Source organism: Paramisgurnus dabryanus, chromosome 8 (assembly GCF_030506205.2).
Source record: "Paramisgurnus dabryanus chromosome 8, PD_genome_1.1, whole genome shotgun sequence".
Classification (NCBI taxonomy): domain Eukaryota; kingdom Metazoa; phylum Chordata; class Actinopteri; order Cypriniformes; family Cobitidae; genus Paramisgurnus; species Paramisgurnus dabryanus.
Window position 1 is genome coordinate 21,763,640 of NC_133344.1, and position 105,003 is coordinate 21,868,642.

At 38.3% G+C, this 105,003-nt stretch overlaps 4 protein-coding genes and 1 long non-coding RNA gene across 11 annotated transcripts in view; 3 read left to right on the plus strand and 2 right to left on the minus strand.

Moving 5' to 3' along the window:
• Positions 1-6,722: 6,722 nt before the first annotated feature.
• On the plus strand, positions 6,723-7,444 carry LOC135770987 (uncharacterized). The gene is made up of 2 exons (XR_010542821.2): positions 6,723-6,877; positions 7,061-7,444. It is a non-coding gene; the product is annotated as an uncharacterized lncRNA (long non-coding RNA).
• A 5,375-nt stretch (positions 7,445-12,819) lies between these two features.
• Positions 12,820-41,628, plus strand: ssh2a (slingshot protein phosphatase 2a). Of its 2 annotated transcripts, XM_065280983.2 has the most exons (15): positions 12,820-12,989; positions 16,487-16,530; positions 32,053-32,162; positions 32,650-32,714; positions 32,807-32,928; positions 33,011-33,076; positions 33,169-33,234; positions 33,352-33,546; positions 36,106-36,199; positions 36,453-36,581; positions 37,387-37,433; positions 37,535-37,681; positions 37,826-38,026; positions 38,434-39,262; positions 39,912-41,628. In XM_065280983.2, the coding sequence occupies exons 1-15, from the start codon at positions 12,927-12,929 to the stop codon at positions 41,193-41,195; spliced, it is 3,462 nt and encodes a 1,153-aa protein (XP_065137055.1). In that variant the 5' UTR covers positions 12,820-12,926; the 3' UTR covers positions 41,196-41,628. The 2 variants fall into 2 exon arrangements, with proteins under 2 accessions (XP_065137055.1, XP_065137054.1); XM_065280982.2 differs by lacking the exons at positions 12,820-12,989; positions 16,487-16,530 and adding an exon at positions 25,939-26,483.
• Positions 41,629-44,153: 2,525 nt separating this feature from the next.
• ankrd13b (ankyrin repeat domain 13B) lies at positions 44,154-70,454 on the minus strand. 5 transcript variants are annotated; one of them, XM_065280985.1, is made up of 15 exons: positions 70,032-70,452; positions 55,546-55,681; positions 55,347-55,471; positions 54,885-54,930; positions 54,615-54,758; positions 54,039-54,270; positions 53,750-53,816; positions 50,632-50,713; positions 50,128-50,192; positions 49,904-50,040; positions 49,653-49,810; positions 49,339-49,509; positions 48,901-49,064; positions 46,341-46,417; positions 44,154-45,756 (listed from the first exon to the last, which is right to left on the minus strand). In XM_065280985.1, exons 1-15 carry the CDS (start codon positions 70,137-70,139, stop codon positions 45,561-45,563), a joined length of 1,908 nt encoding a protein of 635 aa, XP_065137057.1. In that variant the 5' UTR covers positions 70,140-70,452; the 3' UTR covers positions 44,154-45,560. The 5 variants fall into 5 exon arrangements, with proteins under 5 accessions (XP_065137057.1, XP_065137056.1, XP_065137058.1 ...); XM_065280984.1 differs by having other exon boundaries at positions 49,315-49,509; XM_065280986.1 differs by lacking the exon at positions 70,032-70,452 and adding an exon at positions 68,058-68,584 and having other exon boundaries at positions 49,315-49,509.
• Positions 70,455-71,918: 1,464 nt separating this feature from the next.
• git1 (G protein-coupled receptor kinase interacting ArfGAP 1) lies at positions 71,919-93,933 on the plus strand. 2 transcript variants are annotated; one of them, XM_065280989.1, is made up of 21 exons: positions 71,919-72,339; positions 76,723-76,856; positions 76,936-77,048; positions 77,864-77,969; positions 78,313-78,399; positions 78,659-78,789; positions 78,955-79,049; positions 79,155-79,197; positions 79,612-79,638; positions 80,276-80,324; positions 82,125-82,197; positions 82,795-82,892; positions 84,292-84,403; positions 85,877-86,004; positions 87,019-87,171; positions 87,469-87,762; positions 88,871-88,948; positions 89,051-89,130; positions 90,878-91,042; positions 91,273-91,336; positions 91,419-93,933. In XM_065280989.1, exons 1-21 carry the CDS (start codon positions 72,288-72,290, stop codon positions 91,632-91,634), a joined length of 2,298 nt encoding a protein of 765 aa, XP_065137061.1. In that variant the 5' UTR covers positions 71,919-72,287; the 3' UTR covers positions 91,635-93,933. The 2 variants fall into 2 exon arrangements, with proteins under 2 accessions (XP_065137061.1, XP_065137062.1); XM_065280990.1 differs by lacking the exon at positions 79,612-79,638.
• A 2,788-nt stretch (positions 93,934-96,721) lies between these two features.
• pitpnaa (phosphatidylinositol transfer protein, alpha a) overlaps positions 96,722-105,003 on the minus strand; it is a 9,007-nt gene continuing 725 nt past the window's right edge. Inside the window, exons 2-12 of the mRNA XM_065280995.2 lie at positions 104,355-104,385; positions 102,647-102,792; positions 102,384-102,475; positions 100,222-100,229; positions 100,031-100,105; positions 99,763-99,846; positions 99,573-99,650; positions 99,375-99,485; positions 99,100-99,222; positions 97,952-98,017; positions 96,722-97,764 (exon numbers count right to left, since the gene is read on the minus strand). Of these exons, the coding sequence (XP_065137067.1) occupies positions 97,970-98,017; positions 99,100-99,222; positions 99,375-99,485; positions 99,573-99,650; positions 99,763-99,846; positions 100,031-100,105; positions 100,222-100,229; positions 102,384-102,475; positions 102,647-102,792; positions 104,355-104,385 (796 nt within the window). The 3' untranslated portion in view covers positions 96,722-97,764; positions 97,952-97,969. The remainder of the gene's footprint in view (positions 97,765-97,951; positions 98,018-99,099; positions 99,223-99,374; positions 99,486-99,572; positions 99,651-99,762; positions 99,847-100,030; positions 100,106-100,221; positions 100,230-102,383; positions 102,476-102,646; positions 102,793-104,354; positions 104,386-105,003) is intronic.

The following is a 105,003-nucleotide window of genomic DNA, read 5'->3' on the forward strand; positions in this document are numbered from 1 at the left end:
AAAATTATTTTGAATTATATAGCTAAACGACAATTATGACATTGCATAAATCTAAATAACCTTAAAAAATTATTTGATTAAATTTGATCTCTGTTTGTCCTCTAAGGTAATTTGTGCTTTTTCATGTTATCCCATCCTTAAAAATCTCATTTGTTCAACATTTCCCCCTAAAGGACTGTTATCAGGACAAAGATAAAGGTCTTATTTACAGATGTGAGAACTACACACACTGATGCTCTCTAGAGGATCACATAAAATCTCCTTACTGTATTAACATGTGCTGTCAATGTTCATTCTTATTATTCCCTAAAGAGACTAGTAAACTACAAGAAAAAAATTAGCATGAGACTTCACTTTTGGCCATCAGGATTTGATTAGTTTGTAAAAAAATACATATCAAAATGAAGCCAGATGGTAGAAGCTGAGAGAGCTTTTGAATCATTTATGATGAAAAAGGAAAACGATTTCAAAGGTGGAGAAAGTTAGTAAAGTTATTAAAAGATTACAAAACAAACAATCGCAGTTATTTTGAACATGCACCAATGAAATATGCACTGTAAAACCTGAAACTACCTTAAAAATAGTACATAAATTATTTTGCATACACTCAATAAATGCTGGGTTTTATTAACTTAGACAGGAGGAGAAACCCAACCTGTTGTGTTGTAATTTATATGCAGTTTGGGTCAAATACAAAAAATGTTTGGGTTAGGGGAGACCGGGGGCGAAAGTTTATATACAGTAATATAAGGCTTCCCCCAAAAGTAAATTACATGGAGTCAAGAAACATTTCAACATTAAGGGGTGGTTTTCCCGGACAGGGTTTAAATTAATCCAGGACTAGCCCTTATTTTATTTTAGGACATTTAAGTAGTTTTTATTAACAAACCATACAAAAAACAAAACTGATATACACTCACCTAAAGGATTAATAGGAACACCATACTAATACTGTGTTTGACCCCCTTTCCATTTCAGAACTGTCTTAATTCTACACGGCATTGATTCAACAAGGTGCTGAAAGCATTCTTTAGAAATGTTGGCCCATATTGATAGGAAAGCATCTTGCAGTTCATGGAAATTTGTGGGATGCACATCCAGGGCCTGAAGCTCCCATTCCACCACATCCCAAAGATGCTCTATTGGGTTGAGATCTGGTGACTGTGGGGGCCATTTTAGTACAGTGAACTCATTGTCATGTTCAAGAAACCAATTTGATATGATTCAAGCTTTGTGACATGAAGCATTATCCTGCTAGAAGTAGCCATCAGAGGATGGTGGTCATAAAGGGATGGACATGGTCAGAAACAATGCTCAGGTAGGCTGTGGCATTTAAACAATGCCCAATTGGCACTTAGGGCCTAAAGTGTGCCAAGAAAACATCATCAGACCAGAACATTTTTCCGGTCTTCAATTGTCCAATTTTGATGAGCTTTTGCAAATTGTAGCCTCTTTTTCCTATTTTTAGTGGAGATGAGTGGTACCCGGTGGGTCTTCTGCTTTTGTAGTCCATCCGTCTCAAGGTTGTGCGTGTTGTGGCTTCACAAATGCTTTGCTGCATACCTCGGTTGTAACGAGTGGTTATTTCAGTCAAAGTTGCTCTTCTATCAGCTTGAATCAGTCTGCCCATTCTCCTCTGACCTCAAGCATCAACAAGGCATTTTCACCCACAGGACTGCCGCATGCTGGATGTTTTTTCCTTTTCACACCATTCTTTGTAAACCCTAGAAATGGCTGTGTGTGCAAATCCCAGTAACTGAGTAAAATTGTGAAATACTCAGACCGGCCCGTCTGGCACCAAAAACCATGCCACGCTCAAAATTGCTTAAATCACCTTTCTTTCCCATTCTGACATTCAGTTTGGATTTCAGGAGATTGTCTTGACCAGGACCACACCCCTTATTGCATTAAAGCAACTGCCATGTGATTTGTTGATTAGATAATTGCATTAATGAGAAATTGAACAGGCGTTCCTAATAATCCTTTAGGTGAGTGTATTAGGACATTTAAGTAGTTTTTACTAACAAACCATTCAAAAAACAATACAGGTGTTTATCTTGAGACACAACAAGGACACTGATATATGTTAAGATGTGTCAGTACAAGATGCATTTTCATCTGGGATTAGGATAAACTCTGTCCAGAAAAGTGAGACAAAAGTACAGAATGTCATATTTTATCTTTCAAAACATTTGTATAATCAATACTTTTTAGTCAGGATGAATGGTTGTTGTTCTTTGTTGTTAAACCATGTAAGTGTTGAAAAATAATTAAATGTTAATAAAATGTAACAATTCTTTACTTTTGCCTCATATTCATCTTACAAATGTTTTGTCTCCACTGCGAATTTTGTCGTTACTGTCCTGTTAACTATGCCAGGCACTGTATTTTTATGCTGAAAGGATCTCTTCTTTTGCGAGCATGATTAAATAATGATGGATTAACTGCAATGATAACATTTGATCATATTGGGTAAGATGAACTCACTTTTCACCAAGAGTCCCACGTCTCTTATATTCTGGTGCGTGCAAACAGAGCCACGTGATGTTGAGTCTCTGTCATCAGGGACTAATCTATATATTGTACGTGAACCCCGGGCCTCAGAATCTAGAGACTGTTCAAACACTCAAACTGAACTCAGATACACACGGTGTTGAGTTACAGCGTTCACACAATGTGAACCACAATGCAAGGTCTCTGAATGTTACACTGATTGAGTTGTACAGCCTGACCAAAAGCCTGTTTGGACACAACCCATATTTGAATACTTCTATAGAGAATGAAAAAAAAAATGCTTTCTGTTTTTCATTCTTGCAATTTCCTATAAGTCCCTGCTCCTGTGGGGATGGGAACCTCCTGTCTGTTTTATCAGATTGAAGGATCTATATTAAACACACTGTCACATCTCCTTGTCTCTCTGTGCACCAATCACACCATCTCTCTTTATCTGCCCGTCTGTTCTCTCTCATTTACTCGGCTCCTCTTTTCTTTATTTTACTGTTTTTTCTGTCACTTTCACACTGATATTAGCTTTGAATATTACAACCGCTGTCCATGTAACATATTTTATTAGCAACCAATGGTTTAAATGAACCTAGAAAATGTTAATTCAAACTCAACATTCGGGTTTATTCTTGAGCTGGGCATAGATCAATCTAGATTAATCTCATACAAAATAAAAGTAATTTTTTGCATAACATATGGGTTTGTGCTGTGTGTAATTATTATGTATATAAAAATACAAACACATTCATGAATGTATTTAAGAAACATTTACGTGTGTATATATATATATATATTTATATTTATATTTATATTTATATTTTTATATACTCTAAATTATATATAAATAAAAAACAATATTTAAATAAAACATTTCTTAAATGTAAATATATGTATGTGTGTGTGTGTGTGTTTAAATATACATAATATTTACACACATCACAAACTCATATATTATGCAAAAAAATACTTTTATTTTGTATGAGATTAATCTAGATTAATCTATGCCCAGCCCTAGTTTATTCATATTTTACCCAACCGTGCAATGATGATATAGGCATATTTATTTTGTATATGCATATTTAAACAGTGGTTCTCAGCTGCTGGCTTACAAGTTGTGCTCAAGAAGACAAAACTTTTTTGTTTACTAGAAATTCAGTGAAGCGCCCGTGCAAACACCCACCTTGGAAATGAGGAATGACAGCACACAAGTGTTAGATCAAAAGGAGCTTAAGGAACTCATTTTAAGTTGCATTCAAAACAAGCAGAATTCTCATATGTGATTAGAGTTTCAGTGACCCTTACCATAGTTGGCAGAATATGAAAGCTGAAGGTGCGTTGGATTATATAACTCAGAAAAGGTGCAGGCAGTTATAGCGTGTGTTTAAGAGGCAATAAAGGTGTGATGACTAAACAACAAATTAGGTGTATAGAGCAAAATGAGAAACAGAATATCCAAACATACATAATCAGATCTAAGCTGGTTCCTGTACTTAATTAATTGGTCCCTAGCTGTCAAAAAGTCCACCTTAAGAGTTCATATTATTACCTCAAAGGTATACCCATCTGTACCTAGATGGTACATCGTAAGACCTTTTTAAAGATTACTGCCTCGGTGACAGCTTTTTTCTGACAGTGCAAATGCGTTTCTAGCACAGGTCATTAGGTTCAAGCCCCAGGTAAAACACATACTGATAATGGTGTGCATTGCTGTAATTCACTTTGAATAAAAGCATCTGCCAAATGCATGAATGTAAAAAAAGTTATGTAATTGATGTGGTTGTAACTAATTACTGTGTGTTGTCTGACTAAGCATTTGCACGATGTCTTATGACTGTGCAAACAGTTTATTTGCTCAGTTCGTATGCTTCACCAACTATTTCTTATAGCTCTTTATTCTGGCATTTCTCTCCTTCTCCCTGTTCTCCTGTCTGTCACCCTTTCTTTGCCCTGCCACTTTCTGATCTGGGCGATATGTTGCCTTGCGAAGACAGGAAATGAAACCTTTCTTTCCTCCCCAGTTCCAGGCGCTTTATCAAATGCAACTGGGTTTCTTCATCGCAGCCTACTGCCTAATGAACTCATTTTGTGCACATTGAATGCTTCCTTATCTCAACAAACACACACACAGTCCCTTCCATCTCCTTTTCCCATCCATTCTCAATACCCTGTTAGTATAATTGTTTTGTTTTCCCAAGGTTCAGAACTTACACTGACTATAACTTTAACCCATCTTATCTACATACGGATGTGTAGGTATACTGACCAACACAGCAGATAGTGGCATTCATTACTGGCTAGTTTAACAGTATATATCTTATCAAACATGTTGTGTTGTGTTCCTGGGAGCATAAATTGTGCATAAATTAATGAGATTTGTTATTTCACATGAAGGCCAGAGTGTTTCACAACTGTTGCACTATCATCATCTGGGAAGTGACGCCATCTGGTGGGGAAAAAATTCAGTATAATCAAACCTTTATTAAGTATCTGCACTCTACACATTCTTCTGTACACATTTAGCTCTTTACTCCTTTAGTATGACAACATTTATCTCATTTGCATCCCTCACTGTCACATTTAATTTAAGCAGTAAATAGGTGTGACCGCTCTATAATATTGTCTATAGCTTACAGTGTTGCCTGTGTGAATCCGTCAATCCATTTTTTGTGCATATCTGAGCATCCAGTTAGAGTATGAAGATGGAATCCAGGCAGATTGGTAAAAATTACTTTGCCCTCTATATATCCCCTGAATAAAGATGCAACCTACTGTGTAGTAATATAATTAAATAATTTATATATTGCACATATATCGTTCCCTGTGCAAAATAGAGGTGGAATAAAATAACAAAATAATGTCTATTTAATATATTTGAACCCTAAAATGATGGGTCCTCCTGTGGAAGCCTCTTGCTGAGTTTCTGCAAGCTATCAGTCAATCAAATTCACAAGCACACATGCGCACTGTAGTGCCATCTATCGGTGCCGTCTTTGAGTTTCTAATGATTTTTTATTTAACAGCAGTCATGGTAAGGGAGTTTACTTTGTAGGATTTGCTGAATAATTAAACCAAATTATAAACAGGGGTTTTCCATACACGTAAGCTGTTTTCTGGTGACCATCATTATATAAAAATAAGCTTAACAAATACGTTTAAATATGGAAAAACTTGCAAATATGGTTATTTTTATACTTTGGTTGGATTTTTCTCTCATGTCAAAAAGTATGAATCGTGTTTAACCTGTGTGCGGCTCTGCGCAGACCATTGCGTTTATGACATCACAATGCTGCGAGAGCGATTTAAAAGCCATTTGCTATCAACTTAGTCTCGCGGAACTGTGATGTCATACGCATAGCTGCATGAAGTCGAACACCTGAATAAAAATGTGGAATAACGAATTGATTACAATTTAAGGTAAAAGTATATTTTTGGAGAAATGGTTAGATTACGGTTTAATCTACATGAGGGATTTACTTTGATCAATCGTTAAAAATATACTCATATAATTCCTTTTTGTCCCAGTTTAATTTTCCTAAAATGTAAAGAATTTTCTGCAGTGATCAAAGCCATTCCTTCTGGGCTTATTAAGCAGCTATATGACTTATTATAGGCTTGATAATAACGATTGTAATTTCCTTATAAATGGTAAAAATATATATTTTATAAAAAATGCACTAGTAAAATGTAGACAAGTTTTTCCTGAAAGAAAGAGCGTTATTCCAAGAGGAAAATTTTAATGGAATTTCATCCTAAGGGATGTTAATTGAAGTAATGCATTGTTGCTGCCCTATAAATTTTGTATTTCAAATAAAGTAAGAGAAATCTGAATATAATACACAAAATATATCCAACTAATATATTGCTTGATGGACTTTGGAAAAGATTGCTCTTTTTGTAATAGTAGGGAGGAGTCTTTGTCATTTTTTTTTCAACGTACAGGCATTTTGGATGTTTTTTCTGTCTGTTTCAAGTAAAATTAGTTCAGTCAAAACATTAAATGTGAAATAAATTATTTTTTATTTTGAGTATGATGATAAAAATATTTACAAATGTCTTCATCTTGTATATAATTTTTTTTCATAAATGTAGATTGACAAAATAACCTCCTTTACAAATTACTCTTTTAATGAAGTCTCTATGTACATCTATTGTAAAATACTGAGTCTGTATTTGGCGTCTTGTGCTTTTTTTCAGTTTTTTTTTTTTTTGTGGAGATTCTGGTGCCTGTTTTCCTGTTCTCTAAAAACGCCTATTTTCACTGTCATGTGACGACCGAGTGCTTGTTTTCCCGACGTTTCGAAGTGTCCATTACGCGGAATTCCCTACGAGATCATGGAACTGTTCGCAAGTGTCATTGGGCAACAACAAATAGGTAAAAAGTGGTTTGTTGACGATATGGTTCTTAAGTCAAAAACATTTGAACACTAGAGAAGACTAGTCTTGCCACTCGTGTCTCGCTCCACCTCTGTTTTTCACTTACTGATATATTCCTTCTAACTTTCAGTTAACGTTTCTGCTTTGCATAAAGGTATTAAACGTCAAAATGCCTTCACAGGTCTTACGGTTGGAGTGAGTTTGTTGATCATCGTTGTGATTGTCGTGCTCGCAGCTGTTGTTTACACACCACCGGGCGCTACAGCACGATGCCTGAGGAGAAACAGGAGTGAAGAACACCTCTCCTTAACTGACAACAGAATATCATGACTTTGTAAAGTTTTGTATTCTAAAAAAACTTTGTTTTGACACCTGAAAGAGCATCTCATCGGATACATTAAAGGAATTATATGAACAGTATCCGCTTATTACGTTACACGACTTATCGCTGTAAATAAATCGCACGAAATATTGATTTAATACATTAATGGGGATTACAGACCTCGAATGATCACGACTGACCAATCAGAAACAAGTTTTTTAAAGAGCCATGTAACTGGTGCTTATTTCCTAAACCTTTCATTTTCAATAGAATTAGTTTGCTTATTAAACTAAAATAACCTACGTGTGTCTCTAACGTTATATGGAAAATGGATGAAAAGCAACTTGTTTTACCTTATACCAATGAATGTAAAGCTGCAATGTTGGTAGAACAGGACTGTGCTTCAGGCTTGCTCATTTTGTCCGGGTGGGTCTCAACCTTTTTGATTAAAACCATATACAAAGAAGCTTTTGTGCAAAGTAATGTTGTTACCATACCATACATTTGGATATAAAACTTAATAACAGCGCACCAATTACATCTTTTTGATGAATTTAAAAAGTAATTCCAATTAATAACCACTAGATGGACCATTGCTCTGTAGAAAAGCATAGGCTATACTAATAAAATAGAGCATGAATTCCATTTTTATTATTTATTTTTTATATTATTCATTGATTTTAAGATCTATAGTTATTTATTACACTATATAAAATAGTATAATCAAGTATTTTTAATCAGTTCATTGCTATGACAAGATTTCTGGTCTCAAATGCGATTATGTAGGATTTAACCGTAGGAGATACATCTGTTGTCACAAAAATAACACTAGTCTAAAAGGAGAAAGCCTTAGAAATAAAGGTAGCTCAATTTGACCAGAATTGGGTCAGTAATAAAGGAAAATAAGTCCTAAGTGTTAGTTGGACTACAGTTTCCAAGATGAGGCTTCAGGTCCATATTGCATCAAAATAATTCATTCTGTGCAATTCTTTCTGCAAAATGTGATAAAGTGATAAGGATGGTGCCACACCAGTCTTTATAAAGTAATCTTTTTTTTCCATACCAACAACATAACTTTTTCATAAAATGAAAAAAACTGATCAAATTGGGAAAATATCACGTGCCATTCCTTGAAAAGTTAGGCAATGACACACAAGTCACCAAATGTAACTGCATGATGTGTAGGTCTGGCCAAGACAAATGTACCCTGCAGTAAAAGACCAATGACATCATTTTAGTCTCAAAGTGAGTTTTGTCAAGAAGTTACAAGTCATCATGATCATTAGACACCCCCATCCCTTAGGCAAATATCTACTCCCTTGTGTATAGATAGGTCTAAATATAAATCTTTATTTTAAAATATCTTGAAAAGCTTGACAAACCAGCCCCTTTATCACCTGTTTTCTAATTCATCTAATCAAAATATGTAAGAATGAACACATTTTATCTCGGAGGTCAATAATTTCCAAAAATTGCAGAACAGTGTAATAAGAGAGGTGCTGACAGTTGTTCCATTAATTATATATAATGTCCACCCATCTAAATTGATCTGAGAAGTGTTCAACTCTGTTGCAATCATTAATTTGAATTTCAGTTTTTTTCTTGAATGTATTTTACTTGTCTTGAAGGAGTCTTTTTTAAATCCATCACCACCCCAGACCTTTCAATGTCACTGAGTTGAGTCCCTTCTGAGCTAAATTTGAATTAAAAGCCACAGTTACTTGTAGTTCTGTTGTCTGTTTTAAACCCTGATAGCCTCTCAATCTAATCTAATCCACACACGGTTATATGGTCACTGACAGATGCAGGCAGTGTCAAGATTATCACTCAAGTCTATGGTAAAGCAGCATCATTTGACCCTATAAGCAGAAAATAGTCTGATACAATGACTCACCATTTCCATGTGTGTGCAATTGTTTGTCTTAAATTGTTTATCTACCATCTGATAATCTATTTTCTATAGTTTGGTGTCCGGTGAGTCTAAAAGAAAACAGATTTCAAGTAGAGAGAAAATATGGAGAATTTAAAAGATATGCAATAGTGTGTTAAATATTCATAATCAATAAGGCTTTCGACCACTGCAAGTAATAAGGTTGAAAGATGAATCCATCAGTCACTGTCACGAAGCACTGAAAATCAATGAGCTTTGCATTTTCTGTATGATTGCTTCTCTCTGGCAGACATCACTGAATCTGCATTAATTGTATGCTGTGGTCTTTTCCCACAAGCTCTCTTTAACACCAGCATACTGATGTTACATCTACTGGGAGCAGAGGTGTAAAAAGTACTCAAAAATTTTACTCAAGTGAAAGTACAAGTACTGAGTGTAAATTTTACTCAATTAAAAGTAAAAGTATCTGGCCAGAATTATACTTGAGTAAAAGTAAAAAGTACCACATTAAAATTGTACTTGAGTATTAAAAAAGTAAAAGTAACCGGAAGAAGGAAAAAGAGAGATTCATGTTTAAGCTTTCTCTAAAAACATGAAGTGAATGAACCACATACAAGGTTTTATCCTTTACAACTGTTTGTATTTAATTGTATTTCATTATCAAACTATAAAACTACATAATTTCCAACATGATCTCACAAAGTTCAGTGGTATAGTCACATAATTTTTTGCTCATTTATCTGTCTCATTGTCACGGATCACCGCATTTTTCCGTGTTTGTACCACGGACTTTCTTTTCCGTGTCAGTTTCACGTATTGATTACTCAATTGTTTTTCCTATTTTTAAACCATTTTCACGTGGGTTTGGGGTTAGATTTGGGCTTTGGGTTAGGATGTCACTTCAACTATTGGTTAATACTATTTTTTCCATACTTTTAAACAATTGTCGCCTGACGTTAGTGTTAGGAGTTGGGTTTGGATGTCATTTTATGTTACAGAAAGTCGTTCTAACCCCAAACCCACGGGAAAATGGTAAGAAAACAGGAAAAACAATTGAGTAACAAATACGTGAAACTGACATGGAAAAGAAAGTCTTTGGTACAGACACAGAAAAATGCGGAGATTCGTGACAATGAATTTTAGTATGCAACATGCTACTCAAAATTGTAAAACCTCGAACTTAACTTAAATTTCAAGCTCTATCCAGCCTCTCACAGGAAGCCGATGCAGGATAAGGTGTATTAGACCTTGTTCACACTGTAAGTCCAAATCCGATTTTGGTGCATATCCCATAGGAATCCAATCACATTTAGAACGGTGAATGGCTAAAAACCACGTGAAATCTGTTTTTCTAATCCGTTTCAGGCTACATCCAGAGGTGGTTTGAAATCCATTTCAGTCTTACCGTCCTGATCGCATTTGTGTAGCTTTTCGGTTACGTCATGCTGTCACGTCACATAAAACACATCAGACGTCGAGGCAGATTGTCATGCCAGCGCGACGTCATTGCCATAGAAACAGTGCAGATAATCCGGAAAACGGCTACAGGACGCACAGATCGGATCTGAACAGTTGTGAAACACAATGTGGACAGTGAGTCTGTCAAATTAGATATGCACCAAAATTTGGACTGACAGTGTGAACAAGGTATAAGTCTTGATAGAGAGGCTGCAAACAGCAGGAAACGTGTCAAACTTCATGTGTTGTCGGTTTCAAAGAAGCAAAAAATCTTCATCATTAGATGAACTGTTGGCCAATTCCTTAGTGTGGTCCAAAGGCTCCAGAATAAATAATATTTCAATTAAACTGACCATCAGCGCAATTCAATTGGTTTGACAGAGCAAGCAAAAATAGATAAGTTTAAGATAAGTTTTAGATAAGATAAGAAAAAATAAGTACTTTTTGACTGTAAATAAAATTGTAAGGAGTAAAAAGTACTTTTTTTCTTTAAAAAATGTAATTAAGTAAAAGTAAAAGTACTGATTTTGAATTGTACTCAAGTAAAGTAAAAATCCCCAAAATTAATACTTAAGTACAGTAATCAAGTAAAATTACTCAAGTACTTTACACCTCTGACTGGGAGTTAAAAAAGGGTGGGGTACTGACATGACTTTAATTACTATTTGTTGATTATTTTCTACACCCCAAGGTGATAATATTCCTGTAGAGCAGAGAAAATTAATGTGTATTGATTTGCATTTTTCTAGGTGGGATAAATAAAGCATTAGATAAAACTATCTGCATTCTGTTTGCACACCCCTTTGTATAGGCAATTGTATGACACATAGGTGAAAGGGCTATTACACATATCTGTTGAATCCTCTGCCTCTTTCAACTATAGGGTTCCCAAAATGCCATCATTTTCAGTACGTTGTTTAGAAGTCCCCGGGTTTTACCTATTTTATGTTTAACTGCTTACTTGCTACATATATAGCAGAAAAGAAAATTATAATGAAGCATGGATGTTGACAACACTCTCTGAGTATCAACTACAATAATCTACCTAAAGTAAATTACACTTCAGATTGTTCAAACCAATTAACTTCATCATGTCCTTCGGCGACATGTGTATAAACTTAATTAGGCAAAGTCATTGGTTTTATCTCTATGACGTTTTATTTGTCAGGCTTTATCCTCAGGCCCAAACCTCAGAAGACCTGTGTAAGGTTGAATGCATATAAACAGCCTTTTTATCAAGCAACGCAAACGTTTGATCATTTTCCAGTGTTGTTGTTGTCAGGCATCTTAAACTGGCTGTTGTTGAGACTGCGGGGAACAGGTTCCCTTTCTTAATGAGGAGGGAATAGAAACATGACCTAAAAGCATCAGTCATTGTGGGTGTGGATTGTTTACTGTCTCCTTGAACACAGCTCCCTCAATGATGAGGTAATCATGACTCGCCTAAAATTTAGAAAAGTTTACATTAGAGCTGTATTCGAAAGGGATGCCATATCATTATAAATGTATTGTGCTTATTGGAATAGCTGACAAATAAAGTGGACCACCACTAATTTACAACAAGATTCTATTTAAAATATATAAAAATACACTCATACATATACACAAAAATATGATAAATAATTCATGGCAAAAGGCTCATGACTAGTTGAGATTTTAAATAATAGTTGGAATGACTTATAAAGTCAATTTGACTAAAAACATGGCAACAATTTTTATGGGTAGACCTACTTGTGAGACAAAAGCATATGGTATTATAATATATGCTATAATAATAAATTTTATAAGCTGGATAGGCTACCTCATGAAAGAGAGTAGCCTATCGGTGTATGCAAAACTCTATTTACTATTAAGCTAATTTTTTAAAGTTCACTTAGTAATTTGTACAGTACAAATATTTAATTTAGCCTAATATTTCTTGAGGTTCGAAAAACACATCTAAAAATTGTATGATTTAAAAAAAACGTCATTACTCGATATTGTATAAAAACTTTAACACCCGGATCATCCTGAGCTTTCATATGTAAAACATCTGTCCTTATCAGAGTCATCCTTATAAGCCTTTTGTAAGAAACATTTCGCACGTGCTTTCAGTTATCAATAAAATGTGCAGTTATGACGAAATAGACACCATCACAATGCGTCATTTAAAAGAAATCTCAAAGAGACACCTCAATCACCTAACTTGCGAGGAATGATGCCTCACCCCTGTTACTGTTCGTGGTTTGACAGCTGGAACTCATCGCGCATGCGCAGAGCAACCGCGAGAAGTGTGTGCGCCCTCAAAGACGAAGCACATCTTCCTCTGACCCACCACACAGAATTATGTGAGTTTAGCTGCTGTCGTCTCTTACATCTTTTGTTTCTGGACCTTTAATGGCGCTGGTCACCGTGCAACGGTCGCCAACCCCTAGTACAACTTCCAGCCCGTGTGTGTCGGTGAGTTCCCCTATTATTTTACACGTTTGTTTGTAGTTATCAAATGATTGGATGCATTTCCGAGCAGTAGCAGCAACTCGGGTGTTCACTCGTTGTGCGCATGCGCATGCGATACGGCTGCCCTTATCAACGATACACATGCATGATATATCAGCCCGTTACACTTCAAAAAAATTAAATGCCTAAAAGTTTATGCTTGATATTTGTAACTTAAGTTTTATATTCACCACTAAACCGTAAGTCTGTAAAACGTTGCTTAGAATAAAAATAATTTTAGCAGAGATACAATATTGCTAGTTGCTAGCTGCTAATCTTCATTACATGTGCAGTGTAGTGCTCTGTAATTCTGCAATGAAGACAATGATTATAAAGAACACGATTGTATTCAAGTTAATATCAAGTTAATATTTTAATAAAGACCTGTTTAAGAAGTGTTACATTATCATCTACATCAGTGGCGTTGGTTGTAACTAGAATATATATTTTCTTTTCATCAAATATGTGGATGGTTTGTGCTGTTTGTATTCATTTGTTCAACAGTATCAAAGTTTGGGTCACACCACTTCCTAATTTCTCAGAGATGTCTCTTTTTTTAATCAATATTAATATTTTACTGGGTATGTATCACTATTTGGGTCTCTGCACAAACGAACTGTCATGTCCTTTGCATTTGTCTGAAATTGACTAAAATACTAGATTACAACTTTAGCCAGTTTATTTATAAAGCACAATTTATACCAGTACATGTTGATGACAGGGAAGGGAGCAATTCATCAGCGGGCTGGGGGGATAAAAACTTTAAAGGTTAGGTCTAGGGCTGCAAGACAATTAATCGCAACTAATCGTTTGCAGAATAAAAGTATTTGTTTATATCATAATTGTGTGTATGTACTGTGTGTGTGTGTGTGTGTGTGTGTATAATAATTATGTATATATAAATACACACAGATGCAAGTATATATTTAAGAAATATTTACATTTATTTTTTTTATATTTATATATATAATTTATATTATATAATTATAAATAGATTTTTCTTAAAATTATACATGCATGTGTGTGTATTTATATATACATAATTATTATTAACAGTACACACACACATATGTAAACAAAAACTTTTATTCTGCCAACAATTAGTTGCAATTAATCATTATGCAGCCCTAGTTAGGTCTTTAAAGCTACTCTCTTCATTGTCATTTCATATAGGGGCTTGTTGTCAGTGAACACAATCAAATTTCTAATATTTCAGCTCTGTTTCTGTTCAGTTAGGATCAAAACTCAAATATTGGTTATTGTGTTCTTCTTTGCATATAAATCAAAATGTGGTGTATTTATAATTCACATTACACAATATAAACAGCCTTTCAACTAACATGTGCAACAGTATGTATGTCTCATGATCTTACAATTGATCTTTTATGTTAAGCAAGTGCATTTTGGAAATTAAACCGCCTGTAAATGTAGGTCATCAGGTTAAGCTATATATAAACGTTTACATGCCGTGGGATTAGGCATGGGCCAGTATAAGATTTGGCTATGCTAACCATAAGCCAAAATCCCATGGTTTAACAGTATTGCAACTGCCCACTGCAACACTAAAATTTGTTATTTTCAAATGTCTGCATATTCAGCTTTTCAACCGTTTAAAGCCTTAAATATTATATTTTTTATATGTGTGTAAACATCAAATCAATTACATGACTTGATTTAATTAATTTTGTGTAAACGCACCTCACTTTGTAACTGTACCACAGAAAACTTTAGTGGTTTTACCTTGAAACCGTTAAACGGCTCATACTTAGGTGGGATGATAGTGTTGTCAGTTGATTGTCAAACCTCATGATAAATTGAATCAATTGTTTTAATACTTGCCTTATTACACTGAAATCCATGTAAAAGGTTGAAAAACATCACAAAACATGCACACTGCGTGAGAAGCTAAGCATACTTTTACTAGCATAAGCCCCGAAATTGAGTTTTCTACACCTTAGTTAATTCACCTCAAGCTATAGACAGATCTTGCCTCCTTATGTTAACTCACTAGACCTTGTAAATAGTGCACCCAAATGACCAATTTTTTAATCTGTTTATTAGAGTCAGTGAAATGGGCTTTTTCCCCCTATTACAAGCCGTTCATCATGTGCCACATTAAGGACCATGTGAGTCATCTTGTGAGATGTCTCAAGGTTTTTCTGAGAATGTCCTCAGTGAACTTTTCCCAAAAGGCCTTGGGCACGTCACTGGTGCACTGCCTGCACCAGTGATGTGCCGAAAGCTAGCATTTTTGTTTAACAAATGAGACAGTTTCTCAAATATATTTAAGCAAATTGTCAGGTGCTATGTTGTAATTTATGCGCACACATTCTTAAAGGAATATTACATTTTCTTAAAAGAAAAATCTAGATAATTTACTCACCACCATGTCATCCAAAATGTTGATGTCATACAACAACCGGAGTATTTTTGCTGAGAATTTTGACTGACTGCTTAGCAGGGCTCAATTATAAGCCTGTCTGATTGTCCAGATCCCATGTGAGAAAGTTTTAAGCCAGTTCTCTAAACTGTCACATAGCTTATGGGGTAATGGTGTGTTGTCACCTAATCGTTGTTTACTTTATTGATCATAAAGGCTACTTTTGTTCAAGTCAAACCTGGTCTTGTTTCTTGTATGTATTGGGCAGCATTATAGCGTCTGGTTTTCTGTGATGTACAACCACGCAGCAGACTTTGTAAGAATTAATATTTGTTTCATTCTAATTAAATACAGTGCTAAATTTTAATTTTTTTTGTGAAAATACAGATGAGAGAATCTGAACTTCTGGCCAGATCAACCTCTGACCAGCAGAAGAAATATTTATTGTGCAACTACCAATGAACTAAACAAACCCCGGGCCTTTGTGTCAGAGGAAGCACACACCTCATTGTAAACTGTTGTTGTATGTGTTTCTCCGAAAATAAGTTAGAAAGTTCACTTTCACGTCATAACAATCAGAGCAGACATTGAAAGACGGCTGTATGGGCTGCCTGCAGTACTTTGAAGTTAAGCAGGCTTGACACACCATTAGTAAACAGACTAAAGATCCTCTTCTAATGGGAATGCAGATAGAAGGCGTTTTGATTAAATATCCCAGTCTATTTCATTGATTAATGATAAGTATTAGGTGTTCTGCCTCATCCTTATGGTGGCCCTGGCTTATATGTCATTTTTTTGCAGTTAGATTAATCTGTGTTTAAATTGTAACTTAATGTGTATAGTTGAAGGGTCATAGCAACAAAATAAACAGTGCTTGGTGTTTTATAGTTTACTTATTGGCCCCCTGAAAAGGGGCTCACCAAATGGGAGCCCAACCCTATCCCTGATGTTGTTTGAATATAGGACATTTCCCATTAATTGGGGTGGATTTTATACTAACTACTAGACCACCATATATCAGTTTGAATAAATATTCTGTTAAATGCATTTCAATGACCACTTTATATCTCTCTTTCTGCAGGAGGAGGGCAGTGCTGAAGATGATCGGCGTTCTCAGACCAGAAGGTTCGTCCGCATGTTTGATGTGTTTTTCATCTTCATCCATTAGCAAGTTAAAATAAATATTTGTGTGATCTGTCTATGATGTTGCCGATCACTGTGAGGCCTTTGTTGGTTTTGAGGAAAACATTTGTGTTTGTATAAGATCTTAGGTGAAATTTAGTATCTCAACCACCAGAGGGAGTATTGAGATCAGCACATGACAGAGGATCTGAACTTTAGGTTTTGATGTTTCACTAAACGTGTTTCATGCCCAGACTGCATTGTTTGACGTGTTTGTTTAGTAACGAAATCCAACAAATGCAGAGCAGAATTTTAGAGGATGTCAACAAAAAAATAAACCAGAAAATATTTAGTTTTATATTAGTATGGCATTATCATCAATATAGATTAAATCACTTATTTATGTTGTATTAAATAATTCCATGACTACCTTGTGTTCGTGACCATGCAAATTAGTATGAGGTATAATTTGGCTATTACAATATTTACATGACTATCTGTTTGTTAAATCTGATACAGGAGAGATATGTGTATCAATGTACGCATGTAGCGACATCAGGCTTGTTTGTTTTGGTTTTGTTTTGGAATGAGTGATTCGTTTCCATCACGTACACACTTTGTCTATAGTCTGTGCTGCAAATATTCAAAGAATTGAAACTCCCGACGTTCACAAAGTATTAAACGTCCAACGGCCTTTGCATTTGTTAAGCAAATTTGTGGCTTAATAGGTTATATTTTTAGTGACTACTACGTTTCTAATACTAGGGTTGTGCAGATAGACGATACTATTGTCTATGGGCAATACTGGCGTCTATAGACGATAGTCAGACTTGGCCGATAGCGGGCCTTCATGATGATAGTTGGCATGTTTGCCCATTATAGTTTTAAATTATTATTTTTATTATTAGCATCATAGTTTCACATTAACATTCGCATTGCGTGCTTTTTCTTGCATGAGAGGGTTTGTGGGCTCCACTTTGAGCGTGAGCGTCTTGGATTTTGCTTGGACCTCAACGTGCGCGGCATGGACTCCTTCTCGCACCTAAACTTGTAATGTGCATGACTCAGACTCTTCTTCACACCTAATACTCGTGGCTCTGTCATTTCCTTGCACGAGAGGTTGTTGTTAGGCGCGCAGGGGTTTAAAACCAGTGAGTTGTTCCCGCTTCCTGCCACGCAAGAAGTGACGCGTTTGGATTAATGGCATCAGTTTTAAAAAGGTTGCCCTCGTGACAGTGTTATTAGCTTCTTTTTTGTCCACCAATCAAGTGGTTTGTTCTTTAATGAGTAGAAAATGAACAAATAAGAAATGGGTAAACTATTGCCCCCCCCCGATACTATCGTGTTTCGGCAATCTCACAGGCTGACGAAATTGCACAACACTATCTAATACTGTTCATGTTTGGCACATCATACTATAGATTTTCCAATACAAACTGCAGAAAATGTGAATAACATCTGTGCTCACCCCTAAAACATTTATCGCCCCCCAAAAAACTGTTGATTTAATTCCCTCAAAGAATACCACATGGCTTTGATTCAGAATTGGAGAATTAAAACAGTCATATGAAGTTGTGCAGCACATGGTTGACAGTGTTTGGATTTCACTTCCAGGATCTGGAAAGAGTTCAGACTCTAATTTTCAATCATAAGAATCTTGGCTGGGTAACTGATCAGTATTTAAGATTAGTTACGCAACGCAGTTTATCTTCCCACCTCCATCTCGAAGGGTCGTGCATGACGTCATGCTTTTGTTTTTGCAGTATCCAAGACAAAAAGTAAAATCCTCAGGTCACGGTAACAAGACATGGCAGAAGTTGGCGCTCCGAATGCTGCGCCACACATGGCCTCAATTACAGGGCACGTTAGGTAATCCTATGGCGAACCTCTCCTGTCACTGAGTACTTTGTGTGTGTTTTTATTTGACGTCCCATAAGCACCCCCAATTCAACAACCTGACCCTGGATTACATAACACTCATCTTAAATTAAATGTGTATCTAGCTGTGCACGATCACAGGGTGTGGTAACTTCACAGTAACACATCTTGCTTGCTGCTTAATACAGTACATAGTGATGTCATTCCCCTCAGCAAGAGTTTTGTCTAACTTGTAGATTTATCTCTGTTATGGGCAGCCCTTTTAAGATTAGATGCAGTTTATGCAGAACGTGGGATGTATTTTAAAAGCATTCCCAAATTCAGACTGCAAGAAGCATGATTGTAAGACCCAGTGTGGTTTTTCAAAAAATTGCAATAAATCAGATCCAGTTTCACCTCACAGACTGAAGTTACGAAAAACCTGCAAATGCTCAAGAATCTGTCTGTCAGAGGGCTGTGAACTAGCACTACCATCATCATCATTGTTGCGTTTATTGGGTTTTTATAGGACTATTAAGCCCTAGCAGGCCTGCAGTGCATTTGTTGTGTTTTTTATGAGACTGTTCAGTCTTAGCTTGCATGCAATGCATTTGCTTTATGCACTGGCTTTATTCCAACAGCTCTAATTAGTCTGGAACTGGAGATGAGGACGGTTAAGAGAGCGAGCAGGAAATACAAGCATGAAAAATCTAAAATGAAAAAATCGATCTATTATATGCAATTATAATGTCCTGTGCTGGCATATAATGTAAAGTGTGGCTGAGCAGGTTCATCTGGAGTTTGTACAGAGATATTGGCCTATTTATGTATTGTGTGTGCGTGTGAATGTGGATTAGGTTGGCCGATGGATTCTCCCAGGGCTGGGCGAATCCAGAAAGTATACTGTATCACACATGCGTTTCTCTAATGTAGTTTATAGCATTGAGAGTTGCTGCATCCGTCCCTCATTGCACCAATTGTAGCTGTCAGATATTAGTCTTAGTAATATTAAACTTGTTAATGTTGATTTTAGATTTTTTGAAGAAGAGTTGAGGTGGTAGGATGTATTTTTTGCTTAATAGCTGAATTGTATTTGCAGTGTGATTAAAAATAAACATCAAACAGAAAACTGTCCTTATTGTACAGTAGACTCTCAAAACAAAAGGTACAAAAGCTGTCACTGGGATAGTACTCAAAAAGTTTCAAAAAGTGCACATTTGTTCATAAAGAGTGCATATTAATACCTCGGAGGTAAATATTGTTACTAGGGCTGTCAAAAGATTAATCACGATTAATACACACACACATGTAAATGTTTCATATATCATGCATATGTAATTTTATATATACAAAATAATTACACACAGTACAAAATAATTACACACAGTGCACACACATATATTATGCAAAAACAAACTTTTTATTTTGTATGTGATTAATCAAGATGAATCTTTTGACAGCCTTAATTGTTACCTAAAAGGTACAAATATGAATCTAAATGGTACAAATTAGGACCTTTTTTAAAGGGGTACTGTCCCCCCCTTTGTACCTTATTTTTTGACAGTTTACTTTTAAAGACTGGTGCTTAGACAGCTTACTTTATAAAATTTTTATTTCAAAATGTTGTGATTTTAGTTAATTAAAAGGCTATTTTTTCTTCTATTTTATCATTGGGGATTTCTTAAAATTTTTAATGAAGTTTAAGGTAAAAAAACGTAAGTCTCGTAATATGAGCAAAGTGTAAAAATCTTTTCTGATCTTATTCTCATGAACCCAATCTTGTGTCTCATTTCATCATGCAGGGTGTGTTGTCACACCCCTAGAAAATTCTTGTTTTTTGTCATGAAAGATAAAAGGTCTTTAAAAACACATGGATGCATTCACACAAAATTGGACATCATTGTCGTGTTATAGGTCTTATATTTCACTCATAATGGTTTTAAAAATCTTAGACTTTGTGAAACCTGCAGAAACCCTGTTTTTAAGTCAACTATTCACAAGCCAAAACTTTAAAAAGAGAATTGAACTAACTTGCAAATCAAGTTGTTTCAACTTCATGCTGCATTTTTTTTAACCGTGTGCTATGTGTTCCTATTGCTCAATAGGTAAAGCATTGTCTTGGGTCATGAATTCAATCCCCAGGGAACATGCATAACTAAAAATTGCTTGAATGCACTCTAAGTCCCTTTGGACAACAGCCAAATGTAAATGTATTCTTAACCAATGCAGACATGATGGTTTCTGAGGACATTTTTGTTGGCCATACACGTTATGTCCAACAAGTTATTTTCACAGATTAATACAAATTTTATGAATTTACTGCATTTACTAGAAATATAAAAAGCTATAGTTTTACTTCAAAATTCATAAAAGTTGTGTCCATCTGTGTTGGACAAAACGTACAAGTATTATTTGTTAAACGCAAAGCTTATTTTTTTGCGATAATCCAAAATTCTAGGAAAAGTATAGGAAAAATGAATGGGCTTTTTTGTGAGGAGACCAGTATCCCACTCTATTCGTATTTTGAGGTTTTTATTTACATAAGAATAAGTTACATAAGAATGCTGTTTAGCTATCATACCAAACATTTAAATCATATTTAATCTTAAATAAGTAATTTGAAAAGTTTGTAATCAAATGACAAACTTTCAAGTGTGAGGTATAAAGCCGCTCTATGCATTTTCGGCGTTTTTGTCAAACAGCGACCCCTAGAGTCGCTGGAGAATACTTGCAACTGTCGTAATTTCCCACTCTAGTACTCCGAAGATAATGACCAGGTAATGTTTCACAATTTCATACAAATATTAGGCTACTGCATAGTCTACTAAACTACAGATGTTGGTAATAGGATAATAAGAAGTTTATTCCGAGTGTAGAGTGCATAAAATAATAAAGTACCGCTCTAGGCTTATTTATGTCCTGATAATTATGTTGTTTTTTTTCTAATTATGAGATATTGACAACTGTTGTCATGATAATCGCATGACATACTACAAGCAAGCGCAACAACATACAACATAGACCGCTAACAAGTTTAAAGATTTACTTACTAGTCCATCAACAAGATCGCCAGATCAGCATCCCATCCAGTGCTGTCTTTTAGCTCACGCCAACAAGTAAAAACCTGACCGAGTGGGACTCTTGTCCGGTTCCTAACGCGGTCAGATTCTCTTTTCCTTTTCCTACTCTCTTCCGAACGCGCTTTCTTAACTTTTAAATCGTTTAGCCTCACTTCTCAAATTCGCGCGTGCAGTTGTTGTTATAGGCTTGATCGACTTCCTGCAGCGCTGCAAGAACCGACAGCCGGATGACGTCAAAGTGCCGTCTCGGATCATTCTCGCGGTACTTTGACGTCATCCGGCGGTCGGTTCTTGCAGCGCCACACGAAGTCGAACAAGCCTAACGTGTGTGACGTCGTTGCCGTAAAGCAAGTCGTGATTCTCGCGAGATTTGTCAGGGGTGGTTCTCTCAAGCTTGCATTGCTGGTTTTGGTAGCGGCGTCCTCCCCGAGCTTCAACAGGAGGATGATTCGCCCACCATGACTTTGTTTACCACCGAAATAACTTTGAAGCTGTTATATTAAGGTAAAATAACTGCATAGTGTGTCTTTAATTCATTGAATGACTTTCAGGCATTACTGTATGGTTATGTAATAGAGAAAACATTTTAGGGTTGAATTTACAACAAAAATAAATTGGTCATAGTGCATGTCCCGATCAAATACTGAATTTCCCATGTGGTTGAATAACTTTAATGATGTAGTAAAGAATTTCTATCAGACACATTCCCAGCTCTTAGTACAGGAAACACTTGGCCTTTCAGAAGAGTGCAGTCATGAAATGGGGGGTAATCAAGGGAGCATCCATAAAGCACCAGTGACCTTTTCCAGAACGTTGCACGCAAGACGGCAGCCATTGCACAACAAGGACTATCGTTTTGTAAACATGACATGACAACAGCAACAGCTCAGATTACCAGCCAAGTCAAAAGATCTTAACGTGGACATCTTGGATAGGCTGTAAACACAAAGTTACTTACACAACCTTGTCTGTGCTAACTGACTTCCAAGTGTTTATTGATAAGCCCTGAGATGGTTTGCAATGTCTGCAGAATGCATGTGATATACTGAAACATAAATCTTCATATTGTGATGCAATTGGTTTGAAGTAAAAAGAAGTGAGGACCAACATCAAGCACCCACGTGTGAAGCAGATCTGTATTTAAAGGTCTGCATTAAAACAAAAAATCACTAGAATTTTTACACACAGCTCACTTTGTCTATGTAAGAAACAAGCAGTCTAAATAAGTTTATATGAACCCATTACCCAGTAGCTCAATGTTGACCATCTGCTGTCTCACATACTGTAGTAGAGTTGCAGTTGTTAACCACACTGACTGATGCAAATCCAAAACCTCGTCGTCATGTCTCATCACTTTACTGTGGCATCATATGCAGATGTTAACTTTCTCTGCAAAGTAATAGGGCAATGTTTTGCTAAAGTTAAAAAGGCTTAAGGGGATAATCTGCAATGCAATGTTTTGTTTACATAAAATACATAGTTCACTCAAAAAAGATAATTGTCATATTTACTTACTTTCAAGTTGTTCCAAACAAACAAGTTGTTTTATCTATAAAGCACTGAAAGAGATATAGGACAGCTTTAGTCACCGTTTTATATTTTTACTAAAGAAAAACATTTTAAGGTTAGAACAATGTGAAACAATAAAATGTATGTTTAAAAACCTTAAAATACGGCTGGTAAACAAGAACAGTGCTTCAGTGGAATCCAGTTGTACTTGTTACCGGTCCGGACAAAAACAGAAGGGTGTTACCGCAGAGCGGCGGTGGATTCCCTCTGTCCTGTCGCTCACAGGTGCGGCTGCTAAAAACTTTTCAGTTGGTCGTTGTAACTGTTGCCAGTGTACGAGAATAAATACAATTAAAGTATTTTCATCAAAAATGTTACATTCATGTTGTGTAAATACTCTTCAAAGTTGGCAGCATTATGATATAGCTTATATCAGGTCTGAGTTAGGTAATGATATTTCATGAGATATGTTGTTGTGCCAAATACATGGATGTGCAGGAATATATATTTTCCTTTTAGGAAAGGAAAGACTTGTTTATAATTTTTTTGAAATGCCATTATGATCTATTTTAAGGTTGTCCTTACTAACAGTAAATATTGGTTGTGAGCCAAGTCATACACTTCCGACTTCGATTTGCAAAAGAATGATGGCTACGTTTGGATGAATATGTTTGACGAAGAGTGATCTACATAACTGAAAATGTCGTCCATGTTTCCTTTTTTCTATATTTGTTATTTCAGTATTAAACCCATTTATGTATACTATATTATGAGTGACCATGACAACTGATGCTTTAAAGACTTGCTATTTAATCAACTTTTCAACTTTGTGTTACAACAAAGGCATTGTTTTGTTTTGTGTACTTCTAGAGACTAAAAGAGAGAGATATTTGTAACCGTGTAAACCCATTTAGTCAGTATCACTTTTCTTTGAAAAGTCTGTCACTCAGGCCTCAATTGACCAAGGCCTTTGATAACATTTCTTACTAGGGTTTTAAAAGAACATAAAACCATAAAACACATCTGGGATTGCTCCCATTAAGGGGACCTAAACATTTACGGAAAGCATTCTGTGTGAACAAATGGCAGAAACAATGCTGTAAGGGATTGTGCCGTAGTGAGGATGCACATGTCGTCGCAACAATAAGTAATCGTTCAGCTCTTTGACACAGGGGAAATTAAATTATGATTAACGAGGAGTGATTTAACTCAAACTGCATCAAAAGTCGTTGTTTATTTACTTCCATCATTGCTGGTCTTCTCAAATTATACACAACAAGTTGCTGTTTCTTCTTCGTTTGTGGGTTAACTTGCTAAGCTTCTTCTTCTTTGACGTTCGCACTGCTACTGTGGTTGCACGCGTGGTTACTGCCTCCCAGCGGCCTGCGCGTGTGTTTGCACGTCGACGCGAATGACGACGCAAAAGTATAAATGAAAACCGACGCGGATCCTACGCCGTCGCGGCTACGCTGTAGGACCTACGCAAAACTACAACGAGCCCTTAAAGCTTGACGGAAGGCTTGTCTGAAGCGTGGCCAACAGCCAATCACAGTGGCCGCAACACAAGCTCCTGTCTTACATAAAAGTATACATGGCTGGATCTGCCTAGGTTATTTGCATAAGGCGATATGATTGGCTGATGCACGCATTGCTGCTTGAAAAGTTAAAATGTTCAATTTCTGCCGCAAGCAACGGCACTGACGCGGCACCGACGGATCCACAATTCAGTTCGGCATTAAAAGTGAATGGGAAGCGTTAACGAGTACACCCCATGTGAATGCACCGTAAGGGGGCACAGTGTGGACAGCTCACAGAAATTTGTGCATAAACAGACATTAAAAGAAATTTTATAAAGCGTTCAGTCTTTTCCATGGCATTCCCACTTACATTTCTAACAATCTGAGTCCCCCTGCATTCATGTGAAAACCACCAAAATAAATGTTTTGGCTAACTTTTATGTTATGGACCCCGCAAGCACGCTCAGATGCTGATGACGTCTGCGACTGCGCTCAGCTGTTGCATTTTGCACCACCTTCCTTATGAATAAACTAACATGTACACGATCAAAACCCTATAAAATCTGCAAAAAACTCGAAAAAGTGACAAGCTTGCACAGAACTGATATTATTGTGCATATTAAACTGATAAAAAATACAAGTAAGAGATTAATGGACGTTTCTTTGATTTGGAGGTTGCATGCAAAATCCATTTGGCTAAAAAAAACTGGGCACATGCCCCCTTAGCTTAAATAGGCATGACGCCTCTGGTCACATGTCTTTACAGGACCTTTATTGCATGTGTGTGAATTCATTGGCACTGTAAATTAACCAAAATCAAGCTATCCGAACAAATTCCAGACACACTTTAGTAAGAAATTCAATTTTGCTTAAGGAAAACAAAGCTGTTGTTTTTTTTTTTACCACAGAAATGTGTTTTGTGATGTTTTCATCGCAATTCTCATTACTGTATTGCAAAACATTTTATTCTCATTACATTTTAAAATATACATTTTTGAATTGCACTACTCTTATACTTAGTATTTGTACGCCTCTTCTTTATGCTGATAAAAAATCTAGTATTTTATCATTCATTTATTTCTTTTGATATTAAGTTTAAGTGTGTTATGAGATTGACAACACCAGCACCTTGTCAGTGGTTTAAACTCGTCTTGCTAAATTTATATTTTCCCTTAGTTTCTAAGTTTCTTTTTAAAAAACATCAGCTATACATAGATCGTCTAGACTGGCTTTGAAAAACAACAGTCTGTTCTGAAAGATGCACTAAACTGCACTTCAGAGTATCACAGATCTGAGACCGTGTTCCGCGCGGCGCTATGATATTTCACAAGTAGTTGCGCTGTCGTTGCGCTGGTGTCTGAACGTGCCGTACGTCTTTACATCCCTGCATTGAGCCTTTCCTAAAGCACATGTCAGCGGCTCCTCCTCTCTGTTCAAGCAGTGTTGCACCGCACTTCACTCATCATGTAAAGTACGAATGCGCGAGCTTGAGAAAGGTCACCGGTCAAGCCTCAAGCAAGTTTACAAGTAAATGTACATTTTAACGCGTTTTATTTTGGTTGTGTGTGTTTTTACTGACCGTTAGCGTATTTGATAAAGACGGTCACTTTTTATTACGATTTCCTTTTTATGTTATCTCTGACGTATATTAGCGTAAGTATTACGCTATTTCAGGGCCACGTTGGTGTCGTTAAAGCCGCAGTGTATACATTTTGGACCGTTTTAGACACATTTCTCCGTCAGAACTTGAGTTTGTTCGCATCACCACCGTTCGTTCGTTGTTTTTGGGGAAAAGGAAACAGAATGGACGTAAAGGAGTGAGGATAGTTGAGGATATACGGCAGTGACCGGTTCTCTCATCGTCCGTCATGACCCTGGACAGTGTGGCGGTAACGGAGAACTCTGACCGGGGATTCTGCTCCTGCTGCGGGGCAAAAATCATGCCGTACTTCTCCGACAACGCCGTCGCTTCTCAAAACCAGATCAACCAGCTGTAAGTGATTATGGTGTTGAATAATAAAAGCATTTATGAGAAGCTTTAACGCTGTTTACTTTTAGTAGTTCGACTTTTTCATCAACACTGACGCTTTAATCGTAAGTTATGAAACTGTATTACTAAACCGTATCGGTACACTGTGAAACTCTCTTTATCAGAAGTGGATATTTCTTAAGCCTTCATGACGTCTAACACTATTGTGAAAGATGACAGGAGATGTGATTCACTAACCTGTTCACGATTTTAACTGATGAGTCGGACAATAACCTTAGTCCAGCTTTTTAACATAACCATATAAAGTCATGTAAATACTAAAAAATGGGTTTGTATACGCAAGCCTTTTTTAAATGACTCTATGTGATGATATGTACGTTGTTTTGTTTGGGTAAACGATTTATAGTTTAGCTGAAAGTTGACAATGCTCTTACAGTGAAATTATACATTGGCTGTCAAGACCAAAAAAGTAAAAAAAACACAGTATGACTTTTATATACATTACCTACTACTGTCTCTCCATATGAAAGCCATATTTTACTGAAATATTTCCTGTAACTTTCTAACATCAAATTGTCATTTTAGTGTTGATATTAAATTCCTAAGGTTTGCCACTGTATGCTGTATCTCAAAGTTAATTGAATTGAAACCATCATGATCCAACGCACAACTCTCATGTGTAAACTTTTGTATTTGATTTGAATGAGATTTTCACTTGTGTTTGTTTGTGGTTGTGCTTTTTTGCTGTGTTTCAGCCACAGTTTTGCATGTCTGAAAGACCCCAGCGAACAGCGTGTACCAAACACATCCCAGCACAGTGTAAAATCCTTCAAGTTAGGCTTAAATTACATTCGATTGCTTTGATTCAGTGTACAAAATGGTGGTGTACACCTGTATTTAGTCTAAGCTGAACTTAAGTCTAAGTTCACCAGATGTTAATCAGTACTGTTATGGCATCATTCACTTACCTCCACATGTATTTATATATACGGTTAGAATTTAATCACGAAAGACTTGATCACCAGGGTGGATTTCTCTTACGGTCACACCTGCAACAGCAAATATGAGTTTGATTTCCAGTCAGGAACTAGGTTTGTTTTGGTTTGTCTCATTTGACAAACACCTGACGGGAAATCCCATGCCGATATCTCGCAATGTATAAAACTCCATTATTCGGTGTATACCACCAAACCGAGTGACTAAGAAAAGGTCTGTGTTTGTCAGCAAGCTGTAATGATTAACTTGGGAAATTGCAGGTGTGGGCAACCAGAGAGAAGTAGTGTGTTGAAACTTGCAGTGTGAACTCTAGTACCTGTCTTTGTTTAAAACGCCTAAGTACATGTTTTGGCTAACTGATTTGAGGTGAAGTAAAATATGCACGACTTTATAGGTGTAAGCGTTTCTGGAAGTGTTATGCAGTTGGCACTTCTGTGAAATTATGACACGTAATTTCTTTAGGAAATCACTTCCTGAAAGCAGAACTGTAAAGTGTTGAAACCTCGAAACACAGCTGAGAAGTGCTCAGGGTTCAGATGTTGCAATATTTTTAAGCAATAAAGGCACATTGCGTGGGAATTATTTGATATATTAGACAACTTGCTTTAACATGTATTTAAAACGAGCTACTGTAAATTTACTGTAGATTTTCTACTGTAAATTTCCAATCGAATATCCATTAATACTAAATAAGATACTTTTTTGCTTATATAAAATTTCATTTGTCCTCCTAAACTAAACAAACATCATTTCTGAAGACGAGAAAGGAGAAAAAAATAATTTTTTTAAATTTTAGTTTTAAATGTTAAAGAACAACGTCAAAGTAAGCATGTCGCTTAATATATAAACATGTTAATATTTAAGCATGACCCTGATGGAATCATTCACAGATGTTTTTTTTTTCTCAAACAAAATCCCGCCTTTCTCATTCAGTATAGTTGGCATGACTTTAATTGGTCACCTGTGTGGACCAATCAAACGCAAGACTCTGTGAACCAAAATAGTGTCTCATTTAATTTTAAAAACTAGCCTTGTGGTGTCAAAATTGTACTTTTATCCCGTTTGCACTCCAAATTTACCTCTCATTTTGTCTACATATGCCTACGTGTCTCTTCATGAGAGCCAAGGGGCCTAATTTGTATCTCAGAAGGTGACAGAATGCCATCTCTCACTCACTCTCTCTGAATATCAGGCCTGAACTCGTACGACCTTCAGCCTTGGCCTATATTTATCCCTTTCCTAGTGAGAAACTGACTAATATGGCCAGGGACACGTGTGGGTCAGGCAATATTCGGCTTGTTGCGTGGCTCTCAAAGGTGCCTTACATAGTGATGATTGTGTCTGTGGCCTAACAAGTAATGTCCAGTGCTGTATGCCAAAAGAAGACCAATCCAATTTTCTCTCTCTCTCTCTCTCATCTGTCTGACGCATCAGGATCTTTATTTATTGTGATAGTGTGTGGCAGTATGAATGTGCCCGCCTTTACATATCTGCCACTGTAAAATGCCAGTGGGTGTAAATTGCGTCGCATGGCTCCTTGCACACGAACACAGCGCTGCTTGTGCTGCAACCAGCCCGTCTCGGCCTCCGGGTCATATTCATGCCACATAATTGAAATGGTGTCTGCACCCACGGTGCAAAATCTTTCAGCGTTTAGCAGGCTGCATTTCGTATTAATTGCAGTCTTTGGTATTTGCATTGTTGCCGTGAAATACTTTGGTCAAGTTGACATGATGTAAAATGTAACCTGGAATTAGTTATCCCTTCAGCGCACCTCTTGAATTTATTTTCCACCAAATATAAATTCTGTTATCTTGCAACTCATTGTAATCGAGTAATTTGTGTGCTTTGTTCTCCTTTTGCACAGAATTCGCCCAGCTGTTGTGTTTGGTAACATGAGCTGATATACAGTAGCTTCCAACACTGTAAAAGTCCATCAGCGATCTGCATTCGCTCGCACAGCCGTTTATTTTTAGGAGTGTAAAATTAGTCGCAACCCTGCATCAACCTGCAGCTCGTATCCTCTTATGTGCTGATAAGTGAGAGGTTTGTGAAGTGCTGAGTGTAGGCAAAGTTTGCGAGGTTAGAAGAGAATTTAAGAGAAAAAGTAAGAGTTGTTCTTCTTTTTCTTATCCTGTTTGCATAAAACATTTCTTAGAAAAAGTAAGAGATGTTCTCCTTTTCTAACCCTGTTCGCATAAAACTTTTTGTATATGCAAAAAGCACTCCCTATAACAGCTATCATGCATATTAGGGCTGAGAGAGAGAGAGAGAGAGGGAGAGAGGAAACAGCTGGGTCAGGGGGTGAGTGGGAGATGGGAAATGAGATCAGTCGAGCTTAATGTTTTTGTTTTCTTTTTCTTTCTTCCTCTGTGTTTCTTGCGTTCCTCCATATTCCATAATCCTTCCTTTCCTGAAGCCCAAAGAGCAGAGGTGGATGAACAGCTCACGTTTCCGTAGAATTACCCACATTCCTCAATAGCAGTAACAACGAGAATGACTTCGATTCATGTGCGGAAAGTCCTAAATCTGTGCCATGTAATACAGCAACTAACGTTTTAGATCAGGAAAAATTCCATAATCCTTCCTTTCCCGAAGCCCAGATAGCATAGGTGAATAAGGTGCTTGCGTTTCCGTAGAATTGCCCACGCTCCTCAAAAGCAGCAACAACAGGAGTGATTTTTGGATTTATGTGCGGAAAGTCCTAAATCTGTGCCATGTAATACACCAACTAGCAGTTTAGATCAGGAAAAACTGCATATTCCATATGCCTTCCTTTCCTAAAGGCCAGATAGCATAGGTGAATAAGGTGCTTGCGTTTCCATAGAAGTACCCACGCTCCTCAAAAGCAGTAACAACGAGAGTGATTTTTGGATTCATGTACAGAAAGTCAGAAATCTTTGCCACGTAATACAGCAACTAGCGGTTTAGATCAGGAAAAATTCCATAAACCTTCCTTTCCTGAAGCTCACAGAGCAGAGGTGGATAAATAGCTCACGTTTCCGTAGAATTACCCACGCTCCTCAAAAGCAGTAACAACGAGAGTGATTTTTGGATTCATGTACAGAAAGTCAGAAATCTTTGCCACGTAATACAGCAACTAGCGGTTTAGATCAGGAAAAATTCCATAAACCTTCCTTTCCTGAAGCTCACAGAGCAGAGGTGGATAAATAGCTCACGTTTCCGTAGAATTACCCACGCTCCTCAAAAGCAGTAACAACGAGAGTGATTTTTGGATTCATGTGTGGAAAGTCCGAAATCTGTGCAACTTAATACAGCAACTAGCGGTTTAGATCAGGAAAAACTCCATAATCCTTCCTTTCCCGAAGCCCAGATAGCATAAGTGAATGAAGCGCTTGCATTTCTGTAGAATTACCCACGCTCCTCAAAAGCAGTAACAACGAGAGTGATTTTTGGATTAATTTGCGGAAAGTGCGAAATCTGTGCCACGTAATACAGCAACTAGCAGTTTAGATCTGGAAAAACTTTGCAGTCCATAATCCTTACTTTCCCGAAGCCCAGATAGCATATGTGAATGAAGCGCTTGTGTTTCCGTAGAATTACCCACGCTCCTCAAAAGAAGTAACAACGAAAGTGATTTTTGGATTCATGTGCAGAAAGTCAGAAATCTGTGCCATTTGCGTTCCTCCATATTCCATAATCCTTCCTTTCCTGAAGCCCAAAGAGCAGAGGTGGATGAATAGCTCACGTTTCCATAGAATTACCCACGCTCCTTAAAAGTAGTAACGACGAGAGTGATTTTTGGATTCATGTGCGGAAAGTCCAAAATCTGTGACGCGTAATACAGAAACTAGCGGTTTAGTTCAGGATAAATTCCATAATCCTTCCTTTCCCGAAGCCCATATAGCATAAGTGAATGAAGCACTTGCGTTTCCGTAGAAATACCCACGCTCCTCAAAAGCAGTAACAACGAGAGTGATTTTTGGCTTCATGTACGGAAAGTCAGAAATCTGTGCCACGTAATACAGCAACTAGCGGTTTAGATCCGGAAAAACTCCATAATCCTTCCTTTCCCGAAGCCCAGATAGCATAGGTGAATGAAGCGCTTGCATTTCCGTAGAATTACCCACGCTCCTCAAAAGCTGGATTCATGTGTGGAAAGTCTGAAATCTGTGCCACGTAATACAGCAACTAGCGGTTTAGATCAGACAAACTCTACATTCCTGAAGGTGTTGAGCTGATGGTAGTGCATTGAAATGACAGCTGCTACAGGTCACGAGTTTCCAAGCGTTCTTTATCAGAGCGTCCGTGGCCTCTGTCCGGCAGGGCTTAATAACAGCATCTCTCCATGGTGATTTTTCCAAACAGTCCTGCTTGAACACACATGCGGACCTTGTCTGAGAGCACCTTTTTGTCGTCATAGTGCAAGAAGAATGGTCTTTACCAGCATGTAAACGCAAATAATGCAAATTGAGCTGCATTTGAAACGGTTAGATTTGTACGTAATATCTATTCTTAGGTTTTGTGAACTCTAGTAAAGGGTTAGGCCACATGTTTTCATTTTGGTATGCATGATATGTGGGTTAACAGTCTCCCTCTCTATTGTTTTCCTCAGTATCAGCGAGAACTTCCTAACAGTCAAAGGCGCCGCCCTCTTTCTCCCGCATGGAAATGGCTCCTCTCCTTCAGTACCCCGCATCACACAGCGGCGTAACAAACACACAGGTACAAAACACATGCACTAGATGTGGATCTTTATGCACACTGTATTCTCCAGCTAAGAAAGTTCACAAAGCAAACGATCGGTGCCATGTGGCAATGCAGAAGGCTGTTATTGAGCTAAAGGACATTTATTATGTTAATGAAGGCTGTATATGCAGAAAACAGCATTGATTTGGTTATGAGGTCCATCTTACCCATTACCATCGGGTATGCAAAAATGACAGAATAAAGGTAGCATTATTTGTTTAGCATTACCCTAATGTAGTGAAATTATTACATTAGGTTTGCCTCAAGTTAACAATCACAACAATGCCTGTTTTTAGCTCTGGTTTAATATTTCTGTTCATGATTTACAAACCCTAAGCTAATCAAACACAGACCAGACAAGGAAAGCATTCTGTTTTTGAGGAAGTGAAACTGACTCTATCACAGGTGTTGTATTCAAATGTCACACACCGAAGGTTTATGGTTGCTCATGGTTCCTCTTTAGGTGACCTTCAGCAGCATTTGCAGACCATGTTCACTCTGCTACGCCCTGAGGACACCATCCGACTGGTAACTACCATCATCCGGACCATACCGATCTAACCACAGTTGGCCGATGAAAGCACAAAGATTTAGAAATGTTTTTGTCTGTCGTTTCACAGGCTGTCCGTTTGGAGAGCGCTTACCACCAGCGTACACGTTACATGGTGATCGTCTCCACCAATGGCAGACAGGACACAGAAGAGAATGTTGTGCTGGGAATGGACTTCAGCAATTCAGACCGGTCAGTATTGGAAGAAACATTTTTTGGTTGATAGATCAAGCTTTAAGGTGGTGCTCATAATGTGATGATGTGTTTCCTGTAGCACTTGCACTATTGGGCTGGTCTTACCCTTATGGAGCGATACGCTTATACACTTGGATGGAGATGGGTGAGGCATGATATATACACACACACAAACCAGTTCCTTATTTTGAAAGTTATTGCAGTGTGCTAAAGATTATGATTTGTTTTTCACAACAGGGGCTTCAGTGTGTCTACTGTTAACAGAGTTCATGTCTTCAAACCAGTCTCTGTGCAGGCCATGTGGTAAGTGTCTATAAAGACGGCTTCCTGCTACCATTATAGGCCTTATGTAGTCTATTGTAGAGGTTTGTGGCTTTCAGTCCATGCACATATTTAATTTTGTCTCTCGGATACTCACAGGTCAGCCTTGCAGTCCTTGCATAAGGTTTGCGAAGTGGCCCGATGTCATAACTACTACCCGGGCAGTCTTTTCCTGACATGGGTCAGTTACTATCAGAGCCACGTGACCTCCGACCAGCACTTTATTAACGAGTGGAATGCCATGCAAGATGTACAGTCCTACCGCGCAGACTCGCCCGTGCTCTTCACCGACCTGTGAGTAATGCGTACTCGAGTGTAGTTCTCACTTCTTTCTTTTGTATCAGTATTGTGGTGTACTATATGTGCATCTGCCAAATGCATAAATGTACATGGGTCAATAATATCTGTATGGGTGATTCTCACGAAATCCAGATTTAGAAGGTGTCCAGCATCAGAATTTTTAAAAAGCCCTTGAAGCTAATTTGTTTTTTTTGCACATATAAGATTAAGGTCTGGACTTACTATAACCATTATTTTTAGAGGATTTAAAAATATTTCCCATAGAATTATTTACTTTTTTTAGATTATCATTATAAAAAATTATCATTACCGTAACATATTACATTAAATGTATGCATTTACAAACTCATGTTTCAGTAATGAGAACTTAAAAGTTGTTCAGGTACCATGACAAACAAAATTTCAACTTTTATCTGGAGAGGAAAAAATAAGAACTGCTTACCTGGTAGCCATCTTGAGTGTCACACTCAATTAGGTCCCTTCAACATTTTTTTTTTTTAAATGTTAATTCCTTAAGGGCTTAAACAATGATTGAAAATTGTTGCGTAGGATGAGAAAATTGGTCTTGGGCACATTTATATTCCTTATTATTGTCTCTTCATTGACCAATGATCACCAAATACCACATGTTTCTTTACTGTTAATGTTTATTGTATAACATGCACTGAAGCTTTTAATTTTTTAGATTTTTTCATTATAAATATTTACATATCAAAGATCCCAAATCCAGTCATGGACACGTTGCGGTAATGAAAATTTCCCCCTTAAATGTAGAAAAAACAACAAAATTGGTTTGTATGATGTCATTTGAAATCATGTGCAAAATAGTACATGAAGAGATGTTTGTAACTGTATGCTTCTTATTTTGATACTCTTACTTTGCATTTACTTTTTAACTTTTTTTTTCATGACACCTCAAAAGTCTAATTTCATGAGAATCACCCGTATGAATCACATGTATTGTTATGGTGGTCATCATGTGTGCTGTGCATTGCATTTGAAAAGGCAAAACATATAAACAAACACATCTAATCTGTATGATGCAAGCTCAGAGTTTAGTTCTAGTATAGGTCTGTGGAAAGATGGGCGTGTTATTACCAAATCAACAAGACGGATGCCACTAACTCCTTGAAATTTTCTTGGAAGACACAGCACCATCCGAACACTGTGTATCTACGACGCGGCCTGGGCAGTAGTTTTATGTGTTGGGGGATTTCCCTTTGCATATGTTTTTGTCTTTAACAGACATGGCCACGGCTGGTTGCTATATATAGCTCTACGTGAGATGGATTGATTTACAGTCGGAAAAATAGACAGATAGGTGGCCCATAGACGGATAGGAGTGGTAGATGGATGGAGACAGGTGGCCTGAAAAAGCTGGTTTAAGAAGGCTGCTTGTTGCAGATGGTGGACAGAGTAACCCTTGGTAATGAGGTTATGTCATTGAAATACATAGAAATCCTTAAGGGTTGAAAGGTCTTTAGTTAAGGTCTGTTTACATGGGTGAAATGAAGATTATTGGCAGCTTCTGCTAGTAACCAGTTAACCAAATTCAGACGCAAAGGTGTAGATCATATAAAAATGACAAATTGGTTATTTATTTTTATATTCCCAACCTTCAATTAAAACAAGTCTATATTAACAATTTTTTAACATCTTTAGAGGTCATTATGTATTTTTGTGTAAAGAACAGACTGAGCATTTGTCAACAGACTTGTTAAATTGTTTAGTCAGCCCAGGCCGAGGCCGTTCAAGGCCCTTTTTTCTTTTGAAAGGTCAATCAAGCCGGTATATGCAAACACGCTTGGCCATACCACATATTGAAATGCGAAACAATCAGAAGGATGGTTTACCCCTCTGACTGTTGAACACATCACCCTCTTGTACACAATCAGCAGCTGATGGTGTTGACCTACATTAAGCTGTGTTATTAAGGTTACTGGTAGTGATTAAGAGCGTAGTGTGTTCCCTTGGGGTCCAATCAGAGCTTGTGTTGCTATCAGCGAAGAGACACTTGTCCCAAGGTGAACCCAACTAAAGAGGCCCAGAGATGACGCATATTTACCTTTCATATACAAGCACGCTATGGCTTTGCTGGGATTGGAAGTCTTTGTATGTCTGTCTGGATTTGTTTGAGTAGAAATTCACCAAACCCAAAGGACACAGACATACAAAGAATTATGTAACGGGAGGCCACACCTTTCACTGAGATCAACTATTTTTACATTTATGCATTTGCTGGACTCCTTTGTCCAGAGTGACTTAAAGTGCATTTAAGCTATTTTTTGTAAGAGAGTCGAACCCATGACCTTGGTGAATGCCTAGTTGAGCTACGGGAAAATCAAACTGTACAAATGGTACAAAAGCTGTCACTGGGACTTGTAACCCTTAAAAATGTCCTAATATGTACTATTTAAGGTATCAATATGTACTAATATGCACCCCTTTAGGTACAAATGTGTACTTTTTGAAAGTGTACCCCACCAGTGACCGCTTTTGTACCTTTTTCTGAGAGTGTGCTGTGGTTTGTAACTTTAGATTTAATGCACACAGGCCAACCGAGAGGGAGCGCACAGAGAGACTGATCAAGGCACGTCTGAGAGAGATCATGATGCAGAAGGACCTGGAAAACGTCACTTCGAAAGAGGTACAATCACATTGCTTGAAATTAAGTCCTTAAACCATTAAGTCTTGATGGATTTAATACAACAAGTAGATTCTTTAAACAGTAACAGACAGAGCTGTCACCTCTGTTTATATTGAGAGACGATTATTCACATCTGGTATTCAGAAACGTGGCAATGGTTATTTCATAAACTTGCATTTGATTTTCTTTCCAGTCTTGAGTATTTGGTGATGTCATTGGTAGCCGTGGTTAGATAACAACGTTTTGTGCTTAGATCCGCACGGAGCTGGAAATACAGATGGTCTGCAACCTGCGGGAATTCAAGGAGTTTATCGATAATGAGATGATCGTCATCCTGGGGCAGATGGACAGTCCCACCGAGATCTTCAACCATCTTTTCCTGGTCAGTCTTTCACCCCTTTTTCCATCACACTTTTTTTTATTAAAACAAAGGAGCTCAGATGCAAAAGCCACTTAATGCTTTGTTTGTACTCACGCTTTGGTCCGCAACGCGAGGGCTGGGTATCGATTCAGATGTTCCAGATCGATTCGATATCGATTAACAAGCTATCAAATCGATTCTATTTCAATTCTCGATTAAATTTTCGATTCCGGTTCTCGGGTAGGTTTTTATACTCGATTCTCAATTCAACTCAATGAATATAGATTTAATACAAATACTATATTAATAAAAAAGAACAGTGAACAGCAGTTTACAAGTGGATGAAATTAAAAGCCACAATATGTCCTGCTTGCGAAATATAAAATGGTTCCGTACCTCCGTTCAATGTTTTTGGAAATAAATATGAAAAAAAAATCAATTCTGCTCTTTGAGAATCGATTTTTAATCGACCACGTTTAAAAAAAAAACACGATTAATCGAAAAATAGTTTTTTTTGCCCAGCCCTATTGAGCACTCGCTGTTGCACGATTGCACAGTTACAAAAATTACCGTGCACACCTTTAATGCGAAATGAGGTCTCGCGCACCCAACGTGCACGACCGCCCACTTCGCGTAAACATCATTTTTGCCGCGCGCACCAACGTGCTCATGCGGATGCGTCGAGTATTAACAAAGCTTTACGCAACCTAATGATATTACCCGAATGCTCTCAGCGCATATCAGATACCTTCACTTCAAATGCGCAAATCTGCAACAGTCCTTTGTAGTTTAAAATCTAACGTTCACTTTCCGGTTATCTTTCAAGGGTTCTGAGTGGAATGCGTCCAACCTTGAGGAGCTTCAAAGCAGTGGGTAAGCAACAATGTTATCCCCAGGCCAGACTTTTTGAATGAATGCATCCGGTCAGCTGCATGCAGTCATTGTTAATCTTACCACCGCGCTCATTTCCTCAGAGTCCGCTACATCCTGAACGTGACGCGAGAGATTGATAATTTCTTTCCCGGGGTTTTCGAGTACCACAACATCCGAGTGTATGACGAGGAGGCTACAAACCTCTTGGAGTATTGGAACGACACTTACAAGTTCATTTCCAAAGCCAAGTAAGTAACAGCCCATTTGAGATGGATAAATAAAATACCTCACCATTCTCTACCAATTTCAATGCCCAGCAAAAACAAATGTGCATTGAATTAAGGTAAATACAACACCATTTAAACATGTTTTATTGAACTCTTGTGCTGCAGAAGAGATGGGGTGAAATGTTTAGTGCACTGTAAGATGGGAGTGAGTCGTTCTGCCTCCACCGTGATCGCTTATGCCATGAAGGAGTATGGCTGGGATCTGGAGAGAGCCTTTGACCATGTAAAGGAGCGTCGCTCGGTCACCAAACCCAACCCATCGTTCATGAAACAGCTGGAGGAGTACCAGGGAATCCTTCTGGCCAGGTACGGTCCACACATTGGTTCCGATATTGCCTCTTGATCCCACACACACCTGTACCTTTTGAATAAAGAGCTAAATAATAGCCTTACTGACACACTTTGACTCTGGATTATAAGTAATACTCTCAAAGAAGGTCAAAAGAGAGACTGTGGTTAAAGTTTCAATAAAGTAAACACTCCTGGATTTGATACAATGGCATTACGTTTCATCGCTATTGTCATTTGATGCGAATGTTACGTCCGAGTTGCCGTCTCTCCGCATTCCTTTTGTTGTGGAGCTTTTGCTGTCATACTTTGCTTTCATGTCTGCATTCTCAAGCTGTGTGCTTTTGGCAAAAGAAAAATCACCGCCCTTAGTGTTCAGTGTCCACGTTGAACTCATTCTCTCGCTTTTTTGTCCGTTCCTTCAGCAAACAGAGGCATAATAAGCTGTGGCGTTCACACTCGGACAGCTACCTGGCGGAGGGTCATGAGATGATCTGTAAAGCGCCACGCACACTGGACCGCTCTGACCATCAAAATGACAACAATAATGGTGCTCCTTCCATCCAGCAGATGCTGTGTCTAACTGTGCTCGAGTCTCAGCATGCTGTGGTTGACAACCACACAGGTGAAACATCAAAGGAAAACACTATTACCTCTCACGAAGACCCGTTCCTCCCACCTCTCATCAGACAGCGGGCGGCCACAGTGGTACCCGAGCAGAATATGTCAAAGAAAGTAGCATTGACTGAGCCCGTCCCTGATGCTCATCCTCACCCACCACCCTCTCTTCACCTCACTCCTTCGCCTGAAAAGGAGGGCGATACAACTCCAGACCTCGACGCCCAGTCGTCTCACCATGTGCCTGAGCCAAGAACAGACTGTGTTGAGCTGTCTCCAGACACGCCCGATCACAACGGCTCTTATCGAGTGTCGGAATCCACTGTGTTGCAAAACATAGAACTGTGTCTGGATGCTGAGGGAAATCTGCCGTCTTCGAGCACGCCCGAGGCTGACAGCCCCTCAGAAGCCCCCGCGGTACTCTCACACAGCTCCAATGATGATAACAACAACCCGACCGCTGCTGATCTGAAAGCAGCAGATGCTGATGCATCTCACCTCAGCACGGATAGCATTGACTTTTTTAGTGCCAGAGAAAAGTTTCAATGTCTGTCTCAGGACAGTCAGACCGCTGTGCGGTCGCCTCACTCCAGATGCACCCCACCCTTGGAGGGCCTCGATGAAGAAGGAGATGAGGTAAGAATTGGCTTTAAAAATCCTAAACTGTTTTGTCTTGAAAGTTAAACTGGCATTATGAAACTAATGGGAATGAATTGTAAGTCTTGGCACAGTAATGGTGGGCAAGTGATGTCAATGCAACACTGCCCCCTTCAGATATAAACCAGAATGGCACTTATAGGAACTGGACATTTCACAAGAACTTTGTAAGATGTCAAATAAATCTTTTGTGTCCCCAGAGTGCATATGAAGTTTTAGCGCAAAATACCGTATAGATAATTTATTATAGCATGTTAAAATTGCCCCTTTGTAGGTGTGTCCTCTTAAATGCAAATGAGCTGATCTCTGAACTAAATGGCAGTGCCGTGGTTGGATAGTGCAGATTAAGGGGCGGTATAATCCCCATCTTGCATCATAGGGGGAGCCAAATTTCAATTAGCTATTTTTTCACATGCTTGCAGAGAATGGTTTACTAAAACTAAGTTACTGGGTTGATCTTTTTCACATTTTCTAGGTTAATAGAAGCACTGGGGAACAATTATAGCACTTCTCATGAAAAAAATCAGATTTTTTTTAAGTATGCAACAAAGAATGATAAATATTGAAGTCAAGTGGAAAAATATAGTTTGTCCTCTCTTGTAATAGTTTCGTTTGTTCTCTACCCTAGTGTCACACCTACTCGGAAATCAATAGTGATGCAGAGCCCCACCCTCCTCTTCATGACAACAGCGTGTCTGTGCGTCATATAGTTACCGAACTGGAATCCATATCGCACACCTGCAGCCCGCCACTGACATTACAATCACAACAAACTGGAGCAACACTGGAGGAGGTGGATGATGAAACCGCTTCAGATCCTCATTCCCCCTCCGAAAGTCCCTCAGGAACTGTGCGCCGGGCCACCGAGCAACTGGAGCTTACATTGCGTCAGGGTCAAGATGTAACTTCCTCTCGCTCTACTCCCCCCTCTCCGTGTTCGGACTGTCCAGAGCTGCAGTCCTCCACCAGTCAACCAGAAAACAATGTGACACAAACCCACACTGAGCCCCAAAAACCTACAGACAGAAAGGAAGAAAACACCAAAGTGCTCGATGATGAGGATTCCGGTATAATTCCTGATCCGTCCTTCTCTGTGTATCTAGAAGGCAGCGTTTCTGTGGAGGTCGATCCGATTACGTCGAACCCTACTTTGGAGCCTAGCTCTGCCTCTTCATCTCCGCTGTGGCTGGAGGGTGTGACCGAGTTGGAGACGGACGTGGATGAGATATTAAAGCCCCAGGGTCGACTGGCACGCAGCAGCGAGGAGTTGCAGAAGATCCAGGAGACGCTCCGAGAGCTCCAGGCTTTTTTATACGAGGCTGGAGGTTTATGCGTGGGACAGTCAGAAGACAGCCAGGCACCCCAGGGCAAGTGGGACTCTTTACAGGGCGAACATCACACCTCGGATCCCAAAGCGCCTACGGTGTGGCAGAGAGCCATGGAAATTGAAGCCCGAATTAGACAGGCTGGTCTCACTCCTCCCTCGCTCATGAAACGCTCGGCGTCTCTCGCAAAACTGGACCGACTGGAGCTCTCTACTCACGATTTGAGCGACTGGGACTTTCACCCCACCGCTACAGGCTTTCCTCAGGCCTCCTCTTGCTTTTTATCCACATTTGACTCTTCGCCGGTCACCCACAGCCATGATGATGCTCACAAAAAGCAGCGCGTTCTACCTCAGGGTCTTTCTTCTGAATCTGGTGACCATTTAACAGAGACAGGCTGGAATAAAGACTGCACCCATATTTCACCCTCATGCCCAGAGCAGAGGCAAGCGGGTGGGGCTGGGCCCTCTGAACCCCAACCCGCCATGTCAACGCGACAACAACATGCAAAAACTCACCCCGTTCGGCGTTTCCGCAAAGCAATGGATAAGAAAAAGACAGTGAGTGTTTTGTACAACACCATGTGACCATTACTGAACGTCGACATGGTGCAGTCGTTGCCATGTTGACTGACTGCAAGTCAAGTGAAGTCTAAGCTAAGTTTGCAGATGTGTATATGCTACTGTATGTGTGAATGAGGGCGTTTGTGAGCGAATGAATGTGGAGTTGTGTTCAAACTCTTTCAGGTAGCAAGCAATGCAAACAAGTGAGTTGTTTTCTTAAAACATGCACTTTACTCTTCTTGTTTTTCTTTTTTTATCGTTTTAAGTTTTTTAGATAGCATTTTTATTTGAATATTTTGCACTGTTTGAACGGTAGAGTTGACTGTATGCTTGTGGAGTCAGGAGTCTGTTTGCAAACCAATGTAAACTTGACATGAACTCTTTTATCCTGTGCTTTAGCTGAGACTATTATGAAATAATAAAACTGCACTATTTTAAATGCTTTTGTCATTCATGCTGTCACAATCAATACTGTACTGTCAATAAGATTGGCACATTATTACAGAGCACGAAACTTTGATCTTTATCAAAGATCATCTACGTGTCTGTGCCGCAGGGATGACGTATTTTTGTAGGCCAACCCGGAAGTTAGCGGGACTTTTGGATATCCTAAAAAATAAACTCTGTGTTTACCAAAAGCTAAAGATACTAACACGTTTTGTACTACAAGTTAATCTTCACAGATGAATACAAATTGTATGCATTTTAAAGTGTAACTGCGTTTACTAAAAACATTAAAAGCCGAATTTAGCCTCCTGTGAAGTGTAAACACTTTTGTTTAACACAGCTTATTTTCAATAATTGTTTTATATATATAATATAAAAAAATTGCGAGTTAACCAGTAACTTAACTTCCGGGTTGGCCTACAAAATACGTCAACCCTGCTTGAAATCATCTGATAACTGTCAACAGTAAAAAAAAAAACTGTCAACAGTAAACTTTATCAACTGTGCAAAGTTCAAGAATTGTTGAACACGGCGCACGAGCTTAGGATTGATCAACACCCATGCGGAGAGTGTATGTAAGTTATAGCGTTAAAATGTCAAAAACATCCATTGAAGTAAGGACACACTTTTTATGATGTGCCCCATGCCCACCTGTTCCCAAAATGGTACCCTGACCAATACCTCCCATACAACTCCAAAAACACCACTAAGTCTCCAAGTAACAAGGCTTATTTTGGAAAAAGTGGTCACCTACTGATACGAGACTGTCCTGTGTGTTTTGATTCCCGGAGGTGCTGCGTTGCTGTTTAAACAATAGCGCCACATGGTGGCATAGAGCAGCAGCAGTGCAGTATGATGTAATGTGTGTGACAGGAACTGAATGTTGTGTTTGCTTAACCATTAATGCTTCGTTTAATATTTCTTCTTTCTTTTATCTTTGTTATTAAATTTATTTTAAATCAGGATTAAACTGGAGAGAGCATACAGATGGATATTGTAGGACTCAAATCATTTGATCAAAAAGTAAATTGACATAAATTGGAATTAAAAAGGCTATAAAATAACTGGTAAAGTTCTATTGCCATTCATTTCGCGTTTTCTTCGCTTTAAACCAAGTACACCCCTGGCGCTTATTAGTAAAGCAGTGGCGATGAAGTGTTAAATTTATTCAAGTTCAGTTTCAACTCCATCTGGCACCAGTGGCTTTTATGTTTGAATATTCTCCTTACAGTACATACATCGACTGACTTAGATTAGTATTTTGTAGTATTTTTCTTAAAGTAGGCCTACCCCAGAGATTTTAAGTAAATATTTAAATAATTTAATAGCACATTTGCATGTTCAACTTTAATAACATTTATTTTTTTACTGCTACATAAAAAAACCGTTTTGTCCATTTTGCGAGAGTTCTCCAGTTTTCTTGTAAACTGTACAATCAAGTTGAAATTGTAAACAATACACACATTTTTGACAAAAATGCAGCGTATTGTTTACAATTTCAACTTGATTTTATAAATTATAAGTAACAAAAAAACTTTTTTTAGTTATGTCAACTTATCACTAGCCAAAACTTTGTAAAAATAGCAGGTTAAATTGTTTTAACATGTGTGGTTTAGTGGTCACATGATAAAAAAATAAAATGTATACTTTTGTCAGGATTTAGATTTTTGTGATTATTTTTTTCAACAGCGGCGTTCCAAGAACAGACGTCACGATGACGTCAAAGTACCGCGAGAGCCTTTTATCTACTTACGAACGCCCTGTAATTCCCCCGAGAACCACTAGGGGTTTGAACTTTAACCTGATAGCTTTCCAGCAGACCAAGTTAAATGCAATACTAACGATTTTTATGTGGATTTCCTTAATTTGTCACCTTATAAACAAAGTGATAATTGAGAGCTATGCTACTCTTTACTTAAGTTCATACAGCCAACGAGAATAGAAATAGGGATAAAATAAAGCCCAATAATACTTAAAGATCAACTGATCTGATTGAAGAAAGTGTCTATATAAACTATAAATATGACTTCCTAAAAACAAGAAGTACTTGCTAATACCATAGTATCTTGGAAGAACCCTATGGGACAGTTTCCCACACGGGCATTAGACTAGTCCTAGATAAAAATAAATGTAACGAAGAGCTGTCTAAACTGAAAACAACTTGCACTGACATCTTAAACCAGTGCCCTTTGTTTTGCATCAAAATGCACACAAGTAATGTTTTTAGTAAGGCATGTTTGTTAAAACTAGTTATATTTCATAATTAAACTAAGGCCTAATCCTGTCTTAAGTTAATCCCTGTCCGGGAAACCACCCCTATAAATTTAATTTAGTGCTCCCATGGTACCCATGAATATCTATAAATGTACACTAGTAACAGTATGATGGTGTCAGATGGTAACACCACGGTGCTAAATGAATATCTTTCTGTTAGCATTTGATCAAACATTTAAATCACATTAAATGACATTTACAACGTTCGAAACTTCATTCTTTATTCAGAATGACTTAAAAATGTGAATGATATAATTTAGCCACACATACAAATACTACAGCAGCACTCCACACAAACCATTGCGTCAACAAAAAAAACCTTTAAATATAAATAATGTTCTCATAATGTTGTACTAAACAGTTGATTTATATCAAACATTTCTTCAGTGACAGAACCCAATTGCAAAATATCACCTACATGTTCTTTTCAGAGCTTCACTACTGAACAGACTCGTATATTTTCTCTGAAAACATCTATGTTTCCCAATGCCTTGTGCTTTTCGGTATGGCCGTGTTTTCTTGTTTTTCAGGCTCACCTGATACTTCAAACCCTGAAGGCACATCACTCAGGCCCAAAATAAATCAGAGAAACGTCTATTTTAAGATTCTCCAAAACATTTTGTTGTATCTCTCAGGGCTTTATCTCTGTGAGCAAATGGTTTTATTCTAGATCTGCCACCTCTTATGAAAGCACAATAGGATTTTTGATGAACTACCGCAGGTGTTTCGCTCCAAAGACCAATCTGTTAAGGGCAATAAGCTCTAATGGTAATGTTGAAGGAAGCACTGAATTGATGCCGTGAAGGAAACTTAAACAAAACAAGGACTCGTTTGTTTGTTGTTGAGTGATTCAACCGACAGATTACAATTACACGTACCCAAGATGTGATAAGAAAGGTCACTTTAGCACCATTTTTTAAAAAGCGTGCACACTGTGTTGTATGTGTTTGTTGCATGTAGGAAATAAATTATGAATATTGCAAAGATCTGATTCATATTTAAAAGAATCATTTATGTACCTGAAAATGGTTATCTTTTTCATTCTGTATTAGTTTCAGTTCGTATTACAATAATTAATAATAATCAATCTGGCTGATGATAGTAATAATAATAATAATAATAATAATAAATCATGCTGTTGACATAAAGAACAGAGAATAGCTGCCGATCAGCTGTCAGATGTTCCCTTCAGGGTGCTTACACACTAGAGAAATCAAACATTGCTTTTACAAACATGTTTTTCTCTATTATGATGTAAGTGCCTCTATTCTCAATCCCCTTTCCAAGAGCAGACAATGTGCCTGTTTAAAACCAAAATGTGCCTGCGTAAAACTAAAAAGTGACATTTCCTTCAGAACTCAGCACTACCACTGAGTCTCTGGCTGAGCGATGGCTTTTAAAAAACAACGCTAAGGTACGCAGCACAGACTGGCCCTGCTGTCCAAGAGAGCACCAGATTAGTACTGGTCAGTTAGTGGGTTTAGTTTGTGGCGTGTGGTTGTAAACTTTCAAAGTGAAGACAGGCCCAGAGATCTGTGCCGGTATCCAGCTCAGTGGAAGAAGAGGGCGGGGCATTTGAACCAATCGACCAATCGCAGCTCACATTCGTTATACATCCCCAGGCATGCTCCTCCCACCCCTTAGTTTCCCGTAAGCTCTGGAGCTTGGTCACTTCTCCATGAGTGACAGCTGTATGATATGTTGCAGCTCCTCTTCCTCTCGTCTTTGACGAAGCTCCGCCTCTTCCTGTTCGCGGGCGGACAGCTCCATGGCTAAACGCAGCTGCTCGTTGTAGCTGCGTGGTGGCTTATTGGTCGGTGTGCTTCGAGGGCTCTCTGCAGGGCTGGGTTTGTGCTGTGGGGTTCTGGGTAATGGGAGAAAAGAGACTTCTGTAAATGAAAGGCTGTTGCTGACTATTTCAATCTTACTGACCTTACTCAGTCAATATTAAAGATAATACATTTTCACCGAATGTTCTTTATGTAGGAATGATTTTATTGTAAATCACAAATAAACGACTTTTCACAGACTCTTGGTTACAGGATGTCCCACTGCAGATATAAAGATTTCAAAACCTTAACAGCTCAAAAAGCACACATAAATTCACATAAAATTATATTCAAGCCTTTAAATAACTGAGTTATAGATAAAAGAGGTGCAGTCTTGTTCTAGCTATAAAAGCTTAAAGAATAATGACACGCACAACTGTTTCTTATTCAAGTCGGCTGCTGCAGGCAAGGCAACTCAACCCATTATAAACTCTGTGAAGATCAAAAAGAGGCTGTAAACCTCTGTGAATTTCTATGAGCTTTACCCAGTACTGTGTATTGACAGTCAAGCCTGTTTGAATAGCTTCAATAAATGTGATGGGTGTGTGATTCTGTCGCTGACTGTTGTGGATGAGATGTGTCAGCAGGAGGCGGAAGAAGAGGAATACTGACTGCAGACCTTTCAAGGCGGTTCGGGTCACAGGACGAAGGGTGCGTTCCCGGTTTACTGTTGGTCAAAGCTTCCCAGATGGTCACCTGCAGTGATGGAGATGGATGAGGAATGTGTGAGAAGGTACATTGTGCACTTATTAAGATTGACACAATAATAGAAAAGCTGATAAAGTGCAACTCTTGCGTGTTGATGTTTTTTAGTTTAAGGAACCAATTGCCATTTTTGATCGGCAACATTTATTATTGTAATTTGTGATTCAACCATAGACTGTAAACAAATATGGACGTAGTGTCCATGATGTCACCCACAGGTTTGTTAAAAGCTTTTTTGAAGCCAGTATAGTTGTCGGGGCATTCCATCACCATCTTGGCAGCACGACACCACACATCACAGAATTTTAAGGCTTAAAGAGCACCTTCATTGCTAAAAACAACGTTATTTTGTGCATTTGGTATAATACAACGTGTTCACATGGTTTATGGTTCGTAAAACACATTAATTTTTGTACACATTGTACACATTTTGTGCACATTTACATTTTTGTAGCTCCAGATTTCACTTTCTTTCTGAAACGCATAGATTTGAAAGGCTCTGAGTCACTGATTGGCCAGCTAATCTGTACGTTGTGATTGTCCTGAATACCGCTGACGTCAGCAGGAAATGTGACGCTCCTTACCATGATTGAAAGATTCGGTTTCTAACAGGAGTTAATTTACAGGCTGTGAGTCTGAAGCGGGATGAGTTAAGCCGCCTTTCCACTGCACACGACATACGGAAATGACAGTCGGAGTTCTCCCCCTAGTGGCAGTCATAATGAAGTTTCAGTTTAATCGTATATGGGAGAGAAGCTCATTCAAGCGCAAGAGGCTTAATTCTAATATGTTTACCATGGTGGAATAAATAAATAAACGCAAATGAATAAAACAATAAACAGCTATGCATATATGACAAAGATTGCCAATATTTTTTGGAGAGAACATATAAAAACTAGATTAAAATAATAACGTACACAAATTAAATTAATAATGTATTACTTATCAGTAATCAAAAGTGTTTTTTTAAGGATTCAAGTGTTACTAATAAAGTTAAATGAAAAGGATTAATAATTTTCACCTCACACACAGTTTGTGATTGGTATACAATGAAATGCATAACTTCCGGTCGGCATATCGCATGCGGTTTAGTCGCACAAGTTCAAATTTTTTAACGGATCCAACGTTCAATACGGATCCGATATTTACGCATCCGCAGATGGTCGGCACTTCACGCAACCCCTTTGCAACTCTCCATAGGAAATGAATGACTTCCGGCTTATCGGCCGTCGTTTGTTGTGTGCAGTGGAAAGGCGGCTTTATAATAATGTTGGTCTTGTCTACATCACCAATTCAAGGAAGTAAACCGTTTCCGAAAATTTGTGTGTTTGTTGTAGTCCAAGAAAAGAGATTTACGTTGGAGATGATAAATCGCGTCATCGTTTACTTTGGGGTTTGTACCTTTTGCAAATGCCCGACTTTACACTAGAGATTTATATGTTTACAGCCTGGTACAAAAAGTGTTTTTGGTCTGTTTAACTAATTTTGCCCTTCATGACAACTGTGATTGGTGTAAATATTTTTTGTATCTCATCCGTTTATAATATAAGCCTTAAACTTCTGCATAATTAAGGGCGTGGCCACTTGAGTGAAGGGTAAACTGCCAATGCTGTCACTAGAATCAAGCTAGGCGGGCGTGGTTTTAGTAACCAGCCACCACCACTTTACCCATTTTTGGTTATCTGGTTATCTGGGGGTGATGTGCAGTGAAGTGTGGCCTAGATGGCGACAGCATACTTTAAACATAAGAAAGATCTTCAAAACCTATGGGTGACGTCACAGACACTACGTCCATATTTTTTATAGACTACGGTCACAACACACTGCGTAGCTCCGCCCAGACTGGACTGTCATTGGTCCAAAATCTGCTTCCATATAACGGTATGTCAAACATCCATGTTAAATATTTGAATTTGGCTGTAATTTTGTAGATTTACATGACAACAAAGTACTAAAAAAATCTGCGTTAACATGTGCCATTAGCTGGCAATGTCATTGATGGGTTGCTAAGTCCATGGTTTTCCCAGGTAATTGTGCTATTTTTTAACTCTTGCCGTCAGTTGTTTTTTCTGCCGGTTCAAGGTGGAAGTATTTTGTTCTTCAGCTGTCCATCTTAAGGCATGATGATTTTATTTTTGGGAACTGACTCTGTTTATGATTCCTACTATGCAGTTAACAACAAGAAACTGTTTGGAATGCAAAACAGTGACTGTAAAATAGTTACTGTGCATTGAGCTGGTTTTGTCATGGAGATCTGGCAACTTTAAAACACAGTTGTCGTATAAATACAAAAAACAGCCAAAACATTTTTAGTTGAAAACAGTGTCGTGTAAACAGCCCCTCAGTAAGGACAGAAACTTGATGCCTCGCACATGACGCTTGGTTAGGACACAGTGTTAATATAATGTATATTTCTGGAGTTTGTTGACATGTCCATCTGTTAGCGCATGAAAGCCCGTGTGCATATGTCAGACCTGGTCATACTCTGATCCAGCTTCTATCAGACTCTGTTGTATGGCGTACTGCAGCAGGTCATCTTCTTCTTCTCTTATGTTCTGTCTCTGGTTTCCTCCTAACATGCTGTAGCCTCGCGGAGCTTCAAACACACTGGGTGGAATCTCCCATCCACGACCTGAGTCTGATACAGTAATCGCACACAAACATTATGATGCATGCTGCACTTGGTTTATATATTGACAAACAGATCAAAAAGAGTTACATTAGTTTTTTAAGCGGTGCAATATGCAATTCAATCATTAAACATTTATTCAATCAATTAATCGCTGGCCATTACAAGTAGCAAGTGCTTTGTCTCAAATAATGTTATTACTTTGTAACGTTGCATTTCTTCATCTGTTATATCATCTTTAATGCTTTGCAATAATCACATTTGTAGGCAGGTTGATTCATACTCGTGGAACTGGAGCTGGATACGCTGGAGGAGTCACTGCCTGGAGACGGGGTCTCAGTCTTGGGACTCTCCTTCTGTCCTTCACCCTCCACCCGAAGCACTCCACCCTCCTCACAGCCATTCAGGTTCCCGAAGGTGATGCGAGCGTTCAGGATGTGATAGATGGGAATTTCTGAGGTGATGAGATGCATTAGCTCAATAGCTTAAAACAACATGAGTGTTTCTAACCTGATGATAAATTCAATAAAAAATGCCAAAGGAATATGGTTTACTCAAAACGTAGATATTAAAATGCAACTCTTCTTCATATCTTACCTATCTTGACAGGGAATCCAGGGGGCAGGCGTAAGGTGATGAAGTCCCGAAGTTTAGCAAACAGGGCGTTGGAGATGGCCATGAGGTCAATGATAGGAACGACCTGCTCCGCCAGAGATAAAGGATGCGATTCACACAACCACAGCTTAGCTTTGAATCTGGGTAAACATACAGACACAAAATCACAAAGTTTGCCACAGTCAGCCAAAAATGAGTTGCATAATAAAAGCAGTGTTGGATTAAAGCAGTACCTTTGTGTTTTGGTGGTGAGGTGACAGGGCTGGCCGATGTCTCTCGGACTCTGACTCAGACTGGGATTAAAGTATTCCTCAGCCGTCAGGGCCGAAGGGTTCGTAACAGGGCACGAGATCTGAGTCACCATAGTGTGCTGTAAAACACACATATACACACTTGCGGCTACAGAAATAAAGTAATACTAGAAACACATCTAAAAAAAAGACATCTGTTCACTCACTCCATTGTTTGGCCCCACATGCTGTTCGGCAATACCCAGGAATGACTGCAGAGGCGTCTTACCGCCTGACACAAAACAAAACACAGCGGGTCACAGTACAGCAAGAAAGACACAGGCGTTGTTTGTTTGGGAATAATGTAAGTGGGCGGAGAAATCATGAATCGTCATTTTCGCTATGGGATGCCCACCAGTGCACACAATTCACATTTTTTCATGAATTCATGTCTTATGGAAAACCAGCAAAAGCATACGTCTTTGGATATGGAAGTACAGTATGTGACCCTGTTTTGGAAAAAACAAGGCTAAAGTCTCATGATTTAAATATGAGATTTTGAGCATCAAAGTCTGATTATAGTCAATATTAAAGATATCAAGGTTATATTTCAGCAGGATGTTCTTTATATGATGTAGAAAATGGTTTTCACAGTCTGGGTCACATATCGTTCAATGTCCATGCGTGAATATAAAGGTTTGTTTTGAGAAACAATTTTGTTAGTGACATACCTTTAGCTTTTGTTTTGTTCTGGTCGGTGAGATGGTCAGTACGTGTCCGTGTGATCAATTCTACGTTAGAGGCGCAATAAACCTAAAGTACAGACATTGAACGACACAGAACATATGAGTTATTAGTAATTCATTTACTTCTTTTAATTGGCTCTTTCTAATCCCTTTCGTCCTTTCATTCAAGGCAATGAACAGAAGCGTACAAAAGTTTGCAACTGTGTAACATCATACAAAATTAAGGCATATTGCATGAATATTAATGGGTCATGCAGACGTTGCTTGGTAACCTCTTGAGAGCAACCAGTCAAAAACCATTATTAATATTCATGAGCAAACCTTCAACCGCAGTGGATTAGTGATTTTGATGAGTGTACACTTCAGTCTGTTAGCTAAGTACAGCAACAGTAGAACTAAAAATTATATACTAATGTTTTCATTGTGAAATAAATACATTCATGTACATGAAGAGCTCAGATGTCAAAACCGCTAAACACCACCTCCGTAAAAAAATAAGATAATACTGATTGAATGCTCTCAGCCAGTATTATACATTCATCTAATACTTTCACTTTAAATCTGCTAAATTCCGACCTTAGGCCATTCAAAAATACTGCTATGTTGGCAGAATCCGCCCATTTTTTTTACCTAATGCCGAGTTCAGACATAATTTAAGCCCCGATTTTGACTCGCTGACAGGTTTTGAGAAATCACAGACAAATGCCAGAAATCACAGGGAAATCAGTGCTCGTTACCGTAAAATCACACAGTGTGAACTATCAAAAGACGTGATTTTAGAGAATTGCTGACGAGTTTAAAATCATGCCGTGTGAAAAATAACTTTAGCAGTGACCTACAGCCAATGAGAGAACAACATACAGGGCAGCTGGAAGTTGGGCAGATCCTAACAGAGATAGAGGGGACGAACTGAGCTCGTACCAAGGGTGTGGAGAGATCGTAACAAGGGCGTGAACCTGCTTATGTAGAATCGTACCACATACATCACGCAGTACCGCAACATCCAATAGGAAAATTCAACTGCAGTAGCCACAGTAGGTCCATATTCGTAGCATTCCAAAACCAGTGGGCAAAAAGTAATCGGATGAACTACTACTTCCGGCAAGTTCCCAAAGTGTTTATCATAGATATATCCACTAGATGTCGCCTGGGGGTCTAAGCATGCGTTAAAACCGCCACCATCTTGGAACAGGGGTCTTGTATAGGAAGACACTAGGTGTAAAGCTGATATCTCTGCCTCTAATTCGGTCTTCTTGGGTCCAAAGAAATGTACCCGACCCGAAATGACCCGAATCACTTCATACCCGAACCCGACATGCATAAATAAAAAAATTTTAAAGAAAGACCCGACCCGAGACAAACCCAAAAAAATTAGACCCGAGTCCGACCCGAACTAGTGAACATTTTTTTAAACCCGACTGGAACCGAATGTAAACGGCACTGACGTGTGTGCATTCTGCAGACCCACGCGCAGCAGTCAGACAGAAAGAAACTCCGGTGGCCTTGCAACCAATTTGGCGAGCTGCTCCATTTGTTTTACTTTGTTATCTGACGACGACACCAACGTAACCGCTAAAATGTACATTTATAATTGACTGACATGTTTGTCTCAACGAAAATGAACCTTCCGACAACCACATAATGTCGCAAGCGCTCTTGGCAAACAGATGAGAGGTTTGAAAAGGACATTGACGCACACAGGCGAGAGAGTTCGGGTCTTCTCGGGTCCGTTCAGAAAAAACACATTCATTTTAAATTACCCGAGACCCGATGCCGCTATTATTGTACCCGACCCGTGTCCGAGGCACATGTGAAACTTTTAGACCCGATCGGGTCTCGGGTCGGACCTCTGGTTTTCGGATCTAAGTGGACCCGTGAAGACCTCTACTTCGAATTCATGGACTTTTGTGCTGCGTATGGGTGTTAGGCCTACTAGCACTACTCATTTTAGTTAGAAAAAGTAGATTTTTATAATATCAAAACTTTAATTTTTTTCTGGATTCAATGATAAATAATGTCTGACTTTTAAAAACGAACCAAAAGAAAACCAAGAAAATCGCATTCATGACGATTTATGGTGATTTTATTTCCATTACACCATTGCCTACAGTGACGCTAATGCAGAGCTCCCCTGTTTCAAGATGGCGGCTCTGTTTGACGCATTCGGTCCAATGAACTGCTGTAGCCAAGGCAACATCTAGTGTACATATCTATGAGTGTTTATTCGATGGACACTTTACTATCACGTTAGCCCCCGGAGGAGTTATCCAACGAAGAAGACGACTAAGGGGCATTGTTGTTTTCCAAAATGCCCAAAAGCGGTAACGCATCTCTATTCAAATGCAAATACATATATTAAACAGCTGTCCCTTGTGGTTAAATTGCGCCAGCTTAACGTCATTCCAGTTATTGACTCATTGATGATGAGTAGGTGCTTCATCTAATTACCTACTGTCACAGTATGCAACTTAAATTTTCTCAATTTAAGTTGAAAATAGTAAAAAAAATTACCAACTGAAGTCATTTGTAAACGATTTTTCACCTTAAAATTTTCAAAAAAATAAATAAGTTTATAAAACTTTTTTTAAGTAGAGCAGCTTTCACTTTTGATAGTGGGTCATTCCTTTCAATGGAAACATATCTCCTTTCTATGCAAATTAGGATAACTATAGAATGTGTTTTGTTCACTACATGACATTATTTGCATGTTGCAGTTAACATTGCGCATAACTAGACTGATACGCAACCAAATGCTAAAAATGCTTTCTTTATAGGATGCATTCCAAGGTAGGAAGACATCAACAGATCTGAATCCAATGTTTGCCTCATTTTTCCTTAGAGAACTTCTTTTGTTCAATTTTAATAGATGTATCCATCACTGTCTTTGATATCCCACAATCCGATGCATCTGCATCCGCTGGGAATGGGAGTGATTGAGTAGAGTTAAGCTCTAAAATGATAATCGCATCCAAAAAACAATCACATAAATTTACACTTAATAGATATCTACTGAGAAATATTGTACTTTAAAAAAACAAATTTGTTTAGCACCAAAGCGGAAGTAGTTATTCATCAAATGATGATGAAAGTATTTAATAAATACCTTTGATTCGTACCCATTCACCATCTCTGTCTTTTCACTCCGCCAGCCAAGAATCCCAGTTTTATTCCTGCACAGACAAAGCAGGCACGATTACAAGGTGGCCCAATTGCAGTGGACACAAAGGTGAGTCCGATATCACACATTTAATGATGAAACTTTAAAAGTGCTGGCTCACATTGTTGGCTTCACTTCCTACCGTGTGATGAAGCCATTAAAGGTTAAAATGCCCTTGTTGAATTTTGTTCACAATGTTTACCATAAGCAACAATGACTTGGCAATAGCTCTTACCTCTCAAAAGAGATGTTCCTGGGGTCAAGCTGCGTGGCAACCACAGGAGCAGACAGTCGTGCCGCCACCTGTTTGTCGCTGGGCTGCAGCGCCCCGAGAAGGTTTAAAGAGGTAGTGCACTGCCTAGAGGAAGGGGAGGCAGGAGAGGAAGAGGAGGAAGACAGGCTTGGGAGCGTCTCGCAAAACACCAGCTGTCTGTCATGATCCACTTCCATTACCGTAGCGCTAGAGTCTAAATGACAGGTGAAGAGAAAGACAAAACAGAGGAAAGAAAATTAGAGACTGGGGGGAAATAGAAGTGAGGTTTATTACATGCCAATGAAGACTCAATTGAAAGATCAGTGAATGAGGGGTGGCATGGACAACAAAATAAGAGACCAAACCCAAATCGGTTTTAAAGGTTAAGAAAGAAAAAAAAGGCCATTGCGCAATCAGCACATATTTGGTAGAATTGGAAGTCCGATCATTCACAATCGTCCAAAATATCCCTATTTGGCTAATTAATCTGAATGCTTTGAGCTATTATTAAATGTTATATATTTAAAGAAACAGTAAACCAGACCCCCCCACACACACCTTGACCCTTGAATATGAAACTGCGATTGCCTCTTTGCCAGGTCATTTGTTCAAATCCCATGAGTGTAGTATCCACTCGCAGGCACTGACCACTCTTCCACACCCGATATGTGTCACTCGGACAGATACGAGACACTAGTGGAACTAAAAGAAAGGTTGAGAGTTCAATAGTAGTCAATACAAAGTGGGCATTGAGGAAGTGAAAAGAGAAAATCACTGTACAAACAGATGAACTCTCAGTTATGCTTGCTTACAGCAGTTACAACCTACCCCAGCTCGTAAACTCCCATTTCATCTCCACATAAAAATCCTGTGCCTGAGATAGAGAGAGAGAGAGAGGGTAAAGTAAATGTGAGCGTGCATCGGGAGGTCGAGCGAGAAGGTTCGCGCTGCAGGGATAGACATGAATAATAAAACTCCCAAAGAGTGCTGTGGAAAAACAGGGGGATCAGACATCCATCATAAACTTATGGAAGAGGGTCAAAAGGTTACCTGGTGTTGACGAAAAGGAAAGATACAGCAAAGACAATGGACCTGTAGGTTACCCATCAACCCTCATATAAACGTTTTGTTTGTGTATCCGTATGCATTGATCTACAGGAATGAGGGGCTCAGGTGTGCGAGCAGCAGGTGCTTGTTAAGATCCTGTTTGTTAAGCTGGTGGGTGATCTCATGAATTGTTATTTTCTCATTAGCTGGCTCAGGGTTTATTAAGACGCATCTGAGTCTGACCTGTCGCAGTCTCTCCAGCAGCCGTGGGATCCCGGCCAATCGTTTAGAGGTGCGCTGGTAGTCACGGTAACGCAGCGCCAGCCTCACCATCTCGGGGTCACGTGTGCTGATGGCTTCCTGCAACACTGACAGATACGGTAAGTGAGGTTAAACGTGATGCCAAAATGCTAAATAAACACACATTTTCTTGCTGTGTTACCTGTCCATCCATTTCGGTTTTCTTTGCTGACGTCGGCGCCATACTGGAGTAATAGACGGGCACAGTCCAGGTGGCCTAGCGTCACTGCCAGGTGCAAAGGAGTCCGACCCCTTGGGTCTAAAATTTCTAAATCAACCTGTAAAATATTAAATTAAAAAACATTTTGAGCCATGGTGCTCATGCTCGGGATGTTGGTTTGAGTCTGACCTGGACTGTGTCATACTCAGATAATTTCCTATCTCCTCTTTGCTTTTTTCTCAATAACAAGGGCCATAAACATAGCTTTCAACTCATGTCCCAACCAGACACAGTGTAATAAAAATTGTCCTCCATGTAAGTCCCACTTTACATAACTTTTATATTAAACATTAAATACAGTATGTTGCCTGTTATTGTGTCTTATCACTCAGCACATGACAAATAAATTGTTACTGGAAACTTTTTCATTATTAAACTGTAAATCTTGGCTGCTTACTACATATTGTGCAGAATAGGACTATTGAATTGCACATTTTAGCACATTTATTGCACACTTTAGCAAACGGTGTAGGTCATCTGGGTATTCAGTGCATACAGGCAATTTGCATATTATACACGCAAGAATGCTGATATAGGCTCTGGCCTCTGCGACCCTGCAGAGGACAAGCAGGTTTAGAGAGTGTTTGGGATGATATAGTACATTGTGTACTATATAATAAAATGTAATTAGGCACAGACATTGTGCTGTTGCTTTAGATGCTCCTCCCTACAATTGAAAACCGCCCAATCTGGCGGGAAACTGCCCAATCGGCTGCTATGAAAACATGAAAACAGTCGTTGAACGATGTGCCGGTTGTGATATTTGTCCCACCCTTCCTCCACTGTGATTGGACGGCTGAGTATAGAGTGCCATTTTTTGATGAGCTAAGCGTTTCACTCAAAGTTAACTCTTTCCCCTTCATTGACGAGATATCTCGTCAATCAAGAGAAAACGCTTCCCCGCCAATGACGAGTTTTTCCGTCTTTCCGCAATACTGCTATTATCCACTAGGTGGCGCCCTTCCGCAACTTTTTTAACCCGGAAGTATTGCCCTATGGCAAGCTGCTGCATGTCCATGTCTGTTTTAAAGATCGCTCTGAATGGGAACTCTATGAAAAGTCCGTCACAAAAATTGAATTATCTCTGCTTTTTGCTCAAAATGTGGTGTTTTTGCAGAAACCTACACATATTCAAAAGCTGATTACAAAAGAACCACTGAAGGTAGGATGAAACGTTTTTTTTTTTTTTTTGAAAGCAGAGGGTCTGTTCTTTCATTTGGTATATTGTATGTTTATATATTTGAAGAAGAAAATTTTCTGGAAGACATTAAACTTTTGTGAAAATCATGAAAAACGTTGGTGCTGGCTGGCAACTTTGTTTAAAAACCCTGGCGGTGAAAGAGTTAAACATTTACCTTTCAAAGCGGAAAAATGCTGAGAGCCGGCACGCTGAACCCACCCGCTGCTTACGGAAGGCCAAGTGGTTCAAATACACAAGAAGTTTAACACGTATTTAACAGGTATTTCACGTGTACTTAAAGTATACATTAAGTATGTGTTAAATACACATAAAGTACACATGAAATACACGTTAAGTATGTGTTAAAATGTACGTGTTTTTGAACCACTTTGCCTTCCATAGTTGCTAGCGCGGCTCTTCCATTGGAAACAATTGAAAACCTACATCGCCAACCCAGGGGTAAACGCCTTGGTGTACACTCCCTCCTTACAAGCTTGAGAAAGTCTTCAGGGTTACAGCAAGAAAAACTAAATACGCGTTATTGTGCCTGCTTTGCAATGTAAGAAGAAAAGCAGGTAAAAGAAAAAAACGCAGAAGTGATGGAAGAAAGAAGTGACAGGCGATAATTAAGGCATCGCACCCGAACATGACACAGAGCGCGTTCACGCGGTGCCCAACAGCCACGGTGAGAAACACTTCAACGCTCAAACTGATAGCCGCGATAAGCACGCTGCAATTCCACACTTTTGAAAACTCACACCGACCGTGCAATTTTTCATCTGAACACTCCACCTTTAAAGCCTTTTCTTACCAATTAAACTCCACCAACGTTCATAAAAAATGAATAAATCTCCTTACAGAGGATCCATTTATAACAATTTACCTGATCCCCAAACCCATTTCAGTAAATCTGCTCGTGTTTATATAAGCAGCATGACCCATTAATCATTATTTGATGAGTTGGCAAGCTGCGGTCTTGTCCATATTTATAAGCACACCGTCCGAGAACAAGGTCAGGATGGGACTTGGATGAGACATGATGTATACAGAAATGAGAGTTAGGACAGCTTTATTTAGGGATGTCTGTGCGAGACATGTTTGATGTTTTTAATGAAGCTCTTCAGGATGGGCACCTGGTAATGGAAACAAATTATTACCCAAGGGCTTAACATGTGCTGTGAGATCTGCTTTGTAGTGCGCAATTTTTCCATGCCTATTGCATTATGCATGACTATTACTACTAACAGAACCTTAACTTAAGGAATTAAATTCTGCTGGGAGTAACTTAAACTGCACTGTCTGTGCTACAGATGCTTGTTGAGGTGTGCTGTTACTTTTCACTGTTTGCCAACCAAAAAAACCTAGTAAATGCATTCCATAGATTTTTCAGCAAAATCCTCAAAGTGCACGGAAGACGAATGTGACATTTTCTTACATTTTCTACATTTTCCAGATTCTGCAAGGTGTATGTAAACTTTTGCAACTTTAGGCAATGCTTGTACACGTACATTGTGTACTATATGATAAAATGTAATTAGGCACAGGCATTGTGTTGTTGCTTTAGATGCTCCTCCCTACATGGGGTGTATTTGTGTGTCCCAGCTTTGTAATTAGCCGGCCCCTTCGCTGGCAACAACTGAGACCCTGGCGGCCCCTGAGGCCTTCTGTCTAGAAAAACATCAAGCTGGTCCCCCGAGTAAAATAAGACATCTGAAGTGCTACGAAAAAGGGTGTGGATGGGGTGGGGGAAGGGTTGCTATGGTAACCCTGGATGAGGAATATGATAGGAGAGGTTGGGAACGAGAGTTGTATAGTAAGTGAATGATGGCTGTCGTGTCAGTGAGGATCTCAGATCAGCCCTGCGGGTAAAACCAGAGATCAAGAACACTCGAGAGACTGAGAGATCAGGATAACTGTCAGGAGGTGTATGTGCTTTAGCTGGTAAAAGAGTGTGTGATTGAGGGAGATTGATAAGAGAGATGTCTACTATGACAGATGAGCAGGAAGGACAATGGTTCGGGAAGCATTAGTTGTTACAAACTGGCCTTCTAGGAACCTGAAATGGAGCTGCGGTATATACACCCCTTTGGGACACAAGAACACGCATATTAACAAACACAAACAGTGACTTCTCTTCCAGTTCATACACACTACAGATACAAAGCCTGCTGGAGTATGACGTACCTTTGCATAAATATGTAAATATGCACCCCACCTCCACAACAAACCTTATCTGCTTAAAAAACATTGATCTACATTTGGAGAAAAAAAAACTTATGCTATATGATCCTGGCTGTGAAAACCTTGCTTTTTGTGATTTATTACATAATGTAAAGAACATTTGGTTAAAAATAACCTTGATTTCTTTAATACTGACTGAGTAAGAACATGTCAGATCGAAAGTAAATTGAAATGAATGAGTGAAATCAAACTCCGTTCCCCCTTGAAATTCACTCCCTGGTATCCGTACCTCCGCATCCCCTCAATTTCCAGCCCTGAATATAACTCTACAAACCGTGGAAAGACAGACCATGACAGATGAATGTAGGAAACTTTTACTAGTTTCCTAGTTGAGCAATCAATTCCAAAGTATTGTCAAAAACAATGGTCATTATTCACAGGGTTCCCACGGGTCTTTGAAATCCTTGAAAGTAACCTTTTGTGGACTAAAACCAACTTCCAGTACTAACACATAGAACAACTTTTACAGTAGTTTATTTCTGATCACAATGGAAATAAAAAAGTAAATAACCTTAATTTAAATATGAAGGTAACACAAATCAACTATTACACTGAGCTAACGTTACTTTGTAAAATGAATGTATACAATGTAAGGTCCTTCAATTCTTGCCTGGCTGCCAAACCTCTCCGCAAAGCGCTGATCCATGCACATCATCTCCCCTTGTCTTCACAAACCCAAACATTTTATTTTCAACAAGGAATTTGTTTCAAAGATCAGTTTTGCCACTAGCCTGGCCGATTAATAATTACAAACCGGAAGTTCACTTTGGTTTAGGCTGCGACAACGTACCTGCGTCTGATGAAACCGTCCGTATGCTCTGACTCACATTCATGTTAATAGTTTAATCTTGCCTTTCGAAATTGACAATATTACATATGGTATTTCCCCACATTGATCGCTATTCCACATGCTATTCCATGTACTCTCTCTCTCTCTCTCTCTCTCTCTCTCTCTCTCTCTCTCTCTCTCTCTCTCTCTCTCTCTCTCTCTCTCTCTCTCTCTCTCTCTCTCTCTCTCTCTCTCTCTCTCACCCTCACAGTTGTGGGCCTAGTGTAGACTGCATTATTGATAGTCATATGTGGCTGGTGCATCTGCTTTTGCACTCTCTCTGCCTTACCTAATCCTCTTTGGCAGCTACTTAAACCAACATCAATCTTTCATTGGAAGTCCAAACTGTGCGTGTGGGAGGCAGGCAAAGAAAATCATATGTGTGGTGGTGTGGGGGCGTTGCATATCACAGCATGCAGTGGACTCTGATAAAAGAGTTGTATTGTGTGGCCATATATACATATACACATTTATACATATACATATATATATACATATACACGTACATACATATACACGTACATACATATACACATACATACATACATACATGTGTATGCATGTATGTATGTATATGTGTATGTATGTATGTATATGTGTATGTATATATATTAGGGCCGGGACTCGATTAAAAAAATTAATCTAATTAATTAGAGGCTTTGTAATTAATTAATCTAAATTAATCGCATTTTAATCACATATAAATATTTGACCTGAGAACATTAAGAAGTAATTTTTTTACACTCTTAGTATACACTCTTAGAAAGAAATTTTAACACATTATGTGTCAGTTTGTGTTGATTTTGTGTTCAAGTATAACACATGTTGTGTTAAAAGTAACACAAAATGTGTTGTTTCAATAATAACACAGAGATTCCAGGATAACGCAGTTAGTGTGTTGTCCCAGAATCAACACTAATGTGTTGTTTTTAACACATTCGTTCTAAGAGTGTACAATGAATAATGACTGAATACATAAGCTTAAGCAACAAAATATTGTTTATTTTTGTTCAACCAAGTCGTTGTACCCGGAGCCGGGCTAATGTCCATGCTAGCTGCTGTATGTTTTGCATTGAGATGATATTTGAGGCTCGATGTGCTGCGGTGATATGTGAATTCCTTGTTGCATAGCTTACACACAACCATGCTCTTATCGACGCTTACCAGTGATGCGCGGGTCAAAACAACCAGAACCCGACCGAGGTTTTCATCTTACCCGCCCGCAACTCGGACAGTAAAGAAAAAAAATATATATATTATACCCGACCCGCTTCCTGGCCCGCATTTCTTAAAGTAGTCATTTTTTTAATAATTGCAGGGTTCGGGATTCTCGGGTTGTGACTGTCTGTGTTCCGGTACCTATTTGCGCGGATCCCCCACCTCACGTATAAAAACAACAAAACATATACTATATAGCCTATATTAAAATATATAAAAATATGTTATGCACATTTTTAACTTCCACATTATAGTTTTCTTAAGTGGGATTCGGATGTGAAAAGCGCTGCATAATGTACGCGCCTTTAGTCTTACCATTGAAACTTAACTAAATTAAAACATAAGAGGTGATATATAGCTTTAGCCTACATAAATGCTTATTGCTTTAATGTTGCGAGTTCCTCTTCAGATTTTCTTGCTGTTATGTTTATAATAGTTCATTGTTCAGAGTTCATATTGATGATCTTATAGTCCATTTAAAAATGTTCTTACAAACTGACTCTATTCGTCAGAAAAACACCATTTAACTTTTTTCCTTTACCTGCCGTCGCTGTTCTCTGTGCTTGTCCTCCGTCAAAGTAGCCTATTAAAATTAATATGAAGTAGATTTTTTAAAAGTCTTAAGAACACCGCAAATCAAACGTGCTGCTACATTATGCTCTAAATGCGCGTGTAAATTTAACTTCTGGGCACTGCCAGGCTGATTTTTTGAAAAGTAAGTGATTTAATCACTGCATGTTTTGGCATTCGGAAGCATATGCATCAATGAGATGCACGGTGTTGCTTTTAATGTTCTTTTTAATTTATATTCACAAAACCTAACAACAAAACATTGTTTATAATTACGAGACAAATTATTTGAAACGAAATTCGTTTTAAAGTAGCAAACAAAACTTAAATTAAACTCGTAATAAGCTAATTAAATTGAAACAAAACAACATTACAACAATATTTAAACCCAACAATACTCAAACATTAACATATAACAGACATTACGATACATGTTAAAATAATCTGTAGTTTGTTGGTAGATGTTTATTGGGCAAAACCTCCGTTGTAAACCATTTTTACTTTGAAATTGATGCGTTGTCACGTTAAAATCAGCTGTTCGTTTAGGTTCCGTCTACTTTTATTTACACTGCAGCACAACCCCGGAGTTTTCGAACTAAAACAGGGTCTGTAGCTTTTACGAATGACTTCGTTAATAAGTGCGATTAAAATGCGTTAAAATGTTTAACGCGTTATTTTTTGTGTAATTAATTAATCTTAATTAACGCGTTAAAGTCCCGGCCCTAATATATATATATATATATATATATATATATATATATATATATATATATATATATATATATATATACACGTACATACATATACACATATAAATATATATATATATATATATATATATATATATATATGTGTGTGTGTGTGTGTGTGTGTGTGTGTGTGTGTGTGTGTGTGTGTGTGTATATATATATATATATATATATATACATACAGGCATACATGCATGCATACATACATACATACATACATACATACCTACATACATACATACACATATACATACATACATGCATACATACATACATATACATACATACATACATACATACATACATACATACACGCACATATACTTGACGTCGTCGCTTAACATTTTTCACAGCGATCAGCTGTAAAATGTTTTGGTTCTGCTCAATTTTCGTTGACTTTGAGTAAAATTATGGAAAGTTTTTCATAAGATCCAGCTTGATGCTGTCGGGAGAACAAGCACCCGTCTCCCGAGTGCCTCTTGCGTAATTTATTAGATGTTGATGTCTTACGTTTCTTTCCCGTTACAGAAAACCATCAAAGGTTTAACAATGCCATTAAAGTAATATTTTGTTTTTGTTTGTTTGTTGATCACGAAGTACAAAGTAGATGAGGAAAACTAAGATTCCGTGTACTCAACGCGCCGCCATTGTTTGTTTACATTGCGTGGAATGGTGTGCTGTAATTTGTGGAGCGGATTTATTGCATTCTGTGGAAAAGGAGGAGTGGTGTTTATCGCAAGTTGGGAAAAAAGGAAGAAAAGATGACAGAATAAAACGGCGGATATTGGATTTGCCTAAAATTAAGAATTAACTTTTTAATACTGACCAGATATAATACTGATTCTGGCAGTAACTAATTTTTTTCAAAAATGGCGTTTATTGCGTTTTGGAATCAAACGTATATATAGCAGTTGCGGCTTGTGACTGCTTATACCAGGGGCGCTAATTCAAAATTAGTGTTCGAAGTGTCGTGTGTTGCTTGCGTTTTAAAAATATGTGTTTGTTGCGTCATGTGAACCATGTGCATCAAGTGTTTTGTCAAAATAAGTGCCTGCTTCAAAATCGTTTATGATAAAAGAGACGCTCAATTTCACAAAATACACGCAAGACACTCCCTTAACAGTAAACTCTTGATTACGCATGAGATTATGCGAGTATCTGGCATACGTGAGGGTCTATTTTATCATAAACCCTTTAGATGTGTATATATATATATATATATATATATATAGTCTGTTATCAATATAAATTGATCTTGTGCCTCTGTGCTATCACCTAAATCAAGTCTAGGGCTGGAAAAATAGCATGAAGGTACACAGGCACTTAAACACTGTGATGTGCCGGAGAGTGAAATGAGTTGCAGAGACGAGGTGAGAACCCAGGAGAGGAATAAAAAGGAACTCACGAATTCTTTAAATAAGTCTACAGGCACACAAATATTGGGAAAAGAGATATATGGGCCTTTCTTGGACTTGTGCCCCTTAGTGTGTCACAGAAGGCTGACACACACCCACAGTGGCAATCGTATTTTGAACATTGGCCTCCAGGGTTCGTCTATAAGGGCTAAGTTACCACCTTTTAGTGTGGGAGGCAGAAAACAAGACAGCTTGTTCATACACAAACGAAAATTCAAGAGTAGCCCTGTTAAGAAAAATCTCAGCTTTTAAACTAATTGTGTTACCATGTCAATAAACTATTCTGTTAAAACATCACAACAGTGGGACAGAGGACACTGTATGCTCTGTTTGCAAAACCTAGTGAGTAAATAATAAACATATATGCAAAAAGCCATTAAATGCCACCTCTGTCAAAAATGAGATATGTATGACCAAATGCTCTTGGTGCATATTATACAGACTGATCTCACAGAAAGCCGTGTTATTGTCACACAAAATTTAATTTATTTGTGTCCATGGCATGGAATTCAGCTTTTTTCATGCCATAAGCACGAATGTCTTTTTCGAATTTCTATTAATAGTTTCTCGTGTCTGTGGCACGACTTTCTTTTTCGTTTAATTTTATGTATTGTTTTTTCAGAGGTTTTTCCTATTTTCTTACCATTGTCACTTGGGGTTGGGGTTAGAATTACTTTCTGTTACATTTTTAGACATCCTAAACCAACCCCCAACTTTAAGCTCAACTCCAGGTGAGAATAGTTTTGAAAGCGGAAGAAAAACATGTAGAAACCAATACATAAAAGTACATCCTAACTCCAACCCCAAATCTAAACCCAGCCCCAGGCGATAATGATTTAGAAAAAAAAATGAGAAAACAATACATAAAATGACACAAAAAATGAAAGTTGTGTCACGGACGCGAGGAACTATTTATAGAAATTTTACGAGTGTCACAAATAAGACATTTGTGCTAAAGGCATGAAAAAAAAACAGAATTTCGTGCCATGGACACGAATAACTTAATAAAATTTTTTGTCAGATCATGCTGATATTATATGTTCATCAAATATCTTCCTTTCAAATCTCCTTAATCCTGGCCTCAGGCCATTCAGAAATTCCAGTTTGTTGGCAAAGTCCGCTAAATATATATTTTTTCAGCAAAGTCCTCTAAGTGCAAAATAAAGATGAACTGTATGAACGACGGTGCGCAAAATGACCGTGGATCACATTCATACTTGTGTCTCTTGTCAGTACTTAGACCTGAATACAACCCAAATGTGACAGTCACATGGATCACAGTGCCCCCCAATGTGTGGTTCAGTTTCTTCATTTTTACATTCTGACTTTCATTGTTTGCAGTGTTTCTAGTTGCATCCTTAGTGATTGAGCAACTGTTTACAATATGTTATCCAAAAAAGTTGATTATTAGAAATTGATGTTTTTGACAAAAAAGCTTGCATGCACTAAGAGGGTTTTGCAGCGAAAGAGTCATTTTTTATACCAATTATTGACTAGTAAAAATAAGGTGGAAAATTTCAATCACTGACTAAAAACCTTTTCATTGCTATTAATGTAAAATTATTGAACCTTAACATATATGAGCCTGATAAAAATAAAACATGTCAGATTCACTTAGAGGAATTTGCATCGAAACTCCTAAAATATATATCCATAGCCTACTTGTGATTGAAGAAATTCAAGTTCACAGAAATATATGTTGAACATTTGAATGAACATTTCCAATTTTATTTTGAAATATAGGCTTTAGACTTTTTATATACCTTTTATTGTTCCCTAAAGAACAACACGGGCAAAAACATAAGTAAAAGACTACCTTTTCTTATTTAAAGCAGACATATCATGCTTTTAAATCTGTCCTTTTTACATATAAATCATCTATTTGTGGTCTATGTAAAGCGAAACTGCAATGCTTGGGTCTGAATTCCTCATTATTATAGCCCCACAGGGCCCCTTTCTACCCCTTTTCTGATGTGCATCTGAGAGCAACTCGTTTTGGTACTGTCTTTTTAAATGCACGTCATACCCTGCCCCCTCTCCAGGTTGCAGAGGTGACACTCGATTAAAGTCCACCCCCGTTCGGCCATTTTTGTAGTTTTATAGCAGAGATACGATTATCTAGCTGCACAGAAACTTTTTATTTACTCGTTATTCACAAAATGTCAACAACGGAAGACTTGTCCATCCAGCCTTATATGTTCGCGCCAGAGTCGGAAACGGACTGAGAGGAAAATGAAGACGACGAACCTGCAGAACAACGTCTTCATATGGAGGTATCGCAATGGTGTGAGGCTGCAGCCTCCGGAGGTCGCATATCTAGGCTGCATACGTCATCAAGACGGTCTTATTTCAGAATATTAACAATTATAAAGTTTACTATTATTCTTAGTTAATCGTAAGTTGTTGTAATATGCTCATGACTTGCAAATGTGATGCTCAGTTAACTTAAACCAGGCTTGATGCCCAAAAGCGATCTCCGCAGGCTGCAGCCTTCGGAGTGAGAAACAGCACTGCTAAACCATGACCACCGTGTACTTTACTTTTTTACTTTAAGTTATAAACTGCTTACCGAAGTGCTCTGCTCGTCGTCTCCAAAGAAAGAAGTAATTGACCCCTCAATCAGACGAAGTCTATCGGCAAATCCTTCTTTATACTGGCGGAGATTGGTGTTGGTGAAGTTATCCTTAAAGTGCCTCGGGCACACAAAAATGACTTTACCCACAGATGTGAGTACATTTCTTACGCTCTCGTAACTTCTGCATCCTTGAGCTTGGACTACAATATCGCAGCGAGAAATATAAAATGGCGGATTGCTCGTAGTGTTGGGCTGGAAGTCGATGTCCTTATTTAGCAGTTCCGCTGCAAATACTGTGACGTAATTGTTCAAAAAACGTAATAGATAATAGAAAAATCAGAACCGGTTGGAAAATATGACCAAAACAGAATATAAAGATATCAACAAAGCACCTGAAGAGACTAATTTCAACTTTTATGTACTTATAAACACTACAAATACACAACAAAATGCATTTAAGAGCCAAGAAAGTGGATTTAGCATGATATGTCTCCTTTAAGTTAAGCAAGGATATAGTACATCTTACAAATAAAAATCTAAATCTATGTTGTATGTAGGCTAATGTACGTATGTATGGGACATCCATCAACATATATTTTGCATATGTGGGTAACATGGATAGGGTGTCAGAAACATGTCTTAAAATGTTGTCTCATAGGCATCTCACTAGGATTTGAAACAGAGTTTCTAAAACAAAGGCAGCAGTTTTTCAACACTCAAGTTGCTCTTAATGTGGCTAATTCAGAGCTTTTCCTGGATCTCCCCTAATCTGACCACGCTGATGATGACATCTAAGGCCTTTTAATTTATTCTGGTAAATGCCACAGAACTGGTGGCTTGAGATAAAGTAGGAATAGAGTAGGAAGTGAGTGAGGTCACTTTTTATGTTTTAAAGAAAAATGCTGGAACACAGCATTTTTTTTTTTTTTTTTTTTTGATGATGATGATTTCTTTAACGTTATTTTTGCCTAGCCAAATTAGCATAGAGGAAAGTGTTTAAGGAAAAGGAAACAAATTATTTACAAATTATGTAAATCATGGAGATGGTTGATGAAACCGTGCTTTGTATTCTGTATAGGCAAATACAACACTGTATGAACGCCTACGCTCAAGTTTTTTACAACGGATAGATTTATGCGGCTAATTTTCGTGTACTTGTATATTTGCTTGTGTGATTATGTATCATTTGATGTTGACTTCAGACATGCTGTGTTCAGAAAAATGCTGTGTTCTAATCAGATCCTCATTTTCATTTCCTTATTTGCAATTCAGTGACCCATGGTGTCACTGCACACACACAGACATCACTTCAATCCACAGTCTGATATTCAATAAATAAAAAAAGTTATTTTCTCAAATGTTTTACTATCATTTACCTTGTATAACTGTCATTTCACATACTTCTATTATATAGTAAATGAAAACGTATTAATTTAATTTGTGTCAACTGTCCCTTTAATCGTATATCAGCACCCCCCCACCCAGCACCGCCCATCCCCAATGGCAACACTCTGCTTCAATTAGTGTTGGGTTACGGCGCGACAGAAGGCTGGACCAATGAAAAATAGATGTGTATATATCAAACAGAAACTGAGCAGATGTGAAGAAAAAAGAAAATGTGCTGATGAACAGAAATGGGTAAAGAAATCGACTCAACTATTTTGTGTCTTTTTGGATGGGGTCCTTGCACCATGCACATAGTTTCGCCATTCAATCACCCACTCTCCATCCTCTTCCACTTTTTCAGTTTGTTCTTTCTCTCCTCCGAGCTGTCATCGGTCCACTCCCTCCCCCATGACTGGTTTATGGCACTGTTGAAGCAAACTGCAAATAGAGCCTCTCTCTCCTTTAACTTTTTTCCCCAACGCCCCAAAATCATTTCTTTGCTATTCATGCCCTTCCTTCTCCACCATTCTAATGGCTTAGCGCTCCCTTTTGTTCTCTTACTGACACCTAGATCTATCCCATACATAATCCTGTGCGCTGGTGCAGCAACTTTTCCCCTTGTCAGGATAACTGCATGCTTCATTCATCGAATCTCACGAAATCGTGACAGTATTGACCTTCCTGTTTGCGCCTCGTCCCATCCCCTATTTGACTTATCTGGGAACACCACATCAGCACAATCCTCAATCTTCATAACTTGCCAACCATGCCAAGTGTGGTTAGATTATGCTGTCAGCGGCCTGTAAATCATATGAACTTTATCGCAGTAATCATCAACAGGGTTAGGGGATGACTTATTACAGATGGCCTTAGTCATAAAACCATGCAAGGGTACAAGATGACTGGGGTTTGTATGAGTTAGAGTTTGGTTGGGGTTTAGAAAGATGAAATCAGACTATTACTCAATGTGATCCGGAACAGTATAGGAAATGAAGCAACCAAGCTAGTGCCATTATAGATGCTTGATTCTTAATAAGTGAACTCCTAATATCAATGGTCATAAACTTACTCTGTAATGTAACACGTTTAAGCTGTTGGTAGCTTGCAATGTCTTTTAATTATGCATTTTTATTTATCTATACCAGATAAATATAATTTATAATAGAAGTTCTTGTAGTTTAACAGCATAGTGTTTCCCGAGAGAACTCGCTTTGAATAAAAGCATCTGCCAAATGCATAAATGTAAATATAATAGTAAGTGGATATCAAAGGGAAAGAATGCTACAGATGTATATATGGCCTTTGAAACATATCACATTCTAGCTGAAATGATTAAACGCAGTATGTTTCAATAGATTTATTTTATTTCCTCTCATTTGTATTTTAATTTGCAATGACTTATCCTTTTTGTAAATGTGCACAGCAGCATTATTATTTATATTAATGGATGACAGATTATTATCACTGATCAGTGGATGATTTCAGTTATTGCATTCATTCTTCAAATAAGCTGATCAGAAAGACAAACACACCCTCTCCTGCTACACATCTTTCCTTAGAAACTGAGTGTTGAATTTAGGTTGACTGTGCATTATTCACCCAGACATTGTGTTCAATGCCACTGTTCTGCAGTCTTAGGATTTTAAAGCATCCCTCAGATCAAAATACAAATGAACTGCATCTCCTTTTACACACCTGCAGTTAAATGACAGACGTGCGTGCTTTCGGTGGTCTTTTAACCTGCTGAGCTGCCAACTCAGTCAGCAATTTTGTATTTTTAACACACAGACACTTTTAAACGTTAAATGATGTCCCAAAATGCCGCCTATAGGGATATCTAATGGTTTAAGACAGAGCAGGGTGTGTTGGGTTTTCCATTCATTACAATGATTTTAGTGATTTGCTACTTATTTTAATAGAGATGTTACTAATAAACGGTAGCCTATACATAAATAAAGAATACACTTTATGCCATCATACATTACAACCCGAATCAAGTAGTAGCCTACATTAGTCTACGAGCTGACAGCTTCGTATCGATATATCTAAAAAAATATGTTTTTTTAATGTCTTGCATTAATTTGTGCTTTGGGCTTCACATTTTAATTAGCATTAAATCCGAATTGCACCATTTTCCCGAGCACAGCCCCAGTCAGTCTGGATCACACCTAGATCAGTTTAACAGCCGTTCCTCTCATCATCCGCCCGCGAGACTGATTGACACGCGCAAGGGAAGGCGTCTTACCTGCTCGCGTGCTGACAGCTCTTTCTCCAACTGCCGGTGTTTATTATGCCACACCAAATAATGGAGGTGATAGCGACTCTTCTCCGGAGTTTTTCTGGCAGAAATCATCCTCGGTGCATAGTTCGCCCCTCTCTCGCTCCCGTTTCGTTTCGCCGCTTTTGTGCGATGTCACTTACTTTTATAAAGGGCGCGTGCTATATTATTGCTGAGACCGTTGAGGGAATTTCTCTCCATTGTTTTATCTAGCATCCTCTTCGCATAGCAGATAGTCAGTCAGTAAGTATCTATGTTGAAACGTGTGTTAATTCTCCGCGTTCTGCTATCCACTCTCCTCCTACTCCCTCTCTCCTCTCTCACACGCGCGCGCGCGCACGCTCGCTCACTTGAGGCAGGGCTCTGATGGTGTCCCCGACAAAAGCGACTCACACCTATGAAGCCATTGAACTTGAGTCTAAACAGTGATTTCTCTCATACATGCTGATTCTTGTGTTTAATGCGCCATGGGAAAGAGACTGAAAGAGAAATATGCACAAATTAACGTTTCTAAAATCAAATTTTTAGGTTACAATAAAATGAAATAGGGGTTTATGCACCAAGGCAAGTTTATATAGCACATAAAATGGGATACACCAATGAATACACAAAAGGTCAATTCAAAAGGGTTTGCTTATCCCAGGTGAAAAAGTAGTACACTTCCATAGTGTACTTAAAGTGCTTTATTTCCGCACACTAATTTTGTACTTAATATACAAAAAATTAATCTTTAGTATTTATTCAGATGTTCTTCTAAGTGTACTTCACGGTGCTATTTTGAGACACCATGAATATGAACTAAAATGCACTTTTAACATACTATCTCTGTATTAAAAAAATTATTTAGTTAACACTTGTATTAAACTTGAACCCAACTTTCATACAAAGATGGGTTCAAGTTTACTACAAGTGGTACCTAAATACATTTTTAAAATAAATTTTTAGCACATTTTAGTACATATTTATGGTGTCTCATAGCACAAAGTACACTTAGATGATCTTAAGAACATCTTAAGAAGTACTAAAGATGCATTTTTAATATTAATTACAAATGTAGTGTACGAAAATAAAGCACTTTAAGTACACTATGGAAGTGTACTACTTTTTTACCTGGGATAAATCATTTATACAATGGTAAAACGGAAAAAACTATTAAAAAAAAGGTATATAACTGTTAAGGGGACTGATTTAAAATTACCTAAAGATATAAAAGACATAACAATAACAATAAAAAAGAAATAAAACAGATTAGTAGAAGAATAAAACATAACTAAGAAGTCTGTAAAAAAGTGCAGTAAAGCAGCACACTGCTGTTTTAGTGGTTTTAATCCATATTATGTAAAGTAAAAACAAACCTTGACTAAATTAAAACATTTTTTAGTCAAGAACAGAACATAATGCGTAGACTGGTCTATTAATGGAATATACATTTAAATGTGTATTATTTTAATTGATAAAAATAATTAATAATCAGTATCTGTATCTGCAGTTATGTGTGTCCAAACTACCCATCTCAAATAGAGAACTAAACCCTATTATTAGTTAATGATATCTAACCAGAGTTGTATTCCTCGATTATTGGAAAACTTGTACTTCTGTTTGGCAGAATTGTATTAGATTTGGAAATGAATTTATTATAAGATAATAAATTAGATAATAGTCAAGATAAAAAAATTGAATACAATTACTCTTAAATGCAGGTTTGTGCTTATATTATCAATATTATATTTCAGCTAGATGGTCTAACCTACATTAGTGAATAGAACTGTATGGTCTCTCTGTCTCTATCTGCCCCCGCCTGAGCAATAATGACGAGTGGGGTAAAAGAGAGAGAGAGAGAAAGAGAGAGACGTCAGAGAGCGAGCCTGCCATATGAAAGTGTATGGGCAGTGGATGTAAATAAACCGTGTTTCATACTTTTTGTACTCCCACTCCCTCTTCGTCCAATACGGAGACAGCTTGGATAATGATCTGGGGGAAATATATTCCTCTGTATTCAGCTCGGGCACATCAAATTAAATAACGCAAAGGCCCGCCAGGAAAAAGACAGCAGAAAAAGGAAGGAGAGAGAGAGAGAGGGGTGAGGACCGGGAGCGCTTGAGAGCTCATCGCCGGCTTCCGGACATTCGGGACGGCATTAAAATCGCAGACGTCCCAAAGCAAGTGCAAATATTGGACTGAAATACCTGGAAGCGATTGAAGAGCGGTAGATTCGTTTCTGCGATGTCCAGGAAAGTGCAAAGAAGCGAGGTGTGCGCCGACTGCAGTGCACCAGGTAAGGCTGAGATTTATGGATAGAGGCGTTGTTGTGAGCCATTGCTGTGTGGGATTCGGGCGAGCGCAGCGGATGAGCAGCAAGCCCGAGTTTGCGCTACGCTGATCAGTCGAGCGCATTAGGAAAATGGCCGAAAATTAAGGCTCGTACTGAGGCCTAACAAATCTCCTCCCTCAAAACCATTGTAAATCCAGCTGTGCATCTAACTTCCGTCTGAGATACGACAGAGAAATTATATTATTTACCGTAGAGCCATGTATATGTTTCCAAAACTGTTTTCGGAATTATTTTGATTTCGTTGAAGTTGGCTAACGTGGCTAAACTTTTTTTAGCACTTCAAGGCAGGCTTGTGGTTAAGACGAGCTCGCGAGTTGCGAGTTTAAAACGTCGCATCTATTTTGTAAAACAAACACCTTTATGCGCATACTTTAGTTACAAATATATAATTTAGTTATGAGTACATGTTTGATTATTGAATCATATGATGCTAACTAACAGTAGCTTGGTTGTTGCTAAGTAGCCTGCGGACTGAAGTGTGGGTGGCTTGCCACAATTTGTATATACTTGCCAAAATAACAAAACACTGTTTACAAAGAACAGATGAAGTATGTTATCACACGGTCTAGTTAAGCTTTGACGGTACTGTGTTTTTTTAATAGAGTTAGTAAACTTGGATTGAGAGACTAGTTAGCTAAGGTTGACAGGACACATCAAATTGACGTGTAACGTTACTTCAGTCAGACTGTTATGCATAACTTTGCTGAAAGATAACTGTATTCTCCATTGACACACATTTATGTTAGTTTTCTAGTGATATAGTTATTTTGGTTCTCTTGCTAAATTATACATTGTGCCTGTGGTCAGATTGTGAATTCAGGGTTAGGGTTAACTTATAATTTGTTTCCCAGCATACATCTTTTATATGAGCTGTTGGACTTTGGCGCACATTTCCTCATTAACCATTTCCATAAATCAGCTCATATTTGTAAAATTTTACATTTAGCCTTCATAAAATTATACAGAACGTGATGGGTCTGGTTTGGGTGTAGTGGTCTGAGATTTTGAGAGATATATAATTTAGCAGTGATTTATATACATGAATGTTTGTGGCACAGATTTGATTGCAAAATTTGGATATATAACAATCCATTACTAACTTTTTAAGTAGTCCCATCACAAATATGTATCAATTTCTTGAGCACTGCAGGGAACCACGATGGATGTCAACCCTACATTTATATTCAAAGAGAAGAGAAACTTGTTCCTATGCAAGGCATTTTTTACTATAAAGTTTGGCCTCTTCTTCAAGCTTTTTGTCAGCCATTTGTCCCCAAATGTGTTACATAATCATTTTAACCTAACCCAAATATAAAATCAAGCATTTTTGTTGCCAATCAGCTGTGCCATTAGTCCAAACCCACCCTTGGCCTTGTTCATGTAGCCTCACCGTCCCCATGAGGGGGGACCAAGAGATGGGACAGGGGGCATGACAGCTGCTCCCACATCCACAGCTGCTCTCTCCTCAGGAATGTATGTGTATGTTGGAGTGTGTTATCATCTAGCGTTACCCAGCATCCTTCTTGACGATACATTTCTGGTTGACCTCCTCAGCTACCTGCAGTCTTGCTTCAAGCTCATCTGAAAGCATTGTCACCAGTACCCCTGGGAGACTGCACCATATCTGGTCTAACAGAGTCTGCCTCACTAGTCAGCACGGATGTCCTTGTACGCACCACGTCCCTTTGTTGGCCCATCCTGTGATGCTAAGAGAGCTTGTCATTTTCATTTTGGACATGTTAGAGGAATGTAGATAATGGTGAGTGTGTTGGAAGGAGAGGATATGATGACAGAGAGTGGGGAGAGGAGGAGGGGCGGTGCGCAGACGGACGGAAGCATTTTTGTAAATGTGTTATGGGAATGAATGAATGAATGAATGAGTGGAAGATCGTCAATTACCATAGAGTGCTGAATGGCGCCATATGCACCAAGTGTTTTTGCACACATTAAACGTAAGAGTGTGTACATGTGAAATTTCATTACTAGGCACTGAGAAGAACTCGGATTTGAAATAAAGTAGGGAGGTACTTCAGATGTTCCTTTACTAGCGCTAATGGCTCCAAGCACTTATGAGAAATATGACCGTGTTGGTTATTACACATCTTTGATATCCCACACATGTGCTGACCTTCATGTTTGTGAACGCTTGTTACCTTGTAAAGAAGGGATTTACAGACTGTGTTATTTTAGGTTAAGCTTGTAAATATTAGGTTTTGGACCACATGCTGTGAAACTGTTGGCTGCAATAAGGAGCATTTTGTGCACGCTTTTGTTCACCAAAACTATGGAAAATACCAACTTAAAGGTCACCTATTATGGACATATTTTAAGCTGTAATATTAGTCTCTTGTGTCCCCAGAATGTGCTAAACATCTCATTCTGTTTGCATTTTAAGTCAAACAGTCGATAGTCATGTTATGACACTCATGTGTACACCAGTGCAGCTTAATCTCCCGCTTGCTTTAATCGCAGCAAAACCCTGCTTAATGAATTTCTTTGGATGAGATTATGGGCAGAAAGAAATGTGGATGTTGGTTTAATTTTAACTGAATGCTTGGGGCCCGTGGCAGCCAGAAGCTCACTTCTGTCACACAGTCACCTTGCTGTTTACCTAAATGTCACCTTGACCCTAACTACATACATCCCCTAGCAGTGTTGCCTTAGATCACTGGTTCCCAACCTTTTCTAACCCCCCCTCCCCAAGTACATATACTAAAATCTGTGCCCCCTCTACATCTATCTTTTTGTTTGATTTAGCTGTGTTACGATGACAAGCATGTGAGCAGGCGCAAGCAAAATTTAAATAATTATTTTACACAGGAATATCTTAACTACCTTATCTTGGCATTGTAAGCATAGCTTTTTTTAAAAACTTGTGTTTTTATATAATGTTTTAATAAAATTCATTTTATGCAGCTTTATTTGAGCTCAAAGCATATCAGATGCCACCCACCCTGTGAACTCTGGCACCCTCATAATGGAGGCCCTGGACCCCAGGTTGGGAACCACTGCCTTATGGCACTTTTACATTGCATATTAGTACCCCACGGTTTAGGTTGGGTCAGCTCACCTTACTTTGGCTTGGTTAGCTTTTCCATCGAGTTTGGTAACACTTCGGAATAGGAGGGATTATAGGTGTGTCGTTATATTTGCCCTCCCTACTGCTGTGACATCATACAAGTGAGAGCGTTGTTGGAATGATACATCCCCATACATTCATTTATTTCTCAGTCCGCCACAAAATTAAAATTGACCACCACTAATAGATGTTTGCATGTCGTGTTTATCACTACCTTTGTCTCACATGACAGTTTCTGTTCAAACACCCGTGGCGTCAGTCGACGCACTCCACTGAGCCTCATTTAAGTTACATTTAAGCATATATGCGGACATGCATGTCACAAATGTGCCACCAAAAATGGCTAGTCTGGGAAAACATTTTTATGATGTGCCTGATTCTCAACCTGTGGATGTTTTTCATCGCTTAAAGGGAGTTTGGGAACTTATAGCAGAGCACAGATGACAACAGGTTTACTCGAGACAGCTCAAGCTAGCATGAAGGTAAAGCTAATCTTTTACATTATAGCGATGACGCTGGTAGTGGCGATTCTCTCACTCAGACCAATCAGTGATCTACAGTTTTTGCATCCTGTTTTGGGATCAGCTCGGGAGCTTGGAACCCTAACCGAGATGGTACTAAAAAAAGTATCAGGTACTGCACCCAGTGGAAAAGTCCCTCAAATTAAGCGGACCCAAACCATTGGGTACTATGAAATGGAAAAGCGCAATTATAGATAACCTGATTCATCAATGGTCAGGATGCAAAACATTGTGCTTTTATTCTATTTTAGGCCAGTTCTACAGATTTCAGTTTCGTACTTGCCCAGTCAGTATTGTCACTATCCAAAAATATTAATGTTTTTCTTTGCAACATTTTTTTTTGTGTCAGATATAAATGCATGCATATATACCTATATGGGTTATATAGGCTTAGTTTCACACACAAAAAAACAATTATGTCATTATTATATAATTATACCACGCATTGGGACATAATGTCCCAGGTCTGCACACCATGGTTTAAAACTGCATAACGATCAACTGTTGCTTAAATAATAGATGATATGTATAAGTCTGAATGTCTAAAAATCCAAAACCACCATTTCCTTTGTGGTCCATCAAAGCAAAACAAATCCGTCCACATCCTTCCTTATGTGCCCTTTTAGCTTGTTAAAAAATACCCATGGTATGTTGTAGTATTTTAAAGAAATGACTGAAGCTTTCTCCAAAGAAGTAAACCCTATTCTCTCCTGCATATTCTCTCAGACCCAGGCTGGAGCAGTATAAACCGAGGGGTTCTCATCTGCGATGAGTGCTGTTCTGTTCATCGAAGTCTCGGCCGGCATATCTCCATTGTTAAACATCTTCGCCACAGTGGCTGGCCCCCATCTTTACTGCAGGTAGCCTAACAAAAAGTCAAAAAATGTCCAAATGCTCTCCTCAAGATCACAGCTTAATACATGTGTGTGTGTGATTCAGATGGTGCAGACTCTGGCCAGTAACGGTGCTAACTCAATCTGGGAACACTCCCTGCTGGATCCAGCGCAGGTTCAGAGCGGGCGGAGGAAACCAAACCCACAAGATAAAGTCCAGTAAGTCGTCTCATCAACCTTTCATGCATCATGTACCAGAATGTCATTAAAAACAAAGGCTATGGGCATATATTTTGTTAATTGGTCTGTGCGTTATATAACTGCCATTTGTCATGAGGAGCTCAGTGTAATAGCAGAACAAAAGCCATTGTGAAGTTCACAAGTAAAGCTGGTAATAAGTCCTGACACCATGTTGTCTTATAAGAAAAGCATAATAAAATAGTAAGAATGACTTAATAATCAATAATAATCATAATTTGATATGTTGTAACTGTATTTATTCTACGGGTCTGTTGAATGCTGTATTCTGATTGGTTGAGATGTTCTGTGGGTATGCATTATTTTTTGATAACCGCACACCTAACCTGTCAAATGTTTTAAAAATAGGCACCAAAGCAATGTTTGTGGTAACCGTGGTATAAGAGGAATAATTGACTCCGGTCCTTTGAATTATTTGAAAATAATGCAGACCCACTCCGCTTCGCGTCGTGCCGCATTACCACCTTGGGTGTGCATTTTCTTATTAGACCACGAGTCTATTAAATGCTGTATTCTGATTGGCTAACAAATGTTCTGTGGATTTGTATTAATTTCTGATAACCGCACACCTAACTTGTCAAATGTCTTAAAAATAGGCACCAGAGCAATGTTAGTGGTAACCGTGGTATAAGAGGAATAATTGACTCAATGGCCCGTCATCAATTATTCCTTACTTATATGAATGTTTTAAGTGCTTAAACCAGGATCTTGTTTTAAATAGATACATTGGTTTTTAATATTTATCTTAAGTGGTGTCCACATTTGTCACCTCGCAGTCCCACCAAGTCAGATTTCATTCGCGCAAAGTACCAGATGTTAGCCTTCGTACACAAGCTGCCCTGCCGCGATGATGATGGGGTCACCACCAAAGACCTCAGCAAGGTGAGACTGCCACAAGACATCAGATCGCTCTTTCTATCTCAGTCTGTCATTCTCGTCTCTCTCTCTCTCTCTCTCTCTCTCTCTCTCTCTCTCTCTCTCAGTCTGTCATTCTCGTGTCTCTCTCTCTCTGTGTCTCATTTCATCTCTTCTATTCGGGTTCTCTATACCCCGACCTCCCGTCAGTGCCTGTGCAGGTGGGCCCTTAAAGCGACGCCCCGCTAGTGAATAAATGTGACCATAGTGCTACTAAGCGACCCTAATGAGCAGGTTCACAGGAGGTCTGCCATCTTTCTCTTTTCTCTCTTTCAAGCACATACTCACTCTCTTATGTTCTTGCCTGCAGCAACTGCACTCAAGTGTACGGACGGGAAGTCTAGAGACGTGTTTACGCCTCCTGTCTCTAGGGGCGCAAGCCAACTTTTTTCACCCGGTAAGATATTTCTGCTCTCGCGAGTTTTATATCATAACGGAAAACTTATATAACGTATATAAATAGTGCAAGGATTGTTTGACACCAATTTTATTTTGTTCGTTAAGTCCTGATACTGAAATTTCAGTAGTCGATGCTATTTGAGTTTCGTAATGTTAAATACCATTTTGGATACCACAGAACGATCAGATTGATGTGCAGTGTGAGCAAGGTCTGTATCTAATATTTGGTGGTTGCACATCTGACTTTCTGACTTCAGGAAAAAGGAACAACCCCTCTGCACGTAGCAGCCAAGGCAGGGCAGGTGTTACAGGCCGAGCTGCTGGTGGTATACGGGGCGGATCCAGGAGCTCCCGATATCAACGGCCGCACACCTATAGACTATGCTCGGTACATGCACACAAAACACACATTGAGGTCACTAGGGCCAAATAGATGGAAACTATATGGAGCAATATAACAGTAGAACGGTGCATTTGTTCATTCATTAAATTGTCTATAGATATTTGGGGCTACATATGTGGCTTTTTTTAATGTGTGAACATGCTCTTGCAGGCAAGCAGGTCATGTGGAGCTCGCAGAGCGATTGGTGGAGTGTCAGTATGAGCTCACAGACAGACTGGCTTTTTACTTGTGCGGACGTCGACCAGGTTAGCATTGTAACCACCATGCAAAAAGAAATGTTATAGTCTTACATATGTCTCCAAAGCAAAACAAATACAGCAACATTGGTTTTTGCTTTCATGTTTTTGCAGATCACAAGAATGGACATTATATTATTCCTCAGATGGCGGACAGGTACACTCTTTCCAATAAGTCTATATCTATATTTAAAAGGTTCACAGCGGAGTTATTTATCACTTGTGTTTTGGATGCTATGCGCTAAATCTTCCCCATAAGTTTTTACTTCACTGCTGCCCACACAGGGTAGACAATTTGTGTTAAGATCAATTGGCAGCGGGTGTATTTCAGCGAGCTGGCCAGCAGGTTGCGCCATGTGGTCGGCCAGTTTGCATTAGGATGGCTGGCAGCACGACTCACTGCTGCCTCAAATGCAAATGTCTCAAATGTCTTATTTTACTGACTTACCCAATAGCAGTGTTGATATGGGGTCTGTCCCTTTTCTTTCTCGATCTGTCTGTCTCCTGCTCACTTTTCGGCCTCGCTCACTCGTTCTCTGTTCTCTTCATCTCGCTGCGCTTTTGGAGGCAGAGCTCGCCCTAAGTGCCCGACGCAGAGGTATCTCTTTCTCTTCTCATCCCCCTCTTCATAAACCCTGCTCTCTTTCTTTCTCACATGGCTTTCATCTGGGTGTGGGTGTTTGGAGGGGCGAGGCAGGAGTTGGAAAACACATCTAAGATATGACTGCAGAGTTTGTACAGTTACATGACAAACAAATGTTTTTATGTTTAAATTGAAGAAATGAAGTCTGAGATCATGGGTAAATTATGATTGAATTTATATATTTGGGTGAACTATTCCTTTAATATTCTGTTTTGCTTTCAGATTACTTGTAAACTCACTTTAGAGAAGTAAATGGGTTGTGGGATGCTGTTTTTTACGACTTTAATCCATTGCTATTTATGGGAATGTAACAACTTTATGGCACAATTGGGCATGACCGCATCTACATCTTATTTAAGTGCACACATCATTAGCAATGATAGTTCATTAATCAAGCGTTCTGTATAATATTACCACATCAGTGTTTTCCTGACTCGTCTCATCTCTTCCAGCTGCCCTAACCTTCCATCACATCTCATTCATTTATTCATTCACCTTCCCATTCACACCTTTCTTCTTTCTCCTCTCCTCATCTTTCTCTGTCCGCATGTCTCCGGCATCCTTTTACTCCTCTGTCTTTGTCTCTGTGTAGCCTGGACCTCTCTGAACTAGCCAAGGCAGCCAAGAAGAAGCTTCAAGCGGTAAGTCATGGGGGAGATTTCCCTAACTGACCTCAAGTTTTCAGGCTTTTCATATCTTGAAGGCATGAAACTGAATTGATCGCTTATATCACTTATGCATTTGAGTTTTGTCCACCTGCAGTAACGGCAGGACACTTCGTAAGCTGTTCGTTTAGTATATTTCGAGGTGCTGTGCTAAGCCCCACCCATAGTGAAATAGCATTGCTCCAATATCCTCCGCCACATGTTAACATTAAATATGTTGTGTTCGGTTGTTTGTGCTGTGTTTTGCGCAGCATTTTTACCTTTAAGTCTGGGAAGTAAGATTACTAAACTGTAGATTTGAGAATATATTTAAACGTTGAAAACAATTCCTGTAAAAGGAAAACACCACCGTTTTTCTATATTTTACTATGTTCTTACCTCAACTTAGACAAATTAATACATACATATCTTTTTTCAATACGTGCACTTAATCTTTAAACAGCCCCAAGGTGGAAGTGCTGCAAACTTAGTGTTCTTCCACTATACAATATAGTTCTTGTTTTTTATACGCTTAAATTGCTACGTTTTATTTTGTGCCACCATACTACTCATGTAACAGTCTTTAAATAGGGAAAACATGGAAGTGTTTAGTGGCTTTTAAATTCATCCCTTTGGATCCTAAGGAATGAATGGGGCTAGGCTAAATGCTAACACATTCACGACGCACTGTACAAAGATTAAGGGCATGCATTAAAAAAACAGGTATGTATTAATTTGTCTATATTGAGGTAAGAACATAGTAAAATATAGAAAAACGGTGGTGTTTTCTGTTAAGCCTGGAGTATAGACTGTTTCATCGGACGCACGTGCGGTGACGCGATAAGCGTCTTGTCCGAACTTCACTTCCGGTTTCAGTTTTTTTAAAGGGACACAAGGCAGCATTTTTATGTTAATAAATCATCTTCGTAAGTCGGTATATGGTTAAATGACTCATTACATGACGAATGAAGACTCTCTCGCCCGCCCCTACCGTCTGTAGGAAGAATACCCCACTTGCAAGTTCGCTGTATCTGACCCGGTGTCCTTCAGTCTCGTATAGTCTTAGATATAGAACGCATTTACTCTCAGACACTAGGGGGAGCTAGTAGATAAATAATACTCAGACTTGCCTTGTGTGCCTTTAAGGGTCTGACTAGTTGCTAAACTGAACCCTTGAACAAATACCTCGTCGAAAATAACTAATGTTTTGGTTTCCAAGGTGATCTTCGTGTTGTTCCTTTTGCTTGTTATATAAATAAACTACGATTAAAGTACTTTGTTGTTATTTATTCTTAGCGGAGTTTATTGGAATTTACGTTTTGACCACAAAAGCCGCTTGTTTATGTTGTTACTGCTGAAACCGTCTATAGTCCATTTTTTTTTACATATACGCAAATGTACATGCAAAGTTGAACACACAGCCTTACAAACTTACATAGTTTATTTGACTCGTACATGCATTGCGACAAAATGCATTATTTCTCCTGGGCAACATACTACATTCTCCTGTAAGCGCATGCGCGACCTACACATACAAAAATATCAAAAACGTATCTGGCGGTACGTGTAAAAAAAAAGGATTATACTTCAGCCTAAAGTCTGCTTTTAATCTGCTTTGATGCCTTGTTGGAATATATCGCTTTTGTTTGTCTGCTCCCTTATGTTTGTTTGAGATTCGTTTGTAAATTCCTTCTGTCGCCTGTGCCTTGTTTTTGTTGTGCTGTACGAATTTGTCTCTTTTTCCCTTGATCTTAATTTTAACGTCACATACCGATATGTGTGTGTGTGTGGAAACAGTTAAATAACCGCTTGTTCGAGGAGCTGGCTATGGATGTGTACGACGAAGTGGACCGCAGAGAGAACGATGCAGGTAAGTCTCCTCCCAAATGTTCCTTCTCTTCCATCCTTTCCTTCCCAAGCTCCCTTTCACTGCTGTCTAGAGCTCTATCTCTTTCCAAAACACGGTTAAGGGCGATCTGAAAATGTGGTGACTGTTGTAGAAGACACAGGGATCAGTGTTGTATAAACACTGACTATAGAAGGAGTGTAGCTGTGCAGTCAGCTTGTACAGAAGGGAGGGAGAGGAGAGACACTCGGATGAAAGGAGGGTGGAAAAGAGCGAGAGCGAGGAGGGAGTGCCGCAGGAATTCTCTCCTCCTCTCTCACTCGCTCTCTCTCTCTCTTTCTGCTCTCGTTTCTGGTTGTAGAGAGAGAAGAGGTAGCATGCTGGGGTGCCAGACTGAGACTCTGTTGGTAAGCGGGACCGGGTGTGAGGCAGGGGGTTGAACAAAAACATATAAACTGTAGAGATGGCACAGATACTTTCCAACTTTACGATTGCCATAACTGGAACACAAGGGTGTAGCTCAGAGTCTGTGTCTTTCTATTGTGTACATAGTTTGGTTATATAGTTAAAGTTTGTTTTCCTTACGCAGTCGTGTTAATGATCTGTTTCTGTTTTTCTCAGTATGGCTGACAACTCAGAACCACAGTACGCTTGTGACGGAACGGAGCGCCGTCCCCTTTTTACCCGTCAACCCTGAATACTCAGCAACACGCAATCAGGTAACCCTCAAACAGACACAGACACTGAGGGATGTTTAGTCCGTCTGCCTCAAAAACAGTCAGGCCCAAATGTGATGGATCCATACACAAGGAGGCACCAGACACAGATTGCATCAGCATAGGGGATCTGAGAAAGCACAGAGAACATAAAAGCAACAGAAAAGAGAACATATCTCGACTGCAGTTGAGAGGGATGAAAGCACAAGACTAAAAATAGAGAGTTTGTGGCCGTACAGACGACTGAGGTTTAGGTCTGGCCAGCAAAACCAACACACAAATGTTTTCCAGCTGTAGACGTGCGACTACTCCCTCCCCTTGGCCTTTCCACTGGCATCGCGCGACCCGCTACGCCACCGCTTTAAATAGTTGTTTTATACTGCAAACCAGCTAAGTACCGTTATATTTCCTGCGGGTTGATTGGACAGGCTGAGAATTTCCTGTTCTTGTGTATAAAAGATTTTGAGAAATGGAAAGAGAAAGATTATAGGAGGATTATGGGACACATACACACACCCAGTGGTCATGAGTTGCCACATCAACAGTGCACTGTTCCAGCAGACAGTATTTTCCAAAAGATTCCCAGTCGCTCTTTGCTAGGCTGGACTGTTCTGTAATAATGTGTGTCACAGAGCAACAAAGGGCTCGTAAAAGTTCAGCTGTTGTTCGAAACCCAATGAGCTGCATTGGTACGCTCAGCAACCAAACTGATTTTAAGCGCTGTACATAGTCTGCATCTCTGTGTGCAGAAAGTAGTGGTCGGCATGGGAGAATGCAACACCCGGTTGCAAACAGTTTCTGTTTGCATTTTGCTAAACTGTTGATGCAGTGAATAGATATTATTTACTAGGGATGTAACGATTTAACCGTGTGCCTGTCTGAAATCGATTCTGAATCGCAAGGCTGCGATTCTTTGTTTCATGCACAGCTTGTGCGTGTACTACGTCATTTGGTCAGTAGGAAGTCCTCCTTATCAATCTAAAATCATAACGAGTCGGAGTCGTTTATAACGTGCATTTAAAAAAGCAACACTCGTTAAACAAAATCGTTTAAAATATTCTTTATTATCATGAAATACCTGAAACAATTTTAGAACAATGATATAAATATTCCTGAAGACATTTCCTGTAATAGTGTTCGTAATGCTGCTACTTCCGTGGCACAAATGGAGTTTCTGCACGGGAGCGCCCCCTGGCGTTCGGATGTGCCTGGTTTTCGCTGTAATTCATTCAAATTCATTAATTGAGAAAACGCGCATTTGCACGGTTAATCGTTACACTCCTATTATTTACACTGTGCTAGTTTGTGTAATGAATGAAATCTGGGATCTTAATTTATAGTCAGGCATTCCAAAAGGTGAAAGTTATGATGTTTTATATTTGGTTTATTTTTTTGTTTTTAGGGACGACAAAAATTGGCCCGTTTTAACGCACGAGAATTTGCAACCCTCATCATCGACATCCTTAGTGACGCCAAGCGACGGCAACATGGTAAAGGCCTGACAAGCCCAACAGGTGAGACTTATGCGCTGCTTAATAAATCACATTTGAAGAGGAGAATATTAACTCTTTCCCTGCCATTGACGAGTTATCTCGTCAATTAAAGAATTAGTCAATTTTCTTAAACAAAATTATGGAGAAAATTTACTCACCACCATGTCATCCAAAATGTTGATGTCTTTCTTTGTTCAGTCGAGAAGAAATTGTTTTTTGAGGAAAACATTCCAGGATCTTCCTCATTTTAATGGACCCCAACACTTAACAGTTTTAATGCAGTTTAAAATTGCAGTTTCAAAGGACTCTAAATGATCCCAAACGAGGCATAAGGATCTTATCTAGCAAAATGATTGTCATTTGTGACAAGAAAAATAAAAAATATGGACTTCTCGTCTTCCTCCGGACCTGTGACGTGCCAGCGCGACCTCACACGATACGTCATCACGTCAAGAGTTCACGGATGACGAATGCGAAACTACGCCACAGTTTTTATAAGTGTGGAGAAAGAGGACCGTTCCGACATTGTTGTATGTGGAATGATACTAATTAATGTCTTTGTGTCATGCAGTTAATTGTTTAAAATGGTCCGCAAATGTGGGTTTCATATATGTAACACGTGAGCTTTCCACGGCATTATGCAATTACGTGAGGTCGCGCTGGCTCGTCACAGGACCGGAGAAAGATGAGAAGTTGTGGTTTAAAAGTGCATTGTTTTTTCTTGTCAAAAATGACAATCGTTTCGCTAGATAAGACCCTTATGCCTCATTTGGGATCGTTTAGAGTCCTTTGAAACTCCGTTGAATCTGCAATTTTAAACTGCATTAAAACTGTTAAGTGTTGGGGTCCATTAAAGTCCATGTTTTCCTCTAAAAACATAATTTCTTCTCAACTTAACAAAGAAAGACATCAACATTTTGGATGACATGGTGGTGAGTAAATTATCTGGATTTTAAGAAAATGGACTAATCCTTTAAGAGGAAAGCTTCTCTGCCAATGACGAGTTTTTACGGCAATCCATATTTTTGCTGTTATCCACTAGGTGGCGCTCTTACCCAAATTATAAAACACTGAAGTATCCACTAATCCAAAAATAGTAAAAACTCTGTGTATGTTTTGATCATCGCTCTGAATCTGATCTCTAACAAATGTCCTTTACAAAATGTTATAATCTCAAAAAAATATAAAATTATTGAAGAAACCTACCCATATTTGAGAGGTGAAATAAAGAAACAAATGAAGATAGGATTAAATCTTTTTTTATTTAAAAGCAGAAGAGGGTGTGTTCTTTCATTTGATATATTGTATGTATATATATTTAAAGAATACATTTTTTTGGAAGGCATTAGACTTATGTTAAAATCATAAAAATACTGGTGCTAGAGACTTAAAAAAAAACGGTGGTGTTGAAAGAGTTAATACAGCTTCAGTAAAAGTAGAATATAGAGGAAAGCAGTCTGATTCTTCTGTATTAAAGAGATTTTTATTTATCAGACCCTCTGGATCTGAGCCAGGCAGATGATGACCAGCACGATTATGACAGTGTAGCGTCTGATGAGGACACGGACAGCGAGCTGACCGCACAGAATAACAACAACACACAACGCAACAACCGGGCCAAGGTGAGATTAACCAAACCCTTTTCTGTGCCATTTCTCTTAACTAACATAAGTTGGTGTTTTCACAGGAAAATATTATAACATTCACCCTTTTTTAAAGCATGGAAAAATTAACGTCTATGACTACTTTTCAGATGTCTTATTAAGCCACACAGATAAGTGTTGAAACATAAAAAATGAAGAAGCAGTATCCCAGATTGATTTTTGGAAGGGGTTGGGTTAATAATTTAGGGTTGTTTCAAGTTTGGTCTGTCTGAGGTTTTCCAAGTCCAGCAATGTTGTGTCTTCAGTAGCACAGAAGCCTGTGTTGTCATGTCCCAGCATGCACTGCTTGAAAGCCCAACAGCAGCCCTGCCTCATACTTGCAGAATGACATCATTCCCATTTCAGGGCTGTGATCAGTGGAGGCTATTGTTCTGTAGCCGATGACAGGAAGTTATGTCTGAGCATGCTCACTCCATACAGGAAGTGTCGTGGCTATGTTTGAGAAAGCAAAAAATAGTAGTTCTTGTTCACTGTTTGGTTGCAATACCTGCTTACATAGCACTGTACTTTTAGTCATGCATCACGTAATTGCATAATTATTCATCTCAAAATGGCTAAATAAGTTGTGGCCCTTCTTGTTTGCTATTATTTTCTTTTATTTTGAATCTGGTAATGCTTAACAATGATTTCTGTTACCATTTACGTTTTTTATTGCATGCCTATCATGAGTATTTTGTAATGTCATATGGTATTTAGTGGTGTTTGCCAAATGCCAAGTCAAATATCATCTAATCTCTAACAATAAAAACATGCCCAGTAATATGAACACACATCTAAGCATTGCATGTATGAATATAACCGTATTAACATAAAAAGAAATGGCCGCATTTAAGTTCATAACAGACTCATTTTCTTTAGTGTTACCCTCAATCTTTAAAAAAAATATTCAGATCTATTTCGTCTTATTATACATCTGTCTGATCATTTACCAGAAGATTGTGATTTGATCGGCGTTTATTCTGTGTGTACCAGAGCATGGATTCGTCGGACCTGTCAGATGGACCCATCACACTACAAGAGTATCTCGAGGTGAAGAAAGCCCTCGCCTCCTCTGAGGCCAAAGTTCAACAGCTAATGAAGGTCAACAACAACTTGAGTGAAGAGCTACGGAGGCTTCAGAAGGAGGTACACCACCCCCTATTTTGTTTTTAGTGTGCTCTGATAATTTTACATAGCCTGTCATCAAACTTACCCCAAATCTCATCAATCAAAGCAGGACAGATCTGTATTATTTAACTCTCATATTCCATCCATATACTATCCACTGAGAATGAAGCCCCTCCTTGACTAGACGACCTTAAACTTACATCATAATGCCCCTGTTTTATTACCCCCAGCATGATGTAACGTCCCCACTGCAGCTGTTGTGTTGTTTTTGGTTCTGTTTGTGGATGTTTGTGTGACTCCCCTCCATCCCTGTAGATCACGCGGATGCAGACGGAGAACAGCGCGCTGCGGGGGGCCCAGGCTGGGACCAGGGGCTCACTGACAGGGGGTGGTGGCCCAGGGCCGTGGCCTGGCGGGGTAAGGGGTACAGGAAGCGGCGGAGGGGGAGGAGGGCTTGCCGGAGACACCGGATTAAACGTACCCTCTTCCGCCCCCCACCGCCGGGACAGACAAGCCTATTCCATGTATGAGCCCGTGGGCACCACCCACAAAGCTCTCACCCCAGGCCTGGACCCCCTGACCGGCCGCCTGCAGCCTCTCAGCCCCACCGTAAGTGTGAGAATTAGTGGCCGGCTTGACCTTTCATTAAACTTCCTATTCCTGTCTTCTAACCTGAGTCTAGTATGCTGCCTTTGCCTGGAGCACTCTGCTGTTACTGTTACTGCTCTGTACCGCCACCTTATGGCCACATGGGAACATTACATGCTGTAAACCACTGGTGTGTTAATTAAAAGCAATTGAACTGCCTTTGTTGATGGCATTTTGAGCAACATAGGCCCTGTTTGGTCATCTGTCTCAATATCCTGATCATGTAAATTGAGTCTAAACTGTTTTGGTGTAGATGACACCTTACCAATTGTGATCTGTCAAAATAAATATTTGTAAAAAAAAAAGATTTTAGGTAATGTGAATCTCTATCTATGATGCCCAAATATGCGGTTGAAGGAAGGCAGCTCTTTTGTTTTTCGAACACAATTTTTGTGTGTTGTTTATTCTAGCATAGGATGATTGATGTGGCATGAATTGCATTATATCATTACAAAATGGTCGATATGCCAAGAGAGGCTCTCTTTAGGAAATATGCTTGTCTTGCGCTCCTTGACATCACTGGAATGTATAGAAATGTGATTATTGATTAAACTCGGTGAGTAAAAATGCATGGAATCAATATCTCAGCCATGCAAGTCTTTATGCTATGCAGAAACAGGAAATCGTCCTCTGTATCTGTGGGATGTATTGTACAGTTTTAGTATGAATGCCTTATTTATATTTGCTTATTGCTTTTGCAATTATGCAAATATCTAGTGTTTTGATCCTGCAATATCCCGTTTTTGGGTCATTGCTGACGGTGTAGGCTTTATTTTATTAGCACTGGGAAATGTATGTGGGATGTACTCTTGTGCCTGTTTTATTAACCACTCTCTTTTACCATTACTGTCTATTTTTAGCATTTATATTAGTTTAGAGGAGAGTTTTCTTTGTAGCAGCTTCCTGTTTGAAACTTCTTTTCTGAGAAGATTTCTGCTGTATAGATTAACCGCTAAGCTGTCTTTTTTTTCACCTAACAGTTCTCTGCACAATCTCACTGTCTTTTACTCTCTGCTTGCCAACTCTCCATCCATTTTGTTTTTATCCTAATATTGCTTTAATTGTTAAGGTGCGGAAGGGTTCACCTGCAGGGCCCACCCCATATGGAGGGCCGCACCTGTCTGCCTCCATGGACGGACGATACAACGTAAGTGCCAGATTCCGTCTATATATGCACTCGCATGCAAGTATACGAGTATGTATGAGCTATGATGTCTAACAGACCCCTGCACGTGTTTGTCTCGCGCAGCCTCCAAAAACTGTAGAGAAGTACGGAAGCGGCACTGACAGCGACTATGACAACTCTCAAACGTATGATGTCTCTCTTGGGTGAGTGGTGGTCAATGTTGCGTCCTTCATAGCAGGGCTGAGCTTCAGTATACATTTTTTTATTGATTTAAGCAGACTCCAATAGGGCTGTCACAATGATTAAATAACCGTCTCATCACGATTGTTTGACCTCATCGCAATGATTTCAGATCACCGCAATGATTGCACATCTCTTTAAAAAACATAAGGGGGAGCTGCAGTGCCTGGATAAATGAGACTGAGGCATCAGATGACGCTCTTACCTGACAGTGTAACGCAAAAAATCTAAGCCATAGCCATTCAAAACAGTGGGAAAAAAAGCATTTAAAGAAATGCTGCAAAACTTTGATCTCCCAGGTCAAACATACATTTCCAAAACAGCAATTCCAAATTAAGGGAAGTGAATGATGCTATTCTTAAGGATCTGTAAGGAATAACATTTTTTGCAGCCACTACAAACGTGTGGTCCAGTAGCCTACTAATATGACTTTAGTAGGATTATGTGTGAAAATTATTTAATGAACAAAAAAATTATGAGAATTAAATGTCAAAGCAATAAAACAATCGGCAAAGCCCTAAACAGGCAATTAATTGTCATAATCCTTACAATTAATTAGGCAATTAACTGTCAGCCAAATTTCATAATCGTGACATCCCTAGACTCAAAAAATGAATTATAGATTTAAAGGCAAGGTGCATGATTTTTGAAAAAAACTTTGGGAATGGGAGTCAGGCCGACTACCAAAACACACTTGTAGCCAATCAGCAGTAAGGGGCTGATGTCACCATTAAACTGAATATATTACAATTTCTTAATGTTGAACCAAGGGGCAACCTTTCAGTCTCTATCGTAAAGCCTACACGTAAGTGACTTAAACTGCAAGTCATTGACTGCCCACTAGAGACTAGCTCCAAAAGGGGTCAATCCTAGACTCCCCCATTTTAAAATGCCCAACTTTACTTCAGAAATCCAGCGTTTAACAAACACGCATGCAAAAACTCTGCTGCTACCACGGATAATAAACTATATCCATTGTTTCCATAATGCTGGCTTTCTTCTCCTTACATTCAAAACACACTTCTTCTTTCGGGCAATTGTTGAGTTTTGAAATTAAACAAAGCTGTCGCGTGATGTGAATGTTTGTAAGTTCTAGCGTCTCCCGCTGATTGACGGGTGGGCGGGTTTTTCCGGGGGAAGTGCCCATAAAAAGTAATGCTTATAGAAACGTCAGCTGGACCCGTAATCGAAAAAAAACTTTCCGAAACTTGTACGAACCCTGGTGAAATGCATTCGGCACAGAAATACTCTAACACGCCCAACTGCTTTTTTGACACTTTTCCTACGTTTAGCATGAGGAAACAACTCTATAACTGTGTTAATAAGTCAGAATGCATGAAATACCATTGAACCCCCCCTTTAAGCCTTAAATTTCAGCATAATTAAGGGCGTGGCCACTCAAGTGACAGGTGAAGTGCCGCTGCTGTCACTACTGTCGAGCTAGGCAGACGTGGTATTAACAACCACGCACACCAATGGGTGACGTCACGGCCACTACATCCATGTTTTTCACAGTCTAAGTGGCCAAAATACAAATGGACCAGGTTAACACAATCAATGCACTGAACTCGATGCATCTGCGCTGCGGAGGTGTTGGGTGCGTCAGTAGAGTATCGCAAAACTCTCCGAGGGTGGTGTATTGCAGGATTTCGGCTCTGTTACAAGAGCTGTATGTTCATATGTATTTCGTTACACCTTTGTTTTTGGTAGTGTGGGTCGCAGCAGTGAGGAGGACAGCAGGGGAGATGTGGAAGAGGGCGACGGTGACCCTGATCCCACGCTGCCGTGCACGGAGGACGTCATCCTGAAGACTGAACAGGTCACCAAGAACATTCAAGAGCTGCTCAGAGCTGCACAGGAGTTTAAACACGACAGGTATGACCGCCCGACAAGCTGTCTACACGCAAAGCACTTTGCAGTTAAGTTATAGCAAAACCAATTGTGATTTGAAACTTACTCAAGCTAAAAACCTACCAACGGAAGAGTTTGAAAAGCACCTCTAGCTCCCTGAACGAGCTTGGCACCAGCCAATCAGACAGCATCTGACTCTAACGAAGCTGTGAACACTACCTTATATAAACGAAATGATCTCTTTTTGTTTGCAGTTTTGTACCATGCTCGGAAAAGATCCACTTAGCTGTGACAGAAATGGCCTCTCTTTTTCCAAAGGTAAATGAGTGTCCAAACGTCTCTTGTCATTTAAAACACTCCCTGTGCTTTATTAAATCTGCCTTGATGTTTCTTTCCTCAGAGGCCGGCACTGGATGCCGTTCGCTCCTCTTTGAAGTTACTGGCAGCCAGCGCTTCCCGTCTGCAGGTCGAATGCCGTAAAGCAGCACCCTCGGACTCCTCTGTAAGCACGGTGGACTACCAGCTCCTCACCCAGCAGGTCATCCAGTGCGCTTATGACATCGCCAAAGCTGCCAAACAGCTGGTGACCATCACCACCCGCGAAAAAAAACAGTGACCCACGCAGCACATCAGGGGGCCACCGGGCAGGGAAATAGACTAAGTGGACGAACACACAAACGGGCAGCTGCGAATGGTGGTCAGGATGGTGGAATGATGGAGGAAGTGATGTGACAAAGATGGAAACGAAAGGCTGAACGGAGGAAAGTTTGAATGATTGATTAATAAAACAGTTGGTTGGTTTACAGATTGACAACAAAGAATAACAGACAGGAAAAGTCCATGCAGCTGTGACCACCAGGATGCAGAGATGTTAATGTTTGGGAGAAGCCAAATGGAGCGACCTACATTTTGTTACACTCCTATTTATCTTCTATATTTCAGGAGGTTTTTTTGTCTACACATCTAAATATGACAATACTGACTCGACACACTCAAATTCCCACAATGCTGATGGAGTTTGAGCACACAGGAACAACCAAGCACTCTTAACCTCATACAGAGAACCAGAAAATTCCTCTCGTTTCGTTTTTTTCTTCTCTTGACAATTTTGTTCGAGTGCCGCTCCACTGGCCTGTTTCTCTCGGGACAATCGTACTTACAAAAACAAAAGCAAACAACACTGGAGTTATTTTAATGATTATGTTTTGTATTATTGTTACAAATACCGATGTCATTTGATGTTTTCGTTTGAATTTTTGTTTAATAATCTATTTTGTTTGTCAAATGAAAGCAATGCGAAGCTTTGACTACACGAACTAACCAGAACACTCCCGTCCTTCAGTGAGGAAACACTGGTTCGGTGTTTTTGATGTATACTAAAAAATGTTTTTGTCGATGTGCGTTGAATACTAGCCAAAGGAGAAGAGGGCAGTGATGCTACAGTTACCCTAAATATTCTTCTAGCACAAAGACAATGGTTGTACTGGAGATGCTCGCAAAGATGAAATCTTTGGCTCCTCATCTCATCTCAATTCCTACAATAGTAGGTTTGTTATCACTACAATGCACAATCGCCACAATTCTTTTTGGCTTATTTGTTTGAAAAAACACGCTGATCTATCAAAGACCACCATCAGACATCTCATTTTTTATTTTCTGCACACATTCTTGACTTTTCATCTAATGGCCTTCTTCGTTAGCTTAGTAATGGCTTTCAAATTTGGATTCTTCTGTTCAGGACCAGATTTTGTTAAGTTTATTTTATATTTGATGCCTCAGTCTTTATTTTTTCTTGTTTGTGTTTTAATCAAATAGCATATGTGTAATTTGTTTATTAATGTAAGAAGACCCTTATTATGTTCTATAAGCTACAAGCATGTGAATGTTGATGGTTGAAGATGACCACTGTCAACGTTTTCAACACTAACATTTCATTTACAGTGACAGGGAAGACGACGTCGCATTTGATACATCAAACTTATGTGGCAAACTGGAGCTTCCAGAACGTACGCACACGTCGATAAACATTTTAGATCAAAGTGAGGCTTGATACCATTCGTGTCCAAGCTTTATCAAATCAAGTATTTCTTGTGCAGTTATGTTGTACTTTACATTTCATACTATGAGCCTTAACCCCCCCACCCCGTCAGCCTTTAATTTAAGCGATTACTTTTAATCTTGTTTTTTGTTTCATTAACGTTTATATATATAAATATATATGGGGAATGGGATGTTATTTTCCCCAGAAATGTGTCAAAAAGATTGTCAGAAAATCTATGATCGTTGCCTTTGCACATCTGCTAGACTCTTAGTTTCGTCTGCTGTTTCTTTATATCACAGTAATTATGTGAATGACTTCTCTCTTATTCACACTAGAAGCACATGGTGAGTAGATGCATATTATAGTGTTGCTATATTTTTCCAGTGTTTTTTTTTTTTGTACACTAAATATGTCAGGATGGTCACTGGGTTTACTTTATGATATTGGGAGAAAAACCTTTGGCTGTTTATAAATAAGCACTACGTTCGGAAAGTTATCTGGGAGAGGGGCTCATCGCGCACACACTATTTATCCAGCTCTAGATCTGGTTGTTTGGGGTAAATTATAGACATTCGTTCTGTTGCAAATGCATACATTGCTCACACTGCACAGGTGAATTCATTTTTTACTAATGCACACACACACAGAAACACCCCTATGTGATTCAGTCATGCTAGTTGCACTGTACTTGTTATGACTGTTTCTGTTTTACAGCTCTTACGGGAGAGATCTGACGATGGGAGAAATTTGTTTGGCAGACGCTACTTGTACAAAGAAATAGATGTTAAATAAAAGACTAAGCAAAACCGTTTAATGATCATAAAGACTCATAAGCTGTACATTTGTAATAAATAAATGAATTAAATTGCTTTGTCTCAAGTCTCCTATTGTAATTTGGAGTACAGTGCATTTAGTTTTATCGGTATGTGTGGATGCCCTAGATATAAAAACACTATTTAAGAAAGTCACTTAAGTTTATGTTAAAGGTTTCAAGAATGTAAAACTGTATTTACCTAGGCGTAGATGAAGAGTTCTGTACATGGTAATAACATATCGTAAGCCTCAAACACGATCGTTTCCTCCTTATGCAAACCTCCTCATGCATTCAAAAGACTCTAACACCAGTATTCAGAGATTGGCCTGTTTTTGAGTCGTGATACACGCCCAATATTAAATTACAAAATTACAAAAATTTTTTTTTACAATTTTTGCTTAAATTAAGTGACTAAGAAAGAAAGAAAAAAAAATTTCTTACCCCATTGGCAGATAATTTACACTAAATTCACAAAATACACAAATTCACTAAAATTTTATATTTTTTTTGTCAATAAACTAGACTACGTCATTTTGCTAATCAAGAAAAGCATCTTTAATTTAAGAATGTTTGAGATATTTCTACTGAAAACAAGATAAAAGTACTAATTAAGAAAGTCAAGCAAAAAAATCTTACCCCATTGGCAGATTTTTTTTTTGCTTGTTTTATGCACAAAATAACTTAAATTTGATATTTTTGGTCGACTTATTTTCTTGGGTCGTTTTGCTCATCAAGAAAAAGCATCTTAATTTAAGAATTTTTACTGAAAACAAGACAAAAATACTAAGAATTTTATTCTTGAAAATCATTTTCCCAAGAAAACAAGTCTAGTTTTTAGACCAAAAATATCAAATTTAAGTGATTTTGTGCATAGAACAAGCAAAAAATCTGCCAATTGGGGTAAGAAAATGTTTCTTGAATTAAGTGTTGGCAGATATTATTTTCTTAGGTCGTTTTGCCGATTAAGAAAAATAACCCTGATTTAAGAATGTTTTGATATTTAACTGAAACCAAGACAAAAATACTAAGAAAGTATTTTTTGCAGTGTTCCTAATTCAATTGAGTAATTTCTGTAGCCTCTATATATTTTTTTTCTTTTAGACAATGCACAGATATGTGATACCTCATCAAAGTTACTTCTAAGTTACTACTAGTTGAGCTTATTTCATAGCATTGAAAACGTGAAGAGCAGAAGGAATAATGCAAAATGTAAACATATTTACACAAATACTCAGTAGTACCATGCTGTGACCAGTTCACTTCATTGGTTTATTACTTTAATTTCACATGAATAGTTACAGGTAGTACCTTAACCCCGATAACTTTGACTGTTTTCATATATTATTATAACTTGATTGATAACAACTTATCATCGATTTTTTTTTATGAGTCACGTATAAGTAATCATTGTAGCTCGCGGCCCCCTCTGCTGGTGAAAATAATCATTTCATGATTGCTCTAGTCTGGTTACAGTAAATGGGTAAATGTTGATCGGATTTTTTAGTGTATTTGCTGGTTGATTTGGACGTGCTGTAAAACGGGGACATTTCCGGGGACAGAAAACCAACAAACGGGACTGCCCCCGAAAAAACAACGCGGACGTCTGGTCACCTTAATAACAAAGTTGTTACTGCTGAGTTAGTGCTACATGTTAGTTAATGCTATATGCTAGCATTTATGCTGAAATTTTTGACGTTACAGTTACGTTTTGCACGTTCATAATGAAAAAAACTTACCAACGTCCATTTCCAATCTCTAAAGAATTGGTTGTTTCTGAAAATCTGTATAAGGTCTTACTAATGTGACCTACTGAGTACTGACATGAGCCTCGCTGTGAAACAACCAATCAGAGCAGAGCTCAACATTATTATTCATGAATAAGGTAATAATAGACAATTTAATTCCAGGGCAAAATCATAGGTTGTAAATGAACATGTAAAACCGTTTCTGGATCATTTTGCACTTAATAAAGCCACATACCTTCTATGTAGATATCAGAGAACAATTTAACATTGTATCAATATGCATTCTTTGGCACCATTAAGATATGTATTACACGCATTGTGTTTTACAGGGTTTTCCCTGGAGGAAAAAATATTTTTATTGGTCTAATGTCAACATCAATGATTTCCCAATAGCTAACTAATGTAAACACTAGTTGACTTATACATTTCAACAGTCTAAAAGTCTTAAGCCTATAAAACATTTATTACAACAATGTAGGTTTTCTTGGTAGTTGTATTTAAAGCATTGCACGTCAAAAAAAGCTAAAACTTGCATTGCAAATGATATGTAGACAGCACGTTGAGTGCTTAAGTTTGCATAAAGAGCCAACATTTCATTTGAGCTCCTCTCAACTGTGGTTATATGGTGTTGAGTTTTTCACACTCGATTAAGAAACTAAAAAATTACAAAGATGCAAATGTTTGTTCATGCTCAGGAGGAAATCCAGAGTAATGTTCGTTATTTTGTCTTTGTACTCTAAGAATGCATAATTCATTTTACAGACCTGGATAGACCTACATAAACAGAGTACTTGTCCATGCACACAGAGCATTATCTTAGTTCTTTATGGGGCGGTTTAAAAGACATGGCTTAAGTTGAGTCCAAGACTAAATTGCTTGTTTGAGCTGCCTTAGCCGAAAACAGCTTGAACTGATATATCTTAACATATATCAGAGCCATTGTTTTGTCTCAAGATGCACACCAGTTATGTTTTTGTAAGGTATGTTTGTAAAAAAAGTCAACATAACGAAGTCCTGCTAAACCCTGTCCTGAACACTGCCCCATATCTGATTTCGTGTCCACTCAAAAGCAAAAAAAAAAAAAAAAACACATCAGCAAATCATAAATCTAAATTCTTTTAATATTATCTTCAGATAATGTTTAAGAAACAAGTATTACATTTGATCCAAAACCAGGAAACACACAAATGCCCGGTTTAACAGACAAGGCTCAAGCTTAGTCCCAGACTAAAGAGAATTTTTGAGTGCTCTTACCTGAAAATAACTTGTCCTGACATATCTTAAAATATCTCTGTGTCATTGTTTTGTCTCAAGATGCATACCAGTAAAGCATTTTTTAAGTGACTTAAATTTCCTAATTTAACTAAGGCATAGTGCTGGCTTAAGCTAAGCCTTGTTTGTGAAACAGGGCCAAAGTGTTTTATTATTCCAAAAGGAAGGTGAAACATGAGCCTCGTATAAGAGGCAGAATGCACATCTCACCATGTGCTAACACATATCCAACCAAATATGATCAAGACCTTCTGTAGACAATGTGTATTAAGTCACTGAAATAAATTAGCCCTTAATATTTTTGATTGTCATTTTAATTCTTGTAAACGTTGCTTATTACATAAATGTCTTAATATTCAGATTCATTTTTTTGAATGCACAAAAAATCTGCAGTTTTGGAAAGCAATAGTCAGGTATGATTGAGCAGTAACCTTCAAGTATCATACATTCATGATTACCTGCGTGTCTCGTAACAGAGGCAGCTACATCATAATGTTAACATTTGCTAGAAAAACAAGTAAACATGCTGGTGATTCAGGTAGTGAGGATCATTTAAACACATAAGTGCTGTTGGTCAGCTTCATTAAAACAGCAAACAATAAGTAAACTGGTATTTTTGGAAACAAAACAAAAGCTAGCGGACAACAGAAAAACCGAAGGGCTAAACAGAATATGTCATTATTTATTAGTGTAAAAACATCTCTGGATGAGATTTAGCATAGTGCTGCCAGACCTCCTGGACGCAGGTGTGGAGAAAAGAGAAAATATACTGGAGTGGAGCTTGAGGAGAGAGAGCGAGCGAGAGCAGCCAATCATACCGCAGAGTCCTGTCCAATACCAGGACCTGGACGAACTCCTGCTGTTTGAATGACATCTGTATTGAAGAATAACAGAAAAAATGTTAAGATGTCACAACAATAAACTATTTAAATTATCCATATTCTCATAATAAGCAGAATATGACTGAATCATGTTGTCAAACTGGATAAGATGCAGAGGACAATCCAGCGAGAGAAGCATTTTTTCAGCTTAATATCACATAGAATCACAGCTGTACTTACAGACCCAGCTGCAACACTTTATTCATCTGCAGCAGACATCCCTTTAACTGGATCCTTCACACGCATCTGATGGCCATTTAAATAAAACGTTTACAATTATTTTTAGCAACAGCAACAATAATAATAATAATAATAATAATAATAATAATAATAATACATGAATCATAATATATAATAATAATAAAATAATAATAATAATAAAAATAATATATAATAATTATAATAATGTACAAGTAATAATAAATGATAATAATAACAATGCATGAATAATAATAATAATAATAATAATAATAATAATAATAATAATGTACAAGTAATACTAATAAATAATAATAATAATAATAATAATAATAAAAATATACAAACAACAACACCAACAACAATAATAATAAATGAGTAATAATATACAAGTGATAATAATAGTAATAATATAAGAATACGAATTAGTAATAGTATTATTAATAGGGCTGCAAAACAATTAAACGGTCGTTTGCAGAATAAATGTTTTTGTTTACATCATGTGTGTGTATGTACGGGTGTATAATTAATTATTATGTATATATAAATACACACAGATGCAAGTATATATTTAAGAAATATTTACATGTCTATATATATTTTTATATTTATATACATCATTTACATTATATATAATAATAAATACTTAATATATAAATAGATTTTTTTTAATTAAACATGCATGTGTGTGTGTATTTATATATAGGGCATACACATAATTATTATACAAAGTACACACATATATAATGTAAACTTTTATTCTGCAAACGAATTAATCATGATTTATCGTTTTGCAGCCCTAATTAATAATAATAATAATAATAAACATCCCAAATAAGACTAATAATGCCAATAATAACAGTAACAGTAATATTAATAATAATAAGACATTTTTATATAATGTGAAATATATTTTGTTTTGATCTTTCTGAGCAATTTGGCTAATTTTTAGATAAACATATTGCCATGTTGAACAGCAGTGGAATCAAATGTTTGTATATGTTTTGAAAATATTTAAAATAGTGTTTTTTAAACAAGACCAACGGTATCTGTTCATATTGTAAATATCTGAGGTAAACCCTCTGATGACACATCCTGTAACTTTACAGAAAAATATCTGAAGCACTTACATCATCGAGTGCCCTCTGTGTCTCCTCCTCCATGCGACGAATATCATCCATCGTCAGGTTGATCCACCTGTCTAACCAGCAGAAGAGCTGCCTGTGGAAGTTGGTGAACAGACGCTTCTCTTGCTTTACAAAAAAAAGTAATGACTCATGAGTCAAATGAACATTTTTATCTACATTGCATGTAGTAACTGCACAAAGCCACACCATTCTAATACATAAAGCAACACAACCTGCCGATAATAAAACTGATACTAAAGGTGTAATGGTGTTCATACCTTCTGGATAAAACCCTCTACTTTGTTCTGCAAGCCAAACCATTTAAATTTGACAGTGACTAGTTTATAAGCACACATATGAGGGCAGTCGGTCTTCTGAGGAAGTTCTTTCTGCAACACACAAGAACAACATTTTAACTTCTAACACTCAAAAGTAGATATTACCTAAATGTAACTTTAAATGTAGTCCTGACACACCTTCCAGTCAGGTCCTAATGGCCCTCTTCCAGTCTTCTGTGATTTATATGTGGCTGGATCCTCTTCTGGTTTGTAGTCCTGTTGGGAAGTTCACAAGATGTTAGGTAGGTTTTCAAATTTGATTAAAGCAAATCTGATTCCTTAACATCTCATTACGATGCATCTGAAGCAAAAACTAAATCGTTCTTACTTTGGTTTCCACCTGAGATCTGTCGGCTATGTCAATGTGAACTACCTCAACCTTCTTCCACTGTTCTGGGTCAAGTTTATGAACCTTTAAGAAAACGAATCAGAAAGGTTAGATTGTGGTTTGTTTAGCATTTTTTCAGGTTAACGTCAGTCTAAACTTAAAAATCGATTTCGATCGTCACAGTGTTTTTTGGCAAATCGAATCTAATTTTAAGACATGATTAGGGTTAATCTGCGCTCTAACTTTGTTATTTCAGCTGGCTACTCACATTGTCCTGTTCTCCGAGGTCAGGCTTGTGCCACGTCTCAATCATGATTAGAAAATTGTCCTTCATGTACTCGTTCTATAAGCAGGACAGAAACACACTTTTCATTTATATTTCAACACAAATTAGTAATATTTGTTTAATCTTGCCTAAAGTCAGCCCTTTAATCCCATAATGTAACACAGGTGACTCACCGTGAGAACTGGAATGATGAAGGAGATGCATGGAAAAAAGAAAAAAAAAAGAGTTTTGAATATCTGAAATTTGTGTGTAAATATATTAATATCAACAGTTCATGTGCAAAAGCCGCTAAACACCACCTAACAAAACTTTATTTAAAATACATTATATTATCCCGCCATCTGAAATACCGTTGTTTTTAGGCACAATCCATTAACTCATTCCCTACAAGCCTTTTTTTTAAAAGTTGCCAGCCAGCATGTGATTTTCACAAGTTTCACAAAATGCCTTCCAGGAAAATTTTCACAAACAAACAAAAAACGGGTAAAAAAATACTAACCAACCCTTGGCTACTGTGGACTTAATGAGACAATTTTCAGTGGATTTATGTATTGCTTGTGTTGATATAATTGCTTCTATTGATTACCTTATTTATAAGTTTGGACAAAAGCGTCTGCTAAATGACTAAATGTAAATGTTTCATCCTATCTTCATTTGTTAAGTATCTCTTAAAAATCGATAGGTTTCTTCAATACCAAATTTTGAGCAAAAAACTGAAATAATTGCATTTTTGTAAAGGAATTTTGTTAGAGATCAGATTCAGACTGATTATCAAAACAAACACGGAGTTTAAAATTACTTAAAGGTGCAGTGTGTAATTTTTAGAAGGATCTCTTGACAGAAATGCAAAAAAATATACAAAACTATCAGGCGTGTATAAAGACCTTTCATAATGAACCGTTATGTTTTTATTACCTTAGAATCAGACGTTTTCATCTACATACACCATGGGTCCCCTTACATAGAAGTCGCCATTTTGTGCCGCCATGTTTCTACAGAAGCCCTTAACGGACAAACTTTTTTACCAAGTTGTCTCCGACGATGACATCTTTGTCCGGTGGTGGCTAACGTAGCTTCTCTATGCGTTTCAGTGGAGTGAGCAGTGGACTAAGCTGCTGGTTGCAATGCGCACCTTTACCACTAGATGCCACAAATATTTACACACTGCACCTTTAAATTGGTTTTTGCTGTTTTTTATCAGTTTTAATCAGTTTTTTATAAATTGGCCATCTAGTGGATAATAGCGGAATTACAGATTACAGTAAAAACTGGTCAGGAAAGCGTCATTGCAGGAAAATGTTTTAAGAGCAGGGAAAGAGTTAAAGAAAGTCTGATAAAAATGCTAATTAACCAGAAATCATGCCAGACACACTTAGCGGGTTTTGCATCTGAGCTCTATATGTTTATAAAATGGCTAGTTTCAGTCCTTGATTCTGATTGGTGAATAATTATGACCTTTGCACCCAACGACTGTATCACTGTGAAGTGCCCTTAGCAACGTAAACATGTGTGAAAGATTCGGTTTCTGATCACGGCCGGTCAGGGATTATTTTTCCGAACGGAAGAGCGATTTTACCTCATGAATGTTACGTTGATACTTTTTTAAATATTTGTATTATGTGGTTACCGTTTCATAAACGCTTTTCAATGTACTCCACTCTGCTTCGCGCCTAACAATGCACTTCAGCTGTGACTTATTCATCATGATACAGCACAGCCTCTGGTACCTTATTGCTTGCATTAATTATCGGATATACATTAAACGTTCATTATAGGGATGCACCGAATCCAGGATTCGGATTCGGCTGAATAATGGGATTTTTGACGGGGTTCGGCCGAATCTTAGATTTTTTTTCCACCGAACCCTAGGCTTGTGCTACGCTGGTCGAGGTCACGCGGCCGTTGATTACACACATCGGGTGCGGACGTGGAAATAAGCGGGTTGTTTTTGGTGAGCCTTAGGGCCAATTCACATTTCGTGGACGCACCTGGGAAAAACTAGCGCATCGCACCGCATCGCTTTCATTATGCATAGGCTTATGGTAATTGTCAAAATAGTTTTTTCCAATTGTCATCCTGGCATAATGTTGCATATCCTTTTTTACAGTTAAAATCAAATAAAATGAAAAATACACTGCTGTGGACGTTGTTTACTTCATTAATGTGTTTTACTGTGTTAATGGAATAAGGATGCGAGTAGGATTCGGTATTCTTAAACAGTGGATTCGGTATTCGGCCGAACCCAAAAAATCTGGATTCGGTGCATCCCTAGTCCATTACAATGTATTTAGCCTCTCAGTTTGATTTAGGTTAACAGGATGACACTGGACAGTACCTGTGCGACAGTAGGGATATGCATTCCAGGCCTCCTCGTGAATTTTGAGTGCAGATGCTGGAGCCAACAACCGTACAAAGGACGGCACTTTACTGCATGAGATGAAGACAGTGAGAATATCATCAGCACAAAAACAAACTACATCAAGACCAAATTTTTATGATGATGCATTAGATACAATTTTAAAAAACATCAAAATGGTATTGCAATGGTATCAGATAAAAATATCATGGTACTTAGACAGTGGTTGTATTATATCAAACCTTTGCAAATGATAGATCTTGTGCGTGTATTGTCCTTTCTCTCCATCTTTCTCATAGGGCTCGTTTTTCAAGACCTCCACGCCTTCTCCGCCTCCTGTTTCATTCTTACTGGCCTCTGCCACAGAGTACAGCTGGCCCACCTGGTACTGCAGTGGAGAGATACAGTCATGTGCAAATTTGCAAAACTTCAACTTAACAAATTTTAAATAAACGTGTCAAAAAAAATGTATTGACAGTGTATATAGTCTCTCATTGGCGTCTGAGAAAAGTGGTGGATTAAAAATTAAAGCATGACACAGATAAACAGCCATATATAGGATAGCGTGCCATAAACAAACCGCCATGATTACAGAGAAAGTGCTGTATGCATCTCAATCCCTATAATCAGGTGACCGTCAAGAAATAGAAACTGCTCTTGTGTCTTATGTTTCCAGCAGATACATCTTCACTAACTCTAAGTTAAGTGACTTGGCAGACCTCGAGAAGACCTAAATAAGACACCCTGAGAAAAATATCCAGTCACTGAACGGCTGACCCAGAGCCTGTTGCCTTGTGAGAGAAAAACATATCTACAAAATGTGCATGCCAATAGTAAAAAAAAATGTTTTGGCAAAATTTTAAATTTTAAAACTGTTGTAATTGAAGTACATAGGAGTGTTTGCCTGACTAGAAAATATAACATGGAGGGAACTCATGTACTTCTGTAGCTCAATTGATGAGGAAATTGCAGCTAAATGTTATGGTTTCGTTTCCCAGCGTACACACTAATTTGTCATATAGGTGCTTTAAATAAATGCGTCTTATGTACTTCAAAAGGATTGTGATATACATAACATTTTTCCCTGAAATAGGTTGTTACCACCTTTGTTTATTAAAACTTGCATGATTTGCAGACAGAATAAGGTCAGAGCTCCACAAAGCCCCCGCCCTGCGGCTGCACCAACAGGTTACAAAACCCACTTCCACAATTTAACATCCTCTGTGTGGTTCCTGATTAAACTGGTTGGGTAGATCGATTCACAATAATTCTTGCGTGTACCGTTTTATTGTAGACTTCTGTATAGGTGAACAGAATGGAATGCAACTACACATGCTAAACCTGTGTACCTTTGCACCGCTGTTTAGACAAACCCAATTCAATGCATTTCTGCTTTGAACATCACCAATCGCAGTATGATGGTGGCAGGCATAGTAAGGCTACACTTGCCTGCAATATCAAATACTACAACAAGAAAGGCCAGAGATGACATACCTAAATTAATTTAACCTTTGCTTGCTGAACTGGAGCAGTAAGGGTACACTTGATAATGTTGGAAATGCACACTCTCATGTTGCAATTACCTGTTATGTCCTTGACTGCTGCTATTATACAGGATGAGTATCTAGATCTATACGATCTAAGCATCTCTCTCTCAAACTTCAGGTCTTTTGTTTCAATTCAATGTAAAGAAAATGCCTGTTTGAATGTATTTGCTATAATCTTTCCTGCCGAGGGAAAGAAAGGGTGGAGTATGAGAAACTGGAAAAACAGAAGTATTCTGTAATTGGGCCAAAAATACACCCTTGAGTCTCAAAATAGACTTTTAAAAGGATTACTGGTGAGCACAGCAAATATAGACTGACATGGTAGCTTATAAATAAATAACAAAAAACATACAAATAATTGCCTGTGGGATTTCAGATTAAGTAAAATAAAGGCAGTGCATACCTCTTCAACAGAAATGGGCAGGACGACTCGGCTGAAACAAAAATATTTAACCATTTATTACAATGAATGAGTCAACAAAATTCAGATCATCTAACATCTTTTTATATATCGCCCAGCCCTAATCTAGATCAGTAAGTTTTATTGTACGGGTTCCTCTCAGAGTCATTTATGGCTGTAAAATGAATAAATGCAAATTTGTTATTTTCATGAAAATCAAACCCATGCGTCAAAGGACACTAACATTTATTATTATATTATTATTTTTATTAATAATAATAATAATAATAATAATAATAATATTTCTACCTCTACTACTACTACTACTACTAATAATAATAATAATAATTATTATTATTATTATTATTATTATAATTAACAAGTGAAGTCAGCATCATTTTAAACAGGATGCAAGATTTTTCTAAAAAAATATATATATATTGACTGATAAGCAGTCAATATGCAGTCACTTTCTGTCACTATGCAAGCTAATAATTTAACATTTAAATAAAAACGAAAAACACTTAAAAAGTCTGTTTTAACAATATTCAGCGTACAGGGAGTATAACAGTGTCATGACGTCACCGCAATGATGTAATCCTGACAGTGATGACTTTACCTGAGGGATTTCTACACTCTTGTTGTGAGCTCA

Bases quoted from the DNA above. Each gene is read 5' to 3' on its own strand.
- ssh2a (XM_065280982.2), top strand. From the start codon at position 26,359: ATGACCCTGGACAGTGTGGCGGTAACGGAGAACTCTGACCGGGGATTC. The intron at 26,484-32,052 runs GTAAGTGATTAT...TGTTTTCCTCAG, and splicing joins CAAAACCAGATCAACCAGCT to TATCAGCGAGAACTTCCTAA. The intron at 32,715-32,806 runs GTAACTACCATC...GTCGTTTCACAG, and splicing joins CTGAGGACACCATCCGACTG to GCTGTCCGTTTGGAGAGCGC.
- ankrd13b (XM_065280984.1), bottom strand. From the start codon at position 70,139: ATGATTTCTGCCAGAAAAACTCCGGAGAAGAGTCGCTATCACCTCCAT. The intron at 55,682-70,031 runs GTAAGACGCCTT...AATATTTTACAG, and splicing joins AGCTGTCAGCACGCGAGCAG to GTTGATTTAGAAATTTTAGA. The intron at 54,759-54,884 runs GTAGGTTGTAAC...CCTTTCTTTTAG, and splicing joins ATGGGAGTTTACGAGCTGGG to TTCCACTAGTGTCTCGTATC.
- git1 (XM_065280989.1), top strand. From the start codon at position 72,288: ATGTCCAGGAAAGTGCAAAGAAGCGAGGTGTGCGCCGACTGCAGTGCA. The intron at 79,639-80,275 runs GTATCTCTTTCT...GTCTCTGTGTAG, and splicing joins CCTAAGTGCCCGACGCAGAG to CCTGGACCTCTCTGAACTAG. The intron at 91,337-91,418 runs GTAAATGAGTGT...TTCTTTCCTCAG, and splicing joins TGGCCTCTCTTTTTCCAAAG to AGGCCGGCACTGGATGCCGT.